The sequence below is a fragment of the Magnolia sinica genome, chromosome 9 (assembly GCF_029962835.1).
Source record: "Magnolia sinica isolate HGM2019 chromosome 9, MsV1, whole genome shotgun sequence".
In the NCBI taxonomy this organism is placed as follows: Eukaryota; Viridiplantae; Streptophyta; class Magnoliopsida; order Magnoliales; family Magnoliaceae; genus Magnolia; species Magnolia sinica.
The window spans coordinates 14,799,732-14,943,910 of NC_080581.1; the positions used below are offsets into that span (position 1 = coordinate 14,799,732).

General features: G+C 40.4%; 4 protein-coding genes across 4 annotated transcripts; 1 reads left to right on the top strand and 3 right to left on the bottom strand.

The window, feature by feature from the left end:
- The first annotated feature begins 22,585 nt into the window (after nt 1-22,585).
- LOC131256965 (probable purine permease 5) lies at nt 22,586-38,648 on the top strand. Its single transcript, XM_058258087.1, has 3 exons — nt 22,586-22,716; nt 35,306-36,348; nt 38,062-38,648. The coding sequence occupies exons 1-3, from the start codon at nt 22,671-22,673 to the stop codon at nt 38,140-38,142; spliced, it is 1,170 nt and encodes a 389-aa protein (XP_058114070.1). The 5' UTR covers nt 22,586-22,670; the 3' UTR covers nt 38,143-38,648.
- A 787-nt stretch (nt 38,649-39,435) lies between these two features.
- LOC131256966 (chorismate mutase 2-like) lies at nt 39,436-55,528 on the bottom strand. The gene is made up of 5 exons (XM_058258088.1): nt 55,216-55,528; nt 40,566-40,652; nt 40,337-40,483; nt 40,167-40,259; nt 39,436-39,808 (listed from the first exon to the last, which is right to left on the bottom strand). The coding sequence occupies exons 1-5, from the start codon at nt 55,501-55,503 to the stop codon at nt 39,578-39,580; spliced, it is 846 nt and encodes a 281-aa protein (XP_058114071.1). The 5' UTR covers nt 55,504-55,528; the 3' UTR covers nt 39,436-39,577.
- Nucleotides 55,529-69,182: 13,654 nt separating this feature from the next.
- On the bottom strand, nt 69,183-85,303 carry LOC131256967 (eukaryotic translation initiation factor 5A-2-like). The gene is made up of 5 exons (XM_058258089.1): nt 85,115-85,303; nt 70,605-70,727; nt 70,428-70,484; nt 70,201-70,275; nt 69,183-69,677 (listed from the first exon to the last, which is right to left on the bottom strand). Exons 1-5 carry the CDS (start codon nt 85,235-85,237, stop codon nt 69,576-69,578), a joined length of 480 nt encoding a protein of 159 aa, XP_058114072.1. The 5' UTR covers nt 85,238-85,303; the 3' UTR covers nt 69,183-69,575.
- Nucleotides 85,304-140,089: 54,786 nt separating this feature from the next.
- Nucleotides 140,090-143,528, bottom strand: LOC131256968 (probable LRR receptor-like serine/threonine-protein kinase At2g24230). The gene has a single exon (XM_058258090.1). It carries the CDS (start codon nt 142,787-142,789, stop codon nt 140,291-140,293), a length of 2,499 nt encoding a protein of 832 aa, XP_058114073.1. The 5' UTR covers nt 142,790-143,528; the 3' UTR covers nt 140,090-140,290.
- Between the last annotated feature and the right edge of the window lie 651 nt (nt 143,529-144,179).

Sequence of the window (144,179 nt, forward strand, 5' to 3'; positions counted from 1 at the left end):
AGACTCATTTGAAAGAAAAATATAGATGAGTATTGTTTATAACTACAATGTTTAATTGAAATAATCACATACTCCTAGTTGCTTATGGGATTGAAGAGTCAGAGAATAACAATAGTCGGAATTACTTTCTTAGCAATTTACAAAAAATGATTGTATAGGTCAACAAACTCATTATTATTTCTGATCATCATAAAGGCTTCATGAGTTAAGTGAAGTTGTATTCCCATCTGCTACCCATGAGTATTGTGAACGCCATATTTTTACTAATTTGACACATTTGTATAAGGACAACATGTTAAATAAGTATTATTGGTTGATAAAAAATGATTGTATAAGTCGACAAACTCATTATTATTTCTGATCATCATAAAGGCTTAATGAGTGAAGTGAAGTTGTATTCCCATCTGCTATCCATGGGTATTGTGAACGCCATATTTTCACTAATTTGACACATTTGTATAAGGACAACATGTTAAATAAGTATTATTAACTAGGGCTAAAAGTCGAGTGGGTTGGGTTGGGTCGGGTTAGGTTGGGTCGGGTTGGTGCGCAACCCTAGCCCAACCCAAGGTTCCTATACCTCAACCCTAACCCAACCCAACCCAACCCAACCCATAAAGGTTGGCCAGGTAGATATATGCTAATATTTTAATTATTACATTAGTCTATTATATTTTCAATACACGTCTTAATTTTTATACTTATAATTTTATTAATTATATATGTAGTTATTTATCATAAAGAAGTTCATTTTTTCTAAACAAATAAGCTAAAATATAGGACAACTACTTTAAAAGTTGTATTATATATCAAGCAATCTATTTAGGAGAGAGAAATCCAACGTATCTCATCAGCTTGAGTTATCGAAAATGATGTGGACAAACCCGATGGCATTGGAATTTCATGTGCCTTCAACACAGACGATTTGCACTCAATTATAATTAATTTATAAGGAACTTATATATTGATCGGGTTCAGGTCGGGTCGGGCAACTCGAGACCTCAACCTGAGCCCAAACCAAGTTTTATCGAGTTGGTGTTTGTATGGCCCAAGCCCGAGACCAACCTAATACATCTTGCCAAAACCCAACCCAATATCGAGTCGGTCATAGGCCGGTCGAGTTGAACCCTCCCAACTCCTAGCCCTATTAATGGCCGGTCACTAAGACATATAAAAAGTTAGATTTGATTATCGAATGCACTCGATAGGCCTATCCAACGCCTTTATATATAATTGGCTTGTTAACATCGGAAACGGAAGATGGGTGTCATCTTGGTTTGAGCGAAAATGATACAACATCACAACCACAAATATATTCGAGAGAGTAAGTGCACTTTTAAAGAAAAGTACGAGAATATTCTTTTAACCACACTCATCGAAATAGTGAGAAGAAAGATATAATAATTTTACCGAGTTCGTAGAGAATATAGTATGCCGTTTCTAAGATATCTAACTCCTTGAGTAGAGAATAGATTGAAAGAATTTTATCTATTTTCTCAGTGGGCAATATGTACGACAATTTCAATGAATGAGTTTGAAGTAAAGGCAGATGGGTTTGGCTGACATAGTTTTCTTCTGTAGAATGTACATGTGGCGAGTTTCAAACTATGGTATTGACTTGCCTTCATGTAACTGCAGTCTGCAGTTAGTATGAAATCGATCAATACAAGTTCTATTATTGGTTTTATATAGCAGAACTATACCCTAAAATATACCAAGAATCGGTCTATCCTCTCACCGATGTTAGATAATAGGACATCCTTCAAGATATTAAAGCGATACGCGATCGGATATGCGCTCGGATATACAGGAAAAAAAAAAAACTTAAGGCATATGAAAGACTATCATGATTACTAGCATCGGGGAAGATAAACTTACTGTAATGTGTGCAAACTGTGGGCGAATATGTCATAATTGGTTGACATATAAATTTCTTCACGTTATTAAAGAAAATTAATTTTGTGTATTTGAATATGATCCTTAAAGCTTACATTGTCTAAATTTTTTACAATATATAATATGACTTATAAATTTTTGTATCGGAATATATATAATGGAGTGATGATGAATATGTATTTGAATATGAACTTCATATGCGAATATATATGTTGGAGTGATGGACATATCTAAGAATGTTGATGGGAACATATAACTCGAATCCTCCCACCTGAGCTCAATGTGACTCGCACCTGGACCACTGAGCTCACCACATAAGTCTCTATGGCTCGCATGTAACACATTAGATCTCCGATGAGACAAATGACTCGTCAATGTCATATGCAGATCGAACCCCCTTCATCTAAGTTCAATATGGCTAGCAGATGGAACACAATGCTTAGACCTGAGTCTCGCATCTTGAGCACATGACTTGCCGATGAGACTCATGTCTCGTTGATGTGACACATGGCTCACCGATATAGCATGGGCTCAAACCCCCTAAGTTTAACATAGTTCATAGATGGAAATGTGTACTTCGATGAGCCATAAAGGGTCCTAGGTGCGAGCCATGTGTCCAAGTGCAAGTTATAGTGAACTTTTACTTTAGACAATTTTCTTTTCTTTTTATGCCTTACTTGAAATTAAAAAAAAGGTATAAATGAGAAATCAAAACGGATGGGATATATTGATTTTGATAAATATTAATGTAAAACATTTTTACGAAATGAATGAATTAAAGATTAAAAATTAAAACTACACATCATTATTCATTTTTTTCTCGATATGTATTGTTTTAGGCTAGTTGTTTTCGGACATTCTCTTTACAACTTCATATTTTTTTCTCTCTTATCAACCCCTTTCTCTATCTTTCCCCTCGTTCTTCTCAACTCTCGCCCTATCTTCATTTTTGGTTATTTTTATTCATAGGTTTTGATAACTTCATTTTGCTGAAGACAATCAAATGCGATAGTTTGTTTGTAATTTGGGACATCGTTCTTCATTTTATGAAGTTATTACAATTAAATAGTATAGAAAACTAAATCGAAAAGTATTCTTCCAATTGATACAAACTTAGGTAAAATTGATTTCTTCATATTACAAAGGAAGTCAATATGTTCAAGGATAAATATCCCACAATCATAGTAAGTTTTTTTTTAATTATTTTATTTTATTTTTATAAATCTCATTCGACATAGAAAATCTCTATTGTGTTTCTTAACACTCATTCTGTCACGCCCCAAACCCGAAAATCGGATTCATAGAAATCCCGATTGCCGAATCTGGTGCTGATAGCCTCCGTAGTACCCCATTCTCGGATCCTAGCGTTCACACGCCAGATTCTGATCCTGGGATCCTACAAGGAGGATTTTTTTTTTTTTGCCAATGTACATTTATCTCGTAATAAGCATAACCACAAGTATACCCAAATCATAAAGGCAACATCATCATCACATATCCACTAATATAATCATTTGAATACAATGCTGAAAGGGAAATATATATATCGAAATCAAAGCTCCAGAATACAACTGCACGCTCCAAGCTCAACGCTGCTGCAACCTAAAAACACCTGCACGCATCTATCGTGCATAAGCTTATAGAAAGCTTAGAGGGTGGTGTAAGTGTGTGCACAAGGTAAGTGCCAAGTATTCGATACAATGCCATTATCATACAAATTGGAAGTACTGGTAATCCATAAACCGTACAATATCGGAATAAGCAAAGATACTAGCAAGATCATGAATTATCTGAGTAAACAAAAATACTCACAAGATCATAGATCATAAGATAACAGAGTAAGCGGAAATATGAACAAGTCCATGAGCCAATCGATATATACGCAATATATAACAGCTACGCAAACGAGGAGTCATAAAGAGCCAAATATCAAATGTAGAGGATGCAATACAATATACATTTCTGATGAGTAACACAAATAGCATCAGTCGTACTTAGACCATATAACCATATAAATGCAATTGGGTATATAATTCCTTATGTGTTCACAAACACGTCAGCCATATCTAAACCATATAAATGTAGAAACACAGTAACCCAAGATGTCGTATGCCGCGGATGTAATGCAATATGCGGTGCGGATGGAATGACCATCTGTTGGAGTGTGAAGTCGGGATGGTAGTACGTAGTATCGCAGGCTATGGGGTCCATCACAAGAGACTTCTATCCAAACCAGTCCCATACCTAAATTTGGATAGTCAGACTCAATGTGGTAGACTCCTGATCTCAGGTTAGTCGCGCGCCCCAATCGAAATCCTGGCCATTGCGAAGGCACACGTATCAACTAGTTGCTTACCACCAACCCGAGTAGATAGTGAATTAATGAATGCATGAATGAGTATGCAACTCCTGCTCACTAAATCCACATATCAGTACGGTTCATCTCCGGGATCATCACCGGGTTTAGTACACTCCAAATGGCACTGCCGCTCTCCCACCCGCACACCAAGTGAGCATAAGAAACCTCACTATCCGCCTTGCCAATAGTCCGCAATACCTATCCGCACGTCGATAGCGGACCCATTCACGAGCTGGTCAAACTCAGCCTAGTATTGCCCCTACCCTCGGGCGAGTAAGGCCACACCCTTTCCAACCGACCACGACACAGTGGGAGACGCGGCCTCCTGGTATTCGGCACTCGGGCGCTCATGTATCCACTCGGTCTCGACGTTGGGGCGTCTCCTGGCCACGGAGGTTTAGGGATTTTCACCCAGGGACATCTATGGCGCCCGTATGCTAGAACCAAACATTTTCGGTGTCCTATTTGGCCATCCACGATATGCCTGTGGAGGCTACGACCCTGATGTCGCTAGGGCGTATAGTAATCATAATGCGAGATGCATGAGTCATACAATCCAGTCATGCATCAGTCCTGCACATACCGTGTGCTCATGTGAGATAACCTCCACCTATCAGGGAGTCTCATAACAACATGCTCAATGACATATGCAATGATCAACCACCTCTCATAACAAACATGCAGATGATGCGTATGGGCATGTATCATGATGCTATGCTGTCACATACTCATAACCGGTATCCACAACCAGCATCGATAATCGACCTCGACCATGTGGACACTTAACCAACATTGCCCCCAAGGAATGGCCTACATAGAGTCAAACATATAATGGGCCCACGACCTCACACAAGGGCCTAATATACAACACAATGGGTCTTACTCAAAGGCCACATATACACAACAAGTGGACCCTGCTCATGGGTCTAATACATATCACAATGGGCCTTGCCCGTAGGCCATGAATACATCACAATGGGCCTTGCCCATAGGCCTCAAACACAGGACATGTGGGCCCTACACATGGGTCTTGAATTCATTAAATGGACCATGCATCATAGGCTTAATACATATCACAATGGCCCTCAACTACGGGTCACATATACATCATGCAGGTCTCGACAATCGGCCATGGCAATCGAATTCGATACTCAGAATCGGCCTCGACAATCGGAACCGGCCAATACAATCGACTTCGACAAATCGACACCGATAATCTACATCGATAATTAGCACCGACAATCAGCTTCGATAATCAACACCGACGACCGGTCACATAGACAAGACTGGGTCCATAGATGAACATCTGATCAATCATAATATAAAGATCAGCCCTCGACCATGGTTATATCAAATCTGGTAGCATGGAGCCATCCGTCCATGGTAAATGGGGCCCACTTATTTGGGTTAACCCACTAAGAGAATGATGAGAATGGGCCTGATAAGGCCTAAGGAAGGGTCACAATGTGGACATCCAACCATCACTGCCCAGCAATGTGGACATTTAACCAACATTGCTCCCAAGGAGTGGTCCACATAGAGTCAAACATAAGATGAGCCCAAATATCCAACAAGTGGGCCTCAAATAGTCATCACAGGTGGGCCTTACACATACAGCACGTGGACCTACACATCACGGTGGGTCGATACATTGGGCCGCACGCCACACCAATGGGCCTCAATTCAACAAGTGGGCCGCATCAATGAGCCAAAAATACATCTCAATGGGCCTCATCACAAGAGTAGGAATATTTCACAATGGCCTCACTAAATGGGTCGGAAACACATCTCAATGGGCCACGACGTATGGGCCGAGTATATATCACAATGGGCCACGACCCATGAGCCGCAACCCGTGGGCCTCAAATACAAGTGGGCCACATTAATGGGGCCCATATATAAACCTCAGGTGGGCTCTGCTCATGGGCTTCAAATACATAATATGTGGGCCCTACCCATGGGTCTTATACACATCAAATGGGTCACGCGTCATGGGCCTAATACATGTCACAATAGGCCTTACATCAATGGGCCGCCCTAATGGGCCTCGTACACATCAAGTGGGTTGTATCAAATAGGCAGCACTAATGGGCCTCGACCCATGGGCCCTGATATATATATCATAATGGGGTGCCTGCCCTGGATGGCATGGATAAAGATACATCAAAGTGGGCCTGACAAATGGGCCACAACATACATCAAAGTAGGCCTCATAACATGGTCATACAAACATCAAATTGGCCACATCAATGGGCCCCATGTATGTTAAATGGGCCACACTCAATATAAGTGGTGATAATGATTTCCACTACTAAAATTTTCAAGGTCCGCCATAACATTTATTTCCCATCTAATCTAATCATAGGGTCTCAAGATTTCAAAGATAGCCGTTCAATCCTCACCGTGCACTATGGTCCACTTGATAAGTAAATCTGACTTATTTTCGTCCCAAACCTAAAAAAAAAGGATCATTTTCCAAAAATGGTTGGACGGTTGGATGAAACACATGCATCATAGTGGGTCCCATAGGGATGGAAGGAATAGATAAGTCACATGTTCCATGATGGAGGTCCACAGTTGTGGACACAACACATACATAAATAAGTCTTAAGTAAGACCCACCAAAATGTTTATTTTCCACCCAACCTAGGGCCCAACATATTGTCCATCCAAAATGAGGCCAACATGATGTTTATCTTCCATCCAAACTAGTCATAGGGTCACATGGGCCTAGGGCCCACTGTAATATTTATTTATCATCCAACTTGGGCCACTATAACATCTATTTGCATCCAACCTGTTGATAAGGTCTTATAGACCTGGGGCCCACCAAAATGTTTATTTCCATTCAAACCTGTTGATAAGGTCATACAGACCTGGGGCCCACTACAGTATTTATTTATTTATTTATTTTTATTATTATTATTATTATTATTATTTTTTTCAACCTTGTGATAGGGTCACATGATCATGGGACCCACTGAAATGTTTACTTGCATCCAATCTGTTGATAAAGTCGCATGGGCCAGGGGCCCACTGCAATGTTTACTTACCATACAACCAGTTCATAAGGTCACGTGGGCCTTTGGCCCACTGTAATATTTATTTGTCCACCAAATTTATTCTTTTTTTTGGGTATGGTTATGTGGTCCTGGGGGTCCACCATGATGTAGTTCACAAATCCAACCCATTCATTATGTGTGTCCCACCAATTTAAGGGTCCAAACCGAGTTTCAGGTGGATCCAAGCTGCATGTGGACCCCAGCAGTTGATTCCATGTGGCTTGGCATACCACCGCATGAAAGGTGATGGTGTGGGCCATTCGAGAACTTTTTGTGAGATTTTGGAACCAACGCATCATAAAAGGGGACCTATTAAATGAACGGCATGGATGTAGAACATACATCATGGTAGTGTCCACAACTGGGGCCAAGGGGGGCCTCCCTGTTTAACGTTAGACGTCCAGACTCCTCTGGACGTCAAGTAGCAAATGCATGCCACATACATATATTTATTTATTTATCCTAGGTGGGACCCACATTAATCAGATCTACTCCGTCCATTGTATGTGTCACACAAAATTAGGGGTCCAAAACAAGTTTCATCTGCATCCAAATTTCAGGTAGGCCCCACCAAGTGATTTTATATGTTTTAGGCATATCTTCACATGATTTTATATGGTGTGGCCCACCTGAGTTCCGTATACGGCTGATTTTTGGGGAGACCACCTGGTCCGAGGGGACCCATCAAATGCATGGCGTTGATGTTCGAAAAGCATCACAGTGGGGCCCACAAATAAGGCCGTGAGGCCAGCCCGTTTGTCCGCCAGCAGCATCCACGCATGCTGCTGCTGACAGCAGCGTGTCCTTGTGGTTTTTTTTTATTTTTTTTATTTTTTTTTTATTTTTCTCGAGGTTTTTCATATGTGGGGCCCGTGTCTTGAGAATCCACTCCGTCCATTAGATTTCATGGCCTAAGACGGATCAAACGAGTCTGCTATGCAGTATGTTTTTGGCGGGTAGGGACATCAAGGTGGGTCCTAATGGATCTTAAAGGTAAAAAAAGTTGTTTCCCCTGTCGGGGCCCCGCCAGAAAATCGGATTGGATTCATTCTTTGGCTCAACGCCTAAAATTGGCTTGGAAATGAAATGGATGGTGTGGATTCGATTTTTACATCAAGGTGGGGCCTACATAAGTAGCCTGCCCCAAAAGTTCTCCCCCCTCTCCTTTTTTTTTTTTTTTTGGCAGACAGTGCATTGCTCCTACTTGTGAAAAACGTCCAGCGTCCAGGGACGCTGGACGGACCGTGTGCACGTATTGTTGAAGGTGGGTCCCACGTGTGGGGTCCACATGGACATGGCCCACTTGATTTGGGTCAATCTTATATTTATGTTTTCCAATTGCCGTTAAGTGGGGCCCACATGGCTTGGACGGCCGTAGGGTCCATTTGGTGGACGGCTTGGACATCACATACATCAAGGTGGGGTACATCCAGATGGGCCACACGGCCACATTATCATACCAAATTAATGAGAGAAAAAGAGAGAGAAAGAAGCACCCACCTCGAGATCTCTTCTTCCTTCTTCCGCTAATGCATGATAAAGCCCCAAAGAAACAATTTCAATTGTGGAGATGATCATTGGATGGTGGAGATGGGAGATAGGGAGGTGGGCCACACTAGCTCTCTCATGGGAGCCATGGACGTGGGTTGCTCCATGGAGGGATTGCTTGGAATGGAGAGAAGTGAAAGAGAGAAATGATGTAAGGTAGTGATGGGAGAGAGGGATGGTGAGGTAATGGGAATTAATGAGTTTGACTTATGGGGAAAAGGGAAGGTAAGGTGGTATGGTAGGGTGATGTCACCCCTAGGGTGACATCATGGTAATTAATGTTTCTAGGGAAGTACAACAATAGGAATAGGTGGGTCCCACAATCAAGCGATCAACGGCCTAGATAATGCACGGGCCGGATCTTATAATCTGAGCATCGTATTGACGCACAAGACGCATCGTTGGAACCGCGGCGACGGCACGGTCAAAATGACATAGGTCTCATTTTGAGTCGGCTCGGGTTTACAGGATGTGACTCAAGAGCATGCGCCAATGCTATCTACTCGTCTCGGGTCGCCGAAACTCGACTAGAGGGAACCGTAGAAGTTTATGGAATGGTACAGGCTAGGTTACGGGTCTTACACATTCCCACCATAAAAAATATGGAATAATCATCTCAAATTACGATGAATGCCCAGACATGTTTATTATATACCTCCTTCCAAGAATCGTAGAAACTATAAAGTAATTTCACTTCCTTCTGGGGCATACTACCTTCAAGAACTAATGTTATCCTTAAGCATTGCATGGGAAGTAAAATTACAAAATAAAAATAAAAATTTGAGAATATATCAATAGGCGAACACATATTAAAGTTACGTAGACATCGAGTTAGGTAGAAGTTAAAACAATAGCTTACATAATCACATTTCCACAATGACTTTGGTTGGCTAACTTTTTAACACAATAGCCATGTATTGTTTGTTCATTAACTTATTATGTATATCTCTTCTATTCTTATGGTTACATTGACCATAAGCATATATCATCAAATTCATCCTTAAAGAAATGTTGTCAAATAACAATCAGTTTGTTATTAGTCAAGTAGTAATGATAAACTTCCTTTTACAAAATACATTAAACAGACAATGTTATAAACATTACATAAAACTATGTACCAATGAATGCGCAATCTTAAGTATACTTATTTGTGAACTCATCCTTACGCCTTCTTAAGAAATCAATAAACAAGTTTACACTCTATAAAATAAAGTAATTGTCAATAAACTTGTATAAAACAATACATTATAATTAATCAAGTAATTAATTCTAACTTACTTGATCATTAATACATGTTTTATAAATAATTCAGTTAGGAAATATCACCGGCATCATAGCAGTCGAGACATCCGCTTACTTTTCTAGGGTGATCTCCCTTTCAGGGTTCATGTATCTCGTTTCGTTAGGACGAAATTCACTGTGCTTGCACCCATGGCCCATATAAAGACTGATGAGATACCTAGACAGATGAATTTCGAGCTTGGGTCTCACCTCATCAACCCGAGAAAGTTAGGATGGTGTGGCCTTGACTGTTGTAGGTGCGGTTTGGGCTCCTGAATGATCATATTGTGCAACATGACCACTTGACTCATCAAGCTGCACAACCCGGACCCCCTACTCCTTAGGGCATGTTTGATTTTTCAAAGCTTGTGTAAATACCCTTGAAATGGGTAATTATTACCATTTTACCCGTTTGAAAATTCATCCAAATTTTCACATTGGAAACCGATTCAAAAGAACTAGTTTAAATTTGTGGACCCTAAGGTGATGTATATGATATATCAATTTCATCCATCTGTTTTACCACAATATCTTGAGGCATGAGCCAAAAAATGAGGCAAATTCAACACTCAAATGGCCCACACCAAAAGAAACAGTGGCCCTAACAGGTTTTTAATGGTAAGTGTTCGATTCCCTTTTTCCCATGGCGTGGTCCACTAGAGCTTTGGATATGCCTCATTTTTTAGCTCATATCATAAATTCATCAAGCATAATAGATGAACGGTGTGGATAAGCGGCATGCATCACGGTGAAACCCACAATTATGTTGTGGCGTTCTACATTTTTGTGTCAAAAAAGCATGTGGTTAAATTAAACAGTGAGAAGAGTAATGTAAATACTGAGGGAAATAATTATTACCTATTTACATGGTATTTACTGATGAATTGAAAAATAAAACAAGCCCTTAATTGCATTGATCTGCACCCTCTCTTTGTCATAGACATTGTAGAGCGCAAACTCCAATTGCATATGATATAAAGTTGGTTAGTAAAGTATCATCAATGGTAATGTATTAAAAATGCAATTCTATATGGAATGAACTTAAAACTACTTTCAGTTATTTCAACTGAGCCATGAGATAATTTATCCATTTTTGAAGCCGTTTATTGTCGTCTCTAATAATGAACATCTCAGCCTCTATCTTCTCATCTCTATCGATACACGTCCTCAAATTGAAAGTTAATCACCTAACGTAATTACATAATGCTTTAATTTCATCGTCATCTATCTTCTTCTTTCTCACTTGTACCATAGAATCCACCCTCCATGACTCATCCTCGTACTTTCCTTCTTTGTTCTCTTATTCTTTTCCATAATCTCTCTTATCTTCTTCTTTTCCATCAATCTTATCCATCAACATCTTGCTCCTCTTCTCAGGTCGTCCTCTTCAAACACATACATGTGGGCATTTCTAATAGCTATAATTCTTTCCTTCGCTCTAATGGGGATGAGATCTTCACTTACCTTAAGCTGTAATAATGTGTAAATCTCATCAATTACATTTAGTATGAGTGTTGCAAAATAAACAATCCAAAAAGTGATTTTGTAGTTTACATGCTTGTTTGTTAAAAAGAAAAAAGATAAGATGGTAAATTTTACTACTTTATATATTGTCCAATTCAAAAATCGGGAAACATGGATATGATCATTTCGGTTGGCAAAAGCTTTCGGGCCGCATAATGTTGGTATAACCTCATATGCCCAAACATGTCTAATGAAAAAAAATAAGGAGAAATAATATTAGTTATAGTATCGTTGAACAGAAAACTAAACGATATTATAATATTGAAATGTATTCTGAAAAGAAGTAACCTGTATGGCAAATTGGTATCCGCTGAAGTTATAGTGGTTCGGATGACCAATATTTAGTATAGTATTTGCTTCTTGCTTCAAAATATCATACATCACCCTCTCCCAAGGATAATTATTAAAACAATATAAATCATTAACTAATTCAATGCATTATTTAGAATACGAATTCTTGCCCTTCAATCCAATGATCATATTTGTAACACACATCAACAGGGCTAGTTTGACCGCATCCTCGTCATCAGAATTCCGATGGAGCCAAAGAAATATATCAAGTAATTCATCTTTTCTTACAGAAGAACGATTATTGAAATACCACTCTTTAAGAGTAATGTGACTCTTTAAAGATCCCTTATCAGACTTCTCTGATTTCCATTTTGCATCATTAAAGTTCAGAAGATATCTAAAACAACTATTACTGAATAGTTTTCTCCTGACTTCACAGTTTAAGAAATCTTTATTCACAAACATTAAAAAAACCACGAAATACATTGGGGAGACTTTCACGTAAACGTACTTAAGCAAGGACCATGTTCTCTAGATTCATGTAATGAAACTGTAGTATATGAAAAGAAATGGTATTATTAGGTTTTTGTATGAATAATTAAATATTTCAAGTATTCAGTGATGTACATGTGGCCCGTTGATATATATATGACTCCCAATTGGGTGTATGCATGACTCACTGATGTACACATGGCTCACCGATGTATACATGACTCGCAACTGAGACCCTTATGGCTCGCCGATGTACATGTGGCTAGGACCCGCTGTGGCTCGTCGATGTATACATGGCCTGCAACTGAGACCTTGTATGGCTTGCTGATGTACACATGGCTCACACCTAGGACTTTCACTGGCTCACCGATGTCAGCATAGCTCACACTTATTACACATGACTCGCACATAGACACAAGGCTTACCATGTGTCCCGGATGCAAGTCATGTGTATATCGACAATCTAGAAAAGGTCCCAATTGCAAGCCTTATTAGGGTTAAAAGTCGGGCGGGTTGGGTCAGGTTGGTGCTCAACCCTAGCCCAACCCAAGGTTCCTATACCTCAACCCTAACCCAACCCAACACAACCTTGGGTTGGAAATTCCCAACCCAAGCAAGCTCGGTTGGGTTGGGTGGGTTGGTCGGGCAGATACATGCTAATATTTTTATCATTACATTAGTCTATTATATTCAATACACTTCTTATATTTTTGTACCTATGATTTTATTAACTATATATATATAGTTATTTATGGTAAAGAACTTTTTTTTTTCTAAACAAACAAGATAAAATATAGGACTACTTCTTTAAAACTCGTGTTATGTAGTACTTAATTTATTTGAGAGAGAGAATTTTGGCATATCTTGTTAGTTTGAATGATCAGAAATGGTGTGGACCAATGAGACCAGACGACACTGGAATTTCCTATGCCTTCAACACAGACGATCCACACTCAATTATCATCTATAACTTATATATTGATCAGGTTCGAGTTGGGTTGGGCAACCTAAGACCTTAACCCAAGCCCAACCTAACCTTTATCGGGTTGGTGTTTATATAGCCCAAGCTCGAGACCAAACCTGGTACATCCTGCCCAAGCCCAACCCAATGTCGGGTTAATCATGGGTCGGTCGGGTTGAACCCGCCCGAATTTTAGCCCTAGGCCCTATGCATATCGATGAGCCATGTGTCCTAAGTGAGAGCCATGTGTACATTGGTGAGCTAGAGGTCCCAGGTGCGGGCCTTGTGTGCGTTAACAAGCCATACACAATCAAAGGTGCGAGACATATGTACATCTTCACAAACTCCATTATATAACCTCTGTTCCACAAACTCCATCTCCACAAACTCTTTTATTTCCATCAGGCATTATCTCCACAAACTCTATTATCTCCATTATAGATAAACTTAGAAAAGAAAAGAAAAGAAAAAAGATAAGTAAACCCAACTTTCGCCACCATAGCATGGTTGGAAAGATGTCAGTGAGTAGCCGAAGTTTTATAAAAAAATGTGATTGTTTCGTACGGTTGCAACCAATGGTCGAAGCTTCCAACAGTGGTGGTCCCCTCGCAAAAGACAACAAACATAAAAATGAAGAACAGGGTTTCAGCCCTAACTGACGCGGGCCCTTTATATGGGGATCTAACATGTGTTGTTTGGGGCCCATTGGCTTGGCATGAGGGGGATCGGTCCTATTCGTATGGAAGGGGTTTTAATTTCATAGGGCTGGACAAAGTTTGAGGGAAAAATGCATCAGTGGACCACATCGGAGGAAATAATTTCTGAATGAATATAAACTTTTAAGGGTCTTGTGGGCCATGGAGAGGTTGATCGGTTACAAAGAGACTGATCTCTTGAGATTTCACGGCTGTCCAATTATGATCAATGAATTAAATCTTTCATGGAGTGAGCCTTTTTTGTTGGGGTTGTTAGAGTCATTATAGCTGTCAAAAGTTCATTCAGTTAGTAAGTCCTATTATTCAGGACATATAGGTAGAGTCTGACCATTTCCTTAACCACTTACCACGTTATTAGGACCAGTAAAACGTGGATTGTTTGTTTCAAGTTTATCTCTTTGTAAGGCTTATATAAGCCAACAACTTGTTTTGAATAAATATGGCTTTTGTGCTTAGAATTCATAACAAAAGCCATATTTATTCAAAACAAGCTGTTGGCTTATATAAGCCTTACAAAGAGATAAACTTAAAACAAACAACCCACGTTTTACTGGGCCTAATAACGTGGTAAGTGGTTAAGGAAATGGTGAGACTCTACCCACATGTCCTGAATAATAGGACTGATTAACTGAATGAACTTTTGACAGCTATAATGACTCTAACAACCCCAACAATTCCTCCCCTAAACTGATTGCAGTAATGCTTTCAGTTTACTTGTGGTATCACACCCACACCCATTAACTCACGCAGCTTCAAGAACACATCCAGCTTAAGTAGTTTTGTCATAATGTCTGCAACTTATTCTTGTGTGATACAATGCTTCAGCTCAACAACTCCATCTCTGGTTAAATCGGGCAAGAAATGAAACCTTACATCAATGTGTTTGTTGTAAGCCCCGTATCCTAGACCGTACCGTTCCATAGACTTCCGCGGTCTTCCCGGTCGAATTCCGGCAACCTTCGACCCTTAACCGGTATTTGCGTGCGACCCTGATTCTCATGCCGTCAACCCGAGTCGACTCAACCCAGGACTTATACCTTAGCGACCGCGTCGTCGCCGCGATTCCAATGCCGTGACTCGCGCGCCGAGGCGATACCCTGGTCGGGAGATGTGGGCCAGCGTTCAAAGCAAGAAAAATGCCGCGCCTTGCAAAACCCGAGAGAATCTCTACGAGATGTCACATCAATCAATCATCCCATCATGTCAAGTACACATCACCTTTCACCATTTCCCAAGTAAGCCCCAAAAGTCAAAAAGTTCTTACAAAACCTATACTTTTCTTACAACTTTTGTCACAAAAGTCAAAAAAGGCTCTTACACCTATTACTCACCACATCAACACATCTATCACCCATCCCTCTCTCTTTACAAGTCTCTCTCTTTCATTTTCAAAGTCATTCCTAAGCAACTAAGAGCCTCACGTCCAAGCCCTCCCATGGTGAGAAAAATGCATATGTGAGGCCCACCTTTCCATCCCTAGATCTCCCATCCTAGCCATCCATTTATTATCTTCCTCCATCAAAGAGAAGCACAAGGAGCTAAGGAAGCTAAGGGAGTAAGAAGATCAAGCGGTGGGTGATTTGATATGGTAGTTTTAATATTTTTTTTGATGGACCAAGTGAGGCCAACCGATCAATGGTTTGGATCTCACTTTGGATCCTAAGATGTAGCTGATGGCCCACTTGGATCATCATGATCATTCCATGATGGGGCCATTCTCCATAGACCCCTTCATGATGTTTATTTTTCTTGCATACCTAGGGTCATCTAGACCGTCTATTTTAGTGGAGAAGGGATCTCCACCATTGGATTTTGATTTAATGGGCCCATGTGTAATGAGAACCACTTGATGTATGTTTGGTTGCAAGGGAGGACCCATAGTGTCGGGGTCTCTCCATCATGCGTATCCCACTTCTATCTCTCTCTTTCCCTTTCTTTTTCTTTTCTTTTTTCTTCTTATGTAATATGGTCATGTGGCCCATTAGGTTGGACCCCACCATGAGGTAGGTATTTTATCCAAACCATTTATAAGTGGAGCCCACCTTATATGTGTAGTACCCACACCATCCATCATTTGGTGGCCCACCTAAGCAGGGCCCACCCCAACGCATGTGGACTGCCAAACCGTCCAGCATCCTTGGACGCTGGACAAAAAGGGAAAACACAAATATTAGCTTGTTAACAAGCATTTGGGGTGGCCTACTCTTATAGGCCCCACCTTGATGTATGTATTCAATCCACGCCGTCCATTCTTTTCCCAAGCTCATTTTAGGCGTTGAGCCGAAAGATGGGACCAATCAGACTTTCAGGCGGGCCATAGCGTGGCCAACAGCGGGTTTACCTTTGAAATATTCCTTGTCATTTTTATACCCCAAAACATATTGAATATTTGGCTTGTTTGGCTTGTCTTGAGATATGGGAAACAATAGTGAGGTTGGATTCACCTGATGAGGGCCCCACACGTGAAAAACCGCAAAAACATTAGTTTTCTTTAAAAAAAATAAATTAGAAAATAGGCAGCAGCCGCTGCTGCTACCAGAGGCCCAGGCAGCGCCTGCGCGCGTTATAGGCGGACGGGCGGACTGGGCAGCAGCCACGGCTCTAGCCGTGGGCCCCACCTTGATGTTTATTTGCCATCCAACCCGTTCACGAGGTAGGCCACTCCCAGCAGTGGGCCCCCTCCAAATTTCAGCTCCATCCAGCGCTCAGGTGGCCCACACCGTAGGAAACAGTGAGAACAAACGTCTGCACTTAGAACCCCTTTTCTGGACCACAGAAGTTTTGGATCCAGCTGAGATTTGTCCTTCCTATTCATTTGGGTCCGTGGGACCATATCAACGGATCAGATGGTATGTTAACATTATGGTGGGCCCCACATGGAGCCCACAGTATTTTATGTGTTTCACTCCCATCGTCCAGGTGGACGGTGGACCCCACTGTGATGTTTGTGCTCTATCCCCACTGTCCAGGGACAGTGGGTGTGCATGTGTGCGTGTGCCTGTGTGTGTGGGTGTGTGTGTGTGTATATATATATAATATTATATTATATATATAATATTGTATATACTATATATAAAATATATATTATATTATATAAAATATGTGATGGTTGACCTTCATGTGGACCCCCCCACCATGAGGCAGGTGCTGCATCCAATCTGTCCATCCTTTTTTAAAAGGTTATTTTATGGCATGGGCTTAGAGAATAAGCCAGATCCATAGTCCAAGTGGACCCCACCTTGGCATGTTGTAAGGCCCATTAGATGCATTTATGGCCCATGCGTTAAGGCCCATTAAGATGTATTGGGGCCTATGGGTTGAGGCCCATTTGATGTACATATGGGGCCCAATTGGCGAGGCCCATTTGATACACATAAGGCCCATGTGATAAGGCCCATTGTGATGTATTTTAAGGCCCAAGGGCTATGGCCCATTGCAATGTACATATGGCCCGTTGGTGAGACTCATTAATGCGGCCCATTTGATGAATGTAAGGCCCACGTGATACGGCCCATTTGATGTATTGAAGGCCCAATGGGATATACCTAAGGTCCATTGCAATGTGCAATCCCAACATAGTTTATGTAATGATGTTTATGACAGTCGTGCCTTAGGAGCAATGTTGGTTTGACGTCCACATTGCACGTTTAAATGTTGGTTAAATGTCCACATTACGATTCTCCCTAGGGCCCATTGATAGGCCTGTACTCGTTGTGTGTAGGCCGTTTAGGCCATCTGCGTTGTAAGGATAATGCATTACTTTATAACATTTGTAGTATAGCTCCATAACTCATGATCATACGCATCATATATATGCTTGATATGAGAAGTGACTGATCATAGCACATGCCTTCGGGCAGATTGTTTAGGGACTCCTAGATAGGCGGTGTTGCCCTACATGAGCGCACGATACGCGCAAGATTCCTGTATGACTGGATACTGTGATTCATGCATTCGCATTGTGTGATATGGTTACTAACGCCTAGCGACATCAGGGCCGTAGCCTCCATAGACGTATCGTGGTTGGCGGGATTGGATACCGAAAATCTTGTTCTACATGGGGTGCTATAGATATCCCTGGGTGAAAGTCCTTAAACCCTTATGGTACCAAGAGGTTGCTCCAACGTCTAGACCGAGTGGGTGCATGAGTACTGAGTGCCGATTACCAGACGGTTGCACTTTCCACTGTGTCGTGGTCGGTTAGAATGGGGTGCGGCCTTACCCGCTCGAGAGTAGGGGGTAATGCTAGGCTGAGTCTGACCAGCTTGAGGAATGGGTCCGCTATTGACGAGCCGAGCCCGATATTGGCAAGCGGATAGTGAGGTCTTTTCCACTCACCTTATTGCGTGCGATGGGGCGGCAATCTGGCTTGGAGTGTACTAGACCCCGGTGATATTCCAGATTTTTAGCTGTATTGATATGTGGACTTAGATGAGGATTTGTATGCTTGAGTTGCATTTCGCATTGCATGGCCTTAGTATGGCTGACAGCATTCATGCTTTGCACCGCATGGCCTTGATATGACTAATGGTATTCTTGGCTTTCATCAGCATGTTCTGCATTACTCTGATACTGCATAACTGCATTACCACCTTGAGCACACACTTTCACCACCCTCTAAGCTTTCTATAAGCTTATGCACGACCGTTGCGTGCAGGTGACGTTGGATCGCAACAGCGCTAAGGCTTGGGCACGTGGCAGATCATTTTGGAGTTTTTGTTCATCATCATTATATTTCCCTTTATGCTTATTGTACTTGTGAAGTTTTTGATCATAGTGAAACTATGATGGAGTTTTTGGTTATTGTTTGTGGGTTGTGCCTTTGGTTATGCTTATTACGAATCAAACTGATGTTGAAAATTCTCCTCGTAACATCCCAGGATCGGAACTTGGCGAATGAGCGCTGGGAGCCGAGAATGAGGTTCTACGGAGGCTGTTGGCGCCGGATTCGGCGATCAGAAATTTTGTGAGCCCGGTTTCCGAGTTTGGGGTGTGACATTTGCTGCGTCCATGCATGATTGGGTTCTTGGATAGCTTAATGGTAGATACAGTGGTACACTTGCCTTGAGAATGACCAAGCGTCTGCAATACTCTCCTCATCCACACCCCTTGACAAGCACAAGAGGCAGTTGCCACAAACTTTGCTTCAGTAGTGGACAAAGCAACTACAGGCTGTTTTTTTGAGGACCAGGACACAGATCCTTCACTGAGTAGAAACACATAACCCGAAGTGCTTTTCCTGTCATCTATATCTCCTGCATAATCACTATCTATGTATTTTTAACATCGAAGAAACCGACTACTATTTTGTAGAAAGAAGGGGTTTTACGCATATGGAAGCTCAATGGCTGTACAGGGCTAAAGACAAAATGTTTCTAAAAAGTTAGACTTGTTATGAGAAGTAAGATTTTTTCAAGGTGATGGACAAAATGCCTAAGGGCCTATTTGGCCGGCTAGGTTAGATGGACTTAGGTGGGATGGAATTGCATCTGGTCCTGTGCCAATTCCACTCCATGTTTGGAAAGAGCGGAAAAGCTTGGAAGTAAGTTAGATGGAATTGTATCGGTCCCGTGCTAATATCACTCAATGCTAGTAAGCTGTGTAGGTCCCACCATGATGTGTGGGCTATATCCACACCGTCCACCCATTTTTTGAGATCATTTTAGAGCATGGACCAAAAATCCAGGTAGATCTAAAGCTCAAATGGACCCCACCATAGAAAGCAATGGGGATTGAATACTTACCATTGAAAACTTCTTTGGGGCCACATAAGTTTTGGATCTGCCTTATTTTTAGGCCCATAACGTAGAATGAGGTTACAAAACAAATGAATAGTTTAGATATAACACATGTGTGTTATTGTCAATAATTCCAAATGATGGTGGGTATATCCTTTCAATGTACCACCCTATTACAAACAAAAAAGGGAATTAAGCTTATCCAATGGCAACAGGGAACAGTCGCTGCCACGGGTAATAACGATGTTTTTTGAATCCCATCCCACCTAATACCGTGGGATCGGTCCGGCCAAACATGCCCTAAAAAAATGTTGACCTGTTTTGAGAATTAAGTTTTTTAAGGCTATTTAAGGATAGTTGGGGCTACTTTGCCCAAAAAGCCGATGACTGCGGGAGGAAATATAAGACCGATTTGGCCCATGCATAATCCTTTTGCTCGGGCAAGCGCTTTGTAGTTTGTATGGATAGGACCAGCCATCTAGTCATCCATACCGTCCGTTTGATGGGCCCTTCTGTGGATGCAATATGCTGATTCGAACTTTCACATCGGACAAGTGGCATATAAATACGAAGAGGTCTCATTATTCCATGACGCGCACCGCAATCTTTTACAGCACTTGTTGTAGGCAGTGCGCGCAACATACGAGCTCTATCGGGCACATCTCGATTTCATTTAAAATCTACAACGTTCATTTATTGACCCATATCATTTTCGTCGTACATAATAAAAATCAGATTAATATAAAACTCCATTGGGCCCATCACGGAAAGAATGTAAAATCACGAATAAAACCTATAAATTCACTTGGTGTGGTCAACCTGAGTTTTCCATCAAATTAATATTTTCTCGATGTATTCATCCTTGTGGATATAACCCGATTAACGGATCGTATGACATGTAAATAACATGGTAGGCCACAGAAAAGTTTTCAAAGCTACGGTCCCTATCCCAACCTTCCCAGTCGTGTGGCCCAACTGAGATATTTTTCAGCCTAATTATTAGTGTCAGATCTTAACGTATGGTTCCTAAACTGATGGTCAGACTGGATGAAACAAAAACATCATGATGGGCCACATGGATCGGGTGTTGGACGTTCTTCCTTCAACCGGCGTTACGGAGAATTCCAGTTCCCACTGCATTAATGGGAAGTGGATTAGCAACTCTCCCTGCGACTAGCCAGGTGGCTGGTGGTCCGTGCTCCGTGGGCTCAAAATGATGTATGTGTTTCATCCATGCCGTTCATCCATTTTAAAAGGTCATTTTAGGCTCAAAATAAAAATTTAGAGGTATATAAATCTCAGTTGGACCACAGCATAGGAAAACAATAGCGATTGGATATCCACCATTAAAATCCTCCTAAGGCCCACTCTACTGTTTATTTGACATCCGTTATGTTGATTAGGTCTTAAATACCTAGACGAAGGTAAAAAAACAAATATCAGATTGATCCAAAACTTTTTTGGGCCTCAAAAATTTTTTAATGGTTGACGTTCATTAAAAAACACAGTTTCCTGTAATGTGGTCTACCTGAGATTTTGATATAACTAATTTTTGGTTCATACCATAAAATGATATCTAAAAGTATATGAACGGAATGGATGAAACGCATACATCATGGTCGGGCCCACAGAGCACCAACCACCAGCCATTGGCTGGTGGCAGGGGAGTACCCAATCCGGCCAATGCGTTTCCGCATGGGAACGCTGATTGCTACCGTGATGTATGAGTCTTATCCACACTGTCTATGGAAGCGGATTGCGTCCTACCTGTGGGTCCAACCGTGATGTTAGTGTTCTATCCATGCCGTTCACCAATTTTCTTAGATCATTTTAATGTATGATTTTAAAAAATGAGGCAGGTCCGCAGCTCCAATGCACCACGCCAGAGGAAGCCACACGAATAATGACAACCACCGTTGAAATCTTTCTAAGGCCCAACGAGATGTATTTTTTACCATCCAACCTATTCATAAGGCCATGTAGACGTGGATGAAGTGAAAATACAAATATCAGCTTGATCAGAAACTTCTCCAGCTCTCAAGAAGATTTTAATGGTGGACGTTCAATCACCACTTTGTGGTACAAATAATAAAATAATATGAGAAAAGCGTTGAATGGCATGGATAAAACACTTACATCATGGTGGGCCCCTTAGAGCCTTGCCCTGACGGATTACCATTGACGCAATCCGCATCCCACTGTCCATCCATTGTTTCCTTTCATTTTAGGACACAAGCCCAAAAATGAGGTAGAAACAAAGATCAAGTGGACCACACCACACGGTGATAATGATTCTCACAGTTGAAACTTTTGTAAGCCCATCGTGGTGTTTATTTTCCATCCAACCTATTCATAAAGTTACACACACATGTGGATGAAGAGAAAAAACAAATATCAGTTAAAACTTCCGTTGCCTTCAAGAAGTTTTCAAAGGTAAGAGTTTAATCCCCGTTGTGTAGTCCACATATGTCTTGGATCTACCTCAGGTTTAGGTTCATATCTTGGATCTACCTGAGGTTCAACGTTATATCCTAAGATGATACGAAAAAAATGGATGGACCGTATGGATAAAACCACACATCACGGTGGCCACTCAAACCTCCTGCCCGTTCCCAACTGGAGACGGGCGGGGTAGAACGCAATCCAAGTGGCATTTCCGATGTTCAAGCGATAACGAGGGGCATTCTCGTAAAATCCCTCCTTCAAAGCCAGCCGATTTTTCGGCAATCCTACGGCAATTGCGTTTCTGAAAATTCCCCACCCCCCCCAAAAAAAAGGGGTTTTCTCAAAAACCGTTTTTTAATGAATCCACAAAACTCAGAGTCACAGCAGACGAATCTTCCCAACGGTAAGCGTTCCAGCAATCTCAGTTCTCGAAAAATTCGAGGGCATTTCAGTAATTCCCTCTTAATATCTTGGCCCCTGTTTCTTTCTGTAATTACTGTAAGCGTTCCAGCAATCTCAGTTCTCGAAAAATTCGAGGGCATTTCAGTAATTCCCTCTTAATATCTTGGCCCCTGTTTCTTTCTGTAATTACTGTCTTCTTCTTTTATTTGCTTTGAAGAGCTGGTCTGCTCTGGATTCAGAATCAGCAACTAGCTATCGGGTTCGGTTTTCGGGTCTGTTAATGGGCCAAGCCTGAACCTTAGACCCGTTAGTTGAAACGGGCCTCAGAAGTAGATATGGGCGCGAGATTTTGAAAATGTCGGCGATATTGATCTTACTTATATTTTGGGTTGAAGAGGCCCATTTTGAATTGGGCCTAAAGAGAGGCCCGGGTCTCACCCATCATGGGCCCCACCAGGCCCTTTGATATCCTTAGATTGAGTGTAGATAATGGAGAGAATTTGGGTAGAACTGGTAATTCTTGCAGTGGGATTTTTTATTTATTTTTTGAAATCTTTACAAGTCCATTTTTTTTCCTGGTCATTTTGATGTTAGGAGGAGCTGTACATGAGCCGAGCCCAACTGAGTTTGACCCAAGTTTGGTTTGGCTTGTTTATGTGACACCCCTTGTTCGAGCTTTACACGAGCCGAGCTTCAAGCCTATCCCTAATGTTTGAGCTTGGTTTGGTACAGATCATACGAGCTTGAGCTTGGTTTGGTTTGGTCCAAATATCCGAGCCGAGCTGAGCCAAGCCAAGCCAAGTTCAAATAGGGGTCAACTTGTTTTTTTTCTGTTAAATAAACAATATACATAATATGAACTTCTATACACACACACACACACACACACACACACACACATACATATACAAAGATAACACTACAATATAACATTAAAAAAGACTAATACAAAAATAACAACACTAAAAAATAACATAAAGTTTAACATCCTCCATGGGACAATAACAATCAATAAAAAGTTACAACTTAAAACACAAGCATATATGTGTCTCAAAGTTTCCAATCACAGAATGCAATGGATTATGTATTATCCATGTTGTCATGTATATGTATAATCCACGTCGTCTATCTGTTTTTACCTATCATTTTAGGACATGATCCCAAAATTGAATCATATACAAAGCTCAAGTGGATCACACCACAGGAAACAGTGTGCATACAATCTACAATCCAAATCAAGCTGAATCAAACTGAGCTGAATCAAGCTGAGCCGGTACTGCCCTGGTTTGAGCTTTTTTTTTTAAAAATAAAATAAAATAAAATTATTTAAATGAGCTTGACTCTGAGGCTTAGTTTGGTTTGAACTTCTATTCGAACCAATCCAAGCTGATCTTTTTCAAACCAATTCAAGCCGAGCTTTCGAGCTGGCTTGGTTTGTGTCCAACTCTTAGGTACATTTTTTTTTTTTTCAGTTTTAGAATTGATTCAACGAGATTCAATGTTTTTAGGGACCCAATAGCAAGGATTTTTCTTTTTCTTTTTTATGTTTTTGGCATTCCGCAGATTTGTTTGTTATTTATTTATTATAATTGAAAATATTGAAATTATTTCTAGCATATGGGGCCATGTTTCATGGATCCATGCTGTGGATCTGATGGAACCTGCCACAAATGGGAAATTCCTTGAAAATCTTTCAGATTGAAAGATTCAAAGCTCTTGATCAATGGTGCATGAGTAGACCATGTTGGAGACGCTATATCTACAGTCTACATTCAACGAAAAATAATTCAGTTATCAAACAGGCAAGAAGATCTTCTAGGGATTCCTCTGCTAATTGTGGTCCAATCAGATCGATGGTTTGGATCACCAAAATATGGCCCCACATCTAAGAAGTCTTGCTTGTCGGCTGAGCATATATTTACTGATGAGCTAGTCCATATAGAAGTTTGGTGAATGTTTTGAGGATGATGATGATGAATTTGCTAATTATTCATTAATTAAAAAAAGATGTTGAACGTGCTAATTATTAAATAAATAATTAGTTAATTTAATCAACCTATGTGATAGACTATTATGTAGCATCTGTGGGAGCTTCGTGCACTCATTGCGGGTCTGAAGCCTAGATTGAGGGTTGCTCCAGTTAGTTGGATAATGCTTAGATGATGATGATGATGATGAAAGGCTCGGATGATGATGATGATTCATTAATTAATAAAGGGGGGAAAAGGCTTAGAAATGAATGCATTTTGGGAACTTAGGAGTAGCTCCAATAGGTAGTAAGATGAGGGAACGTAGACGGATGGTTTCGTCATGGCCGAAGGAGATAGAACCATGCCGGTTAGGAGTGAGTTGGTACAAGTTAAAGGCTCTAAAAGTGCAAGGGGAAAAGGTATGGCCCTTGATAGAGTGGAGTGGTGGAAAAGGATTCACTTATCCGATCCCGATGAATTGGAATAAGGATTAGATGATGATGATGATGATTCATTAATTAAAAAAGGAAAAAAAAAAACTTTAGACATTGATTTCTTATTCGATCATTCTGTAACCACAAAATCCCATGCTCAAATTATGTTCATCAATATTTAGACACATGAATGCATGGTAGCAAGTGATTGGCAGACCCCTCGCCATTCAAAATTACTATGGTCCATTACAACAACCATATTTGAAATGCCCAAGAAAAGTTCTTTTATTTTTTGGGCATCTTCTTTTTCGAAGTTGCAATCCTTAACGAAATTGTAATGCAAATTCGATTTAGCCAAATGTTAGTTTTGCATTTGTATGTAGAGATGCATGGAAGTATCTGTAGGGAAATCGATAATGCCCAATGCCTATCTGAAGCTACCAAATGCCAGACCAGTTCTTGAAATGGAGGACTTTTTTGGTGAACCTAAGGATTAATAATGAAACAACGAAGCAAAAATAAAAGAGAGAAATGAAGATAAAGCAATATTAAACACTGACATTTAGAAAATCAGTTACAAAAGGTTGGACTCTACAATCCATAAAATGAAGAAAAGAGAGGGAAGATATGGATGAAGCACTACAACCTTCCATGCATTTCTAGCTTTTAGAAGTCCTCTTAGTTCCAAGGTTATTATTATTATTTTATACACACACCCTCACACCCACACACACCATGTTTGGGTACTCGAACCCATGACCTCAGTGTTGAAACCCATAGGGCCTACCACTGGGCCATGAGTAGAGACCCAAACAAATAATCTTAATTCCAAGGCTCAATACGGGGGACCTTCAAGGGCTGGAAAGATGTCTTCTTGAAGTCTTCTAAAGCTATGGGAGTTTCCACTTCAAAAGTCTTCTAGTGGTAAACATAATTTAAAAACTTGAAAACGCGACTCGACTTGACTCGATATCCAGCTGGGTTGGGTTGACTCAAAGGCTTATTCGACTCGGCTTGATATTTAATAATTAAACGAGGAATTTTATTACACTAATATAAATATGCAGTTAAAAGCATACAACTAGTGTGTGGCCAGCTGGGAACTGCTGTTTGTCAGTTTAGTGAGGTTGTGAGTTCGAATCACATCACCTGCATGTCAAGTCGACAGAGTAGGTGAGCCCACTCGGCAAGTCAATTTGAGTATGAATTGAGTCAAGACTTCTCTGCGAGTTTCATAGTGACTCGACTCAAATTTTGGTTGAGTTGACAAACACAAGTTTCGAGTTGACTCGCCGACTTTTCAAAACTACAGTGGTAAAGAGGGACAATAACGAAAAAGAAAGAGGTTCATGCTTTCATAGACCACCAAAATGATGGCTTCCAAATGTTATTTTTCTCACCAATTTTATTCAAATTTTGCAAGGGAAATGAGTAGTGACAATGATTCAAATTGAAAAGCCATGCATAATTGTTATAATTGTGCCTTTTAAAAAAAAATTTGTTATAATTGTTTTTTCTACCCAACTTTTTCTTAACCACATCTGAGGAAGCACGCATGTGCAGTAACAATATCCCAATAAATAGGAACAATTAGCGAAGAGAATAATTATAAAATTCCCTAGTAGAAAAATTATAAAAATGCCCTTAACATGAAAAATGGAAAACTAAAGCATGCAAAAGGAGAGTGAATGGGGGAAATTTATAAGCAACTATGCTTTAAACTTTAGCTCCAACCTCCTTCATACTTTTATTATTTTCTTAATGAATGGATTTGCAAAGCTGACCCCAATTAGTTGGGATAGGGCTTAGATGATGATGATGATGATTTTCTTATAGTGACATCCTCCTTAATACATTGATTGGTGAAACACGATTTGTTGAGCAGACCCCAAATAGCTAAGACAAGGCTATGGTGATGATGAATATCTATTTATTTATTTGTTTATTATTTATTTTGGTCCAGGCCATTATGAATGCTAGACTAGAATCAAATGCATGGTTTAGTAGTACCAAATATGACTTCTAGTTTTCCTATTTTCCTTTGGGTGCATCCAGATTCACTATTGAATTGGATCGTGATCATTAGTTTGCTAAAGGGTTAATAACCAAATTGTAATTTCCTTTCTTACCCTTCACATTGAGGGTCAGGCTCCATATTGCGACCATGTTTACTTCCAAGTCGGCTTTGAAAGAGCACAATTGCAATTTGAGGTGAACTTCCTTGTTATGAATGTTTGCAAACCTCATTAAGTTTTGTCACTTCTTCCTCTTGATTATATATTGAATGTTAATGAGGCTATTCACTTCTGCATCCAGACATGTCCAATTTTTATAATCTCAAATTCAAATCCAATGCAGTTGAAACTCTAGTAACACAATAAATGTTGTGGTTCTAATGCATGGGCATTTTCACATCAGGCTCGAGTGGGGTGGCCTGTGGGATGCAAGGCCACACTCGGGGTGGGCGGCTTGTGTGAGGCAGGTGAATCGTGTGATGTGGGGCCTATGAGGGGGGTTCGGCCGAGGACCTAATTCATGGAATTTGGGGCCTGGGCTATGAGATAAAGGGATTGATTCGCCATGCTCTATCAGTTTAAGCTTTTAGAGTAACTGGTTAGTTGTCCTGCATCCAAGTGGTATTAGAGCGGGAGGTTTCGTGTTGATTAATGCATGGGCATTTTCACACCAAGCTCGAGTTGGTGTCCTGTGTGAGGTGGGCCGCACCCGTGTGAGGTGGAACCCATGTGATGTGGGGCCCACGATGGGGGTTCGGTTGAGGACCTAACCTGTAGGATGTGAGGCCTAGGCTATGAGATAAAGGGATTGATTCGCCACGCTCTATAGACCAAGTGGTTAGTTGTCTTGCATTAGGTTTTATCTTTTGTCTTATGGAAATGCACTGAAATAGGGTAATGCACTGCAATTGACTTCTTTCCCTTCTTGTTCTTCTTTATTTATTTTTATTAATGCATCTAGATGCTCTATCTAGTCAATGACTACAAGGAAATGTGATGGAATGTAATCAATTGGCAAAAATTCGATGGATGTTTGGATATGGTTGCTTTTGTCCCATCTTTTTTTTTTTCTTTTCTTCATATTATACTCTTTGTTATTTTACCTTTATTTTTTTTAATTTAAAAAATTGTACAGTTAACGTGATAAGTCCCCTTTGAAGCCAGAATGGATGTTCTTTTGAGAATCATTATGAAGGAAGAACTACTACAAGATGTTCTATTTATTGATCCGATCCGCTAAAAAAATTATAGTTCTATTTTCATTCTTTGAGATATTGTTCAAAATATCATATTCATGCAAGAATGACTAACCATTGAATTACATCAATAAAGAAAAGGTTAACCTATGTCCTAAGTTCCTGTAGATGCCCTATAACCAACATTTGAGAGAAACTTGGGTTACTTTTGATCTTTGTGCAAAATGATCCAAAACAACAGATATGATCCGATTTGTGTGCAAAGAGAAAGATAAAAACCGAACACATGAGCTAGGATTGATCTGGTGAGAGATTGATATGGTCCAATCTTATTTGGTCCTCAATTTCTTTGATATTTCTCATCTTTAGTTTGGTTCAAACACCTGCTAATACTTCTCAGCCTTATCATGGTTCTGCTTATGATTCTTGATTTGTGCTTGACAGTGGAACCATGTGGGGTATTTACAACTCTTTCTCCTCCTTTTTTAACCCTCATTAGCATGCAAGTCGGTTGGCCTGACCAAGAAAGGGCGGGAGGTTCACGTATTGGTCAGTTTCTTCTACCAACAAGTTGAGCCATTTAGATGGTAGTAGTACAAAGACAGATCTAATATATGGAAATAGCCCTTGTTGGAAAGGTTCCTGCCAGTTATGGTTGATGATTCCCAGAGATGGGAAAACACGACACTTCAAAATAGGTGATACATAGTGTATCACTCCTTTTTCTTTTCAATGGGGAATTAGGACCGCAGCTTGGGTTTGGATCAACCTGAACCCAACTGAGCCAACCGGAATTTGGTTCAGGTTGTTAGGGTCCTCGGGTTGGAAAAATCCAATTGGGTTGAGTTCGGGTTGAGCAAATTCGGGACAGGTTAGGTCAAGTTGGAAATAATCATATGTATTTGTGTCGGGCTGGGTTGGGTTGTGTCGGTTTAGGATTGACTATAGAGGAATTCGGGTTGGGAACCTCGGGTTGGAATTCGGGTCTACTCAGGTTGCATGTTGGGTCCTCTTGTAGTTGGGTTGACTCTCAACCAAGGTTTTAAATGGGCGTATTACATAATGTATCATTCCCCACCGACAACATTAAGTATCGCCCCATATCAGGCTGTTTCAGGTCAACACTGTAAACCGAGAGGAGCTGAAAGCTTTTGTGTATTTGAGACAACCCAAAGGGGTTGAATATATAGAGATTACAGTATCTATATAAGGAAAGAAATAAAATCAGAATCATCTACCTATGGAAAACCAACTATATAAGGTATGCTAGCTATACAAGGTATATTTCAGTCTGTCTAACAAACACAGGGTCATGATACCGGTACATGTAGGGTGATATGTGCCTGTTTCGGACAATACTTTAAACCTTGCTGTCAACCTGACCCAACCTGCGCAAGTTGCACCTTTATGAGGAATATCATTGAAACAGTGTTATAGAAAAATAAATAAAATTTTATTTCCATAGAAAAAAAGGCCTCATTACTTACAAGGGATCCAACTTAATAGAAAGGCTATAAACACAGGATATGTGAGTTGCACGTCATGAGATGATGGCATTAGTTCATTATGATGAAAGTCATCCACTCATGCAACCCATCCTTCATTCCTTGCCCCAGCTATCAGGTAGGTGTGCAATGTTGGCCTCGAGGGCGGACTCAGATCGTATGGCTAGATAACCAGGAAAATCAAAAGTAGGAGCTAGAAATGAAAATTTAGAAAAAATAATTCCAAAAGTGATAAGAGCCTCGGTGATGATAAAAGGTGTTCCCATCCACAACAGCTGTCTCTTCTCAGTGAACAAATTGAATTATTTCCCGGAAACAGTTTTTTTTTTTTTTTTTTGGAGAAATCAATTTTTAAAGGAAATAATGAAACACAAAAGAATAAAAAGGCATGAAGAAGAAGAAATGAAGAAGCCATAGTGGTGATTTGCCAAAACTCCAGTCTTGATGATCTTGATCAACAATGGGGGGTCTTGATTGCTCTTGATCTTGGATTTTGCAAAGGAAAGAGGAGCAATCTGAAGATACGAAAAGTCTTCTTCCTTGAGAGACGTCAATGGAATTGTGTCTCAAAGCCCGAGGGCTGAGGTATACTCTTTCGCCTTCTCTTGTTGGAATTCTGATAACTTAGAGTCACGTCCTAAGCTCTTTCGAATTGTCATCATCTTCATGGTCTTGGTCGTTGAATTCTCTTTCTCAGGTTGCAGAAATTATAGAAGTCCTGAACCTGCGTTATGAGGGAGAGAGGGAATTCCTTTTGAGTCAAAACCCTTCTCTGAGATAGGAGGGCTATTTATAGAATTTCAAGATGGCAATTGAGTAATTGGAGGGAATCTAATGGAAATGCTAAGTGCAGAGTTTCTAGAGGATTCAAATTTGAATGCAAGTGAGAGTAAGGTTAAAATTTGGAATCATGGGCAAAATCAGTTAGAAGGGTGAATAGGTTCATTTGAAGGATTTAAAGGGTAACTTGGATAGAGGATAAGTTAAAAAACCGGAGGGAAATGGAGTTTGGAGTTTTGAATTCTTGGAATGGCAGTCATGATTTTTTTTTTTAAAAATTCAAGCAGACAACTCTTGTGAAACCTTTGATTGCGGGGGCCACTACTTGATGACACAGCTCAGATTGGGATGATTTAGGGTTCATTTGAAATGTTGTTTGGAGGTCTACAAATAGGATCCAAAGATTACATTTTGTACGAAATGATGTCCTGGTAGAGGTAAAGGGATTTCTGCTGACCAGGACTCTCTGAAATAGCTTGTTGGCTGGTGGAAATAGGATTATCACAACCCTGAGAGGATCCCCAAAAAATCATATTTCTCTCTGGCTGGCAGCGAACAGATTTCTGCTAGCTAGAGAGACCTGAAAAAAAGGGGTGTCTGGTCCCAAAACAAAATCAGGCTACGCCCTGCAATCTTCATCCTTTTGGAGACTCACTTGTTGGCTGACTCCGACTTTGGTAGGCTTATGTTAGGTCCTAATTAGGCTGAGATTAGGATTGGATTAGGTTTAAATTAGGCTTAGGATAATATTTTGGTTAATACTTCGCTGAATTCCCTCAACGACAAAGATTCAAGGAAAATCTCCCTCGGTAATTAATTGAGGCAAAAGACAAAACCCTACATGAAGTGGGTTGTCTAGAAGGTGTATGTAAATCTAGGATGGTAGTGGGCCCCATGATCCCAAAACCATTCACAGAAGCTATTCCCTGGACCTAACAGTTGGCTCATCAATACTTGTGATGGAACCTCAACTCTTTAAGGAGTTTTTTATTTTTATTTTTGATGAAATTTTAGATACTGGAGGGGGTGCAATAAAAATCACGAGACATTACATTTCCCAGACATTCCACACACTTCAGACAAGTTCATACAAATGCGGTGATTCAGTTCTATAGTAGTTCATACATTAATTGGATCCCCATTCGTCCATTTACTTGGTTGATCTAGACTTTTGTTTTCCTTGAAATGTCCATTTTTATACTTCTACAGAGCAAGGTGAAGGTGAATATTGTTGATTGGATCCTTTGTTGGCAACGTGTACAATCGCAGATGTAAACTGGTGGTGTCATTTGATCACAGTTAAACAAATGATTTGCAAAACTTGTCCTTAAACAAAGGCTTTTGAGACTAAATCCACAACCACACTCGGCTTTCCAACATCTTCAGCCAACATTCACCGACTCCTTGAGGATTTCCATGTTTGAACTTTCACCTTGCTGCTGTTAGTAATTTTCTTGTCTATAAACCCTAAATCTACTCATGTCCTCTTGGTTATATGATGGAGACCCAAAGGGCAACACTCCTCACAGGGAATGTTCAGATCCATCTTAATGGATGGTGAAGTTGTAGTACATTTGAGTGAATATGGCCAATGGGTCACACATTTATACAACATTTGAGCCATTGAAAAGGTAGGGCCCACTTTGAAGATCATTGGGTGTGAAAATTCATGCCTATCCATTTATCAGGCGGGCCTGTTGGGTTCTTGTCACCATACACTTGGGGTGAGAACGATTGGATGCAATCAAAATTTTTTTAAAAAAATAGGAGAAAGAAGAAAGCACTATGAATATAGAATAAAAAGCACTTTCTAATCTTAAGTTATACCTTAATGGAGATAATGATCTTCTTTCAAGTTCCTTTTCTCTTCAAATCTTCAAGCTGTAACTCTTGAAATAAGACCTCTAGCCTTTAAGGATGGTATTCCAAAACGGTTACATAATGGCTGTTACATAACGGTAATGGTGGTAACCGTAATGCGTTATATAGGGTTATAGGGTCGTAATGGTTAATATGGAAAAATGGCTCCGTGATGGCCCCATAATAACCTGTAACAGCCCGTTACAGGGTTGAAATAGTTTTTTTTTTTCTTTTCTTTTTTAAATCCATAATGGCTGTTACGGCCCATGTCATAATGGTACAATGGTGGTCATTGCTGTTGTGGAATACCTTGGATGGATCACCACTTGTTCTTGGATTCCCACAAACCTTTAGGAGATGAACCCTAGGATCATTCCACCTCACATTGAATTTGTGACGGGATGTTGCCAAAGTAAAAACCTTTTACTTAATACTACAAAAACACAATTTCCTCAGTAAATACCCTTTTAAAATCCTTTTGACTTAAAAAGACCGCATGTTCACATGACTAACTGGGTTCGTTACTCGAAGTGCTCTTCTATAGTGAATCAGTTTACAAAACAAAATTGAATATTTTGGATTCCTTGTTGAATCATCATGGGATGCACACACTTCCATCCAAGTGACCCACTCACAGGTGTATGTTATTTTGGGGCACAACAATCACAATAAGTATCGAAGTCACTTGTATGGATAGTGAAGTCTCCGTGACTCATCCACGGGTCTAAAGATATTAGGATGAGGTGCATGTGAGTGAACGCTCCCTATATAGGACCTAAGAGCATTTCTCACATATCCACTGTTCAATATGCCAACAAACAAGTTATAGATACTCATGTACTAATGTGAGTCTCCAACTTAAATTATCCGAGGTAAAGCAACATTGCTATGGCAGTCATCCGGTCCCATGACAACCGTGCACATATACTAGCCTAGGCACATGATGGTGCATTTTCATAGACAAGATTATCTCTCCTTTGTCATTGGATTTACCACATGCACATAACTCAATACAATGCCTATGAGGGACTCTTTATGGTCCATCATCATAATATACAATTAAGGATAACCCATAATAGTGCATGATGATTAAAATACCTGCATTGACAATGAATGTCAATAATGTATTATCGTGTGATTCAGCTCAGCTTTCCAGGACAATATACACAACAAGGCCATACCATAGAAAGCTATATCTTCATTAACAATGAATGTCAATAATGTATTCATGTGTGATTCGGCTTTCCAGGACACGATATACCCAACAATGCCAAGAAAGCTATGTATTGAGTTAAGGTATCCATCGGGTCTTTTGCATCCATGTCTCGAGTCAAATAAGTGCATTTACGTGGTTGTGCCCACCCAATGGATGGATTATGTTCCACATGCATTTGCCACTTTTACACATGCTTTGGTTTGTTCATTTTTTATGGCTTGGAAAACATCATTTCTTTGGTAGAATCATCAATAACATATATAAATATTACTATTAAAACTATTTGGATCTAACCTGGACCTATCCCGGCCCAATTTTAACCAGGTCCAAGTTGATGGACCTGACCTGGACCTAGCTAGACCCAAATTTTAACCAGGCCCAAAAAGTTGAGACCCAAACCCGACCCAATTTCTTACAGTGTTCAAAAAGTTACCCGTTAAAATTGGGTTGGGTCTATCGGGTGCCCATTGACTGCCCTATGAATGAGTTTTTAATGCAGGGGCATTTTCACACCGAGCTCGAGTGGGGTAGCCTGTAGTATGCGGGGACACACTGGGGGTGGGCGGCCCGTGTGAGGCGGTACCTATATGATGTCGGGCCCACGAGGGGGGTTCGGTCGAGGTCCTAACCCCATGAGATGTGGGGCATGAGTTATGAGATAAAGGGATTAATTCACCATGCTCTATTAGTTCGAGCTTTTAGAGCAAGTGGTTAATTGCCCTACATTAAATTGGTATCAGAGCGGCGTGTTCGAGACTTCTTATCGGGGGTGATTAATGCATGGGCATTTTCACACCGGGCTCGAATAGGGTAGCCTGCGGGATGCGGGGACATACTCGGGGTGGGCAGCCCGTGTGAGGCGGTACCCATGTGATGTGAGGCCCACAAGGGGGGTTCGGCCGAGGTCCTAACCCATGAGATGTGGGGCCTGGGCTATGAGATAAGGGGATTAATTCGCCATGCTCTATCAGTTCGAGCTTTAGAGCAAATGGTTAATTGTCCTGCTTCAGTTTTTATGCCTATCACCATCATCATCATCGTCCAAGCCTTATACCAATTAATTGGGGTCATCTATATGAATCTTGTTCTGCCATTCCACTCTATGAAGGGCCATAACTTCAGTTAGACTATAGGTCATCAAGTCTTTTCTTATTGCCTCCACCCATATCCTTTTGGGACTTCCCCTTGCCCCTTTAGAGCCTTCAACCTGTACCAACTCACTCCTAATTGGTGCAATTCTTGGTCTCTGTTGCACATGACCAAATGATCTAAATCTCATTTTGCTCTTCTTATTACCCATTGGTGCTACTCCTAAGTTCCCTCGAATGCATTCATTTCTAATTCTATCCTTCCTTTTTCTCACTCATCCACCTCAAAATTATTATTTCAGCTATACTCATCCTATGAACATCTTGTTCCTTATCTTTTTTTTCTTTTTTTTTAAAAGAAAAAAAGAAAAAAAAGGAGCAGAAAAAGCAAAAAAAGGAAAAAGAAACATCTTGTTGCTTATGTAGATGGAAATTTTAGAGATCATCTGCCCACATTTGTGTGTGATCAGCAGTTGATGATTCTATTCCTTGTTAATGGTTTTTGGTTTTGTTTGTTTTACAACAGGGCCACCTTCAGAGGCATCAGGATCTTTCTTCTCATGGCAAGACCGGATTTCCAAACTTGCAACCTCAGCATGGGAAACATACAGAAGCAAGACAATCTCGTATTGGATCCTATTATTTCTAAGCAGCAGCGCAATGCTTGTGGCATTTCCTGCTTCAAGCCTTCTATCTCGTCTTTATTTTGCCAATGGAGGCAAGAGCAAGTGGATCATTTCATGGGTGGCAGTTGCAGGATGGCCCATAACTGCAATATTCTTAATTCCTCTGTATTTCATCCGTAAAATCACGCCTACACCTTTCACTCTCAAACTGACCATCTCTTACATGGGGCTGGGCTTCCTTAGTGCTGCTGATAACCTTATGTATGCATGGGCCTACGCTTATCTTCCCGCATCGACTGCTTCTTTGCTTGCATCGTCCTCTCTCATTTTTTCTGCGCTGTTCGGATACTTCATCGTAAAAAACAAACTGACGCCCTCTACTCTAAATGCCATTGTCATCATCACTGCTGCTGTAGTAATTATAGCCTTAGATTCAAATTCGGATCGGTTTAGTGGCATCAGTAACAAGCAATACGCATTGGGTTTTTTCTGGGACATTTTAGGATCGGCTCTACATGGGCTGATATTCGCGCTTTCAGAGCTAGTTTTCGTCAAGCTGTTGGGCAGAAGATCCTTCCATGTTGTATTGGAGCAGCAGGTCATGGTTTCATTATTTGCTTTTGTATTCACCACGATCGGAGTTCTTGTGAATCGGGACTTTCAGGCGATGAAAACAGAAGCGGGCCGTTTCAAGCACGGGGAAATCTCATACTACATGGTTCTAATCATGGGTGCTGTAACTTTTCAGCTGGGAGTTTTAGGAAGCACTGCTGTTCTTTTTCTGACTTCGACTGTGCTTGCTGGCGTTCTTAATGCAGTCAGAGTACCTCTTACTAGTGTTGCGGCGGTCGTTCTTTTCCACGACGCCATGAGCGGTTTGAAGATCCTGTCATTGATCATTACTGTTTGGGGTTTTGGGTCTTACATATTCGGCAATTCCGGTGTAAGAAAAGCCTCCTAATGATCAACTCTCGAGTTCTGTCTCTGTTTGCTCATGCACATATATGAACGTATACATGTGCATACATCCACACCATCATTCATATATATGCATGTATGCATATACCGTGTGTGTGTGTGTGTGGGAAATGGTAGTACTATGAGGTTGACCTTCTGAGAACTTCCCATGAGGTCGAGCTGCGTGGGCCCCACTGTGATCTATGTCAAACATCCACCATCAGATGCGCACTTCCGTGGTGGGTCACGGGCCTAAAAATCAAGCTAATCCACGACTTCAGTGGGCCACACCACAGACAACAGTTGATAGTGGATGCACACCCATTGAAACCTTCATGATCGTTTATAGGGTCCACTGAGATGTAGTTCAGACATCCAGCCCATCCATTTTGTGTGTCCCACTTGGATGAGGGGTCACACCAAGTTTCAACCATATCCAAAACTTAGGTGGGCCCCACCAAGTGCTTTTAGATGTTTTAGGCATGATTTCCCACAGTTACGGATGGTGTGACCCACTTAAGAGTTCCGGATGCAACTGATTTTCGAGATATCCTATAACCTAGAGGGGACCCACAAAATGCACGGTGTGTATGTCCAACATAGATCACAGTGGGCCACAGAGCTCAACCTCATGGAAGCTCCTATGAGGTCGACCTCATAGTACCATTTCCCATATATATATAAACCATGTGTTCATCCATGAGATGGTTTGCACATATATTGGTACAAGCAATTCTTCTTGCATAAGCACATCTGCACATTGCCATCTTCATGTTACTAAAAAACATACATGGGTCCATTGAACTTGTGGCATTTATCATGGAAATGATATATATGTAATTGTTGTACCATTCAATTCGAGTTCTAGGGATTTGAATGTTAATGAACACCTTATTCCACGCATTCTGCATGGTCTTGTTCAAAAGCATTGCATTACAAGAAACAAGGATTATCATATAACGAGCTTTGCTAAGCCCACATGCATACAAGGAAGCTCATGTACGTGCCCAACATGTGCTAGCATGGCACTATAGGTCCTAGATCAAATCCATCCATCAGAATGGCACCACTATATTGATGCCCCTAGCCCAAGAATCAGGTTGATCCATTGGTCAGGTGGGCCACAGTTTGCAAAACAAATGTATAGCTCTAAAAAACTTGGCTGATTGGACTTTTTTTTTTGGGAGAAGATGTACAAGGTCAGACCAACCTGATGGATGGATCAGATCTTTCACCCACGTGCATACTGGCACATGGATGGTGTGCAGATGAGCTTTATTGTGCACATGCTTCTCAAATAACAGGTATTATACAATGCACGGGCTAAGAGATCATATAGGATCTTCTGGTTTTCAGTTTGTACATGTGGGGCCCATGGTTTGACTGTTAATGGCCCACTCACCAAAGTTACTCCAGATTGGAAGATCCTAGCTTTAGAATAGCCTTTATTGGTTGAATGGGAATTGTTGTTGTATTTCTTCTTCTTCTGATCACTGAACAATGAGCCCCACTTGTAAAGACCAACTGTACTATTCTCTCTCAGCTTCAGCATTCTCTGATACTCCATCAAATAACTTTTATCTTTCTCGCATGAAATTCCTGAGAGAGAGCTTTTACAGTGAGCTTATCAGCTTAGTTTTCTCCCTCCATCCAACTTTGAATTGTCAGTTAAACTCCATTTGTATGGCTCTGTACAAAGATTATTTCTGGAAGGCTAGGATGCGAGCATGATTCGCATGAGATTGAAGGTCTGCTTCGAGGCACGTGCAAATGTGCGTGACATCTGGGTCATTCTCCAAGTGGGCCCCACCATCAACATGCCCTGCACCAATATTAGTCTGGTTCATTCATAAAATGGTCCAAGTTGCATGCAGAATAAGGAGTATTCGTCACTCTTTCTTACTGTCCAGTGTTTCTCATCCATAATGCTGGCCTGATTTTTGGCCAATGTTCCCAGTGGGTCCCACCAGATTGATGGTAAGGATTCTTGTGCCACAATGAAAACATTCAATCTCACATAAGCCATTTTTGTTAGCTGCGTGGTTCACCTTGAAATCTTGCTGAGTCAAGTTGACACATTCGAGTTTGAGTTGACTCAGCTCAAAATCTTACCGAGTCGACTCAGTCAAGTTTGAGTTGAGACGCTGTGTTTTAGAACTATGATTTTGCAGGACTCTTGCTACATGATATGTGGCTAGTAGTCGAACCCAATCACCTGATGGGCTCCAATGTAAACAGGCCATGTTGCGACGGTCGCATGAATTTAAGCAAATACAATCGGTGGTGCTTGGCTGGATGCTGGACCGGATCTCGGCGTAATTTATTTGGATGTTAACCATGTTGTTTAGGCCATTGGACCCTACCCAATAATAAATGGATACATATATGAAATTGGAACCATTGGGTTGGGTATGGGTCCAACATTGTGCTAATTATAAAATGGGTGGGGCTCACTTGACCCGGTGTGACTCGACACAGCTCTAACAAGCAAACGGGTTCGAAGTCTCTAACCAAACCGGCACGTGATCCATTGCAATCATGCAACTTTCATTATTTTTTATATGTTTACTATATATAATTATTCAATGTATTTATAAATAACATTAATTTATTATTAAACTCAACTCAAAGACTCATGGAAGTCAACGACTCATTTGGTCCTGAGTCACAACATGGCCGAGTCATAGGTGACTGGTTCTAGTTGTGCAAGTCGAGCCTATTTTCACTGTTTTCATGTGCAGGATGGAAATGGGTCACATTTTCGATTGTTAATGTCCACCCTACATTCTCAATTGAGTTCGATAGAAAATCACAGCCATTGGGCAGGTGGGGCCCATGGGCCTGAGCTTTGGGGTCAATAAATAATTGGACTTGACATGGGCCGGTATTTCCATCCTGGTCCACCCCTTATTAAATTTTAGTGGCTTTGAGTAGTTCAAATGTGGGCTCTGACTAGCCCAAGCTAAAGAGAGGTTTAATGGATATGAGTCTCTGCACACAAGACAGTTTGAGTCGTCCGAGTCATCTGAGTTGCGAACTTGAATCGAGACTGGAATAGATGGCTCAAGTCACCGAGTCTTAAATCCACAGCGAACTTCTGCTACGGGCATTTGATTTATTATGAATGTGGAGAATGGAATTCATACAATTAAGCCCACCCATTAATGTAAATTCCCGAATTCGGGCCCATCATCGTCGGACAAGAATGAATGGTCTCAATCCAGACGCCGGAGAAGGTACTCGACCTCGACGAGCTTAGTCAGAGGCATCACCCACTTTCCATAGAGGTGCGATACCGCCGATGGGTTGATCTTGTACTTGGGCTTATTGGACTTGTCACCAAGGCCCACTTCCTGCCCGAACATCATCGCCTTCTTCTTCACCCTTTTCTTTATCAATTCTTCGACACTCTCGGATGTCAGCAACTTCATCAGAGCATCCCTGTCCTGTATTAGTGGGCCACACCGTCTGATCAACGTTTATAAATTTTGAACTACACAAATTGGATAAATATGAAAGGAGAGATGCTCTATTGCATCGATGATTCTTATTTAAAGAATGAATTGCATTCGGACATGCATGCTGATGATCGATCCAGACCGTTGAACCTACCAAAAATCACACTAATCATCCAATATCAGCCATCTAATCAATATCACTACAAAATGAACGTTGGAGATCATCTCTAGAAATGGTAATTACCACCATCACCCTTGGATGTGGATCCGATGAACGATCCAGATCGATCAATTGGACTGTCCACATGTCCAAATGCAGCTCATTTAACTATGTATGATCGACGACCTTAGCGCGGATGGCAGGCCCATAGTCCTGTGGGGCATCTCTGAATTTGGGTTCTGCAACGAACATCCCATAATGAATCCTTCTCGACATGGCCTGCGATGAATGAACACTGTTTTATAAACTATTACATAAAATCAGCAATCCCATGGCATGATCTCAACCGTCCAAACCTGCAAACACGCAAGATCGGATGCTGCGGTCACCGCGTAGTTGCCATCATCACCGTTGGTAGTGAATAGTGGGAGCACTTTGTCGACATACACGTTCAATATGGTCTTGCTTACGTTAATAGAGGCAGCAGCTGCAGGATGTAACACCTATGATCGTGGCCCACAACAACATACGGTTCAGGTTGGAAAGATACAAGAATTTGGGACCTGGGATGTTGTGGGAATTTACCTGTGGGTCCGGGCGAGGAGGCAATAGCGGCCATGGTAGTTTGCTGGAGAAGAACGGACGCTCCACTGGGCTTTGATATCTACCGGCCTGTATAATGCTTCATCAGATATGTATAAGGGTGTTCATTGGACGGATGGATGAAACTGGGCCCCACTGAGGATTATCCACGCACACCACGTGAGAATAATTCACAGGCCCAGACCTGACATATCTCACTCCCAATTACTTGGGCCCATACATGATGGGCCTAAAAGTGAGATCCAGACGCATGGCATGGGCCATTAGGCCCACTAATGGGCCTCGGGCTAGTTAAGCTGGGCCCAGTTTCCCCTTGATGGGACCATTTTGACAAATGAGAGGCGCAGGCACGGGCCTCACCCAAGACGGTGAGAACCTTACCGTGGGACCCATCTTGATGTATGCATTCTATATCCACGCCGTCCATCCGTTTTTTCTTATCATTTGATGGCAGGTGGACCATACTATAGGAAACAGTGTTAATTGAACGCCATACCATTAAAAACTTCCTGGAGCCCACTGTAATGTTTATTTTCCATCCAACCTGTTGATAAGGTCTCATAAACCAGGATGAAGGGGTAAGAAGTTAATTTCAGATAATCTTTGTGGCCCATTAATGTTTAATCGCCACTGTTTCCTAAGGTATGGTCCACTTGATAATTGGATCTGCTTCATTTTTGGATTGATGCACTAAAATGATCCGGAAAAACTGATGGACGGCGTGGATATATAATAAATACATCAAGGTGGGCCCCACGGTAAGGGCCACACCTAATCCGCTCCCTTGATAAATATCGCTGAGTAGGGCTGGGGCAAGATGTATTGGGTTTGGTCTTTGGGCTTGGGCTATACAAACACCAACCTGATAAATCTTTGGTTGGGTTTGGGTTGAGGTCTTAGGTTGCACGACTCAATCCAAACCCGATCGATACGTGAGTTACTTATAAATTATAAGATATTGAATGTGGATCATCTACGATGAATGCACATGAAATTCTAGTGACGTTAGGTCTCATTGGTCCAAGTCATTTCCGATGACTCAAGCTAACAAGATACGCGGATCTTTTCTCTCCCAAAAATATTGCGTGACACAAACATGACTTTTAAAGGAGTGGTTGTCCTATATTTTAACTTATTTGTTTAGAAAAGATGAAGTTTTTTTTTTTTTAGTGATAAATGACTGCATATATAATTAATAAAATTATAGGTATAAAAAATAAGATGTATGCAATAATGAAAATATTAGCATATATATACCCAACCAACCTAACTGAGCCCGCTTTGGTTGGGTTAGGGTTGAGGTATAAGAACCTTAGGTTGGGCTAGGGTTGAGTACCAACCTGTCTTAACCCAACCTGCCTGACTTTTAGCCATATCACCGAGCTTTGAAACTATTGCTATATTTTCTCATCAATATATTATTGAGAAAATACCGTGAGTTTTCAAAATCTAGACAATTTTAAAATTTCATAAATTTATCATGAAATTGTCGCAATTTTAATGAAATAAATGTTTAAAATTTTAAATTAATTTACTTTTACCCAAATTTTAAACATTTAAAATTATTTACTTATTTATAAATTGATGCAGAAACCTAGTTAACCCTCGCTGGACCTCCAAACACCTGCACACAAAGAAGAGAAAGGAGACTGGCTGTAGCGGGGGGACTCTCCGATGCCTAAGTCATAATCAAGCAATTTGGGTCTAGTAGAGTCGAGAGTTTACTGGTATGTACCTTTCACTGTAGGATATGTTCTTATTTATAGTTGTTGGACGAAGGTAGCGTAGATAGTAATCTCCCTACATGGTTGGTGCGTATTGTAGAGGGAATCTACCCTCGCGTATGTTACAGTTATCTTCCAAGATCCTCAGCAGAGATCTCGGATGGATCTCTTTGATAAATTTTCCGAGTGATCGAGGTCAGAAAACACATGTGATGGGAGACTGAGGTCGAGCATCTGAACTGATCTTCATAGCCATGTTGAGGGAGAGCTATTTGAACTAGACTCTCCTGTGGGCTGTGGTTGACCTGCCCATGAAGGTTATGTCTGAGCATTGAGACCAAACTCTCTTCCTTGGTGAAGTATGGACATCAGGGATGACCATCTTTTTCATCTCATCATACGATGTAGGGACTTTGTTACAAGTTTCGAGCTACATAGCCTCGCGCATGGGATCACGACTTGGACGACAAGTTAGGACGAGCCTCAGTAAATCATAGACAGATCTCCTTGCAGGAGCTCAGAAATGGATAGGACTGTGAAAGGGCTCAACTCTTGTCTTCTATCGGAGGAAACGAGAATACCTCATCCTCTAGCAGGTCTTCTCACTACCATTGTCTGGCCGTCGAGGAGCTCCTTAGTCAAGATTCATGCTGGCTAGCCATGGGACAAATACATATGTCCAAGCCGACCTCACCTTTCTTACCAGTTCATTTTTACCCACAACAGTAGCCCCATATGGGAGGTCAAGTCTGTTCGTCATTAATGCAGAGAGGAGAGACAGACGCAGATATCGAAATAGATTTGCAATGATGGTACGGTGCGCTTGAGGCGGCATGTGTTGCAAGGCACCTTATCGGTTTCCGACCTATGGGACGCGGTCACATAGCGCTTTCTTGGAGAGTCGGGTCAACCGTCGAAGGGGAAGCCTCATGTGGTTGCGAGCATGTGTCGAGGAGCCTCTTCGGCTGCTGCATTAAATGCATACAATTAATGCCTGCGGCCGAGCTGCCTATAAAAAGGAGAGAACCCTAACAATCCCGGTCATTTGCTCCTGCTACCTCTTCTCGAGTTCTCGAACTTGGTGATTTTCTGGTAAGTCAGAAATCTTCTACTTTGGTGACCTCTGCTTCCTCAGATCTTGTCAATTCTTCCATTTTTTTCAAAATTTCTTCATCGCTTTTACTTTCCAGCAAGTTTCCGACTGAAAATGTCCGATATGTCGGATGAATGGGACAAACCAATGGCCTTTGATGGTGATTCAGAGTCGGGCGATCGGGATTTGTCGCCGGGGACTTCCCAAGATCTATCGTCCCCGATCCCGTTGTTGGGTGATAAGGAGACCTCTAGTTCAACAGAGAGGGCGGCGACTAGTCCTTGGCTAAGCGACCGGTAGATGCCGAGGCGGGTCCTACCTTGGCAGAGGGAGAGGTAGCCAGACCACTACAAAAGGATCCGCAGAGATCTGCCTGTTTGGGTCAAGACTCACGAAATTTGATCTGGTGCAGATTAGGTCGGAGTATTACATCCCTAGCTCGGTGATACTCTGAACTCCTGTACTTAGTGAAGTTCCAGGTGATCCCCGCGAATGCAAGGTGGTCGTGTGTCTGGTCGCTTTACAATGCGGCCTTAGACTTCCCATTCATCGCTTTGCTAGGGAGGTCATCTCTCGTTTAAGGTTGGCCCCTAGCCAAATTATCCTGAACGCCTGGAGGGCTTTGCTAGGGGCCTTCATTCTGTGGTTTCAGCTCGGGTAGCCCGATCTAACCACCGACGAGTTCCTCCATCTATATCAGGCGAAGTCCAACCTGAAGCACACGAGTTGGTACTACTTCTTGGCCTGGCCGGGCAAAGGCTAGGCCCTCATTACTGCCAACCCGTCCTCCAACAAGAGTTGGAAGGACAAGTGGTTTTGGGCGTCTGAAGACTGAGAAGCTTTGGCGGCTACTAGTTTAAGACCTTGTGTTCCGACCTGCTTTGGCAATCCAGGTCAGGTACATTCGAACTACTAACCTTGTAGTTTGTATCTTTCTCATTTTACTTCTAACCATAGTGTTTTTTTTTTATTTACAGTTCTGCCTAAGAAGCTTGCCATAGTAACAGAGTCGGAGCGCAATCAGATCGCTCACGTGAGGTTAGTAAGCACCTCTGATTGGTCTTGGAAGGTGTCGACCACCCTCGAGCTCCTTCATCGATCCGGTCTTGCTCCATCCATCTCGGGAGGTAAATATACTGACGCTTTCTCTGAACTTAACCCTCCCCCCCTTTTTTATTTCTGATCGGAATGTGTTGTTTGTGTAGGAATGTCTTATCCCTCGTGCCCTGCCAAGAGGACGCTGATTCCCTCCATTGTCAAGGTGACTCAGAAGAAGCCACCTATAAAGAGGAGGGCAATCATTCCTCCAGCAAAGCAAACGAGGTCTTCTACGGCCATGGGGGCAAGGTCGGAGCCCCGAGTGGAAAAGCATGCTGCTAAGCAGTTACCTTTGTCTGCCCCGATCATGGCCGAGCAGCCTCTGTCGATCATTCCAAGTGAGGGACCCCTCTTCTATCAATCCTCCTCAGCCGGTAACTACTGAGGTAGTAGACTTGAAGTCTCCTCCTGCTCAAGAAGAAATTCCCGTTGCTGGGGGTCTTCGGCTTTCAGTAACCGAATCTCGGGCCAACAAGGGTGAGACCTAAGCCCAATCGGCGCTGAAGTACCGAGCGTGATCCCTCCTGGCTACTACATGAATGGCCTGGCCAAGTGTACGGCTAAGCACGTCCTTGAGGAGAAGATCACGAAGATGGTCAACACCCATCCTCAGAGAGTATCAGGTGACCCGACGGCCATGTACTACAAGATTGGTTTCTCTTCTTTGTTTTTCTTTATCCTGTCTTTACCGTTGGTATCCTAACAAGTGTTGTTTTCCAGCTCGTCCCTACTATCTTGTCGGTCTGCCGCTCGATGGTGTAGGTTGTCGAGGAATGCGAGCAAGCCGAGGCAGACCTCAAGTCGAAGACCGAAGAGGTTGAGGCTTTACATGAATCCCTGGCAAAGTCCATGGAGCAACATGCTATTCTAAGGGGTTCATTGGAGGAGGCCCAAAAGAAGTCTAGGGAGGAGTAGGCCGCTCTGAAGATCCAGCTGGAGGAGGCTCAGAAAGGTGAGAGCTCGGTGTGGATCGAGCAGGAGGGGATGAAGACATTCCTCTCCAAATCCGAGGAGGGAAGAGTCGAGGCAGAGGCCAAGGCCACGAGGTCAGAGGCAGAATTGGCCGTGAAGATGACCTGTTTGGCTGAGGTGGAAGCGTCCATCCCGCCGACTCAAGCTGCGATAGTGGAGGAATTTAAGGCCTCCAAAGAGATAGCTAACTTGACAGAGGTTTATTATAAACTAGGTTATGATAAGTTCCTTGAAGAGGTCAAGGAAAAATATTCTGAACTCGACCTAATTAGTCTGGTGAGGGATTCTCCCAAGGCCCTCCTTCTGAAGTGGCTTATCCTGAGCAACCTCCTCGGGTCAATTAAGCTCACCGCCCCCATACTTGTAGTTATCTTCTTCTTCTTCTTCTTCTTCTTTTTCTTATCTTGAAATTTCATCAATGAAAATTTTACTTTAGGAGACATTTATGTTATCTCTTTTTGTATGATTGCATGTTAGTTGTGCATGTAACGACCGAGCTTATAAGCTTATAGTTGATAGATCATTCCTAGCTCGACTAGCATGTAGATCGGACATAATGGCCCGAGTAGATAGGTTGACAAGATGGTCGGTCTTGAAATAGATGACATAGCCGTAGTTCGAGCTCGAAGGACTTTCTTTCCTTTTATAAGGGGTCCTTATAATCGGTAATGTAGTTCTGGTGATCGAAGTGTTTGGGAGGAGTTCTTCCCTTTTCTTTAGGGAGGCCCTACCCTTGTTGGATATAATGGGAATTAACTGTACCGACCTGTTCATAATAGGCCGAGTAGTCTGATAAGAGGATTGCTTTCCCTTGCACTACAAAAAATCCTCACGGTAAGTCGTGCATTCCAAGTAGCTAAAACGATAAGTAGAAACGTTAAAACTCCCGACCTCGGGATTTTATTATAGACTTCATAAAGTAGAAAAATAGGTTATTCTGACCTTACATGCCAATTATTTCCAATCTGGGACCTGATTGGCCTTCACGGATAGTAGATCTTCAAATGCTTGGCATTCCATTAGTGCGGTAGAGGTCGTCCGTCCATATCTTCAAGTTGATAAGTCCCTAGTCGGGTCATACCCGTTACTGTATAGGATCCTTCCCAGTTCGAACCCAGAGTTCCCGAGCCTGGCTCCTTAGTATTTTGAAAGGTTCTGCGGAGGACTAGGTCTCCCAATCGGAACCTTCGCACCTTTACTCAAGAGTTGTAAAACCGGGTGACCTATTGCTATCGGGTCGAAGTCCTCAGCTGTGCTTGCTCCCTTTCTTCTTTGAGTAGGTCGAGGCTTAAAGCCATTTGCTCAGCGTTATGAGATTCGTCGTACGACCAAACTCATGTAGTAGGGAGTCCAATCTCGACTGAAACGACGTCCTCTGTCCGGAATGCTAAGAAAAATGGAGTTTCTCCTGTAGATGTTCGAGCAGTAGTTCGATGTGCCCAGAGGACATAGGGAAGCTCATCGGCCTAGGCTCATTTGGCCCTCTCGAGCTTAGTTTTGATATGATTTTTCATGATCTCGTTGACAACTTCTACTTGGTTATTGGCTTGAGGGTGCCGATATGGCAAATAAGCACTACGAATTCCGAGCTCCCCACACATTCCTAGGAACCAATAATTATCAAATTATTTGTCGTTGCCCGAAATGATTGTATGCGAAATTCCGTATCAACAGATGATATTTTTTGAGACGAAATCGGTGATCTTTTGCTCGGTAATCTTAGCTAGTGGCTCGGCCTCGGCTCATTTAGTGAAGTAATCGACTGCAATGACAACGAACTTGGTCTGACCTCTACCCATCGACAATGGGCCGATGATGTTTATCCTCCACATGGTGAACAACCATGGTCCGGTCATGAGGGTCAGGTGCTCAGGTGTTAATGATGTATCGTTATGAACCTCTGACACTTGTCGCATCTTCGGATATATTGATTGGCATCTTCTAGGATGGTCGACTAAAAGTATTCTTGTCAGATGATGTTATGGGCAAGGACCCGATCGCCGGAATGGTTGCCACAAAATCCTTTATGTATTTCTCTCAGGACGTACTCGGCTTTCTCGAGTCAGAGACACCTCAGATAAGGTAAAGAAAAATCCTTTTTTTTTTATAGGGTGTCTCCCACCATGGTCTACTGAACTGACCTGTCTTAGACATTGTATGCCTTGAGCCTGTCTTCGGGTAGCTTGCCTTATCAAAGATATTCAATGATCGGGTCCATCCAACTTGGGGTCAAGATGACGGGACAGATTGTTCCTTGGTCGGACTCGCTAATACTAGAATATGAGAGGAACTCGACAAAAATTGATTTCGGGATGTCATCTTTGGTTGCTATGGGCAACTTCGCCAGTGCGTCTACCTTGCAGTTTTCTGCTCTGGGAACCAAGACGACTTCACATTTTTGGAACTTACTGATGAGTTCCCGGGCTTTCTGGAGATAAGCAATCATTTTCTCTTCCTTGGCTTGATATTCACTAGAGATATGGTTGATGATGAGTTGCGAGTCATTATGGACTTTTAAGGTCTGGGCCCTCATTACTGCCACTAACTTGAGTCCGAAAAGCAGTGCTTCGTATTATGCCACATTATTTGATGTTTAAAATCCAAATCTCAAGGCATATTGCATGCAAGTCTGGTCGGGTGCCTCAAGGACTATTCCAGCCCCTCTGCTTTTAGAGTTGGAAGAACCGTCGACATATAACGTCCATGTTTGTTGGTCAGCTTCATTGCTCGGGTCAGTTCTAGCCTTCTGGTCCTGCTCATTCTCAACAATGAAGTCGGCCACCGCTTGGCCCTTGATGGCAGTCCGAGGTTGATATTTGATGTCGAACTCACTGAGTTCGATTGCCCACTTCGTGAGCCTTCCTGACACCTCGGGCTTCTTGAGCACTTGACGGAGCGGTTGGTTAGTTGGGACTATAATCGTATGGGCCTGGAAGTAGGAGTGAAGGCGACGAGATGACACATTTAAAGCCAGGGTGAGCTTTTCGATGTCAAGGTACCTGGTCTCGGCAGGGACCAGCGCTTTGCTGACATAGTAAACTAGGAGTTGCTTCTCTCCTTGTTCCCGAATGAGGGCTGAACTAACTATTGCGGTAGAGACTGGAAGATAGAGTACATCGGCTCCCCTTACTCAAGCTTGGAGAGCAGAGGAGGTGAGGCCAAGTACTGCTTAAGTTGTTGGAACACTTTCTTGCAATCCTCAGTCCATTGTCTTCATTTTTCCTTTCAATAACTGGAAGAACGGAAGACACTTGTCAGTAGCTCATGAGATAAAACGATTAAGGGAGGCAACTCTGACGATGAGGCATTGAATCTCTTTTGTTGTCTTGGGCGAGCTCATGTTCAGTAGATCTTGTATTTTATTGGGGTTTGCCTTAATTCCCCTCTGGCTCACCAGGAAACCGAAGAATTTTCCTGAACGGACGCCAAATGCGCATTTGCTCGGGTTCAATTTCATTTAGTATTCTCATAGGATTGCGAACATCTCTCGATATCGGCGGTATGACCTGCCAATTTAACACTTTTGATAAGCATGTCGTCGACATAAACCTCTATGGAGCGTCCGATCTGCTGAGCAAACATTTTGTTGACAAGTCGCTAGTAAGTGGCTCCAGCATTTTTCAGCCTGAAGGGCATCACCTTGTAATAGTAGAGCCCCTTGTCTGTGACAAAAGATGTCTTCTGCTTATCATACGGGTGAATGGCGATCTGGTTGTAGCCTGAATATGCGTCCATGAAGCTCAAGAGCTTGTGCCCTGCTATACTGTCAACCAATTGGTCGATCTTAGGGAGGAAAACTATCCTTGGGACAGGCCTTGTTCAGGTCTGTGTAGTCAATGCAGACCCGCCAATTCTCATTGGACTTCTTCATCAGGACGACATTGGCGATCCAGTTTGGATAATAAACTTATTCAATGAATCCAACTCTCATGAGTTTGTCAACCTCTTCCCTAATGATGGCATATCATTCAGGCTCAAATGCCCATCGTTTTGCCTCACTGGTCGGTAGTCGGGATCAACATTCAACTTGTGGACCATTACATCCAAGCTGATGTTGAGCATGTCCTAATGGGACCATGTGAAGACGTCAGCATGATGTCGTAGAATGTCCATGATCTCGTCCCATAGATTCGGGGATAACAATGAACTGACTAGCACGATACGGGTTGAGTTGAACTCGCAAAGGAGGAGAGTCAGGAGGTCTTCTATAGGAGAGCCTCCTTCGAGTGATTCTTCCTAAGGGTTGAGGGAAGTGATGTCCATGGCACGGTGCTGTGCGCCTACTCTCAAAGCTGTAGAGTAACACTGACGAGCTTTGTGCTGGTCTCCTCTGATATATCCGACATCATGCTTGGTGGAATACTTCACCGTGAGGTGGTAGGTAGAAACCACTGCTTGCATGGTGTTGAGGGACGGTCATTAGAGGATAACGTTGTAGATGAAAGGACAGTCGACCATAAGGAAGTCAATCATCGTTGTCATCTAATTCTGTCCCTCTCCTATAGTAACAGGAAGGAGTATAGATCCTTCATAAATAACCTTTTCTCCTACGAATCTAAGTAGAGGGGTTTGGACAGGTTGGAGTTGGGATCTTTCAATCCTCATTTTGTCGAATGCGACGACGAAGGGGATATCGGCCGAGCTGCCGATGTCCACCAAAGTTTGAAACACCTTTTGGTTGGCTACAGTCATTGCCACCACTAGGGCATCGTCATGGGGGTAGTGGACTCATCAAGCGTCTTCTTCGGTGAACGTTAGTTCGCAAGGGGCCATCTTTTGCTCTTTTGGAGGTCGGTAGGTGAGGTAGATGCGATGTTCTGAGCTATCATGGTTGATGCTTCGGGCGTGAGCCTTGTGAGCTCGATTCGAATTTCCTCCTCCCACGGGCCCTTCAAAGATGGTGCAGATTTCTCTCATAACCAGGTTGTCATTTTCGTTGTTCTACTGCTCATTCTTCCGATCTGAATATTCTTCCCTCCTGCTGACATACTCGCGTAGATGTTCGATGTAGACTAGGGCTTCGATCTCTTCCTTGAGGTCGAAATAGTCATCGGTGGCAAGACCATGATCGCGGTGAAAGTGATGGTACTTTCATTTGTCTCGCTTGTCAGCGTTAGTCCTCATCCGGTTAGGCCATTTCAAGAGCCTTTTGTCTCAAGCTTCCATGAGGACTTGCTTGGGAATAACATTCAGAGGGATGTAAGACCGGAACTTACTTTCAGATCAACGGCTCGGACGTTGTTTAGTGGAGTTGTCGTCTCTCCTCCTCTTATTGTTAATGCTGGGAGGAGGCTATTCTTTGTGCTTCTTTTTCTTGGCCAAGCTCCCGATGCTTCAAGTGGCTTTGCAAGAGATGAACAAATCTTCGATATTGGAGTACTTTTGAGCTCGGTTGAGGAGGTCAGCTAAAGTCATCGGGGGATTTTTACCAATTGAGAAGAGGAGGCCAGTCATCATAACGGCTAGGGCTATATGATCTGAATAGCCCTCCACCTTCTTTACTTCTTGGTTGAAGCATTCTTCAACAACTCGTCCTCCTTCTAAGTGATAGTGAGGAGGTGGGTCACCATTTTTCGCCTGTCTTTTCCTCCGATGAATTGGGTGATGAAAACTTTGCTGAGCTGTGCAAATGAACTAATGGATTTTGGTTTCAATTGCCGAAACCATTTTCGAGTTGCTCTAGACAGACTCAGGGAGAATGCCCTACACACCACCACAGTCAAGGCACCATGAAGTTCCATCCACGCCCTAAAAGACTCTAGATGCTCTCCCAAGTTGGCTGACCCAAAGTAGGGGGTGATCTGTGACTTCTTAAATCTAGACAGGGGCAGCTGAGCTTACATGATATTGTCGGTGAATGGTGGTTCATTTTTCTCCACCATTGCTTCTATCGTGGTTGGAACTTGTGCTCTGTAGGCTTGGCATATATCACCGATTTGACCTGTTTTTCCACGCCTTCGATTTTCTAGCATATGGCACAGGTCAGAAGTGGCAAGAGTGGTCGTCCTTGCGGTTCATGTAGGCATTTGAGTGGGCTTCCTTGCTGTGATCTGACCTCCTGCGAGATTAGGGGGCCACGCAGAGGTCAGGACTACTTTGTGGCAGCACCGTCTTCTGCCTCGTGACCTAGGAGTTTTCTATCTCTCTAGAATTTGCATTAATCGATTAATGTTATTATTCAAAGTCTTGACACGGTTCTCTCAAGAGATGAGCCGACCTCCCCAATTATGGGACCTGGGCGCAGGTGCCGCTAGAGCAGAATCAGCTCGTTACTAAGAGGATTGTCCGCGTTGCTCTGCGAACGACTCTGGTGGACCAGGCATGGCTGTAGCGATGACATTCAGAGCTTTTTTTTTCTTCCTTTCACCATTGTAAAACTCTAGTAAGATGAGAATGTCTTTGATGTCGTTCTTAAGACAACGTCAAACTGTTGATACATAAATTTGGTTAACCCTCCTTAGACCTCCGAATACCTGTACACAAAGAAGACAAAGGGGACCTTGGCTTTAGAAGGAGGACCCTCTAGTGCCTAAGTCAGAATCAAGCGATCTGGGTCCAATAGAGTTGAGGGTTTACTATTCTGTACCTTTGATCACCATAGGATAAGTTCTTATTTATAGTTTTTGGGCGAAGGTGATGTAGATGGCAATCTCTATACTTGGTAGGTGCGTATTGTAGAGGGAATCTACCCCTGAGCGTGTTGTGGTTATCTTCTGAGATTCTCGGTAGAGATCTTGGATGGATCTCTTTGATAAGATCTTCGAGTGATTGGGGTCAGAAAACACACGTAATAGGAGACTGAGTTCGAGCATCCAAGCTGATCTTCACAGTTGTGTTGAGAGAGAGATATTTGATCTGGGCTCTCCCGCAGGCTATGGTAGACCTACCCATGAAGGTTATGTCTAAGCACTGATACCAAACTCTTTTCCTTTTAAAGTATGGATGACATTGAGGATAACCATCCTCTTCATCTTATCATGCCGTATAGGAATTTCATTATAAGTTCCCAACTACATAGCCCTGCGCATGGGATCACGGCTCATGTCTGGTTCAGACGGGCCTCAATAAATCGTAGACAAATCTCCTTGTAAGAGATCAGGATTGAGTAAGACCTGAAAGGGCTCAGCTCTTGTCATACGTAGGAGGAAACGAGAATACTTCATCCTCTAATAGTTCTCCCTACCATTGTCTGGACGTAGAGGAACTCATTGGTCAAGATTCCCGCTGGCCAGGCTAGGGGAAAAATACATATATCCCATCCAACCTCACCTTTGTTACCCGTTAATTTTTACCAGTAACAATAAATAAAAATTTTGACACTGTATTTTCAGCAATATTTTCCCCATGAATTGCGAGAAAATCGTCAAAAATCTGAAACCAAGCCGAGAAATGGCCGAGAAAGAGAATGGGACAACGCCATGGTAAGGACAAAGCTGATCACATACAGCCGCCTTTATGCTAACTTTTTGTACAGCCCCATCTTCTGGCGCACATGTCACTTCCGCAATACAATCGGTACCATTAAAACTGTAGGACCCACTATGATTATTACCTGAGACACAGATTAGCTTGGCCCAATTACAAGGTGGGCTGCATCAGCGTAATCAATGGATATCCATAGGTTTGACACAACTTACACGTGTGGCCTACATAATACATTGATCAGCCAGATTTTGGAAATAGGAAATATTCATTGCTCGACCTACAGTTTGCATGGTACAGATCTTCTACAATTTTGGAATTTGGCGGGAAAAGTGGGGCTGCATGACAAGTTAGCATGCAACGGGATGTATGATAGTTTTCTCACGATTAACCAATAGAGAAGTCTCGCAATTACCGTGGAAAACGACATTAATGCCCTTTTACGGACGTTTGATGTGTTGGAGCCTTGCCCCATCCACATCCATAACACTTGCCGACAGGCAACACGTGTACGATATCTGAACTCTTCCTACCATTTCCCATCTTGTTGGAAACAATGATTATATCTTTCGCCTCGAAAATCAAACCGTTTGACTGCTCGAGTGGAACACTAAGTGGACGGTCAAGACAATTTTTGTGGCCGTTCATTTTGTTTCGCATGGTGCGGCCCACCTGGGGTGTGGAACGGCTTGATTTTCACGAGAGGAGATCTAAACGGTGTAGCCCATGTGATGGAAAGCTGAGTCTCGCACACGTGTTTTGTGTTGTCAAGCGTGCCCGAACGTGGATGGGATGGGTTCCACGCGCGTGTGGAGTGAGCAAACCTCCTTCCCTTCACAAATTATAATGAGAGATGCTAGAGCGAATCACCGTGAGAGATCCAGGCCGATCATCAGATGGACTACGTCATGGGTATAACCTGGTACAAAAATCGGGCTGATCCACTCAACAAAAGAGCCATACGTTTGTCCGAACACGAATACAGATCATTGGCCGTTCTTTCCTTAACGGTCAGTTTTTCCTCGTAACGTGTGTGACTTGCAAGCTTTGTTTTTGGCCCAGGACATATTCATTATGCCCCACCTGATGAACGGACTGGATTTCAATACGTGTGTGCCATGTTTGCCACATCAGCCGTAAATCGCCACTTCAGCCCTGCTACATCTTAAAAAAGCGCAGGCCTCTGTCGAGATATTTTTTGCCATTGGCGCCAGCAACTGGGGTCCACATGCAGCAACAGTTAATCCGAACCGTCCATATTATCTTTACCATCACAAATAAGCTATTATTCAACAATTACACTTTATGAGTAATATTACCCTTTGATTTTAAGAGTTGAATGGGAGCCGTTGAAAATTGAATTTTCATTATTCTAAATTCATCTAGAGATAGTGATGGTCACAATCACACGATCGTGAGCCACTCACCATGTGGGCCCCACATGGCAGTCACACATTCTAGATTCTGAGTTGCAATATAGGCAAAACAAAACTCCTCACCCATGGCCCATCTCCATACCTTTTCTACAGCCGCAGGAGCACAGCCCATTTGATCCCGCGACATACCAAAAATAAAAATTGGGAGTACTGTGATGGAAACGGATTGGCTACTCCCCCTGCCACCAGCCAATGGCTGGTTGGTGGTTGGTGCTCCGTGGGCTCCACCATGATGTATCAGTATGTGTTTCATCCATGCCGTCCATATATTGTTATAGATCATTTTATGGTATGAGACCAAAAATGAGGTATATCCAAATCTCAAATGGACCACTTTACAGAAAACATTGTTGAATGAACATCGACCATTAAAATATTTTTGGAGGCCATAAAAGTTTTGGATCAAGCTGATCTTTGTTTTTACCCTTCATCTGGGTCTGTATGACCTAATCAACAGATTGGATGTCAAATAAACAGTACAACGGGCCTTAGGAGGATTTTAATGGTGGATATCCAATCACTATTGTTTTCCTGTGGTGTGTTCCACCTGAGATTTATATCCCTCTCGTTTTTGGTACAAAGCCCTAAAATGATCTGTAAAAATGGATGAACTGAATGGATGAAACACATGCATCATGGTGGGGCCCACAGAGCACCGACCACCAGCCATGGGGCTGGTGGCAGGGGGAGTAGCCAATCCGTTCTCTACTTTGATACTCCAGTAGTTATGAAACGTGATACGCAGGCACTCAGAAATTGCGCACGTGGGATAGATTCGAACAGTTTAACATGATTTCTACGTAATTTCTAAGTGCCTGGGTATCATCCATCACACCCTGTCAGAGTATCAAAGCTTCTCTATAAAAAAGAAAGCAAAAAAATCTGACCTTGGCGTGAAGAATCTCCGAGTCTTTGACGAAGAACTTCAAGAAAGAACCACAAAAACCAGGAAGTCGAAGCTTGGATTCGTCGTAAATCAGAGAATTTCTAGGGAATTTCGCTCTCTCAATGAGGCTGAAGACAATGGTATCTTCCTCTCTGATCAGAGCTTCTCTAACCGAATCGAGAGTGAATGTATTCAAAGCACTCGAGCAGATTCTGCAAGAACAGACCGTGAAGATCAAAACCCAGAAAGGAATTCCAGAGAAAATCCGGAATTGATTGAGAATCGCCATGAAAATCTCCTCAGAAACAGAGAGAGAGAGAGAGAGAGAGAGAGAGAGAGAGAGAGAGAGAGAGAGGTTGGAGAGTCTGCACTAAAAGCGAAGCCACGAAATTAGTTGATTTCTGATATGCTGTTTATGTATAAATGACGCGGCGTGCGTAGTGCGCACTGGATGCGGACCTCATCAGCCTCTGCTAGGAGGGGCTTTTTGGGGCCCACTGTGACTTATATGTTTTATCCATACGGTCAATATATTTTATCAGATTATTTTAAGGCATGGGCCTAAAATTAGGCATTTAAAATTCTTTAGTGGGCCACACCATAAGAAAAAGTGGGGAATGAACGCATACCACTGAAATTTTTTTGGTGCTAGATAAGTTTTTGATCAATCTGATATTTATTTTTTCCCTTAATCCAGATATATGTGACCTTATTAACAGGTTGGATGGAAAATAAACATCACGGTGGCCCCTATTAAGGTTTCAACGGTGGCATTACTATCACCACTTCTTCTTGTGGTGTGGCCTACTTGAGGCTCTGAGATATCTATTTTTAAGTTTCATGAAATAAAATAATATTTTAAAATATATGGACCGCGTCGATAACATATATACATAATTGTGGACCCTACAGAGCCACTGAAGGAGCGTGTCCGTCCTGCCGGTAGGACGCAATCCGCGTCCACGCGCACTCGTTTTTTGCGTTGTTGCACGACTCGGTTTGGGTGTATCCCCGGATGTACTGGGGTCAGTGTATCCCCAACTGTAACGCCCATTTTAATGCATATTACTTAAATCCACGCTGTCCATTCATTTTTAAAAGATCCTTTTAGGACATGTACCGAAAAATGAAGCGGATCCAAATCTAAAGTGGATCATACCACAGGAAACAATCCTGATTCAATCTCCACCTTAAAAACTTCATGGGACCAGTGGAACGTTTATTTTTCATCCAACCTGTTTATAATATGTTTATAAGGTCAGAAATACCTGGATGAAGAGACCATACAAATATCAGATTGATTCAAAATGTTTTTGATGTCAATTACCGCTGTTTCCTGTATTATGGTAGAAATGATATTTGGACCTGCTTTCTTTTTGATATAACGCTCTAAAATTATTTTTAAAAGCGAACGGAGCGGATATAAGTGAAATACATCAAGGTGGGCCCCACCATGAGGGATCCGTCCCACCTGGGTGGATCCGGGGATCCACCGAAGCCGCGCACGTTCAGAAAAGGACTGCGCCGGCCTGACTTGCCGGCAATCGGACCGGGCTTCAGCTAACTGATCGCTACGTGAGACAAATAATCAGATCCACACCGTCCATCAGGTGGGATGTTATATTTTTATCATGAATCCTAAAATCCAATCAAATCCAAGGGTTATTTGGGCCAAATTATAGGTAAAGGTGTAAAATCATGCCTAAAAACCTAAATTCATATAGTGTGGCCCAAGAGTCCTGGAATTTTCTGAATTTGGTAGAATACATTAATCCTAGTCTTTCACGTCAGATGAATGGATTGGATGTTGTATGAAAAATGAAGGTGAGCCCCACACAACTTCAACAATTTTAATGGTAGGAATTCCCACCTCAACTGTTTCCCATGGTGTGGCTGATCTGTGTATTGAATCGACCTGATTTTTGAGTATTGAAACAGAAAGTTGGTGGTACACATGATGGATAGGATGGATCACATCCACATGAAGTTATTCTATCCACATAGGCGAAACTAACGGCCCCTAATGGTACAAAAGTCAACACAAGCGTTTTTCGTCTAGAGAATGGTGGTGACTAGTAAAAGGAATCTAGACCGTCCAATTCGTTGACCCAATATATGGATGGAGCAGAACCTAAAAATTAAACCGATGAGATGACGTCAGCAATCTGGTTCTCATCGGTGGGCCACACAAGTACAATGAATTCAGGCTTCGGTCAGATATTTTAACCGTCCACTTGTAGAGACCAATTGCTTTGCTTCAGGAATTATAGCGTCCGGATTGAAATAGATCCATCAGATCATGGTCTGGATCACTAAACCATTGGCCACGATTTTACTAACTGGGCCCATCCTATCACTGTACGACTCCTGATGCATCAGGACCAACGAGAAGCGTTTGGCTTTGGACTTTTCAAACGTCAACATGGATTACACGTGAGCAGTGAAAAATCATGATATCACTTCGGTTTTCGTTTTGTCGTTTTGTGGCGTGGAGGATCAAGCTATGGGCCACTTCAGTGACGTGGACGGCTCAGATTTCACGTAAGATGATGACCAACATAGCACGTTGAACGGCTAATGTACACTGAAACGTGGTCCCCACACGCACTTTGACTTGTCCTTTGCTCGTCTACGTCCTTCGGACAACGGACACGTGAGGATATGATATCTGAAGAGAAAAACTATGATACTCCGGCGGAGTGGGAAGGATGGTGCACGAGAGATCGTAAATTGCTGAAGGTGAGTGAAAGTAAACGGTCGAAAATAGTTAAATAAACGTTGACATTTATCAGGAAAGGTGAGAATGATTATCGGCTAGGATTATCAGAAGTAGATTTCACTGGGTGGATCCAGGGTACACACTGCCAGGTGTACGGTGGTGGAATGAGTGCTCTATCATGTACAGTGGACCGTAGGATGAAATAACATTCACCCCTTTGATCCGACAGTCTGGATAACCCATCGGATATGATTAACGGTCTAGATCGTATGATCACCCATAGACAGTAGATATGTACGACTCTCTGTTTCCCATCTCCTCTGTCTGTTTTTACTTTCCATGAGGAGCTTTGAGGACATGGGCTCTCTAACTCTTTCAAATTTCAAACGAGAAAAGAGGTGGGAGACGTGGGTCCCCCCCCATAGTCCTAACACCAGTGGCCCCGATGTTACGTAAGTATAGTCAACTTAATCTCAACCATCCATTTCGTTAATCATGTGTGGCCCACCCTTTGACCGGATGCGCTTATTTTTGGGCAAAGACATCATGTATACTGTGGATCCCACCAGATGAATGGCCTAGATGTTGCAAAAAAGATGCCATATACTTTGTATGTGGACCAGCTATTAGCCACATATTTGAGCAGTGATATACAGGAATGTGGATGTTAGATGTATCAAACCGTTGATATCTTGATTCAAAATAATTATTTTGGAGGGAAAAGTTTTGGGAATTTTATAAAATACTACCCTATTTTAATGAATTTACATTCCAGTATCTTTTTAAAATAATTTCATTAAGCTACTGTTAGATTTTTATTTTTAACCGTATTTTGATTAAATGGGATATTTTCGTATTTTGATCAAGATGATCATACACTCTTAAAAAATTGTGAAAAAGAAAACCCATATTCTCTCACCTTTAAAGTGGATTGTCTATTCATCCATTTTGCCATATTATTTTAGGACATAAAAAAATGAAATTAATCTAAACTCAAGTAGGAATCAAGCAAATATTTTATTTTTTTCTTCATCCAAGTTTGTAAAATCTTATCACCGGGTTGGATGGCAAATAAACATTATGGTGAGCCCTAAGACGTTTTTAATGGTTGGGCATTCGGGCATTCAATCGCTGCGGTTCCCTATAATATGGTTCACATTAGATTTGAATCTGTTTCATTTTTGGGTTGGTACGCTAAAGTGATCTGAAAAAAGAATGGATGGAGGGGATTGATTGGCCATTCAGTAAGAATTGCTTTGATTGGATATCTAATAATTTATTAGGAAGACTTAAATAATGAATGTGAGCTGTTGGATGTCTGTCCTTTAGTGACCATTTATAACCACATGTTAAATGTATGTCTTTTAGTGTCCATTTATGCCAACATGTTAAAGAGTTAGGATCGTCCAAATCAAGCGATTCTTTTCTTTTTGGTCTACAGGCCATTCAGTGCTGCTTCTATTAAGTAAACGGCTATGATCTAGTTCATGTATGATACTTGTGCCAATTGGCCTCATAGATTTTTCTTTCAGGCCCGTAATGGGAAAATAGGAGTGTTGTCCTGTGAGGCCCACTTTGATGTATTTCACTTACATCCACACTGTTCATACGTTTTAAAAACTTATTTTAGAGTATGAACCAAAAAATAAAGTAGATCGAAGTCTTAGGTGGACCACACCACATGAAACAGTGGTGATTGAAAACCTACCATTAAAATTTTTTGGGGGCTATTGGAATGTTTATTGTCCATCCAGCCTGTTGATAAGGTAAAAAATACTTGGATGAAGGGACAACAGAAATATCATCTTAATCCAAAACTTTTGTGGCCCACAAGAGGTTTTTAATGGTAAATCACCACTGCTTCCTGTGGTGTGGTCCACGTGAGATTTGGATCTGCTTAATTTTTCAAATAATATCATAAAATGATCTGTAAAAAACGGATGGACGACGTGGATGTAAGGAAAACACATCAAAGTGGGCCCCACAGTCGGAGATCCACTGAAGCGGCACATGAAAAATAGGGTTCCCGGCGGAATAGGGATTCAGTGGAAGCGTATTGCGTCCGAACGCCGGTTGGACAATAAGCCATCCGACCAGAGCTCCTGTGAGGCCTACCGTGATGTATATAGCTATCCATGCCGTCCATGCATTTTCTCATATTATTTTAATATATAATCTCAAAAAATGAATTAGATCAAACGCTCAAGTGGACCACACCAAATAGTGATATTGATTGCATTAAATGCAATATTAATATCTAGTTTGGTCAACTTGAGGGTTGGGTATACTTTATTTTTGGTATCAGATCTTAAAATTAGCTAAGAAAATGAACGGATGGTGTGGATAAACAGAGACATCACAGTGGGCCCCACAAGATCTCTGGTCGGACGGCTTATTGTCCCACCGGGGTTCGGACGCAATCCGCTTACGGATTCGGGAGCAAACCATTTAATGCCGTATCCAATACAATTAATGTATGAATCGATGTATGGGACCCACCATAGTGTTTAATCTACTCCGTCCATCACATGAGCCCACTCCTTGGATTTCAAAAATCAGGTCGATCCAAAACTTAGGTGGACCACACCATGTAAAATCATGTACAAAACTTTTAAAACAATTTCTCATGGCCCACCTGAGTTTTGGAAATCATGATTTTATTTTTATTTTTTTGGGTGTCCATTCATCCAATTGAATGCATCTTTGAATGGTTTAGATGGCATATACAAAACATGGATGGTCCTATACACCATCTAGAAGGTTTTCAATGGTGGGCATCCACATCATGACCATTCCCTGTGATGTGCCCCACCTAAGTTTTTTATTAGTACGATTTTTGGGCATCAAGAAGAACATTAGGGTGTATAAATGGTGGATGGATTGGATTTCATGAAGACATCATCCTGAGCTTCACAGATCGAGTTGTACTTTAGGCCCAATGTAGTGGATTTGGCCTTAAAAGGGTTGTAGGTGAGATCGTCGATACACTGTCCCTCGTTCACCCTTCAACACAGTAATTACAGTCATCCAAAACTTTGGTAGGCACCGGACGTGGATTGGCTAGTGGCCCAGTGCTCTGTGGGCTCCACCATGATGTAAATGTTTCATCCACGCCGTCCATATATTTTTCTGTACCATTTTACGGTATGAGCCAAACAATGAGGTAAATCCTAATCTCATGTGGACAACATCACTGGAAATAGTGTTGATTAAACGCACACTGTTAAAAACTTCCTGGGGCCACAAAAGTTTTGGATCAAACTGATATTTATTTTTTAGCTTCATCTAGGACTGTGTGACCTAATCAACAGGTTGGATCTCAAATAAACATTAAAGTGGGTCCTAGGCCTTTTTAACGGTGGAAACTCCAACACTACTGTTTTCCTGTGGTGTGGTCCACCTGATATTCATATCTGCCTATTTTTGGGTTCAATCTATTAAATGATCTGAAAAAATGAATGGACGGCGTGGATAAAACACATACATCATGGTGGGCCCACAGAGCACCAAACACTACAAGGCAACACTAATTTTTTATAAGGCCCACTATGGCGTCTATGTTCATCCTATCCATTCATATAACATGAATAATCAGGTTCAAATCATTTCCTAAAAATTCATGTTAATCCAAATGTCATTGTGCCATAACACGTGAATTTAGAGGTTTTAGGTGTGACGAGAGTGTGATTTCATGCAAGTCCATATGACGTTGGCTAGGCGGTGCATGCCTAGTGCTAACCAAGAGCCAAGCAGGGGAACTTTTATAAGATCCACCCATTCATCAACTACCTCATCTCTTGTTTTACGTTGGTCCCAAAACTCAGGCTGATTTAGTACTCGGGTGGGCCACCCCATAGGGAACAATGTAAAATTACACCTAAAACTTCTAAATTCACCGGGTATGGCCCACCTAAGTTTTGAAATAGTGTAATATTTACAAAAAAAAAAAATTATCCCGATAAGAACTATATTAAAATTTAATTGAACATTCCCCAATCAAAAGTTTGGGAGCTCTTGATGTGATGGATCCTATTAATCTATTTCTTCCAATACTCCAAACCAGCAAGGCGGTGGGATCCTTCAGATGAGCGATCTTGATCTCTTAAAGGGGTCCCTTCCGAATCGGCCCATGATGTTCTCAGAATATGATCTAGTGGCACAAATCTCGAGAAACTTTGGTGATCCCAAGCCTAATCTTTAGTAGGCCATGAAGATTCGTACAAAGGACCAGCTACAAGAAGATTCGATAAGTTAGGAAGTTTGAATTGAGTTTGAACATTTTCTTTCCAATGAAAGTCAGCACTCTAGGAGAAATTAAAGAGATTTACATATTCAAAACAAAAGCGCGAGTACGAAGTATTCAAAATCAACAAGGAAATTCTAGTGAAGGTTTCACCTCCTTAATAATTTGTAAAAGGAGTAATTGAAAAAGAGCTCAGGACCTACACCAAATGCATGACATAATCTTTTATTTATCTTTATTTTATTTTCCCAGCATAGCTTAGCGTATTTTACATCTAATGCCTAGCGACTCTCGGTATAGTACTTTAGGAGCAGAGATAGTATTTCTGCAACCTTAAGTTGTAAATTGTGATCATCTAAGTTTTAATTTAGTTGATCACACCCCTCAATTGTCTGTTTGAATAGACATGTCGGGTATTTATCCCTTTTCGTTTGTTTATTCATTTAGTTGTTTCACAAACTTTCAATTGTAATAAACATCATTTCACAATATTTAATGAAATTAACATTGTTTTACCTTTTTTAATTTGTATGAATATTTTTGTTCATTTGAAAATTGTTTTAAGCTTAAAGTGTTGATGAAAGAAAAAGTTCTAAAGTCCGTTAACTCACATTTATTATCACAAGGTAAAAAGAACTTATTAGAAAGATTTAATCTCATTTACTTTCACTAATCACCTTAATAGATCACAACATTAGTGGCCAAGAGAACTCTGGATCTTTGATCCTAGTCACCAATCTATCTGTCTCGAAGAAGGGGACACCAACAATTTAATCAACCCTTAGTCAGGTAGACCTTGGCATGCCATACATCCCATTTATACACACATGTGCAAAATCTAGACCCTTAATAACATGAGTGGTCCAGTTTAATTGAATTGAGTGCAACACCAACAAGTTATCAAGGGGACCGATGTACAAAATAAATGGACAGCTATAACAGTTTTCTTTCTAGTTGTTTGATTATTTTAGATATTGTGGTCGACCAGATTATTAAAGTAGCCTGATTTGTCGGCCAGGGCATCTGCAGAGTATGGCCCATCTAATGAATCGCATGGATCTTGCACACATGCCATTTAATATCAAAACCGACAAAATCATTTCTATCTTCGATTAAACGATGGCACCCACTAGACTAATCTTCACCTACTACCCGAAGTAGATTAGTGTATCATACAACCCATCTCATATCATACCTGTGCAACATCCAACCCATCATAAGGTGGACCCCACCTATAAACCATCCATTATTCCCATGCAAGGTAGCCCGCTTCATGAATGCACTGCGCTGATTTTTGCGTCACGTGATCTTAACAATGGGACCCACCCATTGGACGGCTTGGATGTCGTGCACAAGTGACAATGCTTGCACATGAGTTTGTTTGTATGCTAAGCTAATCTACGACTGTTCTTAAAAGATATCACTAAGTTACATTATTATATTTTGAGGCAGATGCGTCCAAAAGAACCTTGCAACGGACGGTTATAAAAACAGTTAGGTTTCTTAGATTACAGTGCAAGCCGTTTCAAGTTGGTGCACGTGGCGTGTAAGCAGGGTTGGGTGGGCCACATGGGTCATTGGATCATGTGTAAGATCTAACTGGATATAAAACTGGACCCATCGGGTCCAAATACCCACCAATTTATCTAAACTCCCCAAGAGCCACTTCGGAATGAGTGGTGGCATTGTGAGGTTAGCAAATCTCCCAATTTAATACATTGTATGAGTTCTGTTTGACGGTCGACACAATCGTCGAGACTAAAAAAGTCGGTGGATGATATTTTAAAAGCTATAAACAGCCAACCGCAGAAACTTTTTTAGCATTGGGTTGGTTGGTTTGAATTGATCAGCTGTAGGTGGGGCCCATTTACTAGATTTTAGTAGATGAGCCTTCACCTGTAAATTGACTAAACCTTTTAGTCAACAGCCCAAATAGTTGAAACTGACAACCTCATCCGAATTGCCTTTTTATATATATATACTTATTAATTCTTTAAGAAAAAAACAAAATTTCCTCTTTTTTTTTTCTTTTTTTTTTTCTCCTTTTAAAAATCTGGTTTCAAACTAACAAGATTGATTGTGGGCCCCATATAAGAACTCAATGAGATATTGTGACTAGGGGGGTTTCTCATTTTTGAGATTTAATAAGCAACACACGCACAAGTTACCGATCTTTATTTTTCTGGTAATGTGCAACATGGGGTGGAATGGACGGTCGTAATAGCTATTATAGCTTCCTAACGGACGGTCCTGTTAGGGGCTCTGTAGGGCACAACGTAATGTATTTGTTTTATCCATGCTATTAGGAATTGAATGCCTAATGCTGAAAACCTCCCGCGGGCTACAGAAATTTTGGATCAAGCTGATATTTATGTTTTCCTTTGGTCCAAGTCTATGTGACCTTATGAATTGGATGGAAAATAAACAGTACAGTGGGACCTAAGAAGGTTTCAACGGTGGGAGTGATCCAGTCTAGCTTATGATCTGCCTCATTTGTTTTTGAGTTCATGCCCTAAATTCCACCAAGCCCATGACAGGACCGTCGTCTCTAGCTAGGTCCTGGAGGCCATGAAAATGGTCACTTTTGTATTTTAAAAGATAATTTGATGGCTAGAGGCAAATAAATAAATAAATAAATAAAATGAGGCATATCCATAACTCAAGTGGACCACAGGAAAGGGTGTGAATCGAATGTATACCATTGAAAAAATTTGGTGGGCAATAGAAGTTTTAGATCAAGCTGATATTTGTGTTTTCCTTTTATCCATGCCTGCCCCGGCATGATCTTATGAACATGTTGGATGACAAATAAACATCACTATGGGCCCTAGAAAGTTTTCAATGGTGGAAATCATTATTCCCATTGGTTTCCTGTCATGCGGCCCTCATGAGCTGGAAAAACAGATGGACGATGTGGATAAACCACATACATTAACGGTGGGCCCAACGGAATTGAGTAACTCAGTACGCGCGTCTTGTTTTTAAAAGCCAGCAAGCCAGTTTTGTTCATTCAGGTTGAGATATCCAAGTTTTTCAAAGTAGTAAAGAGCGTTGAAAGAGTCGTGAGCCCAATGCATTTTCCTTTTTATTTTATTCAGGTATTGATGAAATCTGATCTAGTCAAACCGCCAGTGTTTTCGAAATTGAAACCGCGTCCAGCCTAACCAAACCCTTCTCAGCCACCATTGGGCTGAAGTCAAAAGCCAGCCCAAGAGTCAAGACTCTGACCTCCTCAAGGGATTCAGTGCATGGGCCCCCTGTTTGATTCTATAGGGAGTGCACATGGTCAAATGATGACCGTCAATCCGACGAACAATCCAACGTAAAACCCATCAAATTTAAAAAATAAAAAATAAAAAATTGTTATTAAGCCCACAAATATATGGACATGTCATATATATGACAGCATGACATATCGGTGAAGCATCCAATCCATCCATCTGAAGATTACCGCTACATAAATTCTCTATACCAAGAATCAAGTCAATCTACAAGTTCGGTAGGGCACGAGTAATAGAACATATGAACCGTTTTGAAAAAATAATAATGATAATAATAATAATAATCTGCCTTAGTTCTCTTTCCCGTTAACTTATTTCCAATATCATGCTAACCTGACCCACTGAACAGACGGACGACCTATTATCTTTGAGCAGTGACATCTACATAGAGGTGTACACGAACCGAGCTAGCTTGGTTAGCTCGCTTGACTCGACTCGAAAAAGCTCAATTTGACTCGGTTCGAAGCTGAGTTCCAGAGCTGATTTTTTGAGCTTGAAAATGAGTTCGAGCTGGCCCCAGCTCGACTCAACTCGAATTGAACCCGGCTTGAATCAAACTCGGATCTAACCAGTTCAGTGACTGGGTTACTTTGATATTGATGTTGCTCACCTAGTGTTTGATGAAATGACTCAAAGAAGTGTGGCTGGTAGCAAAGAAGGTACGTATGTGGAACCAACACCCTTTTTTTTCTTGATTTTTATGTTGCTTAGAAGGTGTTTGATAAAATACCTATAAAACCATTGCTGCTGCCTCAAATACAGTGAGATTTTGAATGTGCAGTTCAGGTGTTTGTTAAAATGATGAAATGACGAACTCAGCTCGAACTGGCCCAAGCTGCTAACTGAACCGACCCGAATTCAAGCTGAGGTCAGCTAGTGGCCGACCCAAGTCGAGCTGAGGACAGCTCAACTCTGGTTCGACTTGATGTACGCCCCTACATCTACACGGTTAAAAGATGGCTTGAATATTTCACCTGTCTGCCACGCTCGCAAAAGTGATAGTATGTGAGGTGTGAGCTTCAGCAAAGCTCACATACACATCCATTACAACACAGGTCCAACCTCAACAATCATACCGTTCCTACCACAGAGGGCGGATTCGATTTCAAGCGACATCATCATATGGCACACCTGCAGATAGAGACGCCCCTCGTTTCTGCCCAACAAAAAGCAACGATCACATGCATGCCATGACTTTGATAGGGCAGGCAACAATGTATGTGACCTGGCCCATCTCAAGCCATTAATCACGTGGGCCCCGCCATGTCCCAAAAATCAGGCCCACAACTCATCATATTGATCAAACAAGCATTAGAGAAAAAATAAAAGGACAGTTATGAGACATCAAAAACACTTCAACGTTTGTTGCACAGTCCCATGGTCAGCAAAAAGGCGTATGGCCAAAATATGGGAGGCAAAATGCTCGTTTTTTCATTTGGTTTAGACCCTTACAAAGACAGTAAAAAAAATTCTATCAAAGAAACGAAAACATTAGAAAATCAAAGAATTAAAAGTTCAAGTTTAATATAGTTTCAACTAAAAATAATGGGATGAGAGAAACTCTTACATATATGAATATATCCCATGTATGCTGCATATAAACAAGACTAAAATATATAATTAAAATGAAAATAGATAAATAATAATAATAATAATAATAATTTAATAATGTACCTAGGCAATCAAAAAGCGGGGAATATGATTCTTTGACTGTATCAAATGCTTCTTTTTCAAGCAATTCATATATAAATTAGACTATTGCGATGGTGCTTAGAACATAAGTTATGGCGTTGGGACACAATAGAGAGTCCGATTCGTCAGTCTAAACTGTCCATTAGGTTCTGCACACATTTCATCTGCCACCATGCAAACATCAAACTGATCTGACAAAAATGGACCATTTGATCAATGGTATTTAATGTGCGTGGTTAATATCACTAACAAAAAAATTGATCCAGTCAGCAATTTGAATGCCCATGGTGGATTGCTTTTAATTCAAAAAAATCATTTCTGTTAGGCAATCATAACAATCCCATCCTTGGCGGCTGCAAAAACAGATAGTTGCAGAAACTAAAGGCCAAATCGAAGAAGGGATTGCATCGTCCCACAAGTACTGCTTTTGTATGATAGCATATGAAATGTATCCTGGACAGAATGACGGGTTCAGAACTGATAGATTGAACTGTCCATGTGAACAGATGCAACTAGGAGCACTGGAACATTTCTCTATAAATCAATCACTCTCTATTGAATGTCTCCACTTTCAACTCAAATTTACCAGAAGTATGGCAATGACCAACCTCTATATTTGAATCACCAAAAAAAGAAAAGAATAAAATGAGTTTTCTTTTTAGAAAAAAGTCCACATTATTCGCTTGGCGCAAAGAAAAGTTGCCTATCTTCCGGAATAACAGTTTATAACATTTAAACAACCTACGTGTTTTTTTTTTTTTCAAAAAATATGGGATTTAAAAGGGAGTTTTGCTACCAATAAATGGGCCATACGAAACTGCACCAATGAAGGGTCCAGCTCCATGGCTCGATGGTAGACAGAATGTTTCAACACTGAGATCATGGGATCAAGTGCCCATGTGGTGTGGCTGTGGCTGTGTGTGGTGTGGGTGGAAAAAAAAAACACCAATGAAAAATATTGACCAGTGGGCCTACAGCCCTGTAGACAGAACCATCCATGGCCCAAAAAACACAGCCAACCGTAGAAAAATGCTATTTCTTCTGGTGTACTTTTGAGAGAAAAATAAAATAAAATCACGTAGTTAAAGACTACCTTGTCTGAACCACAGACCCCAAAATTTCATCCGTGTTTTGGGCCAAGTCTCGACTATTTTTTGAAGGATGAACTTAAACCCAAACTTTAGACATACCATTTTTATTTTTTTTTTATACTCTAAAGTGGTGTGGATCCGTGAATTTATCGGTCCTAGCATAAGATCAAGACCATCCAGATGGGTGGCCTGCAAATTAACAAGAAAATACAGCAAAATCCACACATCCAAGAAAAGCTAAATACCCAAACCCTACAATCTCAAAAGTATCCCTGGGTCCACCAGGAGGCTAATCCGATTACTAGTTTTTCTATAGATAACGATACTTAACATTCAAAAACAAAAGAGAACACATTCAATCAGTGGCCAACAATTCCCTATAGAAGTACTGATTTTAAATACACCCTCCAAACCCATATCCTGAATGCCATTCCCTTGCATGATTAAAACAAAATAATGGAGCTTTCAACATTGAGCATGCATTGCAGATGCCATGAAAAGCCAAAAGCAACACCCTATTCTATCCCATCAGCTGGACTTCCAAGGTTTCCCATCAGATCAACAGTTTAGCTTTTATCACCAAAAACACGGGGACCCAAATGAACAGAATCCACCTGAGGTGCACAGCTACCAAGAGAGATGAGGCAATGATCGTAGGAAACCTGTCAGTTTTCCCTCACCAAAAACCATGGGACCCAAGTGTGCAAGCAGGTTTGCAAACTACATATTTATTGATGTTCCTGGATGCTCTACTTCCTCGAAAAAGAGATGGAAGTACCTAAATTCCCCATATTTGTTTCGCTCACAGTACAACTATTACAAAGTGGTGGTTTGAGACTACGCACATGACAATGTAGCACAAGCCCTGCATCTACGGAAACTACTATCAATTACTTCAAAATTCTCAGGCTATGCTATGGAAAATTATCAAAAACACAAATCTTATCAAACAAAAAATATACATTAACTCCAAACATTCACAGCAGTTGAGAAACAGGTCCCTAATCAAACTAAGAGAACTTATCAATCAGCAGCTTGAAAAGAATACATACGCAGCTAGTAAAATCCAAGGAAATTTAAAAAAACAGTAAAATCTGAGGACTGGACTCTTTATGGACTGAAATTCATGATGTGCTGTCCCCCACCAATTCCCTACTTATAGGGATCACAGCCACATCACTTGGATATCAGAAGGCTAAAAATATCTCGACCACACAGCTATAAAATCGTCTTAATGGTCCGTATAGCACCCACATGGCGGACATCCGACAAAATCCTGGCTAGTCTATTAGAAGAGGAATTACCATAAGCTAGATAGACGATGTGGATGGTATTTTACTTCGGCCCAATGTCCTTCAGAGCACAGATCTGCTCTTCTCCCATTGCGCACATGACAGTCACAACAAGATCCTTTCCTTCTCCAAAACCATCCTTGATCTGGGGCAGTAAATCCAATAACACAACATATAAGTGTTCTGCCCAAAGCTTAATAAACATGAGGAAATATAATTGCATTTTGAGCAATTTGCTCAAGCCCAATAAACTCTACATCTGGGGGCGTGCCTTTGGCAACCAAACTGTTCATATGACTGGCCCACATGGATGGGAGAGACCCAAAAATTCTCTCTGATCGGACAAACCTGACCGTCTAAATGAGCGCCAGTGTTAAATGCAGGGCTGCTGGTGGTAAATGTCCATTTGCAAACCACCAATCAAGTGGTGGCTAGGTCATCTGATTCAGGAGATACCGAGAATGGTCTACCAGATCAATCGCTTGTAGTACCAAATGGTAGGCCCCGTCTGTACCGTTGCGGGGTCGAACTGAAGCTCATTCACACGCATGTAAATCCGATCGTGCTTATTACCATGCTAGAGATAAATGCACGTAAGCACGTACACATGATTCAGTGGACTGCAAGTGCAGTTTGCTCATGAGCTAATGGGGGTTGGGGCGCCTAACCTGAGTGAGCAGATTTTCATCAGTGGGAAGCTTCAGATCATCCTTCGTGTTGCCGTTATCAGTCAAAAGACTCACCTAAAATAAATCAGCATCAACTCAGGTATGTTCTGAAGAACTGGTTTACGATAAGGCTTTTATAAGGATAATCAGGGACACAACAAGCTTACAAAACTTCTACATATATATATATATATATATATATATATATATATATAAGACAAGCTTACAAAACCATCTTCTGATATGTCAATAAGCTGATAATCAGTACGAGTAACGTGAGGCACCTGCAAAATTTACAAATGGGATGATTGATTAATTCTTTTGTCCTGGCTAGCAATATGTGTAGATCATACATGATTGATAGTAAGATCATCATGCAAGGAACCCCAAACGAGAAAACATACATCACAGTTATGTGATGAAGGAACAATATCCTCGAGCTTCTTGCCATTAAAAATGTCAATTGCTACAAAGTGACATTTCGCATGACCATGCTTTCCAGTCTTCGAAGTGGAAACCTCAACGACCTATTAACAAAAACCACATAAGCAAAGATCAAATTATGAATTACAACCAATAAAATGATAGACAAAGCATCTTCCATGTGAAGCAATATGGTGGAAACTAACTCTTCTAAAAGGTTATGCGCATACTAAAAACAAGCACACTTCTTAACTACATAAAATACTACAATATTTAGATTAGAGAAATGCCAGGTGCTCCTCAGTTGATCGGTTCACTTGGACAGTCCAATCAATTGATTCAAACTGTCCAGTAAGCCAAGAAAACTTTTCACGGGCTACCAAGCATATCGCGCTGATAGGATGATCCAATCCATACTTGATTATGCATTATTTTTTACAGCCATCCTCTTTCCAAGCCATGGATGGAGGGTTATGATTGCCTAACAAAAGTGATTCTTTAGAACCAGACGCAATCCATGATGATTCGTAGAAGATGGATCAATTTGTTGATTGGACCTATTTTTGTGTAAATGATTTGGACTTTCCATATTAAAGGCCATTGGTCAAACGGCTAATATTTATCAAATTGGTGCACTGATTGCATGGCAGGCCACGAAATCTGCATTGGACCTAATGAACTGGCTGGATCAATGGATTGGACAGCCTAAGCATCCGAATGCAACAATCACTATGATGTAATAGTGCTCTGGAAGCACTGAAGTATCTCTCTTTAGATTAATTCCATGGTCATATTAAATCAAAGAAGTGAAAATATCAAGCAGATTAAAGTGACCTCCATGTCCGTATAACAAGGTCTAGGTCGCTGAAATTTATATGGAGAAAGACTTCAGAGTAGATCGGCCATCTTCGGGGATTAGTGGGGAGGTGTTGAGTGTCTCTCAAATCTCGACAATGTCAGTGTCACCAGACCTTTCTCTGTGGCTTTGTCAAGCTACTTTGGCTCAGTTTCGATAGCAATTGTTGGTCTCAGACTCCCAGGACAATAACATTTCAAGGTGAGCAATGAAAGTTCACTAGTCCAAACCCATGAAGACAGGGTACAGAATAACATGGTGCACTATCTTTCATGCAGATGGTAGGAACTTGTCCCCCTTACAGATTCTTTATGCAGATATGTGATTACATCCCCATGAAAAACTAACTTGAGTTACTTATGCCCCACAGGTGGTTCTTAGAGCATTGACATGTGAGGAATTAGGAATATCATAAGATGGTTGGTCATCTTCTCTTGCAACAGTTGACTTTTACAAATATTCGAGAGAAATTAACATGAACATAAGGCAGCATACTTTGGAGGTTGGGCTGACCATCCTTAATGTCGTGGTCAATGTGGCTTAGCATACATTAATGACGTGCCTTGCAAATTACAAGTGTGGCCCGATCTATACAGTTTGGACACAGGGCGTTTGCCAATTTTGGGCCTATGTAACCAGAACACAAGTTGGGAATTGAAGAGACGAAAGTTTATGATTGGTGGACATTCCAAATCAGATTTCTCAAGATGCAAGGAAAAAAAATGGTTACTGGTCTTAAGTACCATAACAGATTGTCTCCTGCGAATATGGGTTCCTAAATGATGGTAAACCCTAACATCCTCACCTTACGAGGCCTCGGAATTTTGGAAGGCTGTCATCTGCCCCCTTAATGGTTTTTTGAGTTGGTGTTTTTTGAGGTGGTAGATGGTGCCAGATTCAGATTCTGGGGGGAAAAAAAATATTGGAGCGAGAACTCCTCGTGTCTGGATTTTCACAGCCTTTATGCTGTCTCCTCCAATCATAGAACAACAAGCCCAATGCTTCGGTTTGATCAGAAGTGGAACAACATAGTCACCTTGCTTCAACAGGAAACTACAGGCCTGTTTGGGAGCTTGGAAATGAAAGGAGAGAAAATGACATTTTCTTTATAGTTATTTTCCAAGAACGCACTTGGAGAGAGTGAATAATGGAGGCTCAGGAAAAAAAAAAAAAAATTTAGGACTTTTTCCATGAAAACACATTCTTGGAAAATATTTTCCACCAAAAAGTGAACTCCCGATCAGGAAATTTGCCATTTTCTTGAAAAGTATTTTCCACCCGAATACTTTCCAAGCTCCCAAAGAGGCCCTAAGAGAGAATGAGATGGTTTAATTTCTCAATTTGGCCATTCGGTTGGGAAATTTTCCCTTCCCCTGCATTTACAGACAAATGGAGAAGCCAACTCCTTTCTGTAGTTTGCCACATGGTGATCCTTTCTCTGTCCATCTCTAGAGGCCAGAGGATCTGATTTGGCATTTCCAGGGTTCTTCCAAGATGGTTGCATTTGGATGGATGGGTGGGTTTTCAGATGGCTCCTCGCCATCTCTTTCCCTTGCCTTTTTGAAGGGTTCTTAATAAATTTTCCCTACAATTCATATTTCATCATCATCTAAGCCTTATCGAAACTGATTGAGGTCGACAACACAAATCCTATCCAGCCATTCTGCTCTATCAAGCCATAACCTCAGTTAGACCATAGGTCATCAAGTCTTTTCTTACTACCTCCACCCATGACCTTGTGGGCCTTCCCTTGCCCTTTGGGAGACATCAACTAGCACCAACTCGATAGTCCTAACAGGTGTAGTTCTTGGTCTCCGTTGCACATGACCAAACCATCTAACTCTACTTTCCCTCATCTCCATTGCACATGACCAAACCATCTAACTCTACTTTCCCTCATCTCCGTTGCACATGACCAAACCATCTAACTCTACTTTCCCTCATCTCCGTTGCACATGACCAAACCATCTAACTCTACTTTCCCTAATCTTATTATGTATTGGTGCTACTCCCAAGTTCCCTTGAATGCATTCATTTCTAATTATGTCCTTCCTCGTCTTGCCACCAGGGTGTGCCAAATCGGTTACGTATCGGCCGTATCGGCCGATACGTAACGGTAACGGTGCGAACCGTTACCCGTTTCGGGGCCGTATCGGCCGATACCCGATTTTGTACCCGTATCGGCCGATACGAGCCCATTACGGGGTGTAACGGCCGTAACGGGCCAGTAACGGTAACTTTTTTTTAAAAAAATTTTAGCTCTGTTTTTGCTGTTTTTTTGAAACCTCTTGCTTCCAAACTGTTTCTAACTCCTTCTACTACTAATTTCGACCAACCTTAGCTAGGTATTTGAGATAAAAACACATTATATCACAGATTTTTTTGAATCAAAGCTCGGTGGGCCATTTTTCAGAAATTCGTCAAAAATAGGTATTTATACTTTTTTTAATATGTTTTGCTGTTTTAATCATGTCATATGATGTGTTAATCATAGTAGAACATGTTAATGTACATTTTACAGATTTGGGGTGCCATTTAATAATTTTTTAATATTTTTTTCTATTTACGCATGAATTTTGGCCCTTTTTTTAAAATTCGAAAAATCAGTTTTTAATGGTTGTTTTGCTGTTTTAATCATGCCATTTGATGTGTTAATCATAGTAGAACATGTTAATGTGCATTTTACAGATTTGGGGTGCCATTTTATATTTTTTTAATATTTTTTTCTATTTACGCACTTATTTTGGCCCTTTTTTTGAAAATTCGAAAAATCATTTTTTAATGATTCTTTTGCTGTTTTAATGACATCATATGATGTGTTAATCATAGTAGAACATGTTAATGTGCATTTTATAGATTTGGGGTGCCATTTTATATATTTTTTATATTTTTTTCTATTTACGCATTTATTTTGGCCCTTTTTTTGAAAATTCGAAAAATCATTTTTTAATGATTCTTTGGCTGTTTTAATGATGCTATATGATGTGTTAATTATAGTAGAACATGTTAATGTGCATTTTACAGATTTGGGGTGCCATTTTATATTTTTTTATATTTGTTTCTATTTACGCATTTATTTCGGCCCTTTTTTTGAAAATTCGAAAAATCATTTTTTAATGATTCTTTTGCTGTTTTAATGATGTCATATGATGTGTTAATCATAGTAGAACATGTTAATGTGCATTTTACATATTTGGGGTGCCATTTTATTTTATTTTTTTCTATTTACGCATTTATTTCGGCCCTTTTTTGAAAATTCGAAAAATCATTTTTAATGATTCTTTTGCTGTTTTAATGATGTCATATGATGTGTTAATCATAGTAGAACATGTTAATGTGCATTTTACATATTTGGGGTACCATTTTATATTTATTTTTTTATTTTTTTCTATTTACACATGAATTTTGGCCCTCAAAAATAATTGCAAACACCTAAATGTAAGATATTTTCATATTACATTCATTCTAATATATCTATCATTGATAGTAGATAGTTAGAAAATTAAATATATGAATTTTGTAGTCAAATTCAGATTATCTGGTTCATAAATTCATCAGACAGTCCGATACAACTTCTCACCAAAGAGTGGACCGTTACACCACCATAAACATGTTCCAATTTATAAATGAATGCATATTTGGAATGCTTAGAATATTCCGGATTTAATCCATATTTTTTCATATTTTTTTGACAAAAAAAAAATTTTGCGCCGTTACGGGCCGTTACGCCCCCGTATCCGTATCAGTTTTGGAGGACACCGTTACGCCAACCGATACCGATACGGGATACCTTGCTTGCCACTCATCCATCTGAACATCCTAGTGCCCTAAGTCAGCCAGCAGTTCAGATGGGAGCAAGGGCAAATACATATTGAAAAATGACTATTTGGGTTTATTTAATATCAACCCAACTTGAAAATATGACATACAAAAGCTTGAAAACAACCACTAGACAAAGCATAAGACCCTCAAAAAAAAAAAAAAAACTACTTTGAAGCATGCACATATCATACGCATTTCGCAGTAATAGTGAGCTCAAAATTGTCTTTTCAATTAATTGAATATTTTGGCAAAAGCCATTGATAATTCAAAACACAGGTGAAAGAATAGTTGCCTCTAGATAAAAGAATATGTGAAATGGTGCAAGAAACAGTTCTCTAGATAGCATTTGTTATTGCAGCTGCACAAATTTGTAAACAGAATTTGGGGAAATGCACAAGCTAGAAAAACAGCCAATTGCGAGGAGAAACAAGCTTCTCGAAAACAGAAACCATAAGATTTTTTAAAATTCAAACAAGTTTCCTAGTAGTTAGGGTGAAATTCACATCTAAGTAAATGCTTGTTGTTTTCCATTTTGCACTCTATGCCTTTTGTCATGGATAATTAAATCTAAAGACGCTAATCTTAGCCAATGAGTTTACTTAACTGTTGGTCTCTCTATCAACACGCGAGACAGTGCCTAGCCTTGTTTTTTTTTTTTTGCAAAGGTGAAAATTTTATTGATAAGGGAGGCTACAGAAAACAAAAGAAAGCAAAAAGAAAGGAGAAACGAAAATAAACCTAAGAAAAGGGAAAAGATACAAAAACCAGTCCCACGACTGGATCAACCCACAAAAAACTATGGAGCCCAATCCTTAAAATGGAGATCCAAGTAAGAACACCACTAGCAGAACCTCCAATCACTACCAGCAAACAAAGGAAGAGATCAAAACCGCTTCAATTAGGGTCGTCTATTGCCTTGATCCTAAAAGATGCTTGTAGTAAAAGCATTAACAGTGGAAAGTACCCAGTGTCAGTACAAATCATTTTATCTCTGTCGGCAAACAAGAATGAATAATCTTACAAGCAAAGCATGGTGCTAGACCAAAGCATCAATTTCTTCATCAAACATATTTCTTCTAAACTGGAGATTCTAGACATCACATCCTAATCACCCTCAAGAAACAACAATCCACTATCGCCTCCTCCCTAATGAGATAGGCAAGGGAAATGTCGGTCAAAACACCAAATGTCATCCCCGAAACAAACTTTGGAACCTTTACCAGCAATAACAGATGCAAGTTTGTTTTTTTTTTTTTTTTTTTTTAGAATTAACGTAGAGGATTATATTAATAAAAAGGGAAAGAAAATACAAGAAAGGGAGAAAAACACAGCTTTGCTGAGATAGCAGAACTGCTACACAACTAGGAAATCAAAATTACAATCTATTGCCTTAATCGAGCAAGTAGCCCATTCAACCAGAAATTGGATCGCCCTAGACGTAGTGGACTCCGCCGAGTTGGCTTTGTTGTTGAAGCACCAATCATTCCTTTCAACCCAAACAGCCCACCAAACTGCAAGGCCATTCACCATAGAGGAGTCCGGTGTTTCCCGCATTTAACCCCAGGCCAGAAAGAAAGGAGACTATTAGTTGAACCCGGAAAACAACAAAGCACGTTAAAGCGGTGGAGAAAAACCGACCAAATCTTGTATGTGAAAGGACAGTGAATGAAAAGATGATTGACCGTCTCTTCATTGGCCATGCAACAGACACAAATATTAGTAATTTCTATTCCCCGCTTCCGCAGATTATGATGCAGGACAATTAACCACTTGCTCTAAAAGCTCGAACTGTTAGAGTATGGTGAATTAATCCCTTTATCTCATAGCCCAGGCCCCACATCTCATGGGTTAGGACCTCGGCCGAACCCCCTTCGTGGGCCCCAAATCACATAGGCCGCCCACCCCGATTGTGGCCCCGCATCCCACAGGCTACTCCACTCAAGCCTGGTGTGAAATGCGCATTATTCACCCCCGGTGAGGAGTCTCAAACACGAGACCTCCTCCGTGGGCCGCACCCACCCCGAGTGTGCCCCTGCATCCCACAAGCGACCCAACTCGAGCCCGGTGTGAAAATGCCCCTGCATTAATCACCCCCAGTGAGGAGTCTTGAACACGAGATCTCCTGCTCTGATACCAATTTGATGTAGGACAATTAACCACTTGCTCTAAAAGCTCGAACTATTAGAGTATGACGAATTAATCCATTTATCTCATAACCTAGGCCCCACATCTCATGGGTTAGGACATCGGCCGAACTCCCTTCGTGGGCCCCAAATCACATGGGCCGCCCACCCCGAGTGTGTCCCCGCATCCCACAAGCTACCCCACTCAAGGCTGGTGTGAAATGCGCATTAATCACCCCCGGTGAGGAGGCTCAAACACGAGACCTCCTCCGTTGGCCGCACCCACCCCGAGTGTGCCCCTACATCCCACAAGCAACCCCACTCGAGCCTGGTGTGAAAATGCCCCTGCATTAGATTATCAACAGTGAGAACCCTCTGATTTCCCACCAACTAACCAAAGACCGCGATTTTGGGAGGAACCGAATATTTCCAGCCATGATACCACAATAGACCAATAGGAGGAGCAATTTTTTCAAGCAAGAATCCGTAGAGGGATTTAATAGAAAATTTGCCCTGTTTATCCAGACGCCAGGACAAAATGTCAGGCACATTGCAATTAAGCGATAGGCTGTAAATGCGATTGAGGAGGACAACGTATCTTTTAAACTGGATATTAGTCCTTTGAATAGCGCGCAACCCCATATTAGTCCTTTGGATAGCGCGCACCCCCCCCCCCCAACAAGCTCGTGATACTTTTTTTGAATGATTTAGGCACACCCGATACGGATGAAAAGGATATTAACCAAGAGTCCCACCCATCACTACTCATGTCATATATAACGCAAATAACCTTTTACCAAAGTATGTTAACCTCAGTAGAGAACCTTCCAAAGACATTTCACGAAAACGCCATTGTTCATCACCCTTAGATTTCTTATCCCCAAACCCCACTAAGCTTTAGGTTTGCAAATATCCCTCTGACTCACTAGGTGCCACTTCCCAGAGATGAACTTCCCTTGCAATAGGAAATACCTTCAATTGTTCTCCTATCTTTCCACCCAAACTAGCTGGGCATTGGAAAATAAACCAGAGTAGATCATCATGTTCAAAATGGATGCATATTTCTACCACCAAAATGTAAGTAATTGATGTTTCATATCAACAATCTCTTCTCAAACCTCTCTATGACCAACTCCTAGAAAGCTTAGGCTTGCCAATACAGACATGGAAGCCAAGGTATATCGACGGGTAATAACCAACCTTGCACCCCAAATTGGTAACTCAAATTTGATCCCCAAAACTCTAAGTTGTTGCAATTAACTTTAAAAGTGAAGACAGATTTGAACCATCTAAGGATGACCTTGAAGACGCTTTACCTGCTCAAATGAGGGATCACACAACAAGAGTGTGTCATCAGCAAACTGAAGATGCTCCACCTTGAAGCCCTTAATCAAACATGCTCAGAACCCTTGGCTAGCGTTCTGCTTGAAGCTTTGGCCATCATAATAAATAGGAATCGAGGCAGGGGGTCAGCTCAACACAAGCTTCAAAAATAAGCCTTTGGGGAACCCATTCAACAAGAAAGAAAAAGTTTAAATAATTTTTTTGAAGGGACTTTTATGGTTTGGATCTCCTGAATCCATATTAACTCTACTTGAAAGTGATTGGATAAACCAGTCCCTTGAATCTTTGACCTTTTGAGAAGTCATTCTCCATATTGAAAGATAAATTCTTATTTTGATTTTTTGGCGAGCGGGATTTGTATATCCAATCCCAAATAGTTGGAGCATGGCTATGATGAAAATCCAATTGATCCAGCTACAGTGGAGTCACAAATGCAGTCACTCCATATTTGTGTTTCACACCATGGCTGAGCCCCTATGCAACGATCAAGCTACTTAAGCATTGATACACATGAATAAAAATTTGAAAACGTACAACTTACAACTGTAAATAGATGAAGTTATCAGGTGAGAGATGATCGGGCTGGCAAATGAACATTTTAGAGATGAACTGGTAACAAGAAAAGAAGCATAAAAGGATAAAGAAACAAATGGTATATATCATATAAAGGAATATCCAGATCCATATCAATGGACCATAAAGTATTTAGTGCATATAGCATACAGGTCAAGCATAATGATATTTGACTGCCAGGCAGTCCCCATCTTGAAGATCATCGAGCACAACAATCAGGTTTATGGGTTGATCCATTCATCAGGTAGGCCACACCACCATCACCCACCTGATGAGTGGATCTGTTTGATTTTTTCTCCCTACCAAGGCCATCCGGATCACAAATATCCATTATAAGTATGGAAAGGAGTACTTTATATGCTACTTCCTCCAATGTGTGGTGGTAGGCTAGGGGTGGGATCACGTTGGTCGCTCCAGTATATACGTTAGTTATATGCAGTACATTTTATATAGGAATAGACATTGTAATTTACATATGAAATAATGCATATTATTATAGGCTATATACGTTAGTTATATGCAGTACATTTTATATAGGAATAAACATTGTAATTTATATATGAAATAATACATATTATTATAGGCCCCACTAATGTTGTCAAATGGCATAAGCAATTCTGCCTGATCGCTTATGTGATCGCACAATCGCATAAGCGATCGCAAAGTTCGTTTTCTTTTTTAAAAAAAAAGAAAAAAAATCAAAATAATGGAAAGTATGCGATCGCATGTGCGATTATGTGATCGCTTAATCGATTATGCAATCGCTTTTGACAACATGGGGCCCCACATGCATAATATTATATATATGCATGTTGCATAAATCAAAGTATATATCTCTACATTCCAAGTGTTTCCATTTCAAGTTAATCTACACTAGGAGTTTTTGTTTTTGTTTTTGTTTTTGTTTTTTTGTTTCTTTAAGGCAAAATTAATCTACACTAGGAGTATAAAGCCACAATTATGAATTGGTAAAGTAGTGATCTAGATAGCAAATGATCCATAATTAGGGCACATGATTCATAACAAAAAATATATGGGATTGGCACATTGCTCTTTTTTTTTTTAAGAATTAACAAAATTTTATTGAGAAAACCTAACTTGGCAATACTAAGAAAATTACAACCCTAGTAAGGGCAAAACATTACAAGCATCCACATCCTTTATGCCAGAAATCCAATTAGCTACAAAGATCGTAGCCTCTCTAGCAACCCTATCCACTGTTAGAAGCCTTTCTAACAAACCCATCCACGGAATCTCTCCTATTATTTAAGCAAGGGCTACTTTGTTGTCCCTAAATGGACCATGGAACTGCCATCAAGGAGGACACCACACCACCTCGCCGCCTATCAAGGAGAAGCACCAATCCACAATTATGTTCCTCTCCAAGGTGATATTGGCTAGCATTAGGAACTCTCGAAGAAATCTCCCACCGCACCAAGAATCCTCCCAAAATCGAATGCGTCTCTCATCACCAACTAAGAAAGACACCTTCCATAAATTTAGGGGCCACTAAGTAAATAGTTTTCCGCATGCCTAAAACCTTATATTGAGATGAATCCCTGACCCACCATCCCCTGTCCTAGGTGCCATACTTAATAGCAATTGCTTCCCTCCACAGTCTTCTTCCACAGCAAACCTCCATATCCACTTCCCAAGCAATGCTAAATTCATAGAATCCAAAATCCTTAGACCTGCTCCTCCTTGTCAATCGGTAAGCAAACCTCTACCCACTTCACGAGAAGAAATTTTTGTTTGTCTTTTGCCCCTCACCATAAAAAAATCACTCCTTAGTTTTTCCAACCAATCGAGAACTCGCTGAGGGCACCTGAATAATGACATGAAGGAGCATGATCGAGAACACCGATTTGATGAGCATCCTCCTAAAGAGAAAGCAATTTTTCCATCTTAGATGAGCTGGTAGATATAGTGTAGTGTGTGTGAGTAATCCAGGGTTCAATCCCTAGTAGCGTTACCTTTCATTCAAATTAGTACCCAAAAAAAAAAAAAAACAAACACTAGATCCCATAGCTGCTTAGGCCTTAGCCGGTTTACCGATGCACAACGGAAGGCCCAAATATGTCAACAAGAAGGAACCAACCCCACATAAAAAAAACTCCTGCAAGTTTTGCTACCTCATCGTGAGATGCCTAGACGCCCAACACTTCGCTTTTAGCCACGTTAATCTTCAAGCCCGAGACTACTCCGAAGCACCTCACAACAGATATTATCAACCGTAATCTCATCTACCTCACAAAAAATAATGGTATCGTCTGCAAATTGTAAGTGAGAAATCTGATTACCTCAATCCACCACTTTGAAGCCACCAAATAAACTAATTTGTTGACCTTTGTGAAGCATCCTACTAAGCACTTCCACAACTACAACAAAACAGCGAGAGCAAGATGCCCTGGCGAGTGGCTCTCAAGCTTTTAAAGAAACCTTGAGAGGAATTGTTGACGAAGACTGAAAATGAAGCTAGCCGAACACTCTTAGGTCCATCCTCTTTATTTTTTACCCACAACCAATCCTACCTAGCATGCAACCTAGGAACTCCCAATCGACGTAGTCGTATGCTTTCTCAATATCCAATTTGCACACAACCCCCGCCTTACCTCCCCTATGCCCGAAGTCAATACACTCATGGGCAAGCAATTCACTTTCTAGAATTTGCCTTCCCGCTACAAACATTCCTTAGTTTTCCGATATGACATTTGCAAGCACCAATCTAGACCTGGTAGCAAGGATCTTTGCTAGAATCTTGACGGGTAAAATATGCCAGATCAATCATCCATGCCATTAGATTTGCCCTAGTTGACACCCTTGCCACCGAAGATAAAACACGTTGACTATTTTGGATTCCACTATTCAGAAGATCAATCCGATGGTTCAATATAATACCGTGGACCACATCAACTTAGAGCACAAGCCAAGAACGAGTCTGAAGCATTGCAAGAATCCAAGAGCATCATTACCACATTAACCGTATCACTACAAGGTCAAAATCAATTTTCCAGACACTTGTCACAGCAACAAGATCCAATCCAACAGTTTATAAGCACACCAAGGACATTGACAAGTCAGGTGTAATAGTGGAAAAGAGAAATAACACCTTAAAATACCATTTTTGGACACATGGCACCAAAATATGCAATGTAACAAAACAATTTGTTGCAAGGCTTTGCTGCAAAACAAGCCCTGATGTGACAAGTAACCCTTCCGCACAACAAGCTCTGATATGGCAAACAGTTGTAACAACCTTCGATCTTTAAGGGATGTGAGACAACACTTCTTGTCGTGACAAGCAGCTGCTACGGCCTATAAATAAAGGGTCCCAACCCTTTCAAACCATTTAAGAACACGAGAAGTATCGTCACTTTGCTTAACTGGAGCCCAAAGCATACTCTGTCGTAACGAGCACCCTCGTGCCGCGACAACTATTTTTCAACACCCATGTGCCTCGAAAACAGAAAAGAAATCAACTGTAAAAAGGAAAAATACTGCTGGAACATCAACTTTTTCCCATCCTTTCAAGCTATATAGTTCTTAGGAGAGTACAAGTCTCAAATCCCCTCCAGATCACTTGATATAAGTCAAGATTCTAGCTAGAGAACTTGTAAGAATCCACTTTAAACAAAGGGTATGCCTTTTTAAATTTTCTTGTTTTCATTGTAAGTCATCATAAACTCGAAAACGAATCCAACACTCCCTACAATCTTCAAGGTAGGCCCAACCTTTTCATCACCTTGTGTTTCACGTACACATAAGGCATTGACCGTATGCACTCAATGGATAGTAACTTCACGGTCCATTGAGATGGTTTTGAACATTCCTGTCATATACCTATAGATGGTGATTTAGCACGATCCATGGTCTACACACCCACAAATTACAGAACAAAGAAAAAAAATAATATAATATAATATAAACTATAGAAGATAATGAAATAAAGAACCATGACATAAGAAAACATTAGCTAAAACAAAAATTGCTGTACTTGAAATCATAGCACTATAATAATCTAAAAGAAGAAGAGAAGCTTTAATGTGGAATTACAGGCAACACCATGGAGAAGAATATTGAATAGATGACAAAAGGAGGAAACAGAAAACCCTATATATCAATCATGATATAGGAATCCCCACAGCATGACATGCAATGGGAATAAACAACATGTGCCCATTGAGAAGATTTAGCTCCACCAGTCCACCTACTAAAAATACTGGAAAAACTTGTCATGCACTAAAACTGGTATGCTCGCCATGACTCCTTGAGATTCACAGTCGAACAAAGGTCTGTTTTCATAGTGACTCACCAAGTGACTTGTTCAGTCTCCACAAATACATAGTCAACTCAGTTTCAAACAACATTTGAAACCATCAATCAACAGATATCTTATGTATGATAAACAAACAAACAAACAAACAAACAAAACCAGCTCCTGGAAAAAAAAAAAAAAAAAGGTCTTTGGGATATTGTTTCAAGGGGATGAAAATGGTTGAAGTAACCAGTCTAAGATCAATACAGAATATAACAAACCCACTCTACCCTCCCAACCTACCAAAGTAAGAATGATGAATTTGAGCGGGAATTATATGAGCCTCGGCCCAATGATATATGAAGATCTTTGGGCCCCAAGTTCATACAAGCGGGGCCATCGATCTGACACACAACACCATGAATGCGCAATGTACCAGAAAAACTCTCATATGGGGAAACTCTAATCATTCAATAGGCCAACAGTAAGCAGGCAGTCAAGATGAAATATACAGCAACAGTACACATTCAACAGAAAAGAAGCCATTGGTAGGATCTTCAAAACTGGGAATTTCCACAGTACAGTACATGTGCTGTGCCCATCAAATCAACAATCTGGATTGCCAATAAGTGGGCCCCACTTGGAGGAACCCGTGTCCAGATGATGCTGATGGCTAACGCATACCAGATTTGGGGCACTAGTAAAGAAAGATGCCACTGGTTGGGCAGCTAGGATCTTCGAAACTGGAAACTTCCACAGTATGGCACACATGCCACACCCATCAAAATCACTAATCCGGATCACCAAGAAGTGGGCCCCCATTGTAGGAACTCATGTCCAGATGGTGCCAGTGACCACTGTATGATACATAGACCAGATTTGGGGAACTAATCAAGAAAGAAGCCATCGGTTGGATGGCTAGGATCTTCAAAACAGGGAATTCCTGCACTATGGCACACGTGTGCCCATCAAATCGATCACTAGTAAGTGGGCCCCGCTTGTAGGAACTCATGTACAGAGATGCGGACGGCCGTATAATAACATAGATCAGATTTGGGGCACAAATCAAGAAAGAAGCCATTGGTCGGACGGCTAGGATCATCAAAACTGGAAGATTTCGACGGTATAGCAAATGCCACACCAATCATATCAACAATCCAGATCACTAATAAGTGGGACCCACTTGTAGGAAATCATGTCCAGACGATGCCGGCGGCCGTATGATAACATCGACCAAATTCAGGGCACAAATCAAGAAATACCCAGATCAAACGAAATCACTAAATAATTAAATAAAATAAAAATAAAAACCAGTTCATCATAAAACTACATCTATTCAAAAGTTAAAAAACAAAAAATCCTATCGAAAAAAAATAGCATAAAATCTTAGACAGTAAAGGGAAAAAACCCACAAAAATGAATAAAAAAATCCATGAAAATTATAAAAATCATTAGATTTAGACAGAAAAAAAAAAAAAAAAAAAACCAAAAAACAAAAAATCAAAGAGAGATGGATACCTTGCAGGGTCTGCTCTTTATGACAATATAGCCATTTTTACGAATAGTTCCCGCTTGCTGCGGATAGGTCTTTGAGGCCCCTGCATCTGCCTTTGATTCGAAATGATGTTCTTCGTCTGACATTCTCTCTCTCCCACACTCTTACTCTAATGAAGAAGACGCCCTTACAAACCAATCTCCTCTTTTATATAACCCTCGTTAGGAATAATGGGATGTGGGCCGTTGGATGTTAGATACCTTCTTTTTTTTTTTCAAGGTAGAGAATTTCTTCACGGGAATTTCTGTGGTGTGGGAGGTGCGGTCATATGGTACCGGTGCCACAACCACTTGTAGGGTACAATCTTTGTGTAGATCAAATCCAAACCGTCCATCATGTTCTTCTCATCATTTTCACGGGATAATCCAAAGAACGGGCCAATCAAAAACTTATATGAGCGACAGTGCATGGAACAATGTAAATCATATCTAAACTGTTAAATTCATGTGGTGTGGCCCACATGGATTTTTATTTTTTATTTTTTGGTTCTTATATTCATCAGAATGGTAAGCGTCTGATGAATGGATTAGATGTTATGTATACAACATCATGGGCCCTGAGATCTTCTGGATCTTTTTAATGGTTGGGCATCCCCTCCTGACTTCTCGTGGTTGTGTGGCCCACAAAACTTTCTGTTCAGGATTATTTTCTTTGTTTTACCAATTCATTTTGGATGGCACATAAATTGGACGGTCTGGATCTGATGCATAAAATGCATGGCCTCACGACAGCCCAGCACCATAACAGAGGTGGTGACACCAGGATCATAAGAGCTAGCCCTGCGTAGCCGCCCCTGAGTCCACTGCTAAATGGACGCGGACTTTCGCAGGAAGTTCCTGCCTGGGATGCCAGATGGGGTCCACCATGAATTTTTGTTAGAAATCCAACCAGTCCATCCGTTTTGAGAGGTCATTTCAGGACATGCGACCGCAATTAAGGTAGATCCAAAACTCAAGTGGGCGATACGAGAGGGAAAATTGGGAAAAGAGTTTTCTACCGTTGAAACCTTCCTGGTCTCCAGCTTCATGTTTATATGACATCCAAACCGTTTGTGAGGTAATTCCCACTGAAATAAAGTGAAAAGATGAAAAAATATATATATATACCTGATAGGTAACTTTTGTGGCAATAAAAATGTTCCAACGGTGGTCAATGAATCACCACTGTTTTCTCTCGCATGGCCCACTTAAGTTTTGGTTCTACTTCATTTTTAGTTGAATTTCCAACAAACATGACAGTGAGCCTCACCTGAGGAACTCACTGCAATAGGCTTTCCATCCGCGTACCTGGAGTGGCCTGATGATCAGGACGCGAATTTACTGCCGAAGCCTTTTTCAGTAAGTTTTTGCCCTGGGCACCTAAGTAGGGCCACCTTGATGTTTGTGAGAAATTCATCTCATTCATTTGTCTTGCAAGTTTATTTTAAGACATATACCAAAAGTGAGCTTAATCCAATACTCAAGTGGGCTTAAATTGTGAGGATTGAATGTACAGAGCTGAAATATTCACGGGTCATGAAAGTTTTGAATCAGGTAATATTTGTGTTCTCGGTCCATCCTAGTAGGAATGACATTATGAACTATATGGATGACATTTAAACATCATTGATGGCCTTATGGAGGTTTCAACTATACAAATTTCCATACCCACCTTTTCCTTTAGTGTGGCCGCTTCAGTCTTTGATTCTGCTCACTTTTGGTCTTGGGTACTAGAATGATCTCACGAAATGGATGGACGGGATAGATTTCTCACAAACATCATAGTGACCCCACCTAGGTTTCTAGGGCAGGAGCTTACTGGAAAGGCTTCCGTAGGAAATACATGTCCTATTAGAAATTCATGACGTGTAATCTATGCTGCATGGTCCACACGAGGAATCATAGATAGGGCTGTTAATGGTATGGGCTGGTTTAACAGGCTTTCAGGCCCAGCCCACCTCAGACCGCTCTTAGACTACACTAAGTTGCACCAAAAAATCATTTTTACATCATGCGCTGAAGGGGTTTTATAAGATTAAAAAGGTTCATTTAAGCGCCGCATGGCTATGTCATAATAGATCCGAACACTTGTCCCGGATCTGACTTCTATATCATAATTGCTCTAATAAATAACTAAAGAAAATAAATAGGTGGGAGATAGGAAAGAAAAGAACTAATCCAAAATATAAATACCCATCTCTTAAAGGTTCACTAATCCAACTAAGTTTGGGCTTAAAGCCAGACTTTTATTAAGCAGCCCAATCTTAGACTTAGTTGTCCAAAAGTCCATCAACCCAATCCACTCACAATATTTCTAAAGCTTTGGAATTTCAGTGAAAGTTTTTACTTCTAAAGTTTCTATCTTTCTCTCATTCCTTCGTTAATCAAACTCGATCAGCTGATAGGGCATAACTCAAAATCATACCAATCATGTCCCTTAAAACCCATCAACGAAAAAGTAATTTCTCTTTCTCACGAGGATTAAAATGTATGTGAAAGTCTCTCTCTTCATCTTTCTTTTGCCACATGCACCACCCTCCATCCACACATGTGCTAGCTCAACCGAAAAAATGATCAAGTAGAAGAGGTTCTCTCATGAATGAGAACTAACATTTCATGGCAAGCATATAAATACTGGGGGATTGCATGACAGTGCTCTGTGGGTAGCACCATTATGTATCTATTGTCATCCATCCAGTTTGGATCGTTAATCTAGGGCATTATCTCAAAAAAAAAGTAGATTCAAATCTAAGGTGGACCACGCCATAGGAAAACATTGGTAATTAAATGCCCACCATTAAAAAGTTTCTAAGGTCCAACGTAATGTGTACTTCCCATCTAACATATTGATTGAGTCACGCATACATGAAAGGAAAATACAAATATCAACTTGACCAAAAACTTGTTCATAAGTTTTTTATGGTTGGCATTCAATCACCACTATTTCCTATGATGTTATTTACTTAAGATTTAGATTTGCCTCATTTTTAAGCTCATGCCCTAAATGAGCCGAAAAAAATGGATGGACAACATGGATAAAACACACAAACATGGTGGGGCCCATACACACCATCCAATAGTGGTTGGCTACTAGCCATCAAAACATAATAATTAGGATCGTTTTACCTACTCGTGACTTAACATGATTAGAATGTGTCACTACATTGAGGCCTACATGTGATGGTCTAGTGCTACGAACTGTCCATGTTCTGACTGGTACTTTATACTGGCTATTATAACAAGGATTATGTTGAATAGATGATTCTAGCAATCAAGATGACAGATGAATTTACAAAAATAAAAAATTAAAAAAAATAAAGTCAATGGCTTAATATACTACCTCGAATGTTTCAATACTTAGGTATTAAAAGTCCTATAATATTACCATGAAAATTTAATTTAGTATGTATATATTGTAACATAGGATACTGTACACTTAAAATTTTAGAAAATCGCATATGAAAACTTCATAATTAAGAGTTTGGTAGGTCACCCATCATGAAGGATGGCCCAAGTAATGTGTAGTACCGATTTAAAATCACACTTTTCTGATAATATTACAAAAATGCTCATATCTCATAATATGCCCTAAATTGATAATTCTAGCCAAACGAGTATGATGTTTTTGAAACCCTCCATAGAAACATCATAGTATCACTGGGAAAACAACCTTATAAGCTCAAATTACCAAGTGGGCCACTATATTATAGTAGACTAGATAATGGTTTGTCAGTCGCCGTCGGTATGGAAAGGTGGTCACGAAATTGAATAGATCAAGTTACTCGCCCTGGTCATAAACCCTTAACTCTTTGTCGAAATTCCAATCTAAATTATAAAAGGCAAATTCTAGAGTGACATAGAAATTGTGGTGGATATGGATTTACACCTTCAATAATTTATAAAACTTAAACCAATGGTCTGATTAAGAAATTATCCGGACAATCGCCTGATTTATAGTGGAGAAACTAATCATTATACTATTTTTTCGATATTCCAAGTCTATACCTAATTTCTATAAATCAAGGGTCACAATCGCATGGGCCCGCTTATCTAAATCTTGAATTGGCAGAATGCAACGGAAGTCTCATGGTAACTAAGAGTCTTACTGGGTTAGTTCCTACAAACATAACCACACATCCCACAATATGAGGTTAAAGTACCATAGTTATGAGAACAATGTGTATACATTAAAGCCTTGAATATTTTTTAGAAGTCCAATCTATTTAAAAATTTGTTTACACCAATAGTCTTGAATGACCATGAGAATCATAACCAATTCATCACATCTCATTTACAAATTCTTTCAACTATTTAATATCACTTACCTCAATACATGCGTTCATTTTAATAACTCACCTTAACCTAGAGCTAAAGTTACCTAAAAGAACCACTCCACATAATTTAATTATGATCAAATTTTTACCATAAGCTATTGGACATATTTTTATTATCCAAACCAAATATTGACCATTAGATCAATATAGAAGGGCCCAAACTAGCAAAACAACCCCTTAACCCTTGATTTAGTGTCCCATGATCGTGGAACCGATTTTACAAGTTGTAAGATAGCATCCTTAATCTTATGAACGAGTTAGATTTTCTAATTGCATAGGTCCATATATGAATTATAAGCACCCACTTTACTCCATTAATGACAAAGTTATTTAAAATAAGAAAACTTAATATTTCTCAAATATCTTCTGCTACTTGAAAGTGGGCCTTGAAGTTGAGGTTTTCTTACCGTCCATTCTCGGTGAGATATCAACGATAGCAAAAGGGATCTTAACAACTCATTTTTTCAAAAAAGATGAGCATTGATTGTGCACGACCCACCATTAAACTTGCTTAAAGGTTAATACAGATTGACCTAAGTGTCCAAAATCCAAGCAAATGTCACCATCATGGAGCCTATTGAAAACCCAAAAAATGAATGGTTAAAATCATTCAAACCATTATCAAGTGGGCCTCACATGGGGAAAATCCTTTGTTCCCATGGCCTAAAGATGCGCAAACGCATGTCTATGCAAAGGCACAACTGCACCATAAATAGGAGACAGCGTGAGACCATTTCCCCCTTTCCTAATTCACGTAGAGAGAGATAGGGGAGAAATTTGGAAGAGAGAAAAGGTATGTTCATCAACTATAATTTTCTATAAATTTTTATTATAATTATATATATTTTTTAAATTTTATTTATTGAGATATATGAATCAAAAATCTCAAAGTTTAGACCTACATGTAGGTTGTAGATCAAAACCTGAAATTTACATGATCAAAATCTACTTTTTAATCCTAACCAAACAAAGTGTGTAATATAATAATCTAACCATACAAAGTATATAATTTATATTAGAGTTTAATTTTAAAGCACATACACATGATTTTAGCAATATTAGAAGGTAATTAAACTCAAGAGGTGAGGACATGCCTTCAAGCTTTCAACCATAATTTATATAATAATTATTATTCATTCATTTTATTATTTGAAGTTAAATTTCTCATATTATATATAGTTTCACATTATTAGTAAGCTTCTACATATCATTGCATGCTCTAACATGATTGGATTTTACTCATACATACTTTAGAATTGCTTTAGTGTAAACTATGCTTTATTGTTAATTCACATGTATTATTTACATATACGATACAAAATTTTGAAGGTTTCATATTAAGGACTAAATTAATGATGTTCATGAACTGATCTATGTACTTTGGGACATGTGACATGGTTGCCCACGTCAATGACTCAATTTAAGACACGGTCCATGTGAAGGACATACGTGGAAAACTATTTATACGAGAACTATGGATTGTTCTGTTGAGAATATATTGCATTGGATTATAACTTGTAACTTAGATGACTTATTTTGCTTATAGACTTAATATCATGATGGTCTACGATTTTGATGTCACTTTGTGATATATTTTGATACCCCTAAGTAGTACGAGTAACAAGTCCTCATTTTGTGTAAATGAATGGTCTTGTACTTATGGTGATTATTTTTTATTAATTATATTATGATGATTCAAAAGGCTACTAAGTGTATTAGGTTTCCATGATTTGTTGTTTTGTAAACTGGACTAATAAAGGATTGGTCATTCATACATTCATGACATTTTTAGAACTTACTAGATGATGCCGATATATGTCCTTTCGAATTTTTGGGTCATAATGTTAATGTGTATCTTTTGAGATTTTCAGGTCATGGTGTCGATGTTTGTCCAATGAAAATTTTTAGGTCATCGTGCGGTTGTTCACTTGTATCATGAGCTAAACTCAAAAGTTTTGTGTGGACGTACATCCCCATGCCAATGTGCATTCATGAATCCATACATTTAGCAAGATACGTGTGATGAAATTAAAATTATATAAACATTTCTTTTTTATCTCATATTTATGAATTATATTGGACTGTGATAATTGATGTAAAATCTTGAGAGGGGGGTTACTGAGTTGGTCACTTACACTTTTGGTGTTCAAAAACACTACAGATGATGTGGGATTAGAATACACAGATAAGTCTAAAGAGCCGATTGAGGATCCGACAGACATGATGCCTCACATGATTGTAGCGGAACTCAACTAGTAAATAGATTTATTCCTATACTTTAATAGAACTATCGGTATTTAAACAGATTCTTTAATTTTATAATAAGTCCTTAACGAAGTAGACATGTTTTTTTTTTTAATTTTTTATAGTGATTGAAACTCTATATATAAAGTTCAATTTATTTTACTTTATGTGATGTGTACCCATGGAAATGAAAATGTAATGATATTGAATACTTAAAATTATATCTATGTGTATTTTCATCAGCACTTCATATTTTGGGATAAGATGTTGTACTCAGGGTATAAAATTTAGGGCGTTACACTCATATTCCACTACAGATATCAAATGTTACTTTTTTAAAGTGCAATTATTGCTATATAACTCATTAGTTCATTAATAGTAATAGGGCTGAGAAGGACAACTCAAATCATCGAATCATATATGCATGTGGCCCCAACTGGAGACATATGTTAGTCATCTTGTGCAAAGGCTCCGACAATTGAGCAATTTTCGTGTCTCCAAGAATATCTTCATTATGCAGAGGCGCATTGTTTGCAGTTGCTTCAGAATTAAAGCCGTTGAGTTCCATTGTTTGATTTACAAAATCTTCCCTAGTAGCATAGGTGATAGTTTCTTCAATTGGTTGTAGAGAATGGATTGCTATAAGAATGACTTAATTTTTAGCAGTCATAAGTTTTCTTGTTACTGCACAAATGAGAATTATTAAAAAAGATAAAGAATATAAAGTGAATAAATAAATAAATAAAATGAAGAAAAAAAAGTATCCACCTAAGTTAGAGTGAACAATAAAGGTGGAGTATCGGTCGATCATTGATTAAATTTTGGTTAGATCAATGATAGCCACAATAAAATGATGAGTAAAAAGAGGAAAAGGTGGTGGATTGGGATAATATGGTTTGAGGTAACGATCGAGAGAAAGGTTGAGATCATTCAATCTTTTCTTATCTTTCTCCCATTTATTTTAAACTTGATTGAAACTAGTTTCCGCATGTCTCTTATGAGACTAATCCATTTCCTAAGAATATTTTGGAGGTATTCCTAGCTAGTACTTAGTTTTATAATATTTTTCAAAAGCATGAACAACATTGGTTGTAGAAGAAACACCTGAAGTTTTTCTCATGGCTCGGCTAGCCCAAGCTATTGTGGAAAAACTTATCGATATAGTTGTAGTTGAAAGTTTAGGAGTGTGACTTGGTAATTGTCTAAGGTTTACAATTCTCCTAATGATATGAGAAGCTGTCGAAGCTGGAATAGGTTGAGTAAGGTATTCCATCTTGGAATGGCTAGCAGCAAAGACTTTTTAGCACTTACACTGAGGAGATGCTTTGTACAAACTTTTCTACTGATCAATGTATTATTTGATACTTTTCAAATACATTATTTTCTTTTTTCCTTTTTCATTAATTTCTGAAGCAAAATTTATTTTTAGTAAAATTTTATAATTTTTAAAAAATAAAATTCCATGATCAATGGAGGAAACCATTTCCTTTGCCATGACTGACTAAAGTTTTAGATCAGGGTAAAAGTTGGGCCCTAAGAGTTTGATGGAGTGCTGCATTAGGTGGACGGTTCAGATTTTAGACTCATATCTCTGGAAATAAGTTGTAAAAAAGTTTTGATAAGAACTTGTGAGAAATGGTGTGGTGCAGAGAATTCCTCTATATATGTACACACACATCTATATGTGTGTGTGTATACACACACACACACACACACACACACACACACACACACACATATATATATATATATATATATATATATATATATATATATATATATATATATATATATATATACACATTTATACATCTATACATATATGAGTGTGTAAATGAATGCTCACCCGTGCACCTTCTTATGTGAGCACTCATGAGCACTTTTGTACATGTGTCATGGTTATAGATTTTGAACGGTCCATGTAATGCGGCATCCCTTAAAACTCTATGTGCTCAATTTCTAGAGTTTTGATATAACCATTCAACATTTCGGTCCCACCATCTATATCTTATTTTTGCATACTCAAATAATTTTGCGTTAATTTGTTATCCAATCTTAGAATGAACTAAATGACTAGAAAAAACTGAAATTTCTTTATGTGTGTGTGTACAACACACACAGGGAAAAGGTTCTATGCAGTCAAGCTCATGGGAACTTCCCATGAGGTCGAGCTGTGTGGGCCCCCCCGTGATACGTGTCGAACATCAACGCTGTGCATTTTATGGGTCCCCTTTAAATTATGGAATATCTCAAAAATCATTCGTATACGGAATCAGGTGGGCCATACCATCTAAAATCATGTGAAGACATGCCTAAAACATATAAAAGTACTTGGTGGGGCCCACCTAAAATTTGGATGCATCTGAAACTTAGTCTAACCCCTCATCCAAGTGGGACACACATAATGGATGGGCTGGATTTGTGAACCACACCTCCGTGGGCCCAAAAAAATGATTATGAATGCTTTAATAGGAGGGTAACCCCTCTCAACTTTTGTACGTGGTGTGGACCACAAAAGTCATCAATTGACTTCAATTTTAAGCCCTAGGCCCACCATGAAATGGTGCATCTAACTGAGGGGGTAGATGTTTGACACGCATCATGGTGGGGCCCACACAGCTCAACCTCATGGGAAGTTCCCATGAGCTCGATCGCATAGAACCATTTCCCATATATATATAAGGAAATGGTACTATGAGGTCGACCTCATGGGAAGTTCCCATGAGGTCGAGTTGTGTGGGCCTCACACTGATGTGCGCCAAACATCTACCCCATCAGTTAGATGCACCATTCCACGGTAGGCCACGAGCTTAAAAATCAAGTTAATCCATAACTTGGGTGGGACGCACCACATACAACAGGTGAGAGGGGTTACCCTCCCATTAAAACATTCATAATCATTTATTGGGCCCACCAAGATGTGTTTCACATATTCAGACCATTCATTGTGTGTGTCCCACTTGGATGAGAGGTTAGACTAAGTTTCAGTTGCATCCAAAACTCAGGTGGGTCCCATCAAGTGCTTTTATATGTTTTAAGAATGTCTTCACATAATTTTACATGATATGGCCCACCTGAGTTTCATATATGGCTAATTTTTAGGATATACCATAAAATAAATGGGACCCATCAAATACACAGTGTTGATGTTAGACACACATCACAGTGAGGCCCACACAGCTTGACCTCATGTGAAGTTTCCATGAGGACGACTTTATAGTACTATTTCCCATATATGTATATGTATAGATGTATGTGTATGTATGTGCACGCGCACATGTGTGTGTGTGTGTGTCAAGAACCTTGTTTCTAACTATAAAGTAGTTATGAACAGTCAGTTAATCAAAGTCAAGAATTAAATACAAGTTATTAAAAACACAAGTATACACTCAAGGAATATGTATTAAATCTAATTTTTTACTAATCAAAGATTTAACCAAACATGTAATTTTAAAAACATCATTTTAGAACTAATAAACCATTTAGTGTTGGTGATATAGGACTCCATACCATAATATATGAGAAAATTTTAACTTTTGAATTTATTAATCCACCACAAATCCGATACCTTAATCAATTAAAATCATATTTAATAACTAAACAAATTAATTTGATAAGTAAAAAATAAGAACGTATCAAACACCTAAAACAAGAAGTTCATCATATCAATATACAAGAAAGGTTAGAAAAGTCTCAATTGAAACAAAAAATAAAAAACTTTAAAAAACAATTAGAACAAGAGGTTTGTTCAGATCTTCCCCATGCATTTTGGGAACAAAAAAGACATATAATTCAATTGACTTATAAAAGAGAATTTTAAGAAAAATACATTCATACAAAAGTTAGACCCCATACAAATGAATGAAAAATGTTAGAATATTATAAAGCAAAAATTCAACGACTTTTAGATAATTGGTTAATTAGAAAAAGTAAATCTTCTTAAGTTACTCAGCTTTTTATATAAGAAAAAGTGCAAAATTAGAAATACAAATACTTACGTTAGTTATTAATTATAAGTCAATAAATAAAGTTTTATAATAAATTCAGTATCTTATTACCAGCAAAAGAGACTCACTAACAAGACTTTACAATGCATCCATAGTTTCTAAGTTTAATATGAAATTAGAATTTTCGAAAATATATATAGTAGAACAAGATAGATATAAGACGACATTTAATGTTCATTTCGAACAATACGAATGGAATGTTATGCCCTTTAGATTAAAAAATGCTCCTTCAGAATTTCAAAATATAATGAATGATATTTTTAATCCTTATTCAAGTTTTTCTATAGTTTATATAAACGATATTTTAATCTATTTTACAAGTATAGTCAACAATGAAAACATCTTATAATATTTTTATAGATAATAACAAAAAAAAAATAGATTAGTAATTGCAGCCCCAAAATCAAATTACTCCAAACAAGAGTGCAATTTTTAGGACACTATATATATATATATAAGGAAACAATTATCCCAATAGAGAGAAGTTAAGAATTTGCAAATAAGTTTCCTGATGAGATAAAAGATAAGACTTAAGTAGAAAGATTTTTAAGAAGCTTAAATTACATAGAAAATTTTTATAAAAATTTACATAAAATATGTAAACCATTATATGATATATTAGGAAAAAATCCAAAACCATGAACACAAAAATACAATAAGATAGTAAAACAAGTAAAAATAAGAACTAAAATGCTACCATTATTACATATACTGGATCATTTAGCTTACAAAATCATCAAAACGTATTCTGATTTAAGGTACGACGGTATTTTGAAGCAAAGAATAGGTGACAAAATACAAGAACAATTGGATAAATTTACTTCAGGAATATGAAATTATGCTCGTAAAACTTATATTACAATTAAAAAAGAAAAATTATCAATTGTTTTATGTATTTCAAAATTTCAAAGTGATTTTTTAAATCAAGAATTTTTTACTTAGAATAGATTGTACGAGTGCAAAATATGTTTTAAAAAATAATGTGAAAAATTTCGCAAGCAAACAAAATTTTGCAAGATAATAAGCTATTTTATCGGTTTTTTACTTAAAAATTGAGTTTATCAAAAAAGAATCTAACAGTTTACCCAATTTGTTTCCAAATAATTTATACAAGGCAAACATAGCTGAAAAGCCAAGACTCATAAGCAAAAATGATTATGAATTACCCAAAACTCATCCTCCTGAATTAAGAATATTCCAAACTTAGTTAAGATCATCAATATAAATTACAACAGAAATAAGATTAAGATCTTTAATTCCCTTTTCTCCTAACTACTTTAGTCCATTACAATATTCAAAACTTAGTCCTTTTTTAAGACAAGTTCAAAATTTTGTAAAAGTTGTTATAAAACAAGAGTAAGTAATTAAACAAGATCAAGTAGAATCATCGTTTTTACAAGAAAATCTTTTTAATGTACAACCTCAATATATCTACAAGAAAGAAAATTTTATAGTTTTTCCAATAGAAAAAGAACTGCAAAATAAAAACATTTTCCATCTCATTCAAACAATGTTTCTATAAAGATAGCATTAGCCTGCAACTATTGGTGCCGAAATACAAGAAATTTATGAATTTATCCTAATATATATATATAATCCTACATTTTTACTCATTTTAGAGATAAGAAAAGCCCTAACAAGATTACTCATTCGAAATGCTAAATAATTAAAGTACTCCACCTTTTTTATTAGAAACAAGAACCCCATATTACAAAGCGATTGTCTAGAAATTTGAATCCTCTTCATTTTGCCCATTTTGATTACCAAGATGCATGAATTTATACTTTTTTCAAACAAAATAATAACTTAAGTTATTCATGGTTTTTTCATTTTACCACTAAAAATACTTTAGAATATCACATATGATTTGCAAAATTTTGAAACTATTTTGGACAAGATATTAAAAAACTTCAAGCTTTAGTACAAGATGGTTATTCATATTTCTTAGACAAATTTATATTTATATACCAACAAGTTCAAAATTTCAATTTAATCACATTTTTTACTTACTTCTCACTACCATGGATTTTGATGTGAGAGTACCACAATACTCCTATTGAGCTACTTCTAAAACAAGAATATTTAGTTCTCAAGTTCAAGACAAAACGGTGAAAATGAGTTGATTTTGATAAAACAAGCAGAACAATAATACAAGAACATTTTTAGAAGAATCGACAAATTTGCAAAACATTAGCAATTACAGAATAATAATTCTTAATTTCTAAAATCACAATTCAAACAATATTAGTAGCGGCAAAAACCAATAAGAGTACAAACAGATTTTAAGCGAAGTAAGTTCAGGATTATAATTAATCAGATGATGAACAAAAAGTTTTCAACACTCACTATTTATAATAAAAATAAAGAAACTATATATAATCCATTTGAAACTCTATAATAGCCAAACCAAGCATAAAAATTAAGAATTACTATAACAAACAACCATAGCAGCAATTATCACGAGTTACTATAACAAGGTCACTGTCGTCGATAAAAATTATTATAGCAAACAACTTTAGCAAAAAATTATCGATAGTTACCATATCAAGGACACTGTATAAGATCATTGTAGCCGATAAAAAACGTTTTAGCAATGACTGTAACAATACTGTAGCAGTGAAGATGATAAAGCATCCACTGTAACAAAGAAAACGATAAATCCAACACAACATTCCAGAATCTTCCAGATTTGAAGAGAAATGAAGTCACGGACTCCAAAGCTCATAAAATTCATCCAGTTATCTCTATAAAAGGAGATCAAATACTACAATCTCAGTAGGCTTTTCCTTTTCTCTTTTTCCCTCGCTGAAGTTATATACACACACACTTTAAATCTTAGATCCGCTCCTATTGAAAATTTATTGAAAATTACGGGGATCATTTTGGATCTCAAATGTCCAATGTTAGCAATTGAATGACTGTTTAAAAGAGAAAACTTCTCATTAGTCTATTTTTCATGTGTAAAATTGGGTGAAAAAGATAGTTCAATCAGTAAAATTTCCATACCATGCAGAGTGGGACCCTAAAATTCGCAGGGCTTGGATAAAACACATGTCTATGCATGTATGGGTGATGCGTCTTTAAAATTTAATAAAGCGAAAAGAAGAAAAATCCTCCGCTATACAAAGGCCTCTCTCACCTCTCTTACATAACCCTAATTATTCACAATAGGATGTGAGGCCGCTGAATGCTACATACCATGGTATACAAAAATAGTTATGTTAGCCGTTATGAGTTACAAGATTGAAATTGCTTTAAAAAAAAAAAAAAAACTGTCCATAACAATTCCATAAAAGTCCATAATGGTTGTGTAATGGTATGTAACGGACCCATAATGATCTCGTAACAGACTTTTAATATATTTTTCCAACAAACTAAAAAAGATTTAAACAATATAACGGCCAATATCATAACAGTAACGACAGTGGCCGTTGCGGCCACCGTTACATTTATGAAACACCTTGCTACATACATTTGCTTCCTTCTTTGTATGGTAGAGATTCGTTCGAGAAATTTAAGAAGAGGTAGGTCTCTTATCGGTGGAATCCAGGATGGCCATCCATTTTATGGGAGACCCACAAACGGATGGTAGAAGAAATTGATCAGCAGTTCAAATTCTATTCATACGATGGTCAGGATCAGTCGATCCAAACCTTCTGAAACAATGCTCCAAGCAACTACGAATGGAAGTGGCAATGGCCCACTTTGTTTTGTGGGGATTCCCTGCTGGGTCCCACGAGTGGGAGGCTTGATTCTTGCGCTTGTTAATTCATAGATGGGCCGGGCTAGAATTTCATTCCTAGTTAATAGATGGGCCGAGGCTTGAATATGAGGCCCATTAATAACAGACTGGGCTGGACCTCATTTCGGGCCCAATTACCTCATTACCACTGTTGTATTTAAAATAGATAGTTGCCTACCTCTGCACCCAAACCGATTGCGCTTTACTTATAGATTCCCATCTTCACATTGGGTTGACCTTGTTGGACGGATTAGATGCCATGTACACACTATGGTGGGCCCCACATGCTGATAATCATATTAACATCTATTTTTAAGTAGGATGTAGCAGATCAAGCCCAGGAAGGCTAAGCCCATGCAAACAGCGTTGGGCTTCTATATTGGGCCTTTGAAACATTCAAGCACACCACACAATGATACATTGTGGACCTCGAAGCCCAACCTTTGTGCCTTTAGTGGGCCCAGACCTGCATAAGAGATTGGGCTTTGGCTGGGCCCGCAGCTGCAACTCTATTTATCAGAATGCGGATTGCATACTGACACCGTCAGTTGCAACTGGAAGGTGATGTGTGGGCCCCACCATGATGTATGTGTTTTATCCATGCTGTCCATTCATTTTGGATCACTATTTGAGGATATCGTCCCAAAAATGAGTCAGATCCAAATTTCAGGTGGACCACACCGCAGAAAAGAGTGGTGATTGAACAGCAACCATTAAAAACTTCCTAGGGCCCACTGTAATGTTTATTTTCCATCCAACCTGTTGATTAGGTCTAGATGCATGGAAAACACAAATGTCTGCTTCATCCAAAAGTTTTTGGGCCCATAAGTTTTTTTAATGGTGGCAATTCAATCACCACTTTTTCCTATGGTGTGATCCACCTGAGATTTGGATGTGCCTCATTTTTGGGTTCGTTCCGTAAAATGAGCTGGAAAAATGGATGGACGGCGTAGATAAAATAGATACGTCACGGTGGAGCCCACAGAGCACTGTCTCACTATGCAATCCGTGTCCGTTTAGCTAAACGGATGAAAGATGGGCCCCATTCACGGATGCTTACGACCATCTGATTGCTGTGTTTTTTTTGGCATTGTGATGAAAGAATATTAGATTAGATCCATTGGATGATGTGAATGATGACAAGCTCAAACATAAGGCATCACAGTGCCACGTGTACCATCATAGTTGATCACCTAATACAGTGAACGGTGTGGATCACTTAATAAACCATGAATGTGTATTAAAACATGAAACATGAACCTTGTGGATCACAACATAAAAAGTCACCTAAAGAAGTTCAAGTGGCACTGTGTATGATCGGTGTGGATCACCTAATAAAGTTCCCATGGCCCCACATGCACGATCCATGTAAGGTCATATTTATAGTGTGCGGTGGGACCCACCGTGATGTATGTGTTTAATATCCATGTCATCCATCCATTTTGTTGGCTCATTTTAAGCCATGAGCCCAAAAATAAGCAGATCCATAAGCTCAAGTGGACCCCATCAAGTAAATAGTTGGTATAATGACACCCACCGTTGAAACCTTCCTAAGGCCCACTGTGATATATATTTGCCATCCAACCTGTTCATAAGGTCACACATAGCTGAATGAAAGTAAAACACAAATAACAGCTTGATCCAAAACTTTGGAGGGCCCAACAAGTTCTGAATGGTGGGCTTTTAGTCTCCACTATTTCTTGTGATGTGGTCCACTTGAGCTTTGGATCTTCTTTTTTTTTTAACTGATGTGCTAAAATGAGCTGGCAAAATGGATGGATGGCATGGATAAAGAACATACATAATGGTGGACCCCACAACACCTGCCACTATGGATATCCCTCCTTAGTGACTAGAGCTGGGCATCGGTCTAGATTGGATCGGATTGGGTCCAACTCGATCTGATCCGAAATCTTAATGGCTTGACCTGAACTCGATCCGATTCAGGACCAAGTTCGGGTCACCTGATTCGGACCGATCCAAAATGTTCATTGCCTGATCCGATTTGAGTCTGACTCGGTAAAGAAAACCATGTCGGATCGGATTGGGCATGATTCAGTTCAGATTTATATTTTACAATAAAAATCCATAAAATTTTCAAAATACATGAATCTACAATCCACCAAATCAGAAACTCTAAAAATTTTAATCTCCATGGCCCTCAAATTTACTAAATCAGAAGCCCTAAAATTCATATACTCTCCTAAAATCCACAAAACAAAATTCTTAAAATCCTCAAAATCATAACCATAAAAAAACCTATTTTTGTGGCCCTAAAACCTCCAAAATTATAACCATAAAACCCTAAACCTGTGGCTCTAAAATTCCTAAAATTAGAAGCTCTAACTCTCCAATTTCTGCACTTGAGAGAATGAGAGATAGGGAGAGAATGGGAGAGAGATACCTGATGCCTGATGGTGCGTGAAAGCTTTGAGAGAGCTTTGAATGACGTGGATTTTAAAATACATCATGGTAGGCCAGAGAGCTTTGACGCTAGCTAGCTAGCCGGTGCGGGGTCACCTTCTAAACGGCGTTACACGCATCGGCATAGGAGGCGGGGGTTGGAGTTTAGAGAGAGAGAGAGAGAGAGAGAGAGAGAGAGAGAGAGAATAGGCGGGGGTTGGAGTGTGAGGGTTTGGGAGAGGAAATCGGCGGGGTTTGGAACGTTGAGAGAGAGATAACGATCGGGTAGTGTTTTTAGGCTTAGGGTAAAAAAAAACTTAAAATGCATTTATATAATACCCGATTCCTAATCAGGTCGGATCGGGATGGTCCGGATCCATTCGGATCGGATTTTGGATCAAATCGGTTCGGATCCACCAAGATCCGAAATTCATTCAGATCTGAATTACCCAACCCGATCCTGACTGATCCAGACTGTCGGTTCAGTTCGGATCGGGTCTGATCCATCGGATCGGATCTATTTTGCCCACATCTATCAGTGACCAGTCAATCCGCTTCCACAATCCACGTAAGCGTCATATGTACAGTGAGTCCTACACCGATCATAAGAAGGAAAGTAACCTGGAGCGAGCGATGTGGGTGAGACCCAGATCGTAAGGCGTACCTCTATGTTTTTATTGTATATCTACTCCATCTAACCCTTTTTAAAGCTTATTTCTGGGCAAATTTTCAAAATTGAAGCAGATAAAAATTTCAAGTTGACCACATAACAAGAAACAATAGTCATTGAATGGTTACTGTTATCAAATTCTTAGGATCCATCATAATATTTATTGAACATCCAACCCGATAATAAGGTCACATAGAACTAGATGAAAGGAAAATAAAATTCTAAGCTTTATTGAAAACTTTTGTAGCCCATGAATAGGGGTGTACACAAACCTGTACATGAACCTAGCTAGCTCAGTTAGCTCACTCGACTCGACTCGGAAAAGCTTGATTTGACTCAGTTTGAAGCTAAGTTTGAGCCGAGTCGAGCTAATTTTTTGAGCTCGAAAATGAGTTCGAGTTGGCCCCAGCTCGACTCAACTCGGATCGAACCCAGCTCTAATCGAACTCGGATCGAACCAATTCGGTGACTCGGTTACTTTGATATTGATGTTGCTCACTAAGTGTTTGATGAAATGACTCAACGAAGTGTGGCCGATGGCAAGGAAGGTATGTATATGAAACAAATATCCTCTTCTCTTTTTTTTTTTCATGATTTTTATGTTGCTTAGAAGGTGTTTGATAAAACGCCTGTAAAACCATTGCTGCCGTTTTACATATAGTGAGATTTTGAAGGTGCAGTCCAGGTGTTTATGAAATTGCTACACAGGCAAACTCGGCTCAATCTCGGCTCGAACTCGGCGCGAACTAGCCCAAGTAGTTGACGTAATCAAGCCGAGCTGGCCAATCAGGCTCAAGGACCGAGAAGAGCCGAGTTCGAGCTGAGCTCAGGTAGTGACCGAGTCGAGTCGTGCTGAGGCAGGTTGACTCCCCTACCCGTGAAAGGTTTTTAATGCTTATTACCATTATTTTCTGTGACATAGTCTACTTGAAATTTGTGTCTGCATCATGTTTGGAACCTTGGCATAAGATAAATTGTCAAAACAGATGGATAAAATGAATATATAAATTTATACATCTAGGTGGGCCCTGTAGTTAGGGTCCCACACACATCGCTAATTCCGAAAATGGATTGGGTCCCACCCCGATCAGACATTTAAGTATTTGACTAGATCTATGTGGTAGCCCACCTTAATATATCTATTTATTGATGTGGCCCATCCCTTTACTAAGATCATGTCAAGATATGGGCCAAAAATTGAAAGACATTTAAGTGTTTGACCAGATCTATGTGGTAGCCCACCTTAATATATCTGTTTATCGATGTGGTTGGTCCATCCCTTTAGTAAAATCATGTCAAGTTATGGGCCCAGAATTGAATCGGATCCAACGCACTAGTGGACCATACCAAATAATAAGCTTGGGTGTATTTAATGCACTAAACACTAAATGGAGATTCATCAAATGCAATAGTCTTTTATGGTGTGGGTCTATTAGAGTTGGATCTATTTCAATTTTGGGTCAATACCTTCACATGATTTTAAACAGGGGATGAACAACGTCTATATACAAATAAATTATGGTTGACTCTTATAGAGATAGGGTGGGATGCTTAAAAGTCCCATCATGGTAAAGGTGCTTGGATTTAACTAGGCTACTTCAATACAGCTAAACAACTTCCAAACATACCATTCATGACTCGTGCATCTGACAACAGCCGGCAGTCCAATAAAATTTCATTAAATCACAGTAATAATTTTCTCAATCAAATAAGTAGCATTTAATTATTTATTTAATGTGTTCAGCTATGGCTCCGCTGGATTTGTATGAGACATAATTCTCCACCGCTTGAGATTTTCATGAGAGAGAAAATGTCCATTTTCATGGATTAGGCGAATGAGATCTCATGAGCATGCATGTGGGACACGAATTGCATACTCACTATTGGACAACGCTTTGTGGACCACACTTGGATGTATGTGTTTTATCCATATTATCAATCTCATTTTATAGCTTATTTTAGTTGATGAGCCATAAAAAAGAGGCAGTTCCAAATCTAAGGTAGAGCATTATTTTAAAAAAGGGAAATTAAATGCCCACTAGTAAAAAACCTCTCCACAGCACAAAAATCTTCAAACTCATATTTGTGTTTTCTCTTCTAAGCAGGGCTGTCAATGAGCTAAGCTTGGGGTAAGTCTCAGCCTGGATTTTGAACTGTTTCGGGCAGGCCTGTCAGGGCTTGTTGGGGAGTATGGATTTGGAACTCACGGAATTTGAAATCTACTTTGTCAGGTTCAGAATCTCTTCTAATCCAAAAGTAGCTGTAAATAATATCTCCACGGGGATTTGAATTTAATTACTAACTCAACTTTAATATCTTTAATTAGTGTATATATGTAATGTTTGATACAATGATTGAAATAAGCCTGTTGAAATATATACTTTGCTCAAAAATAATGAAATTCTAAGTATTGGATGGGCCATAGGCACAAAATCACATCCGAGTGATTAACCAACAATTTTTAACCATTGATTTACATGGACAATGTTTGGACAGCGCACATAACCATATTAAATTAATTATAGTGATGTAATTGATAATATGAATGTTTTGGGATATCAACGGTGGCCCATGTGCCCAATAGATTAATAGCCTAGTGATACACATATTAAAGATGCAACTCTTGAAATGATTTTAGACATAATTCAAGCTATTACCATTGATTTCGAACTCTTCTTCGACGTGCTTGTGTATTTGAAACCCTAATTACTTTATGGTGCCAAAAATACTAAAGAATTAAAAATCCCTTCAAATCCCCACAAAACCCATCATGCCAAAAGAGCTCTTAAAAAGGCTTGGCCTTAAGACCTCTTAAAAAAGCTTGGCCTACTGACACACTCTCTTTTTTAAGTCCATGTGACCTAAGAGGCTAGATGGCGAATACACATTACACTGGGCCTTAAAAAGTTTTAACTACTTGCATTTAATCACCAATGTCTTCTAATAAGGTGGTCCACTTGGATCTATTTTACTTTTTGGACTCATCCATTACAATAGCGATGGATGGAATCGATGAAACACATACATCATGGTGGGCCCACAGGGCAGTAGCCACGTCTTTAGTAGCAGTGTCAGTAAGCAATCAGCGTCCACACATTTCAACGTCCGCTTCCTAACAAAATAGCCCGTCGTGTGCAGTGTCACGTGTAGCGTGTAGGCTACGCTCGCACACACCACATGTGCAGTACCAGTGGGCCTGCTTTAACCCTTCACCTTTCCAAATCAACGACTGACTTTTTTCCACCGTTCTATGGGAGAGTAGATTAGGTATTACCCGGGTAAAACATTAGTGGGGTACCCTTACAGCATGGGGCCTACCTTGATGAATTCTTTGTATATCCATACCGTCCGTCTGTTTTCTCAGCTTATTTTAGCATGCTATAGCAGAAATTGAGTGGATCCAAATCTCAAGTGGACTACACTACTAGAAACAATGGTAAATGACCGTTAAAAACATTTTACAGGACACAAAACTTTCAGATCAAGCTGATATTTGTATTTTCTATCTATCCAGGTCTGGTTGACCTTATCAAGGGGTTGGATGGCAAATAAACATTACGGTGGGCCTCATGAAAATTTTAATAGTGGGCATTGGATCATCACTGTTTCCTACGGCGTGGTCCGCCTTTGAATTGGATTTGCTTAATTTTTAGGACCACCTCATAAAAGGGGCTGGAAAAAATGTATGGACGTTTTACATCATCAAGGTGGGCCCCACAGTTAGGGTAACATCAACTAACGTGTTGCTACGGTGACATCTAATCCAGTCACTCTTCTTCTTCTTCCGGGTTTATTTATTTATTTAAATTATTATTATTTATTTTATTTTATTTTATTTTATTTTTTATAACGTTTTCCTGACGGCGAGTTGTTTGATATTATGATACAATAGGATGGTTGATGACTGTTTGGTAGGTGGGCTTAAGAGGGATTAGGTAATCTTTTAGCATCCTTACTAAACATTGTTAGGGTCCACTGTGAATGCATGTAGTTTATCCAGGCCGTTCATCCATTTTTTCAGCTCATTTTAAGGGTTGGAGCCCAAAAATTAAGTATATCGAAAGTTCAAGTTGACCACACCACAGGAAACAGTAAGAATAATGATTTCCACTTATGAAATTTTCCTGGGCCCTCATTGATGTTTATTTCTCATCCAACCTGTTCATAGGATCACACGGACATGGGTGATGGGAAAACACAAATATCAACTTAGAATAATGATTTCCACTTATGAAACTTTCCTAAGCCTTCATTGATGTTTATTTCTCATCCAACCTGTTCATAGGATCACACCGACATGGGTGATGGGAAAACACAAATATCAGCTTAATCCAAAACTTCCTGGCCCCCGGAACTTTTTAATGGTGGAAGTTAAATTTACACTATTTCATGTGGTGTGGTCCACTTGAGTTTTGGATATAGTTTATTTTTGGGCTGAAGACTTAAAATTATCTGTTAAAATGGATGGATGGAGTGGATAAAATTCATAAATTACAGTGGTCCTCAAGAAGTCTTCAATGGTAGACATTCAATCCCCACTTCTTTATGTGGTGTGGTCCACTTGAGACTTGTATATACCTTATTTTTCTGCACATTGCCTAAAATGATCTCACAAAATGCATGGACGATGTGGATATAACACCTACATCATGGTGAGCCCCACATAACTTGGTGACGTCCATACTGGTGTCTGTCCATGTGCAAAGCAAAACAATCAAAATCTCAAAGGGCTGAAATAATTTAATTTAATAGCTTCTGTCTGTCCACCGTACAAGTGGGACCCACGTATAAATGGCCTGGATCATTGGAAAATTACTTGGATCGAAAGGTTTAAATCCCCACGTTTCCTGTAGCAACACGCAAACCTCATGTCTGTACTCGTACAAGTGTGCCGACGGTTTTGCACGCTCATCTGATCGGTTTCTTTGATGGGTTACACCCTAAATGCCTCCTAGATTTGGAACACGTAGACAAAGGGGCTGAACTGTCCAGATTTCAGCAATTCAAAGGACCATTTCAACGGTCGCCATTCCAAATCTGGAAGATTTTTTTTTTTTTTTTTGCCACGAGCGTACCGCGCTGGCCAATGTAACGTAAAATATCTTCATCCATCTCATGCGAGACTCGCTAATATATGCATGTCGCTCCGTGGGGCCCACAAGCAGGCATGATTAGACGATTCATTATTTAGGTCTTGAATTGCAAGCAGGATGCGTGTCAGGTTTGTTAGCGTGCTAAAATTAATTCAATTCAATTCAAACAGTGACGACCACCGACCTAGACGTCGATGTAAAACAGTTTTTTTTTATTGGGATTCCACCTTCTGTCTATTCAATCAAATTCAATCAAATGTAAAACATACTAACATGTGATTTATAAATGTTAGGCATCTTTTTTAATTAATGATTTCTTTTTTTCTTAAAAATTAAGAATTTTTAAATGTGCAACAATTATGTTGTTGAATGTTGATAGATAAAAAATTGAAAATAAGTGGGACTTACTACTACAATAAGATCACCAACCTATTTATCTAAGAGCAACATAACATGTTATTTATAAGTGTTGCGACTCTTTTTTAATTAATGAGTGTAACGTCTTGGATTTTCACTATTTTGGATTTTCAAAATATCTTTGATTTTTTTATTTTTTATTTGTAATTAATATATAGTATTACTTACTAACCATTAATACTCAATATTAGTTTATACATGGGTGGTACCAGTAAAGAACCGCACAAGTCTGATTAATCAACCGTAGGAAGCCAACAAATCTGCCTGATCACTTGAACATCAAGTTTAGTTTCATAATTCACTCACATAGGAACCAAATCTAATCGACCCATCGCTAACTAATCAAGACAATCATAACTAAATTAAAGATCTAATTAAAGCTGAGTCGGACAAGGCCCAGATCTTGATTAATAGACCAAATCAACCCCGTTACTTTTTTAGCCTTAAATTGACGGTTTAGAGTAATCATAACCAAATCTCCACTTTCAGTAGATATAAATAGGCCACATTATGAACATAGTTAATCCAAACCCTAATCATTGCCCACGTAAAATCTCAATACCTAATTCATTTCAGAAATGCTCCGATTTTTCAAACAAGCTCTAGACCGCTCGTTGGTGAGCCACTAGTTTCAAAACTATAGAATAATGTCCGTCTTACTAGGCTCACGTCCATCGCAGGAGTCGGACGTGGGTACTGTCCAAAACCGCTCAACTTGAGCCAAAGGACGAGTGCATGAGAAGTGCAAATACCCTAAAGAAAGGATCTGAAATTTAAGTGAATTGGGTCGTCTACTCTTATACAAAGTTGAGGATTTCGGATCGTCGGTTTACGATCAAATTTCACACGTAAAGTAAAGATATTTCCCTACTTATATCCGTATAGTTGCGGGCCCGATCGACCATTGGTGATCGTTGAACAGACTTCTAATTATATCTGTCGATCGCCGCATCCAAATGGCGGACCGATCATATCCATACGTAGATCATCATTAGGGATGATTATCCTACGGTGTATATCAATATGTACGCCCCATAGTGGGCCCTAGAGGTTAGAAAGACCCTCCGATAAGGCTGGTATAGTAAAAACCTAGCCCATGGGGCTATTTATACAAAATCTGACATTATAAAAGGGCTTCATTTGGGCACCCCCTCTTCCCATATGAATTTGCATTTTCAAAGGAGAGAAAGATAAAAAGATGAAGAGAGAGAAGAAGAGAGAGTACGTGTAACGCCCTGGAAATCGAGGGTCGTGCATACACTCGACTCCCGACTGTCACTTATAACCGATTTTCATTAATGAGTTTATTCAGGTTTACATGCACAACTTGAAATTTCCTGGAACATAAAGTACAACCACACAAGTCTATTGAAATGAAAGAAATCTATCATATATACAGGTCCAAAAATATAAATGAGTCGTATAAGGTGTTGCCCAACCAAAACAACAAAGAATATTATGTCCAAAAAAGAATAAGGCTGAGCCCACTGCTCAGCAATCCCAATCCTGCCCATCAAGCCGATGGAGAGCCGTCCATCAACTGGAAATAGGATAGCTCGTCCTCCTCGTCGAAGCTCGCCTCACCAAGCTCCTCCAGTCCTGAGTCACCTGCATCTATGAACGGGTCTAGTTGGTGTTTTAAAACACCGTCTCAAAGTGGGAGTAAGTGATCAACTCAGTGGGTGCTATTAGTCTCAAGTTATAACAGACATCAATTATAATATGAACTTAATGAAAGTAGTCAATCATAAACACTTAGCTAATCTTATTAATGCGCATGCATGATAAATGATATGATGCGTGCCCTCTCCACAACGCTCCCTCGAGCGACTCTATCTAACGATCGCGTATGACAACATTCTCTCAGAGCGACCTTGACTGCCGAATCTCCACCCTAACTAATGCGATGCGATGCGATGCGATCATGTTAGCCGAGTTATTAGTTAAGTCCATTCATCCAGTAGGTTGAGAAATCTGGTACACCCCACGTATCAATGCCCTAAACTGGTTGCGAGGCAAAGACCCCCCAATGTGTGAGGCCGAGACCCCGCGGTCCGTGATCCTGTCGGGTTCCTCATCCCTGACTTCAAGCATATGAGGAGTGCCAAGAGAAAGGGATCGCTCGAGGTCACCACGGGGAGGCGCGGTACCCCAACATAGGCCGACAGCTTGGACACAGTGTCCCATTCCACCATGCCTGGCTTACGAGGCTGTGAATCAGTTTCAAGTGGGTTATTGATGGGCTACAATAGTTGTAGGGTGGATCAAGTTCCATACATAGGTGAGCAAACAGAGTTAACAAACAAGGTTGGTCAGCCCGTAGATTAGACCGCACGAGTCTAGGCAAGTACGTGACAGAACGGCATCGGGTGCAAGCAACCCATGCAATCTAACTACTGCCGCCCACGCGCACTTGTCCAAACCCATGGGTTTAGCCTCGAGGCAGTCCTTCCAATGGAACTACCTTCACTCCCCTCCTGTTCCTGACCAACCCAAGGGTACAACTAGTGATTCATAGTATACCGACTACCAATGTATCATCTAGCATAAACAACATCATGTCCTCATACTTCTCACATATAATTCAAATTTTCATGGCAAGCATGACTAACATATCATGAAACAAGTGCATGTGAGATGTGTGTGTGTGTGAGGGAGTTAAACACTTCCTCCATCTTAGGAAATCATATACACAAGAGTAATGAAATCATACATAATATGAAGCAACAATATATGAAAAAAATTAACACGGCATGAGCATGTAATCATCCATACATAAAATCATGTGAGAAACACGAACGACATCATGAGAGAGCCAAACATCCAAATCCATGCAATTCCAACAAACATATAATTCCTAGTGTTTCCCTAGACTTTCAAATAGAATATCCAAGCAATTAAAATCATTAAACTTGTACTAAAATTGGTGCTAGGCCACTTAAGAACAATAGTCCGCACCTTCAAATTTGTAGAAGGCATGAGATCGACCTAGGAGGGTGGATTTCAGGGGTTGATCGGCCGGAATCCCTACAACAACATTTGTATGTTAGAACCCAAGCAAATCCCTTCTCAATCACATGGGTTCCAATGAAAATAGGTGATGGATCTTACCTATATGATTAACGGAGTGAAAAGGGCGCTCATGGATGAGGGGTTCTTCTTGGATAAGATGTAGGGAGTTGTGGGGTTTGATTTTGTTGGGCCCCACCTTGATTTAGGGTTCTCCTAGCTCTCCTTCACACTCTCTTCTCTCTCCTTTGCTCTCTCTTTCTCTCTTTCTCTCTCTCTCTCTCTCTCTCTCTTTACTCCTTGGTGGCTGTAGTAAAGGAGGGAGTTATGAGAGAACTAAGGCTTTATTTTTTAGACTTGGGCCCTTTGGCCTTAAGTTTTTTTAAATGCCCACAAGGGCTCTCTAGGACTCCATATTGGCCTAGGGGCAACCCTCACACCCCTCCGGCCACCAAATTTGGTGGGTAGGTGCCCTATAGCCCAATGAGGGGCTATATAAAATTTAGAAACAAACGGATGAACAGTTATGGATTTTAAGTCAACGGTTCCGATCTTTAAATGGCCTTATGGGGGCCATTCCGGCAATTGGAGCGGTTCTGGTGGCCCTCTACCCATAAAATTCATAAGATAGTTTCTCCATGGCCCGATGAATGGCCATGCAAAATTTAGGAACGATCGGATCTGGGGTTTGGTCGTACGGGTCTGATTTGCGATCAACGGTCACCGCTCCTCAATCAGGTCCCAGAGTTTGTGGGCGGGTGTAGGAAAATTCATTAGACCTTCATCGTAAATGTAGAAGAGATCTGGTGGCTGGATAGCCTGGTATCTCGGTTTCATTTGCAAGTGCCAGATTCCGATCTTGGCATTGGTGGGGTGCATTTAGCCAGTGTCAGATCCCACTTCTGGGTGACCATTGATTCCGTGGTCCGCGATGGTCCCCAAGCCCAGTGAGATCTATGCTTCCCTGAATTTTTATAATTTTCTGACCTTCCCGCTTCGCGGTATAGCCAATACGGGCTATTGGTAAGTGTAGACGAGCCATCTGGCTTGACGGCCCACACCGGGTCCTATCATGACCCGTCTGGTCTATTCTAATGGGCTAATCCTAGGTTAATTAACTTGTGGTACCCCATCGCGAGTGGCTTAAATAAATGGTCCTGCGAAAAATCCTACGTGGACAGCCCCAGGATACTGTGCTGGTTGGACCAGATGTTACAGTAGGGTGGGGGAGGCTTTAGTGCTTTCCTTCATCGGTGTCCTCCAATCAAAACTCTAGCGTCGATTATTTTTCTCCGCCGAATCCGCCTCATTCGCGATTGGAAGGTAAGAAACAAAACTTACTTTACAACCTAGGTTTTTCTAAAATAAATTACATGAATCTTACCTAATTACTTCTAAATTAGTATAGGAATCATTTTTTTCAATTTTCTAACCCAATGAGCGCCATGAGTTAGGCGAAACGTCACAAGGTGCGGACTATTATCCTTAGGTGGCCTAGCACCAATTCTACTATAAGTTTAATGATTATGAATGTTAGGATGATGTGCTTGAGTAATCTACAGAGAATCTAGTTAAGACCCTACATGATAGGTTTCCCTAAATCCCATGAAATGGTTAAGTGTTGGTTATTTACTCTTCAACATGATTGGGGTTGATTTGGAGTGGCATGTATATCTCATATGTGATTCTAGTATAACCTTCATTGTGGCATGTATAATTGCATAAAATCTTTGTTGTATGTTTGTGCTTGCATAAATCCTTGTTGTATGTTTGTGCTAACATTAATCCTTGTTGTATGTTTGAACTATGAATAATGTTTAGCTCTTGATCTCGTCGGTAACCCCACTCAACACGCACACACATTAATTTCGTATTTTTGTTAGTAGTTATATTGTATAAAATCTGAATTTTTATGTTTGATGTATGCGTATATGACTTTACTAGTGTTAGAAGGCGAATCCAGAATTGTTGGAATATTATTAAATGTCATAAACCTCTGGGTTGGTTAGGGAACTGAAGTGGAAGAAGGTGTTCCCGTTGGTAGGACCTTCCTACGACTAAACCAACGGATTTGGGCGGATGCGAATGTGTGATAGTAGTTGGACTACATGGGTCGCTTGTACTCGATGTCGTCCGTCACATACTCGCCTAAACTCGCATGATCTAGTTCGCTCACTGACCAACCATGTTCATTAACCATGTCTGCTCACGCCTGTATGGAACCTGGAACACCCTTCAACCATTGAAGCCTATTGATAACCATTTGAAATTGTTCCACTGACTTGAGAGCCGGGCATGGTGGAATGAGACACTGTGTCCGATCTGTCGGCCTACGCTGGGGTGACGAACCTCCCCGTAGTGACCGCGAGCGATCCCTCTTCTTAGCACTCCCCATGTGCTTGAAATCGGGGATGAGGAACCCGATGGGATCAATGATCGTGCGGTCCTGGCCTCACACATTGAGGGGCCTTGGCCTCGCAACTAGTTGAGAGCAGTAATACGTGAGGTGTATCAGTTTTCCCAATCTGCTGGATGAATGGAATTAATTAAAAACTCGACTAACACATTCACGATCGCATCGTACTAGTTAGGTTAGCGACTCCGCAATTAAGGTTGCAATGAAGGAGTGTTGGTCATGCGCGATCGTTAAACGAAGTCGCTCGAGGGAGTGTTGTTGCAAGGGCATACATCATATCATAAAACATGCATATGCATTAACAAGACTAGTTAGATATCCGTGAATGTATGTCTTTCATTTAATTCATCATATAATTGATGTTTGTTATAACTTAAGGCTAATAGTAACCACTGAGTTAGCTACTTACTCCCACTCTTGGAAGGTGTTTTAAAACATCAATTAGACCTTTTACTAGATGCAAGTGAGGTGGAGCTCGACGAGCCGAGCGAAGTGAGCACGGATAGGGAAGAGGAGCTTTCCTACTTCTAGCTTATGGGCAGGTCACCGTAGACTGTACGGGTTAATTATGGGTTGTTAAGTTGTGGATATAGCGCACCATTTCTTTTAGACATTATTTTATAAAAATTTTGTCGGGCGACGCCTTGTGCGACCCGTTTGATATTCTTATAGAATTATATTTCTTAGTCGTATTTGTTTCAGTAGATTAGTTGTGGTTATGGTTTATGTTCCAGCCGATTCCTTTATTGCTCATTTAAACTGATATATGTACAAACTACCATAATTAGAATATAAGCGACACCTAAGAATTCGGAGGCCGAGTTCCTATATAGCCCTTAAAAACCCGGAGTGTTACAATAGGTTTTTTTTAATCTTAAAAATTTAGAATTATTAAATGTGCGGCAATTGTGTGGTTAAATGTTGATAGATAAAAAAAAGAATATGAAAATAAGTGAAACTTACTACTACAACAAGATCACCACCCTAATCTAAGAGCAACATAACATGTGATTTATAAATGTTGGGACTCTTTCTTAATTAATGAGTTTTTTTATATTTTGGTCTTAAAAATTAAGAATTTTTAAATGTGTGACAATTGCATAGTTGAATGTTGATAGATAAAAAACAAATATGAAAACAAGTGAGACTTACTATTACAACAAGATCACCAACGTTTTTAAGAGCAGCATGACACTTTATAGAGCAGCATGATGATGAGTTAAATTTGAGTAATGACAAATATTACAACCACATTCGGCTCAGTATATGAGCATAGACGGTCAATTATTTAAGGCTAAGAATTTCCATCAGATTCAATATGCAAATACAGATAGAAGAAAATTACAACTTCTGACTACAATTAAAGTTGATTCAACATGAGTGCATGGACAGACTTAACTACTCACAGGAGTCAAGCACTTTACGGCTAATAAGCCGTAAGAAAATGATAAGTTAAACTAATATTGATAAACAAGGTTAGGCTGGTTGATAATTGATTCTGGATGCTTTCTTATCCACGTGGTGCATTTGTGTCCAACGAGGCAGTAAAAAAAAACAATTATCCTTTCTCGATGGTGATTTGCCTTTGGTAAATGCTCCAAACATGCTAATGTTAATGTAGCAGTGACAGTTAAATTATTTAAAAATTGCATAGCCACCAAAGCTCTCTCAAAATATAACCAATCTCTCATACTTAATACTATGTGTGCTTAAAAAGATATAATATATTTTCAACTGTTAATCATTTTGGTACGAACACATTTATAGGTGGAGCTATTCAATCATGTCTCCAATGTTTCACATGCGTATCACGCCGGCCTACGTGACATATAGACCTTCATCCATCTCATATAAGCGTGTTGCTTCATGAGGCCCACAGGTAGACATGACCGGGCGATTACATTTATGGTTTGAGGTATGCAATCCAAATCTCACACTTGAAAGAATGATTGTGAGGTGTATGGCCATTGATGTGTGTATTAAATATGGACCGTTGAAAAGAAAATTGTCCGTGGTCACTGCATTCTGCTCCAAAAATCAATGATCAGGATACATTTTCAACCTAATCATTGTAAAATACGCATCCGTAATAACACTCAGCGGATGCTTCTGATCATCCGAACGGATCCACGTGTGGGTCCCATACAGTGATGCATGGGCGTGCCAACAAGACACGCGTGCGACATCATTACCATTCATCAAATGGGCCCCACTGTAAATGTGCCCTGGCCAAAAAAATGGGATAACCACGTAAAAGATAAGGGCAGAAATATATATATATATATATATATATATATATATATATATATATATATATATATGGGAAAAGGTACTATGCGCTCGACCTCATGATAAGCTCCCGTGAGTCGAGCTGTGTGGGCACCACAGTGATGCATGTCGGCCATCAACACCGTGCATTTGATGGGTCCTCTCTAAATTATGGGATATCCTAAAAATCAGCCGTATACGGAACTCATGTGGGCTATAGCATCTGAGTTTTGAATGCTGCTAAAAATTGGTCGGAACCCTCGTCCAAGTGGGACACACATAATGGATGGGCTGGATTTGCAAACCACATCTCGATGGGCCCAAAAAATGATTATAAATGTTTTAATGGTGCACGGCCCCTCCCCACTTCTTTATGTGGTGTGGCCCACACAAGCCACGGATTGACTTGATTTTTGAGACCTAGGCCCACGATGGAATGGTGCATCTGACTGATGGGGTAGATGTTCAAAACGCATCACGGTGGGGCCCACACAACTCGACCTCATGGGACGGTCTTGTGAGGTCGAGCGCATAGTACCTTTTCCCATATATATATATATATATAAAGAGGATAAACGGCGGTCCACACGCAACATGCACGTGTATCACACCGGAAGAACGGACTAGCTTGAAGTTGGGGCCAGGAACTATTCGTCGTGGGACCAACTTGATTAATGGACCGAATCTCGCACACATTTTCCGCGTCGGCGCGTGTGTAGTGGATGCATGGAAAACGATAAATCTCGGGAACGTGTGTGCCCCACCTAACCTCCGCAACAGCAACCCAATTGCACGAGGAATTATGAGATCCTGAGGCATCAGAGCACGAACAGTGTCCTCATGCATCCACTTTTCACAGTTAGGGCACATAATACGGTAATCTAGACCGTTGATATGATTCTTCCCTTCGTTGATATACGATGTCCCAACATTATTAGACAACAGATGATTCTATCCGTCTGATCTATGTGTGTCACTTTGGACCGTTTTGAGTTTTCCTTAACCGTTTATTTTTAGGCCAGTAATACAACCGTTAAAATAGTCTATTTCGTGAAATTTTTTTAGCCATTACAAATTCATTCTGGACACCCTAAGATCAACCATCGAGATTGCCGAATCATGGGCCCTGCGTAGGAGTAGCGATGGGCCGGGTTTGCCCATCGGGTCTTGGGTCCGGGTAGACGCTGTTCGGTCCCGAGCGTATGGACCTGACTTTGAAGGTTGATTAACAAACGGGTCCTAAAATTGAAGGCAGGATTTCTATGCAGGTGGGTCCAGGGCGTGATTTAGGCCCATTGCCAGCCGATGCCGGTTTCTTCACGGGTCTTTGTGGAATAACATATTCTACAATGACTGCGCGTGGGACCCACCGGGTTGCGTGCATGAAACCAAAAAATCAGGACGATCCAACCGGACGCGGTTTGGCTAGTGACCCCGACTGCCCGACATCAGCCAGCTAGCTGGTTCAAATCTCTGTGGGTCCCACCATGATTTATCTGTTTTATCCACGCCGTCCATCCATGTTTTCAGCTCATTTTATGGGATGACCAGAAAAATGAGGTAGATCCGAATTTCAGGTAGACCACACAAAGGAAACATTGGGGATTGAATGCTTACCGTTGAAAAAGTTTTAGGGGTCACAGAAGTCTTGGATCAAGCTGATTTTTGTGTTTTCCCTTCATACAGGTTTTCGTGACCTTTTCAACAGGTTGGATGAGAAATAAACATTGCAATGGGGCCAAGGAAGTTTTTAACGGTGGGCATTTAAACAACACTCTTTTTCTGTGGTGTGGTCCACCTGAGATTTGGATTTGCCTCATTTGTGAGCTCATGCCTAAAATGAGCTCAAAAAATGGATGGACCGCGTGGATAAAACAGATACATCATGGTGGATCACAGAGCTTTGACACCAGCTAGCTAGCTGGTGTTGGGGTCACTAGCCAAACCGCGTCCGACCATCGTATGGGCCCCTACTTGAATTTTGATGTTTGGGTTTGACTATCCGTTGTTTTCTTGGGTGGGGTCCACCGTGCTGTAAATATGCCATCCAACCCGTGAATTATATAACCGTTGCTATGATGATGGGATTCCCCAAAAATCAGGTATAGCATCATTAGGTGGGACACACCTTAGAAAAGCGATGGATAACCATTCAAAACCGTCCAGATAATGATATCCACGTGGTTGTGGGCATGATGGTTGGATCTACCTATTATTGAGGCGCCTAACTTTCAACGGCTCTGCATGATAGGTTGGATGTCATGCATTCATGCACCCATGTGGGCCCCACGCGCCGTTCTTGCAGAATAACTTACTTTACGAGTACGTATTGAGGAACCGGCCCCCGGCCGGAAACTAATATACATAAAAAAAATGATAATAAGGGGAGCTATTTGATACTCCGGCGGAGTGTGATGGTTGATACGTGAGTGCTCAGAAATCAAATTAGCGATTCCAGATAGTGGGACCCACTGTAGATAGGCCAAAATCTCAAAAATCGGATTTGTTTACCAATCATAACGACCGATTCTCTGAGAATTGTTCGCTGAAATCAGACCGTTGGATATATTTCATCTCAAGCATTAAAAAAAGGCCACTAGAATTTAGTGTAAATTTTGGTTTATGATCCATCCAGAGTGGGCCTCACTATCTAGATGGTTTGGTTTAAGTTACTGAAATGCCACATGTGCAATATCTTTGTGCATGAGTATCAACTATCCTAATCTGCCAGAGTATCAAACTTTCTCTCCCTCTCTCTCTCTCTAAAATATACAACCTATTCATTTTTATAACGTTAGCCCACAATTGGGCGGTTTGACTATTCTATGCGTCTCTCATTTTCCAGCTTTTCAGACAAATGAGTGCATACCATTCATTATCCATAGACGTGGATACACATATACAAGATCTATACCATTTATCTATTGGGTCTACGGTAGATGTGTCTACCCAAAAAAAATTTTCAGGGTAATCCTATCCATTAGAAAGAGTACATGGACGAAAAATCAACGGATAACATCAACTCATCACATAAATGGTGTGATTTTTGTGAGTGGGCTATTCATAGTAGGATAAAATAGATGAACGGTATAGATCTTGTAATCTTAAGCCATGTGTGTGGATATTAAATGGCTGATAACTATGATGATATCATCTATCATGATGCAGAAGATGTGGGTTAGTGACAAAGAAATTGGTAGGTGCTGATGCATCGAAACATGAATAATGTCCTCTTGCTATAGTTAGTGCAAGTGGGGGCCATGGATGGATGATCTAAACCATTGATCTGATAGGTCAAGTCCTTGATGGGAGATTCCGAAACTAATCTTCCAATTCGGAAGATCCTAACCTTTTGATCACTCCCCCACAAATATACAGCTAATGAAAAAGATAGTTTTGGATGGTTAGGATATTCTAATCCGGTATATTTTAGGTTTTCACATTTTGGGGTTCTAAATGGATGCATTAGGACCCTCCAATCTATTATTTCTTTGAAAAATCAAGCACATGCATAGATCATTCCCAACCAAATGGTTTGACTAAACAAGTTGAGTTTTTTTTTTTGGTATTATTTATATTGATGTTCACGGACTTAAAGTGTAATCTTAGGTTCAATAAAAAATAATTGTTGATAATAATAATGAGAGGCAACGCTAGGTGGGCCATGTGACAATCCCACAAATATACAACTAAAAATAATTTATTCATGATTTGTTTATTACTTTTGTATAAAAAAATTTTAAAAATGATAAATGCATTCATATGAATCATTAACTCAGGAGATATTTGCACTCTCATTAAATTACGAAGCCAGTTCATGAAAACAAGCACTCATTACGGTGGATGCAAGTTTGTAAGGATATGTGAAATATAAATAACTGTGGGGCCAATGTGATGTCTCCATGAAATCTATTTTTTTCATTAGTTGGTTGGTTTTATTTTAGGCCGTAAGTCCAAAACTTAGGCTTATATAAAAATCATGTGGCCCACATTATAAGAAAAAGTGATGATGGAATGGCAACCATTAAAACCTCCATGGTATTCATCGGCCACTGAAACCTTCTTGGCATCCGTCATCGTGTTTATATGTTGTCCACCCTGTTCATAAGGTTAATCTCACTAGGATAACACCCAAGTCCCTAGCTCAAGTGGTAGACTGAGTGAAAGATACCTCGTTTCTGTTGCGATATGTCTTAAATCTGAGTCCTTTCGCAACTGGGATGTGAAAGGGTCCCTTCGCAACTGAGATGCGAAAGGGAAGTTGCCTAAACTATAAATAGGTGTTCCTAGGACTTTTCTATGTGATGGGAAATAATTCTAAGGCTTTCTAAAAGGGTTCTAGGGATATCAAAGGGTGTAGAAAGGGTGAGATTCAAGATTGTTCGAATCGGGTAAGTCCTCTCTCTTTGTAATTTCTATTTTCATAGTGGAGATCTGTCGCTTTGTGCCGTGATTTTTTCCCGTAAGGATTTTCCACGTTAAAACTTTGTGTTATTCTGTGATTGCTTGTTACTACTGAATTGTTATCCTAGATCTAGATCTGTATGATTCTGCAGCATAAATCCCAACAAGTGGTATCAGAGCAATCGTTGGGGCACAGATCTGAATCTGAGGGATTAGTAATAATGAGAAGTACTAGGTATGAGATTGAGAAGTACTCAGGGAAAAATAATTTTGAGTTGTCGAAAATCAAGATGATGAGTTCCTTAATCAAGCAAGGCGAAGATGGTGCTCTCGAGGAGCGAAAGTTTACTATGACTGATGATGATTGGAATACTCTTGATAAGAAAGTTTTATCATCGATCCCTTTATGTCTCACGGATGAGGTTCTCTACAATGTCATGAGGGAGAAAACTGAGGCTAAGTTATGGGCAAAATTAGATGATGTCTATGCGAAAAAATCCTCTGAAAATTGCCTACACTTGAAGCAGCAGTGGTATAACTTCAAGATGGTAGAGGGTGGAGATCTGGAGGCTCACATCAGCAACTTTAATAAATTAGTTTGCAAATTGCTGGATATGGAGGAAGTAATGAAAGATGAAGAACAAGCATGTATGTTGCTGAATTCTCTTCCGGCGTCGTATGAGTCATTCAAGGACACTATGTGCAGCACAAATAAAACCCTGAGTGTCGACACCGTTATCTCGGCCCTTCAAGGGAAAGCTATGAGAAAACTTAACGTCGACATGAGGATATCTTCTGAGGCACTGCTTACAAGGGATAGGAATTCTGAACAAGGTACAGGTTCTTCAGGCTTTAAGGCTAAATGTAACACCCTGGAAATCGGGGGTGGCGCAGCCGCTCAACTCCCGAGTTCCCGAGAGTCACTATTACAGATTTTCATTAATATGCATTTAATCTGTTTAGGTTGCGCAGCCTGAAATTCTCTGAACATGAAACATGAACACGCAAGTCTGCTGAAATGGAAGAGGTTTGACATATATATGTACAAGTCCAAAATATGAATGGGTCGCACAAGGCGTTGCCCAACTAAAACAACAAAAGAATATTTTGTCCAAAAGAATGAGGCTGAGCCTATTGCCCAGCCATCCGATCCCGCCCCTCAAGCAGGCGGCGAGCCCTCCATGAGTTGGAAGTATGACAGCTCGTCCTCCTCGTCCAGGCACGCCTCGCCAGGCTCCTCCAATCCCGAGTCACCTGCATTTATGAAAGGGTCTGGTTGGTATTTTAAAACACCGTCCTAGAGTGGGAGTGAGTGATCAACTCAGTGGGTGCTATTAATCTCAAGTTATCACAGGCAACAATTTTAATATAATTTTAATGAAAAGCAGACAATCACATACGCTTAAGTAATCTTATTAATGCGCATGTATGCAGCATGACATGATGCATGCCCTTACCACAACGCTCCCTCGTGCGACACCATTTAACGATCGCCAATGCCAACACTCCCTCAGTGCGACCTCGACTGCCGAGTCACCAACCTAATGCGATGCAATGCGGTCGTATTAATCTAGTTCTTAGTTAGGTTTATTCATCCAGCAGATTGGGAAAACTGGTACACCCCACGTATCAATGCCCTAAACTGGTTGCGAGACCAAGACCCCCCAATGCGTGAGGCCGAGGCCCCGCGGTCCGTGATTCCGTCGGGTTCCTTATCCCCGACTTCAAGCACATGAGGAGTGCCAAAGAAAGGGATCGCTCGTGGTCACTACGGGGAGGCGTGGTACCCCAGCGTAGGCCGACAGCTCAGACACAGTGTCCCATTCCACCATGCCCGGCTCACTAGGCTGTGGACCGATTCCAAGTGGGTTATTGATGAGCTACAATGGTTGTAGGGTGTGCCAGGTTCCATACAAGTGTGAGCAAAACAGGGTTAACAATCATGGTTGGTCAAACAGTGGGCTAGACCGTACGATTCCGGGCAAGTGCATGGCAGAACGACATCGGGCGCGAGCAACCCATGTAGTCTAACTACAGCCGCCCACATGCACTCGCCCAAATCCATGGAATTAGCCTCAAGGCGGTCCTACCAACGAGACCGCCTTAACTCTCCTTGTTTTCTTGACCAACCCTAGGGTATGGATGGTGGTTCACAACATGTCAACGGACAGGGTTATCAGCTAACAAAATCATCATCATATTCTCACACCTCAATATATAATTCAAATTCTTCTACTAAGCAAGCAAACACAATTTAGGAGCCATGGTGCTAGTGTGTTGTGTGTGTGTGTTGGTGAGGAAGTTGCTCACTTCCTACAACTCATAGAAACAACTACATGAGAATTAATAAGGCACACATACTATAAGGTATCATCATATGAGCAATCCAACATGTCATCCACAAGCGATAATCAAATTCCAACAAGTCATGTGAGAAGCAAGAATAGCATCATGTGGGGAAATCAAATAAAACATACTATTCCATACCATTAAAATAGACACAAATTTCTAAGTTTTCTCTACACTTTCTAAATGCATCAACCAAGCAATCATAATCATTAAACTCATATTGAAATTGGTGCTAGGCCACCTAGGAGTAATAGTCCGCACCTATGGCTCGTTGGAGATTTGAGAAAACACCCTAGGAAAGAGGGCTTTCGGGGCGAACGGTCGGAATCCCTAAACCAAGTCATTGTATGTTAGAATTCCAAACAAACCCACCTTTCTACATGGATTTCAAGAAGGATGGTGGAAACCTTACCTAGGCAACCCACGGTCGATCGTAGAAGCCAAGGGGAAGAGTTTCTCCTTGTAAGAGAGGCAAGGAGATGGAAGGGTTAGCTCCCTTGGGGCCCCACCTTGATCTACGGTCCACCTCGAATCTCTTTCTTCTCTCTTTTCCCTCTTTACTCTCCTTCACTCTCCTTCTCTCTTAGTGGTTGTAGCAAATGGGAGAGGGAGTTATGAGAGATAGGGTTTATTCCCTAGATTTGGGCCTTTTGGCCTTAAGTCCCCTCAAATTCTCAAAATAGCCTACTAAGTCTCCCTTTTAGAGTTGGAGTGGCCCTAACACTCCCTTGGCCACCAAATCCGGTGGGTAGGTGCCCTACGGCCCGATTAGGGCCCGTGAAAAATTTGGGAACAAACGGATGGACGATTGTGGGGTTTGAGTCAACAGCTTTGATCTTTAAACGGCCCTGTGGGGTCCATTCTGGTGATTTGAGTAATTCTGGTGGTCCTCTGACTATGAAATTTCTAGGATGGATGCTTCATGGCCCAATGAAAGGCCATGCAAAATTTGGGGACGATCAGACCAGGGGTTTGATCGTACGGGTCCGATTTGTGATCGACAGTCACCGACTCACGATCGGGTCCCAGAGTTGGTGGACGGGTGTAGAAAATTTCATTAGACCCCTACCGTAAATATGGAAGAGATCCGATGGTCGGATAGCCTGGAATCTCAGTTTCATTTGCAAGCGCCAGATTTGGTCCGGGTATGGGTGGGGTGCGTTTAGTCAGTGCCAGATCCCACTTCTGAGTGTCCGCTGGGTCTGCGGTCTGCGATTGTCCACAAGCCCAGTGAGCTCTATGGTCCCCTAAGTTTTTAGATTTTTCTGACCTTTCGGCGTCACTGTATAGCCCGTACGGGCTGTTGCTCAGTGTGAATGGTCTTCCAGCTTGGCGGCCTGCACTTGGCTTCGCCATGTCCTGTTTGGTTTATTCAATGGGCTAATCCTAGGTTAATTAGCTTATGGTACCCCTACCACGAATGTTTTAAACGTTCGGTCCTGCGGAGGATACTACGTGGACGCTCTAGGATACTGTACCAATTGGACGGGTCGTTACACTAAATCCAAGGGCAAGGGCAAAGGAAAGGTAAAGTACTGAAACTGTGAGAAGGAAGGACATGTGAAGAAGGATTGTAAAAATCCTAAATCGAATAGAGAAGATTCTGAGGCTTCGTACAGGGAGGCTAATGTTGCCACGTCAGATGAATCGAGTGGATGTGATGGTGATGTTTTGTCTGTATTTACTATCAGGCGGCCATACGATGATCGTAAGGACGAGTGGATGCTAGACACAGGGGCATCTTTTCACATGACTCCTCATCGGAGTTGGTTCGCTAGCTATAGGGAATGCGATAGTGGACATGTGTTTATGGGTAATGGCTTTACCTGTAATGTTGTGGCCGTTGGTACAGTGTGCATCGAGATGTTTGATGGGGTGGAGCGTACCTTGACTGATGTCAGGCATGTTCCTGATTTGAAACAGAATCTGATTTCTCTTGGTGTACTTGAGGCAAAAGGATGCAAGTACACAGGTATTGATAGTGCTCTTAAGGTATCTAAGGGGGCATAGGTAATCATGAAAGCACAACAACTCGGTAACATGTATAGGTTGATCGGGAGCACTTCAAAAGGTGGAGCTGCAGTGGATGTAGCTGATTTCACCTCTGCATATGTGTAGCATGTTGGGCATGACCACATGAGCGAGCAGGGCAGGAAGGCTGAGACGCGCGGATAAGGATATAGAGCAGGTGAAGCAGCCACCTGTAAGAAAATTACACGGCATGATCGCAGGATATTGGCGAGGTACATGGACGACTCCAATATCACAGAGGATTTATCTTCTATTCAGATGGCTCTAGGTGAGCCTGGTGCTGAGAAGTGAAAGGTGACTATGGGCAATATGATGGATTCGTTGTACTAAACCGACATATGGGAGCGGGTGGAGCTTCCAGTGGGCCGGATAGTGGTTAGATGCAGGTGGATCTTCAGGATGATATAACATAGATATAGGGCGAGGTTGGTAGCGAAGGGTTATGCTCGGAGAGAAGAGATCGGCTTCTCAGAGATATTCGGGCCGACGGTATAGTAGGTGTCTATTAGATCCGTGATTGGCGCTGGTTGGCCAATGTGATCTTGAGCTGGAAGGATGGATGTGGAGTCTGCACTTCTGTAAGGGAAAGTGAAGAGCAGATTTACATGAAGCAACCAGAGCAGTTTGAAGTTAAAGGGGCTAAGAAAAGACTTTGCAGGAGGTCGTGGTTCGACCTGTCACATAGGCAGTGGTTTGATTCCTTCATGGTGAGTCAGGAATTGATGACATGTAGATCGCCAATTATGACATGTCTGAAATCAATGTACTAAAGACTCGGTTAAGTGGGACATTTAGGATGAAGGATCGGGGGGTTGCAAAGATGGTTCTCGGCATTGAGACTGAAGGAGGAGTAGGCTTTGGTAATCACAAGAGGAATACCTTGTGTGTAGGTATTGATCAAGGATGTGATGGGTCAGGTAAAGCTGAAGAGCGTTCCCTACGCGTCTCTCCTCAAGTTTTCCTCAGGACATGTCCCAAAACAGATGAGGAAAAGCAGGACATCTCATGAGCCTTATTCGAATGCGGTTGGCAGTGTATGCTATGGTCTGGATTAGACCGGTTATTTCACAGGCTGTCAATGTTGTGAGCAAGTATCCCGGCAAGCAATATTGGATAGCGATGAGATGGTAAGAAGACTACGTCTTTCCTTTTGAGAAGACAGGAGCAAAGATGGTTGGGCATGTGGATTCTGATCCAATGGACATGCTCTCCTATATCGTTCCTGTAGAGAAGTTCAAGGTCTGTAAAACTTCTCTTGGCTTGGCGATGGTGTAAAAGAAAGATGGAGTATGCAAGAGAAGCTATGATGTGATGCAGAAATAAGAGAAGAGGTCAAGAAGTTACACAGTTGAAGATTGAAGACATGATGGAGATTGTTGTGATATGTCTTAAATCTGAGTCCTTTCGCAACTGGGATGCGAAAGGGTCCTTTCGTAATTAGGATGTGAAAGGGTCCCTTCGCAACTGGGATGCGAAAGGGAAGTTGCCTAAACTATAAATAAGTGTTCTTAGGGCTTTTCTAGGTGATGAGAAATAATTCTAAGGCTTTCTAAAGGGGTTCTAGGGAAATCAAAGGGTCTAGCAAGGGTGAGATTCGTGTTTGTTCGAATCAGGTAAGTCCTCTCTCTTTGTAATTTCTATTTTCATAGTGGAGATTTGTCGCTTTGTGCCGTGGTTTTTTCCCGTAAGGGTTTTCCACGTTAAAACTTTGTGTTCTTTTGTGATTGCTTGTTACTATTGAATTGCTATCCTAGATCTAGATCTGTGTGATTCCGCAGCAAAAATCCCAATAGTTTCGACGTTGAGGTCTTGGCATCGATTCCATCGTGGGGGTGGCTAACAGTGAAGTGTGATCTGACAATGGGTGTACTAACAAGCTAACCTAAAAATAAAATAAAATTCACTAGGATGAAGGGAGAAACAAGTTGTCATCCTAATCCCAAACTTTGATGGAGCCGGTAAAATTTTTATGGTGGCCATAGCTATCCTAGTGTTTTCTATGGTGTGACCCACTTGAGTTGTTACCTTTGACCTACTCTTTTGGTCAACTCCTAAAATAATGATATATTTAAGAGTGCGAAAAAGTGAAGGAGAATATCTTGCTCTTCCTAGAGTGATTAAAACCTTGAATCCATGAATAAGAAATAATAAGAGAAAAATCGAATAATTTTATTGAATAATTGAAATATGTATGATTTCTTTATTATACCACTAATAAAGAAAAAATAAAACCTTAATTTGAAATTATCAAAAATAGCAAAATATTAACCTTAATTGAAAGTTATCCAAAATAATAAATTCATCTAAAGTCTAATTTATCCAAAATAGAAGGTCCGGATAAATATTATTGAATGAGTTGTAACATAATTACAAGTAATTTCTAAAAAAATATGAAAATATAAAACTCTAAAAATAAGAAAATATGACAAAAAATGGAATTACTAAAAATAGTAATTTTTTTCTTAAAATTTTGTTTTTGAATCAGAATCTTGCTTTTTCTCACAAAATGGATAGATGTAACCCACAAATGTGAGTTGTTTTACCCCAGATGGCCCATTATGGTAAAGATTGATGGTTGTGCATCCCTTAATGAAACGATCAAAAGTTATGACCGATTTACCCTTCACACTTCAAAAGACAATTTCTCCCCTATCTGGATTGAATTTCTTCAAATCGGACGCACCCGGGGTCCTGTTACATAATGCCCTATATATATAAAATCAAGCCTAGATTTGACGTGCCTACTTCTACTTTCATTTGACCTTCTTTTGGTCCGATGTAACATGTGCCTATGATTGAGTTTCATTCTATTGTTAAACCCTGACCTTTTTTAGGATGGGTCATTAATTTAATAAGCCTAATTCACCCGACTTCATCAAAACTAGACAATTTTATTATAGTACTCACAAATTATTTCATCAAGTAGGTAGAGGCAAAGCCCATGAAGGGAGTTGGCCATAAAGAAATTATTGAGTTTATTGAGACTCATATCATCCATAGATTTGGAATTCCTGAGTCCATTACCACTGACCAATGTGTAATATTTTCATCTAACAAAGTGAAGGCGATGACCGAGTAATACAATATAAAAATATTGCATTCGATACCTTATTATGCTCATGGCAACGCCCAGGTCAGACTAGTAACAAAATCCTAAAAAATATCTCGAAGAAGATGATCGATGACAACCCCGGAAATAACACATTAAGTTATCCGAAGACTTATGGGCTTATCGAAATTCGCCTTAAACTAGTAGTGGAGTAAGTCCTTTTGTACTCACTTATGGGCATGATGCAGTTCTACCTTTAAAAGTGATTGTACCATCCCTAAGAGTTGCATATTAGGCTGGCTTAACCCCGACTCAGTTTACGGAAGCCATGCCGGTCGAGTTAGAAGAGTTGATGAAATGCATTTGAAAACTTTGAATTCCATTATGTCCAACAAAGCTAAGGCTGCTTGAGCATATAAAAAAAGGTTAAAGGAAAAACTTTCGAAGAAGGAGATATGGTCTGGAAGGTGTTGTTGCCACTGAGGTCTAAGGACACTGCTGTTCTGAAATGATTTCCTGCCTGAGATGGACCATTCACCATCGTCCAAATTCTCTGGGATGGATCTTATATCCTTTGTGACATGTAGGGAAAGATCACGAAAGCTCTGGTTAATGGAAAATTTTTGAAGGCCTATCATATGTGGGAAGTGGTGCGATGTTAGGATGAGTAAAAGCATTTTTTTATAGCCATAAGTCCTTACTGCTATAACGTCCTAAATTTTCACTGTTTTGAATTTCCAAAAACCCTTGAAAACCTTCTATATGACTAGCTTACGTTGTCGCTTATTGACCTTTGACGCTCGAAGCGAGCCTATATACGGGTGGTACCGGTAAAGAACCACACAAATTTGATTAATCAACCGTAGAAAGCTAATGAATTCGCCTAATCACTTAAACACCGAGTATAACCTCGTGATTTGTTCACATATGGCTCAAATCTACTCGATTTATCACTGACTAATCAAGACGTCCACAACTAAATTAAAGATCTACCCAAAGCCGAGACAATTAGGGGTCGGTTCGTTATTAACAAACCAAAGTGACCCAATTATCCGTATAGTCTACGAACCAACGATTTAGAGTGATTATGACTGAATAGTCATTTTCACTAATTGCGAATAGGCCATACTATGAACATAATTAATCCAAACCCTAATCATTGCGCACAAGAAATCTTGCTACCTAATTCATTCCAGAAATGCCTTGATTTTCCAAACGAGCTCTAGACCGCTCATTAGTAGGTCACTAGTTATGAAATTATAGAGTAATGTCAGTCTTCTTGACATCCATCGCGAGACATCCAGTCGAGATCGTGACTCGAATCGCTCAACTTGGACGTACAAGGTTGGTGTATGAGTTGTGCGAATATTCTTGAAATTAATCAAGAACTTAAGTCACTTATTTATGTTCAGTCTTTCTTCAAGTTATGGCTTTCGGACCGTTAGATCATGATAAAATTTGGGGCAACAACCTAGAGTAATGTCCTACACAAATCCATATAGTCGCGGGCCCGATTGATAGTTGGTGACCGTTGAACAAACTTCTGATCATACCCGTCAATCAACGAGTCTAAATGGTAGGCCGATTGTGTCTATGAGTAGATCATCGCTAGGGTTAACTATCCAATGGTGGGTGTCAATTCCTACTCCCCTTAATGGCCCCTAAAGGGTAGAAAAACACTCCCCTAGGGTTAGTATAGTAAAAACCCTGCCCTTAGGACCATTTACACCAAATCCGGCACTATATAAAGCCTTCATCTAGGCACTTCCTCCTCCCATACGAATTTCATGCCCTAGAGCAAAAGAAAAATGGAGAAAGGGAGAAGAGAATGAGGAGAAAGGAGTAGAGAGAGAGCTTGGGGTGTATGTCTTGGTGCACCTTCGCCCTCACATCCCATCTTTAACCACCTCGCCATAACAAAAGTCGTCGCCGGAGCTTTCCTGACAATAAATGGAGGTAAGTGTTGAATTTTACTTGCAATCTAGGGTTTCAATACTCGTTTTTCCCTAATCTCACAAGCTTGTATGCCGCTTAGGTATTTCAATGATTTTCTCAAAACTCTAACCTAAAGAGCGCCATGAATTGGGTGAAACGTCATAAGGTGCGAACCATAAATGTTTAGGTTTCTATTTATTAATTTTACTATCCAGTAAATGATTTATGATTGCCAACTTAGAATTTGCATGATAACCTATGTGTATTTCGATTTCAATCCATGATTTACAAATCTTAAGATAGCGACACCTACGTGTTTGATGAAATGCCTAAATGAGTAGATTATTTAATTTGATGATTGAATATGAATCCAATCATCTTTAATGTTCGTTGACTTGATTAGACTAAGAAGTAGGACTGCAAGAGCAGTCTGGTTAGTCGGCAAATTTCCGGATATGAGTTGACCAAATTAGTTTGGCCACCTTAGGCAAGTTCGATCGATTCAGGTCGAACACGGATGACCGACAGAGGCTGAGCCACGCAGAGTGCTTACACACACCATGCTGGTCACGCCGGTGTTTGCCCGTATCAACTGAAATTATCTAAAGAACCAGCTAACCCTATATATGTTCACCATGTATGATCACAACTTGGGGTGCACATGGTTCGGTTCGGTCCGGCTTTGGGGTGAAACCGGAACTGAATCATTCCCTACAGTTCTAGGATTTTTGGAACCGGAACCGAACCGTTAGCACCCTAAAACCGAACCGGAACCAAACCGTGAAAATCGGTTCGGTTCCGGATTAGTTCCACGGTTCTGGGCTTTTTAAACTCCAGCCCAATTATGGTGGGACCTAGGAAGTTTTTAACGGTGAGTGTTCAATGAGAACTGTTTCCTATGGACGGCGTGGATGTGCAACACATACATCAAAGTGGGCCCCACAGTGAGGGAACACACCCACTAACGTGTTACTCGGGTGCCACCTAATCCACTTCTTTATCGGGAATAAACATCCCACCTTGATTTTAAAATAGGATCTTCCTACGTGAGAGCATCCATGAAGGGATCCCATCGTCCGATCACCAAACATGGGCCCCACTCCTACAAACTCAAGGACCTGACTTCCAACGAAAAGGATCGTGCAACTGAGCTTCTCTTTATTTTCTATTTTCATATGTCCTCTTAAATTATAAAGAAAAATCTCAGAAAAGCTTTTAATTTGGATACCCTATCTTAGAATAGCAGTGTCTTATAATGAGGACTTACAAAGTATAATAGCATAATGATATAAGAAATTTCAGTGAAAATGCACAAACAAACATAATGCAGTGAATGCTAGCTGAAAAGCATGATGGGGTCTAAATTCAAAGTAGAAATAAAATTTTTTATTAGTTGTAAATACACAAACAAACATAATGCAGGGAACTTAGGGTTTTTTATTTTTTTTATTTTAAACGAAAGCTCGGATCCATGGTTCAAATCTGCTGTTCGTGTAACAGTTCGAATCTACGGTTTGGTTCAATGGTTCGGATCTACGGTTCAGTTCAGTTATACAGGGCCCTAAACCAGAACCGATCCGTAATCAACGGTTTTGGAAATTTTGGAACCGGAACCAAACCGTTATCACCCTAGAACTGGACCAATCCAACGGTTCCGGTCCGGTTACACGGTTCCAATGGTTCGATGTGCACCCCTAATCACAACTGTTTGAATTTGAGACTTACCAATTGTAAAAGTCTACTATTAACCATTACCATCGCGATCCTTAAGACTCGTGAGCCGGGCATGGTGGTATGGGACACTGTGTCGGTGCTATCAGCCTACGCCGGGGTGTCTGTGCTGTCGGCCTATGCTGGGGTGAATCAAATGAGAGGGGTGAAGGGGTATTTATATACATTTTACACGTGTGACCTTGATTAATGTATTGTTTACCCCATTGCGCGGGCACTCAGTCTGCTTGTTGCACGCTGCACAATGGGTCTCATTTGTGTCCGCGCAACTACTCTTTTGCATGCAAGCAACAATTCTTTTCTTTGTTTGGAGATCACTTTTCTTTCTCTTTTATTTTTTTTTTAATTATTTTTTTTATAATATGAATTTCTTACTTTCATGACTTCTTCTTTGCTGATTTTTTATGCTCCAACAGTTTCTTAGTATAATTTGTCTTTTACGTTCTTTAGCGTAACTAGTAGCCTAATTTTACATTAGGAGTTACGATAATCCAGTAGTTGTAATCCAAGTCTATGCTCATACGCTGGATTATTTCCATCGAAAAACAGAGTTCTTCTTTCAGAAAGGTGCTTTGCAGTTACTATTTGCGGTTGACTATAAGTGTTTCTTTTTTATGGTTTAACTTTTGTATCTGAAAGTCATTTTATATGGAAGGCAAGGTATAACCCATTCGGGGAAGACGAGCCATACCCTTCAATAATCACTTGATAATTTTAAACAATATCTTGCGAGTGGCTAAATAGGCGATCAGTCTTCTCTGATGTTGGTCATATGCTGACAATTCTAACGTATCTGTCTATCTTGTCACTTCGGGTCAAAGTTGTCCGGTTGGAATCGAGTCGCACGATTGGTTCTAGCACACTCATTAATATTACACGTGACATAATCTAAAACCAAGAGGCAACACTGGTCATAGAATTTAAGTTTTTTTTTTTCTTCTACTTTTCTAGAAAATAATATTTGAATGAGGATAGTTAAAAGTTAATAATATAAAATATGGATTAAGAAAACTTTTATTTTTTGATGCGCTTTCAAGATCCTAATATATGATGTTATAAATCTTCAAGTACCCGCATGCAACATTTATATTTCTCTATATTTTTCACTTGTTACAACCATACACATTTAAAGTAATACCAAATATTAACTAAGCATATATAACTATACACAGAGAACACATGACCATCCTATTTACAAATCAACGAAAATCATCCCATTATATTCACATGACCAGTAGATTCATCTCACATTATTTTTCCAACCATAACTCTTGATGAAGAGCTAGCAGTTTCAACTAAACTTTTGATCTTACCACACGGGTTATCAGTATTCAATTGGTGACTTGAAAGTAAAGGGGAAGCACATTAGAGCTGTACGTGTATTGAGTTAGTTCGGTTAACCCTCTCAATTCGACTGGGCTTGAAACTAAGTTCGATCTGAGTTGAGTTGATTTTTTGAGCCTGAGTCCAGGCTAGATTGAGCGCAGCTTGACTTGACTAAAAACTTGACTTGAACTTGACTTGGCTCAACTTGAAATAAATATTTTGTAAATATTTATATATGTAAGTAAATTATATATTATATATAATATATATACTACATTATAATATATATTATATATTATATATATTAAAAATTTTAAAACTTAAGCTTAAACTTGGCTCAAAATATTGAACTCAAGCTCAGCTTGATCTTAGCTTGTGTTGAGTTAAGCTGGCGAGTCAGACCCAAGGACCAAGCTGAGCCGAGCTTGAGTAGGGTAGTCTGTTAGCCGAGCCTAGCCAAGCTGACCAAGCTGGACTCGGTTCCACTCGTGTACAACCCGAAAGCATACTGCATCCATCTCTTGCCTGGACCGAAATCGATCCAAGCAAGGGGAGCCTCGTGGAGCCCAAGGTGATGTATGGATTTTATCCATACCATTCATCCATTTTTCTTGATCGTTTAAATGTATGATCCTAAAAATGAGTGAGATCCGATGCTCAAATCGACCACACAATAGGAAGCAGTGGTGATAATGATGCCCACTGTTTAATCCATCTTATAGCCCAAGGTGACGTTTATTCGCCATCCAACTTGTTCACAGGATCACACAAACCTAGATGAAGGGAAAAAAAAAAAAAAACAAATTTCAGCTTGATTCAAAACTTTTATAACCCTCAAGAAGTTTTCAATGGTGAACATTCAATCCCCACTATATGTTCCACTTGAGCCTGGGATCTGCCTAATATTTGGGCTCACATCCTAAAAAGATCTTAAAAATTGGATGACTGGAGTGGATGAAACAGATACATAAGCGTGGGCCCCACAGAACCCTTGCCTGGACCGATTCTGTCCAGGCGGGGGCAGGACGCAATCCGCTTCCGAAAGTGGAGTGACAAGACAAAATTGCCGGCCGTTCGCATTCAATAGCTAAAGAAGCTATTGATTGGAAGGTTGATATCACTACATCTTATACAAATTTCCCATAGTCGGTGGAGCACATGGGATTAGCTGGTCTGATCAGGAAACGGATTGGCTACTCCCCCTGCAGCCAGCCTGATGAAGGGAAAAAACAAAGATCAGCTTGATCCAAAACGTTTATGACCCCCAAAATTTTTTTAATGGTTGACGTTCATTCAAAATTGTTTCCTGTAATGAGGTCCACTTGAGATTTTGATATACCTCATTTTTGGTCTAATACCATAAAATGGTCTAGAAAAATAAATGAATGGTATGGATGAAACACATACATCATGGTGGGTCCCACAGAGCACCTACCATCAGCCATTGGCTGGTGGCAGGGCAGTAGCCAATCCGTTTCCGTCTGACCACCCTACATTGGCTACCCAACCATTAAGCCATGGTCTTAACTCCCCCCTGTCTAACAGCTGGCTGGACCCTGACTTCTGACAAGAAGTCAATAGGCGTACTTTAGTGATAAAAGCTGACGGTGATCATCTACGGCGCTTGACACGTGTAAACAAAGAAATGTGTGCGAGATCAGGGACGCGTATCAGATTGTCTCATGGGAAATGAGATTTCTTTAAGATTAGGGTGACATGGTCATCAGGTGGACCATACACGTGTACCAAATAAATGAAATGTTATTATAATTGATCAACGGTCCAAATTCTGTGAACATGTGTGGTCCACCTAATGATCGGATTGGACTGATTTTTGAGAAGTATAACCTAAACAGTGGGGATAGCCTTATGAGCAACTTCGATCTTACACGTGTTTGTGGTCCCCACGTACGAGGTGACCTGCTGCACTTAGAATTGATCATGGTCCATGGAGTAGTTTTTTGTCATTTTCATATATAAAGACTTTCGTGCTAGTTCACCACCATTTCTGCTTATAATGGAGGTGGCCCTGGTGCTCATGCATGGATATCTAGACTATCCAATTTGTGGCGCACAGGATTGATGGAGAATTTATCCAATTGATGGCTATCAGATGAATTGTTGAAAGTAAAATAGTAAGTGGGGCAAAATCCCAAGGGCAGAGTACAAATTTTAAGTTACTTTCCATCCGTAATATTCTCATCATTTTGGACAGTTCGGTTTCCAATACATCTACAGTATATGTAGGGTTGAAGAGTCCCACCATTTTGAAGGTAGGGCTGTACTCGTCACTGCTCTCCTGTAGCTCGAGCTTACCATTGCAGCTTGGCTTGTTTGTCAAACCTTTTAAGGCGAGCTAGTGGATCAAGTCGATGCGCATCTTATCTCGAGTCGAGTCCAGCCTGCTCTCAACCCGACCCGTCCCAACCCAACACTTAGATTACATTCGACTCAACACAGCAATTCAACCCAATCGACACCTGACTCAACCTAGCCACCCGACCCAACTGACCCAACCCACACCCGACCTAACTCCCAAATCAAATATTCAATTAATAATAATAATATATGTATATAAAATATTAGATAGAGCTATAGATGTACCTTGTTGTTGGTGCTGAGAGAGAGCGAGTGGTCCAGTGCATGCCGTACGGCTGATACGAGTTAGGCAGGCGCTAAGTCGAGCTCGGGGGACTGACCAAGTGGGGAGAGAGAGAGAGAGAGAGAGAGAGAGAGAGAGAGAGAGATGGGACTCGGGTTGTACATCGAGCCGAGGTGGGCCAAGCTTGGCTTGGCTTGTCCATGCTCTTCTCGAGTTCAAGCTCGAGCTCGAGCTCGACTATTGAAGCTTAGCTTGTTTGCCAAAACTTTCGAGTCGAGCTCGAAGCGAGCTTACCTCAAGTCGAGTCGAGCTTGCTCCCAACCTGACCCAAACCCCAACCCGCACTTGATTCATCCTAGCAACCCGACTCAACTGACCCTACCCCCAAATCAAATATTTAATTAATAATATACACAAATATATAATATTAGATAGAGCCATAGAGGGTACCTTGTTGTTGGTGTTAAAAGAGAGAGAGAGGGAGAGAGAGAGAGGAGCTCGAGCGCGACGAGTTAGGTAAGGAAGGGAAAGGGTAAGAGAGGGAAGGACGGGTAGGATAGGGTTTATGTTATATATATATTCGAGTCGAGCTAAGCTCGAGCTTTGAGCCAAGCCGAGTTCGAGTCGAGTCGAGTCAAACTTTCCTATGTTTGAACTCGGCTTGTTTTCAAAACGAACTGGGTCATATAAAGCCTGACTCTCCTTGAGTCATCGTTCGAGTCGAGTCAAGTCGAGCTAGATCGAGCCAAGCCGGCTTGTGTACAGCCCTAAATAGGAGGGGACTATGGAGCTCGGGCACAAGAGAGGGAGAGAGAGGAGCTTGGGCGCCACAGGTTGGGTAAGAAAAGGAAATCATAAGAAAGGGACAAACGGGTAGAGTGGGTTTTAAGTTTAACTCTTTTTTATTTTTAAATATAATATATTGTAAATATATAATATAATATATATTTGGGTCGAGCCGAGCCGAGTTGATTCAAGATCCACTATGATCGAGCTTAGCTTTTTTTCAAAACAAGCTAGGTCATATGAAGCTTGGCTCGCCTCATATCGTAGTTCGGGCAAAATCAAGTCGAGGTAGATCGAGCCAAGCTAGTGAGCTTTTTCGAGCTAGCTTGGCTTGTGTGTACAGCCTAATATTGGTAGGAGACTAGGAGTTGACCCTTTCCAAAACATAAGCTGAATCATCGAACACCACGCGATTGCTACCGCCCTAAAATGTGTGGCCCACTGTAATGTTTGTGTTACATCCACTCCGTCCATCCATTTCACCAGCTCATTTTAGGGAATGAGACTAAACATGAGACAGATCCAAAGCTGAAGCAGACCACGCCACAGAAAAAAAGTGGGGATTGAATGTACACCATCCAAAACTTATCGGAGACCATAAAAGAAGTGATATTTGTGTTTTCTCTTTGTTCAGGTCCGAGTGACCGTAGAATCACCGTTTGAACGGGTTGGATGGCGAGTGAACATATGGTGGGTGTCTTTATAGCGGACATCATGGAGTGGATTAGGTGCAGCCCCCTTACCATGGGCCCACCTTGATATATGTACTCTGCATGCATTTGTCCATCCATATCATCTTAAATCACGAAATAAAAAATGAAACAGTTCCGAATCTCAGGTAGAAATTACTATAGGAAAGTGATTGGACTTCCCACCATTAAAATTTTCTTAGGACCATCATAATGATTCTTTAATGTTTATTTCTTATCCATAGATCACACAAACCTGAACTAAGATTTTTTTTTTTTTTTAAACAAAAATATCTTATTGATCCAAAACTTTTGTGGCCCACAAAAAGTTTTTAATGGTCCATCACCACTGTTTCCAGTGAAACGGTCCACCTAAGATTTAGATTTCCTTTATTTTAAAAATATCTGGCAGATATATAGAATAGCCCATGGTAAGGCCCGCACCTAATCCACTCCCTGACACGGGTGCTCCGTTGATAAACATTCGACATCATAAATGTTAAAAAAGGGAGCGAATTAGGTGCGGCTCGGCCTCACCTAAAACGGTGGAGCCCTTTTAAGTGAGGCCCACCTTAATGTATGTATTTTATATCTATCCAGTCCATCCGTTTTGCCAGTCATTTTAAGGCATGAGCCAAAAATGAAGCAGATCCAATTCTCATGTGGACCGTACCATAGCCACCAAAGTTTTGGATCAAGCTGACCTTTATCAATAGGTTGGACGGCAAATAAACATTATCAAACATTATGATAAGCTTTAAAAAGTTTTTAATGGTAAGGTGTTAAATCACCACAATTTTCTATAATATGAATCACTTGAGATTTAGATCTTTTAAGGGGTTGTTTGGATGCTGGTAAGCTTTCTAAGTGGAAATATGATTTTAGGTTGTACAAAGTTTAAACATTAGAAAATGTCATGCTTCATGTTAAAAGATTCCAGACAACAATAATAATTATTATTATTAAATTAAAAAAAAAGAAGGAGAGCTATGGATCTTCAAAGGGCTATGCAAGGACCTAAGACGAAAGAAGAAAAAGAAAAACTTTAGCCGAAGGCTCTCTATCTGCTAGGGTTGAAACCTCTCGTAGCTGAGATGCCATCGTATCCAAAGGACGGTAGAGAATTTGAGAAACCCATAAACCTAAGATGTCGATCAATAAAGGGTTTATCATAAAGGACTTAGATTTAGTATGATCCATTAACTCCCTCACATAAATCGAAAGTATTTATTCATAATAAAATTGGCTTTTTAAATCCTCCAATGGCTGAGATTATCTCAAGCCCCAAGAAAAATTACCTAATTACCTATAAATACTACTTAAAGTGAATTTGAATTAGTGGGCTCACCAAATGATTTGTTTAAAGTAAGGATGGGTCACTGGCTTTATTAAGTTGGGCTTATTCTGATGATCTATCTTCAATGAAAATTTTATGTGTCATTTGATTATTTTTAAAGAATTTATCATTCCAAGCTTTATCAAGGGTGAATACCTAATTACATGATGTAAACATATTTTAAATTATCCAAACAAAGACAACTATTTATATGTAACCAAGTGTGATCAATTTACACCTGTAATCAGATTAGGACTTAATGATTTTTCAGCCATCCAAACTACCCCTAAGGTTTTGGGTTTATGCCCTATAACGATCTTAAAAATGGATGAATATAAAATACATAGATATAGATATATAATACATAGATCAAGGTGGGGCTGCAGTAAAGTGCTTCACACTTCACCGTTAGCCACCCCCACTAGGGAATTGATGCCAAGACCTCTATCTTTCACTCAGTCAACCACTTGAGCTATGGATCTGTGTGTGAGGCAGGACCACACTTAATTCACTTCGGATTTGATTGGGCCACATGCCTTGTCAGAGATAGGGTCGGCATGTGAGCCATTTTCAACAATGACACATGGCCCAATCAAATAACACCGTGTCAGAAAATTGTGGTGTTATGTGGCTCCACGAAATCAGAGTCCCTTTGTCCCCACTGTTTCATATGGTGTGGTTTGCTTGAGCTTTGGATCTACCTCTTGCCTGGGCTCATGCCCTAAAATAAGCTTGCCAAACAAATGAACAGAATATAATACATACATCACGGTGGGGCCCACATAGTTGAGGGCTGCCAAACCTTACTGTTAAGTATAACATTATTTCTATTTTCTGGCAAATAGATCTATTGTATCACCAAAACTAGAAACAAAAGGGTGTATCAAATCACCAGGTTGGGTGTAAATATCAATTCCAGCATAAGAAACTGAAACAAGTGGTCCTCGTATGTTATCAACCACAGACATCTAAATTCCATATCAGCCGTCCAACTACCCCCATCCCCCAGGCCTTTCATAAAAGCTCTAGAAATCAGCAAGGGCACTTTGGTAATTAACCAATAGCATGGATTTTACAATTTCCGAGTGCGTTTGGGAGTCACAATATCAGCATTGAGCCAAATTGTGATTAGCTCAAATGCCACATTGTGTTCAAATAAGCTGTGTGCTTCAAATAGAAACCACCCAACTAGTGGGGCCCCACAGTACCATCCTAATCGATCGATCTATAGACATCTAATGAACTGTAAAAATGGAAAAGCAGTTAAGGGTCCTGATTGGAGAGACAAACCCAAAAACAATGAATTTAGAAATTTGGGGAGCGTTTGGAAGTTACAATATCAGCATTAAGCTGAATTGTGATTGACCCAAATGCTACGTTGTGCTCAATTCAGCTGTGGGTCCACATTGAGCCCTCTTGTTATCAAATCCAAACCATCCAAATAGTGGGACCCAACTTGAATGGATCATAACCCAAAAGTTATACTGAAGTATGATCCTAACTGTTTGAGTGGAAGACATCAAATGGGTGGAAAAAAAGGAGGAAAGAGTAAACAGTCCAAATTCGACAAATAAATGTCCTCTTAATCAGCTGTCAGGATTTTCCTACTACAATTTCAGCTCAAAGAGAAAATCCTAACATCTAAGCCATTGATATAAGCTAGAATACCTGAAAAAAAAATTTAAAAATTTTTTTTTTTTTTAAATTTAAAAAAAATCCAATCTTCTTTGATCATGGTTTACTGAAGATCCAATGGGGACATGCAACTCTGCATTTTCCGGCATTTCTTAAATGATTGTGATCGTCCGTACGACAATAGCCGACAGTGGGCATTAGCCAAAAAATCACATCGATCACATGATGGAAACCATCTTGTTCCGATTGATGAATCTGGACTGCTGACCATTTTCGTTTCAGTAGTCCATACCATGACCACCTAATTAGACAGTTAGAACCGTCTAATCGCTGTGATTTTTGGGCAATTCTCCATCCACAATGGGCAGGAGATTTGGCATTTTTGATTTACGAACGTGGACACCAAATATACAGTGGATCTACCAAAATCCATTTCATAAATGGCAGAAATGCACATTCTTTCTTCTTATTAAATCCTAAACAATACAAGAAAAATAGGAAATTTGAATTTGATAATCCTCAATGCCAAATCATCTGTTTATATCTTTGCAAAATCAGATTTAATACTACTATGAAAATCAAAAGAAAAGAAACTACAAAATTCAAACAGATACTGAAATCACTATACATTTCCATTGGAAAAAGGAAAAGGAAACACATGAATACAATGAAAAAGAAGTGATTTTCACTGACCAGAGATTGGTTCAATATCTTTCAGAAGCCCAACAATCTGCTGCATGCTCGGCCTCTTTGACGGCGAATCGGCAGTACAAAGATACCCAATTCTCAGTGCTTCCACCATCTGCGTCTCTGATCCCGTCCCTCGAATCTTTGGATCAATGGCACATGTACTTTGATTCTTTCTAACCAGCCTTCTCACCCAAGTCACTAAATTTGAATCCTTCTCGTCGGGATAATCATCTCCAATCACTTTCTTCCCTGTGATCAGCTCAAAGAGAACAACCCCAAATCCATAAACATCGGATTTGGATGTTGCAGATGAGGAGGAAGATGAGCCGTCCAATTGAGAAAACTCTGGAGGTGAATAACCCGTGGACCCACGAGAGAGCTCCTCCTCCAAACTACTCCCAACAATCTTCGCCAATCCAAAATCGGATAATCTAGGCTCCAATTCTGAACTGAGATAAATGCTACTAGCCTTCACATCTCGATGAATTATCTGAGGGAAGCATCCATGGTGTAGGAAGGCCAATGCACGGGCTGTGCCAAGTGCGATCTTATGCCTAAATGCCCAAGTCGTTAGGCCTTCGGATGCAACATTTTGGACCCCATCGCCTTCTTCTTCCCATGTATCCGTACTCCAATCCTCTGTTCTTTGCACTCCCAATGGTAGATCATGAAGCAGATTCTGCAGGTTCCCATTCTCCATATATTCATAGAGCGCGATCCTCTGATCACCTGCTAAGCAATAACCAACCAAGGGGACGAGATTTGGATGCTTGATTCGACCAACATGTTCAAACTCTCTCGCGGCCTCCTGATTGGTGACGGTCGACCCGTGGACTAGAACTTTTACAGCTACGTGGATTGCCCCGGGTAGAAAACCTCTATAAACAGGCCCGAATCTCCCTTCGGCCAACAAGGTCCCTCGATCAAAGTGGGACGTTGCAGACAAGAGGTCTGCAAATGTGAAATTCAGCAGTGGTTTGTCGAATATGATCACAGCGACTGAGGTTGCAACCTTAACATCTGCAACCCAAGTGGTTAAATCAGTCTGAAATGAAAATGGGCCTGAAATGTTTGGTTCTTCCTTGTAGGAGAGCTGCTTCACTGCCCACATTCTAGTTTTCCGCCGGCACCCGAATGCAAGGCAAGCCAACCCCACAAGAAAACAGAAGACTGATAGAGCTATAGCCAATGCAAGCTTCAGTCCTCTATGTTTGGTATCCTTCTTCTTCAACAGATTGGGATTTGCAGCAATTGGGCAGTTGTCTTGTGAACCGAAAAATGCAGTTCGGAACGTTTCGGGTGAGAATTTTGCTGCACACAAAGACAAATTGTTGTAGGAGAAGTTGAACTTCTCCATTTCAGGTAGTTTTTCGAGTAATGGCATCGGGATTTCACCAGTGAGATTGTTTTGAGACAGATCGAGAACTTGGAGACCATCAATACTTAGATGAGGAATGTCGGCCGTTAGATGGTTTTGTGAAAGATCAAGCGTCGCTAAACCACTCAGTTGGGAGATTTCAGTTGGAATATGGCCAATGAGGCTAGTTTTCGACAGGTTGAGATATTCAAGTTGGAAGAGATTTTCCAAGCGCGGAAATTTCTGCCGAGAAAATCTGTTGTGGGCGAAATTCAGGTGCTTGAGCGATCGAGCTTGGTTGAAGCCATTGAAGAACTGCCCACTCAATTGATTTTCCGACATGTCGACGAAAACCAAAACACTCCAATTGAATCTGGAATTGAAATGTACCTGAGAGATGTGGCCTTGGAACCGGTTCCGGCTCAGGTCTATGACCTGCAATGCTTCTGCAAACACGCCTGTCACCGGACCCTGAAATTCATTCCCTGAAAGATTCAAATAACTGACGGATTTCAGCCCCTCAAAATCCAATATCCTGCCGGAAATCGCATTCCCGGCCAGGTTCAAAATGGTGAGATTCTCAAAGGCGGGCCCGAAACCATTCGGGACACTCCCATTCAATTGGTTGGACGAAAGATCAACAGATACCAGCGCTTTGCAATTGAGAAGCTCAGATGGGATGCTTCCACCAAACATGTTTTGGCTGAGATTCAGATATTCCAAAAGCCCAAAATTCCCAATTGTGTTTGGGAGAGACCCGTTTATCTGATTGGAAGAGAGGTTGAGACTCTTGAGAGTGTTGCCCAGGCCCCAGAAATCCGACGAAAATCCAGTGATTCTGTTACTGCTGAGGTCCAGAAATTGAAGCTTGCTGAGCTTTCCAATGGTGTTTTCAGGAATCAAACCAGAGAGGCTGTAACCAGAAATCGCCAGACTGATGACATTCGCCCCTTGGGTGTCGCAGGTGACGCCATTCCATGAACAAACAGGAGCTGAGAGGTTTTGGGTTGATGAGTTCAACCCCATCTTTTGCATGAAATCTGATAGAAAGAACCCATCTGTGTTGGGTTCTTGAGAGGCTGAAGTCCTGAAAATCAATGACAGAACAAGAAAGGAAGCAAAAGGAGCAAAACCCATTTGGGAGAAGGGCAGATATATCAGAAAACAGAGGAGAAATGTAAGAAATCCATCAGCCTATCAGAAAACTGGTTTGGGTCTTCGCGAAAAAAAAAGAAGGTTTTCGTGGCTCTGGAAAACCGATTTTGAAATGTGGAGAGTGGTTTTTGGTCTGATGTTATCTCAAAACAAAAGAACCGAAAAAAGGCTGTTTTCTTGAGAATCTTCCTACCTCAAAACCACCATTCCATGAAATTAGTGGATGTTCTAAAACCACCTACCTCGCAAAACCGCTTTTTGGGTATTTCAGAAAATTGGTCTGTGGGATTGGAAAACCAGTTCCCAAAACCACTCACCCTCTAAAGTGTGGTCTCTAAGCTTCTCTAATCTAAAAACCACATCCTATCAACAACTCTTGCAAAAAAAAAAAAAAAAAAGAAGCGGTTTGGGGGACTCTTCTAATATCAAAACCATATTTTCTCCAAGTTTTCAAAGCTGTCCATCTCCATAAGCGGTTTTGGTCTTGTCTTTTCATATTGAAGTTCCAAGCTTTCACGCAAGTGATGGGAGTTCTAAAACCACCGTAAAGAGAAAGAGAGAAGCGGTTTTGGGTTATTTTGAAAACAGGAAAGTGGTCTTACCATGGCTGATTTTGCAGGCTGAGGAGAAAGACAAAGGAAGACGACCAAAACAGAAGCTGTTTTGTCTGTTAGAATGAGAGAAATCTGTGATTGAGAGAGAGACAGAGAGAGAGAGAGAGATATTTCTACATAGAGACTGGAGAGGGATTTCAACAGAGAGAGAGAGAGAGAGAGAGAGAGAGGAAAATGGGACCAAGAATCGTCGACAGCATCTGTTTTAGGACGCAGATTGCCTCCAGAGGCTGCCGGTAGCGAATGGCTACTAATCGGTGCTCTGTGGGACCCACCATGATGTATTTGTTTTATCCACACCGTCCATACATTTTTTCATGCCATTTTATGTTAAGATTCTACAAAATGAGGCAGACCCAACCTCAGATGGACCACACTACAAAAAACAGCGGTGATTGAACGTCCACCATTAAAAACTTCCTGGGGCCCACTGTAATGTTTATTTGCCATCCAACCTGTTGAAGATGAAGGGAAAACAAAAATATCAGCTTCATCCAAGCCTTTCGTGGCGCCTCGATAGTTTTAAATGGTGGACGTTCAATCACCACTGTTTTCCTGTTGTGTGGTCCACCTGAGATTTGGAAATGCCTTATTTTCAGATAATGGCCTAGAATGATCTGGAAGAACGGATGAACGGCGTGGATAAAATACATACATCATTGTGGGGCCCACACAGCTTTGACACCAGCTGGCTGGCTTGAGTTGGGGTCCACTGTCGTTTATATGTAAATCTATACCGTCCATCGGATGGAAACCGT

Bases quoted from the DNA above. Each gene is read 5' to 3' on its own strand.
- LOC131256965 (XM_058258087.1), top strand. From the start codon at position 22,671: ATGAATCCACAAAACTCAGAGTCACAGCAGACGAATCTTCCCAACG. The intron at 22,717-35,305 runs GTAAGCGTTCCA...GTTTTACAACAG, and splicing joins GCAGACGAATCTTCCCAACG to GGCCACCTTCAGAGGCATCA. The intron at 36,349-38,061 runs GTAAGAAAAGCC...CTCTGTACAAAG, and splicing joins ACATATTCGGCAATTCCGGT to ATTATTTCTGGAAGGCTAGG.
- LOC131256967 (XM_058258089.1), bottom strand. From the start codon at position 85,237: ATGTCAGACGAAGAACATCATTTCGAATCAAAGGCAGATGCAGGGGCC. The intron at 70,728-85,114 runs GTATCCATCTCT...TTTTGTTAATAG, and splicing joins TAAAGAGCAGACCCTGCAAG to GTCGTTGAGGTTTCCACTTC. The intron at 69,678-70,200 runs GTTAGGCGCCCC...TTACTGCCCCAG, and splicing joins ATGAAAATCTGCTCACTCAG to ATCAAGGATGGTTTTGGAGA.
- LOC131256966 (XM_058258088.1), bottom strand. From the start codon at position 55,503: ATGGCGATTCTCAATCAATTCCGGATTTTCTCTGGAATTCCTTTCTGG. The intron at 40,653-55,215 runs GTCAGATTTTTT...AGCATTATACAG, and splicing joins CGGAGATTCTTCACGCCAAG to GCCGGTAGATATCAAAGCCC. The intron at 39,809-40,166 runs GTCGTCGATCAT...CCACTAATACAG, and splicing joins GGCCTGCCATCCGCGCTAAG to GACAGGGATGCTCTGATGAA.
- LOC131256968 (XM_058258090.1), bottom strand. From the start codon at position 142,789: ATGGGTTTTGCTCCTTTTGCTTCCTTTCTTGTTCTGTCATTGATTTTC.